At 42.0% G+C, this 110,994-nt stretch overlaps 2 protein-coding genes and 1 long non-coding RNA gene across 3 annotated transcripts; all 3 read right to left on the bottom strand.

Annotated features, from left to right (window-relative positions):
- Positions 1-8,950: 8,950 nt before the first annotated feature.
- Positions 8,951-71,238, bottom strand: LOC124020967 (sialoadhesin-like). Its single transcript, XM_046336281.1, has 11 exons — positions 71,182-71,238; positions 18,489-18,572; positions 17,908-18,252; positions 17,012-17,113; positions 15,982-16,320; positions 15,657-15,899; positions 15,115-15,378; positions 14,702-14,792; positions 14,484-14,523; positions 14,294-14,374; positions 8,951-8,980 (listed from the first exon to the last, which is right to left on the bottom strand). Exons 2-11 carry the CDS (start codon positions 18,547-18,549, stop codon positions 8,951-8,953), a joined length of 1,596 nt encoding a protein of 531 aa, XP_046192237.1. The 5' UTR covers positions 18,550-18,572; positions 71,182-71,238.
- Positions 71,239-88,662: 17,424 nt separating this feature from the next.
- On the bottom strand, positions 88,663-92,415 carry LOC124020969 (B-cell receptor CD22-like). The gene is made up of 7 exons (XM_046336282.1): positions 92,067-92,415; positions 90,892-91,170; positions 89,942-90,205; positions 89,642-89,732; positions 89,484-89,538; positions 89,169-89,389; positions 88,663-88,820 (listed from the first exon to the last, which is right to left on the bottom strand). Exons 1-7 carry the CDS (start codon positions 92,413-92,415, stop codon positions 88,733-88,735), a joined length of 1,347 nt encoding a protein of 448 aa, XP_046192238.1. The 3' UTR covers positions 88,663-88,732.
- Positions 92,416-93,420: 1,005 nt separating this feature from the next.
- On the bottom strand, positions 93,421-101,203 carry LOC124020975. The gene is made up of 3 exons (XR_006836172.1): positions 101,107-101,203; positions 93,861-93,938; positions 93,421-93,600 (listed from the first exon to the last, which is right to left on the bottom strand). It is a non-coding gene; the product is annotated as an uncharacterized LOC124020975 (long non-coding RNA).
- Between the last annotated feature and the right edge of the window lie 9,791 nt (positions 101,204-110,994).

The following is a 110,994-nucleotide window of genomic DNA, read 5'->3' on the forward strand; positions in this document are numbered from 1 at the left end:
CATGTACATATTACCTCAACTAACCTGTTTATTATCTATGCACAGTCACTTTAATTCTACCTACATGTACATATTACCTCAACTAACCTGTTTATTATCTATGCACAGTCACTTTAACCCTACCTACATGTACATATTACCTCAACTAACCTGTTTATTATCTATGCACAGTCACTTTAACCCTACCTACATGTACATATTACCTCAACTAACCTGTTGATTATCTATGCACAGTCACTTTAACCCTACCTACATGTACATATTACCTCAACTAACCTGTTTATTATCTATGCACAGTCACTTTAACTCTACCTGTTTATTATCTATGTACATACTTTTAGCCATGTCATATTACCTCAACTAACCTGTTTATTATCTATGCACAGTCACTTTAACTCTACCTACATGTACATATTACCTCAACTACCCTGTTTATTATCTATGCACAGTCACTTTAATTCTACCTACATGTACATATTACCTCAACTAACCGGTGCCCCCATATTGAATGTACGATACTCCCTGTAGAGGGGTTGGGTTAATATATATCATGTTATTTTACTGCTGTTTAACTATTTGTTACTTTTATTTTCTACTTTTTACTTAACACTTATATTTTTGTATCTTCTGAAAGCATAGTTTGTTAAGGGGCTTGTAAATAAGCATTTCCCTGTAAGTGTCAGGGATTTCCTCCTCTTCTTCCGAAGAGGAGAAAAAGATCGGAGGACCAATATGCGTGGTAAGTGTCCATGGTTCTTTTAATAAGAAATAGTACACATGAACAACTGAATACAAAAACAATAAACGTGGAATGAACGAAACCCAAAACAGTACCGTGTGGTGAAAAACACAGACACGGAAACAAACACCCACAAACACACAGTGAAACCCAGGCTACCTAAGTATGATTCTCAATCAGAGACAACTAATGACACCTGACTCTGATTGAGAACCATACTAGGCCGAAACATAGAAATCCCAAAATCATAGAAAAAACAAACATAGACTGCCCACCCCAACTCACGCGCTGACCATACTAAATAATGACAAAACAAAGGAAATAAAGGTCAGAACGTGACAGTGAGATCTACACCTGTTGTATTCCGCACATGTGACAAATACTATTTGATACTGTTGCATGAGTCACATTATTAGTTTCCATTTTATGGTATAATTTGTGTCACTCTAATATTTACTTCATCCTTATCTACAACAGTAGGTTTAGGCTCTGATGTATTAGCCATATTCTAAGCCTGTTATGTATTTTACATAGTTAGTCCTCCCTGTCGGTCCATCTTTACATAGTTAGTCCTCCCTGTCGGTCCATCTTTACATAGTTAGTCCTCCCTGTCGGTCCATCTTTACATAGTTAGTCCTCCCTGTCGGTCCATCTTTACATAGTTAGTCCTCCCTGTCGGTCCATCTTTACATAGTTAGTCCTCCCTGTCGGTCCATCTTTACATAGTTAGTCCTCCCTGTCGGTCCATCTTTACATAGTTAGTCCTCCCTGTCGGTCCATATTTACATAGTTAGTCCTCCCTGTCGGTCCATCTTTACATAGTTAGTCCTCCCTGTCGGTCCATCTTTACATAGTTAGTCCTCCCTGTCGGTCCATCTTTACATAGTTAGTCCTCCCTGTCGGTCCATCTCTACATAGTTAGTCCTCCCTGTCGGTCCATCTTTACATAGTTAGTCCTCCCTGTCGGTCCATCTTTACATAGTTAGTCCTCCCTGTCGGTCATCTTCTTTACATAGTTAGTCCTCCCTGTCGGTCCATCTTTACATAGTTAGTCCTCCCTGTCGGTCCATCTTTACATAGTTAGTCCTCCCTGTCGGTCCATCTTTACATAGTTAGTCCTCCCTGTCGGTCCATCTTTACATAGTTAGTCCTCCCTGTCGGTCCATCTTTACATAGTTAGTCCTCCCTGTCGGTCCATCTTTACATAGTTAGTCCTCCCTGTCGGTCCATCTTTACATAGTTAGTCCTCCCTGTCGGTCCATCTGTACATAGTTAGTCCTCCCTGTCGGTCCATCTTTACATAGTTAGTCCTCCCTGTCGGTCCATCTTTACATAGTCAGTCCTCCCTGTCGGTCCATCTTTAATAATAATAATAATAATATATGCCATTTAGCAGACGCTTTTATCCAAAGCGACTTACATAGTTAGTCCTCCCTGTCGGTCCATCTTTGCATAGTTAGTCCTCCCTGTCGGTCCATCTTTACGTAGTTAGTCCTCCCTGTCGGTCCAGCTTTACATAGTTAGTCCTCCCTGTCGGTCCAGCTTTACATAGTTAGTCCTCCCTGTCGGTCCATCTTTACATAGTTAGTCCTCCCTGTCGGTCCATCTTTACATAGTTAGTCCTCCCTGTCGGTCCATCTTTACATAGTTAGTCCTCACTGTCGGTCCATCTGTACATAGTTAGTCCTCCCTGTCGGTCCATCTTTACATAGGTAGTCCTCCCTGTCGGTCCATATTTACATAGGTAGTCCTCCCTGTCGGTCCATCTTTACATAGTTAGTCCTCCCTGTCGGTCCATCTTTACATAGTTAGTCCTCCCTGTCGGTCCATCTTTACATAGTTAGTCCTCCCTGTCGGTCCATCTTTACATAGTTAGTCCATCCTCCCCTGTCGGTCCATCTTTACATAGTTAGTCCTCCCTGTCGGTCCATCTTTACATAGTTAGTCCTCCCTGTCGGTCCATCTTTACATAGTTAGTCCTCCCTGTCGGTCCATCTTTACATAGTTAGTCCTCCCTGTCGGTCCATCTTTACATAGTTAGTCCTCCCTGTCGGTCCATCTTTACATAGTTAGTCCTCCCTGTCGGTCCATCTTTACATAGTTAGTCCTCCCTGTCGGTCCATCTTTACATAGTTAGTCCTCCCTGTCGGTCCATCTTTACATAGTTAGTCCTCCCTGTCGGTCCATCTTTACATAGTTAGTCCTCCCTGTCGGTCCATCTTTACATAGTTAGTCCTCCCTGTCGGTCCATCTTTACATAGTTAGTCCTCCCTGTCGGTCCATCTTTACATAGTCAGTCCTCCCTGTCGGTCCATCTTTAATAATAATAATAATAATATATGCCATTTAGCAGACGCTTTTATCCAAAGCTTTACATAGTTAGTCCTCCCTGTCGGTCCATCTTTGCATAGTTAGTCCTCCCTGTCGGTCCATCTTTACGTAGTTAGTCCTCCCTGTCGGTCCAGCTTTACATAGTTAGTCCTCCCTGTCGGTCCAGCTTTACATAGTTAGTCCTCCCTGTCGGTCCATCTTTACATAGTTAGTCCTCCCTGTCGGTCCATCTTTACATAGTTAGTCCTCCCTGTCGGTCCATCTTTACATAGTTAGTCCTCACTGTCGGTCCATCTTTACATAGTTAGTCCTCCCTGTCGGTCCATCTTTACATAGGTAGTCCTCCCTGTCGGTCCATATTTACATAGGTAGTCCTCCCTGTCGGTCCATCTTTACATAGTTAGTCCTCCCTGTCGGTCCATCTTTACATAGTTAGTCCTCCCTGTCGGTCCATCTTTACATAGTTAGTCCTCCCTGTCGGTCCATCTTTACATAGTTAGTCCTCCCTGTCGGTCCATCTTTACATAGTTAGTCCTCCCTGTCGGTCCATCTTTACATAGTTAGTCCTCCCTGTCGGTCCATCTTTACATAGTTAGTCCTCCCTGTCGGTCCATCTTTACATAGTTAGTCCTCCCTGTCGGTCCATCTTTACATAGTTAGTCCTCCCTGTCGGTACATCTTTACATAGTTAGTCCTCCCTGTCGGTCCATCTTTACATAGTTAGTCCTCCCTGTCGGTCCATCTTTACATAGTTAGTCCTCCCTGTCGGTCCATCTTTACATAGTTAGTCCTCCCTGTCGGTCCATCTTACATAGTTAGTCCTCCCTGTCGGTCCATCTTTACATAGTTAGTCCTCCCTGTCGGTCCATCTTTACATAGTTAGTCCTCCCTGTCGGTCCATCTTTACATAGTTAGTCCTCCCTGTCGGTCCATCTTTACATAGTTAGTCCTCCCTGTCGGTCCATCTTTACATAGTTAGTCCTCCCTGTCGGTCCATCTTTACATAGTTAGTCCTCCCTGTCGGTCCATCTTTACATAGTTAGTCCTCCCTGTCGGTCCATCTTTACATAGTTAGTCCTCCCTGTCGGTCCATCTTTACATAGTTAGTCCTCCCTGTCGGTCCATCTTTACATAGTTAGTCCTCCCTGTCGGTCCATCTTTACATAGTTAGTCCTCCCTGTCGGTCCATCTGTACATAGTTAGTCCTCCCTGTCGGTCCATCTTTACATAGTTAGTCCTCCCTGTCGGTCCATCTTTACATAGTCAGTCCTCCCTGTCGGTCCATCTTTAATAATAATAATAATAATATATGCCATTTAGCAGACGCTTTTATCCAAAGCGACTTACATAGTTAGTCCTCCCTGTCGGTCCATCTTTGCATAGTTAGTCCTCCCTGTCGGTCCATCTTTACGTAGTTAGTCCTCCCTGTCGGTCCAGCTTTACATAGTTAGTCCTCCCTGTCGGTCCAGCTTTACATAGTTAGTCCTCCCTGTCGGTCCATCTTTACATAGTTAGTCCTCCCTGTCGGTCCATCTTTACATAGTTAGTCCTCCCTGTCGGTCCATCTTTACATAGTTAGTCCTCACTGTCGGTCCATCTTTACATAGTTAGTCCTCCCTGTCGGTCCATCTTTACATAGGTAGTCCTCCCTGTCGGTCCATCTTTACATAGGTAGTCCTCCCTGTCGGTCCATCTTTACATAGTTAGTCCTCCCTGTCGGTCCATCTTTACATAGTTAGTCCTCCCTGTCGGTCCATCTTTACATAGTTAGTCCTCCCTGTCGGTCCATCTTTACATAGTTAGTCCTCCCTGTCGGTCCATCTTTACATAGTTAGTCCTCCCTGTCGGTCCATCTTTACATAGTTAGTCCTCCCTGTCGGTCCATCTTTACATAGTTAGTCCTCCCTGTCGGTCCATCTTTACATAGTTAGTCCTCCCTGTCGGTCCATCTTTACATAGTTAGTCCTCCCTGTCGGTACATCTTTACATAGTTAGTCCTCCCTGTCGGTCCATCTTTACATAGTTAGTCCTCCCTGTCGGTCCATCTTTAATAATAATAATATATGCCATTTAGCAGACGCTTTTATCCAAAGCGACTTACATAGTTAGTCCTCCCTGTCGGTCCATCTTTACATAGTTAGTCCTCCCTGTCGGTCCATCTTTACATAGTTAGTCCTCCCTGTCGGTCCAGCTTTACATAGTTAGTCCTCCCTGTCGGTCCAGCTTTACATAGTTAGTCCTCCCTGTCGGTCCAGCTTTACATAGTTAGTCCTCCCTGTCGGTCCATCTTTACATAGTTAGTCCTCCCTGTCGGTCCATCTTTACATAGTTAGTCCTCCCTGTCGGTCCATCTTTACATAGTTAGTCCTCCCTGTCGGTCCATCTTTACATAGTTAGTCCTCCCTGTCGGTCCATCTTTACATAGTTAGTCCTCCCTGTCGGTACATCTTTACATAGTTAGTCCTCCCTGTCGGTCCATCTTTACATAGTTAGTCCTCCCTGTCGGTCCATCTTTAATAATAATAATATATGCCATTTAGCAGACGCTTTTATCCAAAGCGTCCACTTACATAGTTAGTCCTCCCTGTCGGTCCATCTTTACATAGTTAGTCCTCCCTGTCGGTCCATCTTTACATAGTTAGTCCTCCCTGTCGGTCCAGCTTTACATAGTTAGTCCTCCCTGTCGGTCCAGCTTTACATAGTTAGTCCTCCCTGTCGGTCCAGCTTTACATAGTTAGTCCTCCCTGTCGGTCCATCTTTACATAGTTAGTCCTCCCTGTCGGTCCATCTTTAATAATAATAATATATGCCATTTAGCAGACGCTTTTATCCAAAGCGACTTACATAGTTAGTCCTCCCTGTCGGTCCATCTTTGCATAGTTAGTCCTCCCTGTCGGTCTATCTTTACATAGTTAGTCCTCCCTGTCGGTCCAGCTTTACATAGTTAGTCCTCCCTGTCGGTCCAGCTTTACATAGTTAGTCCTCCCTGTCGGTCCATCTTTACATAGTTAGTCCTCCCTGTCGGTCCATCTTTACATAGTTAGTCCTCCCTGTCGGTCCATCTTTACATAGTTAGTCCTCCCTGTCGGTCCATCTTTACATAGTTAGTCCTCCCTGTCGGTCCATCTTTACATAGTTAGTCCTCCCTGTCGGTCCATCTTTACATAGTTAGTCCTCCCTGTCGGTCCATCTTTACATAGTTAGTCCTCCCTGTCGGTCCATCTTTACATAGTTAGTCCTCCCTGTCGGTCCATCTTTACATAGTTAGTCCTCCCTGTCGGTCCATCTGTACATAGTTAGTCCTCCCTGTCGGTCCATCTTTACATAGTTAGTCCTCCCTGTCGGTCCATCTTTACATAGTCAGTCCTCCCTGTCGGTCCATCTTTAATAATAATAATAATAATATATGCCATTTAGCAGACGCTTTTATCCAAAGCGACTTACATAGTTAGTCCTCCCTGTCGGTCCATCTTTGCATAGTTAGTCCTCCCTGTCGGTCTATCTTTACATAGTTAGTCCTCCCTGTCGGTCCAGCTTTACATAGTTAGTCCTCCCTGTCGGTCCAGCTTTACATAGTTAGTCCTCCCTGTCGGTCCATCTTTACATAGTTAGTCCTCCCTGTCGGTCCATCTTTACATAGTTAGTCCTCCCTGTCGGTCCATCTTTACATAGTTAGTCCTCCCTGTCGGTCCATCTTTACATAGTTATCTTTACATAGTTAGTCCTCCCTGTCGGTCCATCTTTACATAGTTAGTCCTCCCTGTCGGTCCATCTTTACATAGTTAGTCCTCCCTGTCGGTCCATCTTTACATAGTTAGTCCTCCCTGTCGGTCCATCTTTACATAGTTAGTCCTCCCTGTCGGTCCATCTTTACATAGTTAGTCCTCCCTGTCGGTACATCTTTACATAGTTAGTCCTCCCTGTCGGTCCATCTTTACATAGTTAGTCCTCCCTGTCGGTCCATCTTTAATAATAATAATATATGCCATTTAGCAGACGCTTTTATCCAAAGCGACTTACATAGTTAGTCCTCCCTGTCGGTCCATCTTTACATAGTTAGTCCTCCCTGTCGGTCCATCTTTACATAGTTAGTCCTCCCTGTCGGTCCAGCTTTACATAGTTAGTCCTCCCTGTCGGTCCAGCTTTACATAGTTAGTCCTCCCTGTCGGTCCAGCTTTACATAGTTAGTCCTCCCTGTCGGTCCATCTTTACATAGTTAGTCCTCCCTGTCGGTCCATCTTTACATAGTTAGTCCTCACTGTCGGTCCATCTTTACATAGTTAGTCCTCCCTGTCGGTCCATCTTTACATAGGTAGTCCTCCCTGTCGGTCCATCTTTACATAGGTAGTCCTCCCTGTCGGTCCATCTTTACATAGTTAGTCCTCCCTGTCGGTCCATCTTTACATAGTTAGTCCTCCCTGTCGGTCCATCTTTACATAGTTAGTCCTCCCTGTCGGTCCATCTTTACATAGTTAGTCCTCCCTGTCGGTCCATCTTTACATAGTTAGTCCTCCCTGTCGGTCCATCTTTACATAGTTAGTCCTCCCTGTCGGTCCATCTTTACATAGTTAGTCCTCCCTGTCGGTCCATCTTTACATAGTTAGTCCTCCCTGTCGGTCCATCTTTACATAGTTAGTCCTCCCTGTCGGTACATCTTTACATAGTTAGTCCTCCCTGTCGGTACATCTTTACATTATATGCTACTGTAGCGATCACTTCCATCTAGTCATCATGTATTAGCTACTGTTGTTCATTCTTATTAATCTTCTGCTAGTAATACATTTACGCATGTCATCATGTATGCTTGTACATAGAGAGTATGCAGGCATCTTCTACCCTGATGAGACTCACTCTGCTACAGTAGTTTTAGTGAGAGTGGGTCATATCTACCACCATGATGCTGCCCAAATGCTGTTGTTATCACATTGGACCTTAGTGGGGAAGCTGACACTGTGATTACTAATCAAGGTTAGCTATAATTTCAGCTGTGTTGGATGGGATGTTAATACTAGCATTACCTAGCATGTGGTGGTCTTACTATAGTTTCAGCTGTGTTGGATGGCATGTTGATACTAGCATTACCTAGCATGTGGTGGTCTTACTATAGTTTCAGCTGTGTTGGATGGCATGTTGATACTAGCATTACCTAGCATGTGGTGGTCTTACTATAGTTTCAGCTGTGTTAGATGGCATGTTGATACTAGCATTACCTAGCATGTGGTGGTCTTACTATAGTTTCAGCTGTGTTGGATGGGATGTTGATACTAGCATTACCTAGAATGTGGTGGTCTTACTATAGTTTCTGCTGTGTTGGATGGCATGTTGATACTAGCATTACCTAGCATGTGGTGGTCTTACTATAGTTTCAGCTGTGTTGGATGGCATGTTGATACTAGCATTACCTAGCATGTGGTGGTCTTACTATAGTTTCTGCTGTGTTGGATGGCATGTTGATACTAGCATTACCTAGCATGTGGTGGTCTTATTATAGTTTCTGCTGTGTTGGATGGCATGTTGATACTAGCATTACCTAGCATGTGGTGGTCTTACTATAGTTTCAGCTGTGTTGGATGGCATGTTGATACTAGCATTACCTAGCATGTGGTGGTCTTATTATAGTTTCTGCTGTGTTGGATGGCATGTTGATACTAGCATTACCTAGCATGTGGTGGGCTTACTAAACACCTGAAGGAGCAGAGCTAATGAATAGTTCAACATATTTCTACATGAAATGTAATCAAATCTGGAAATGACAAAATCTTATAGAAAAATAGCAGAAGCATAATCTATCCCATTTATCATCTATATGCAAACTGTATTTATCATCTATATACATACTGTATTTATCATTAGGATAACCATCTAAATTCCAGCATTCACTCAAAGGTTAAAGGTCATTGTCTGGAAAACCTAATAGATAAGAAAGCATAATGATAGTAAGAGAATAACATTGTGAGGCCTAGCTTTGGTTTCATGCTGTTGCTCTTCAGTCCAGGTTCTGTGGTGGTTCTCTTCAGTCCAGGTTCTGTTGTGGTTCTCTTCAGTCCAGGTTCTGTGGTGGTTCTCTTCAGTCCAGGTTCTGTTGTGGTTCTCTTCAGTCCAGGTTCTGTGGTGGTTCTCTTCACTCAAGGTTCTGTGGTGTTTCTCTTTAGTCCAGGTTCTGTGGTGGTTCTCTTCAGGACGGGTAGTAGTTCTCATAATCGGAGGGATCTGTCATGTTTGTCAGTTATTATCATGTCTTGTCCCTGTGCTCCCCATTCTATTCGTTTCCCTCTGCTGGTCTTATTTGGTTCTTTCCCTCCTTCTATCCCTCTCTCTCCCCCTCCCTCTCTCACTCTCTCGCTCTCTCTTCTCTCTATCGTTCCGTTCCTGCTCCCAGCTGTTCCTATTCCCCTAATCATCATTTAGTCTTCCCACACCTGTTCCCGATCCTTTCCCCTGATTAGAGTCCCTATTTATTCCTTTGTGTTCCGTTCCTGTCCCGTCGGTTCCTTGTTTAGTATTCACCATGCTGTGATTGCGTTTCGCCCTGTCCTGTCGTGTTTTTGCTGTGATTGTGTATCGCCCTGTCCTGTCGTGTTTTTTGCCTTCATCAGATGCTGCGTGTGAGCAGGTGTCTCTGTCAACTACGGCCTGCGCCTACCCGAAGCGACCTGCAGTCTGTGGCCGCTTCTCCTGTCATTCCCCTCTACAGACTAGAGGATTTCTGTTATTCCCTGTTTGGACTTGAATAAACTCTGTTTCTGTTAAGTCGCTTTTGGGTCCTCTTTCACCAGCATGACAGAAGGAACCGACCAAGGAATGGACCCAGCGACTTCAGACGCTCGTTACACTGCCGTCAAGATCCAAGGAGCCATGCTCGGCAGACACGAGCAGGAATTGTCTGCTGCTCGCCAAGCCGTGGAGAACCTGGCCGCTCAGGTTTCCGACCTCTCTGGACAGTTCCAGAGTCTACGTCTCGTGCCACCTGTTACTTCCTGGCCTGCCGAGCCTCCAGAACCTAGGGTTAATAACCCACCTTGCTACTCCGGGCAGCCCACTGAGTGCCGCTCCTTTCTCACGCAGTGTGAGATTGTGTTCTCTCTCCAACCCAACACATACTCTAGAGAGAGAGCTCGGGTTGCTTACGTCATTTCACTCCTTACTGGCCGGGCTCGAGAATGGGGCACAGCTATCTGGGAGGCAAGGGCTGATTGCTCTAACAAGTTCCAGAACTTTAAAGAGGAGATGATTCGGGTTTTTGACCGTTCAGTTTTTGGTAGGGAGGCTTCTAGGGCCCTGGCTTCCTTATGCCAAGGTGAACGGTCCATAACGGATTATTCTATTGAGTTTCGCACTCTTGCTGCCTCTAGTGAGTGGAACGAGCCGGCGCTGCTCGCTCGTTTTCTGGAGGGACTCCACGCAGTGGTTAAGGATGAGATTCTCTCCCGGGAGGTTCCTTCAGATGTGGACTCTTTGATTGCTCTCGCCATCCGCATAGAACGACGGGTAGATCTTCGTCACCGGGCTCGTGGAAGAGAGCTCGCATCAACGGTGTTTCCCTGCTCCGCATCGCAACCATCTCCCTCCTCTGGCTTTGAGACTGAGCCCATGCAGCTGGGAGGGATTCGCATCTCGACTAAGGAGAGGGAACGGAGGATCACCAACCGCCTGTGCCTCTATTGCGGAGTTGCTGGACATTTTGTTAATTCATGTCCAGTAAGAGGCCAGAGCCCATCAGTAAGCGGAGGGCTACTGGTGAGCGCTACTACTCAGGTCTCTTCATCTAGATCTTGTACTACTATGTCGGTCCATCTACGCTGGACCGGTTCGGTGCTACATGCAGTGCCTTGATTGACTCTGGGGCTGAGGGTTGTTTCATGGACGAAGCATGGGTTCGGAAACATAACATTCCTTTCAGACCGTTAGACAAGCCTACGCCCATGTTTGCCTTAGATGGTAGTCATCTTCCCAGTATCAAATTTGAGACACTACCTTTAACTCTCACAGTATCTGGTAACCACAGTGAGACTATTTCTTTTTTGATTTTCCGTTCACCGTTTACACCTGTTGTTTTGGGTCATCCCTGGCTAGTATGTCATAATCCTTCTATTAATTGGTCTAGTAATTCTATCCTATCCTGGAACGTTTCTTGTCATGTGAAGTGTTTAATGTCTGCCATCCCTCCCGTTTCTTCTGTCCCTACTTCTCAGGAGGAACCTGGCGATTTGACAGGAGTGCCGGAGGAATATCATGATCTGCGCACGGTCTTCAGTCGGTCCCGAGCCAACTCCCTTCCTCCTCACCGGTCGTATGATTGTAGTATTGATCTCCTTCCGGGGACCACTCCTCCTCGAGGTAGACTATACTCTCTGTCGGCTCCCGAACGTAAGGCTCTCGAGGATTATTTGTCTGTGTCTCTTGACGCCGGTACCATAGTGCCTTCTTCTTCTCCGGCCGGGGCGGGGTTCTTTTTGTTAAGAAGAAGGACGGTACTCTGCGCCCCTGCGTGGATTATCGAGGGCTGAATGACATAACGGTTAAGAATCGTTATCCGCTTCCCCTTATGTCATCAGCCTTCGAGATTCTGCAGGGAGCCAGGTGCTTTACTAAGTTGGACCTTCGTAACGCTTACCATCTCGTGCGCATCAGAGAGGGGGACGAGTGGAAAACGGCGTTTAACACTCCGTTAGGGCATTTTGAGTACCGGGTTCTGCCGTTCGGTCTCGCCAATGCGCCTGCTGTTTTTCAGGCATTAGTTAATGATGTTCTGAGAGACATGCTGAACATCTTTGTTTTTGTCTATCTTGACGATATCCTGATTTTTTCTCCGTCACTCGAGATTCATGTTCAGCACGTTCGACGTGTTCTACAGCGCCTTTTAGAGAATTGTCTCTACGTAAAGGCTGAGAAGTGCTCTTTTCATGTCTCCTCCGTTACTTTTCTCGGTTCCGTTATTTCCGCTGAAGGCATTCAGATGGATTCCGCTAAGGTCCAAGCTGTCAGTGATTGGCCCGTTCCAAGGTCACGTGTCGAGTTGCAGCGCTTTTTAGGTTTCGCTAATTTCTATCGGCGTTTCATTCGTAATTTCGGTCAAGTTGCTGCTCCTCTCACAGCTCTTACTTCTGTCAAGACGTGTTTTAAGTGGTCCGGTTCCGCCCAGGGAGCTTTTGATCTTCTAAAAGAACGTTTTACGTCCGCTCCTATCCTCGTTACTCCTGACGTCACTAGACAATTCATTGTCGAGGTTGACGCTTCAGAGGTAGGCGTGGGAGCCATTCTATCCCAGCGCTTCCAGTCTGACGATAAGGTTCATCCTTGCGCTTATTTTTCTCATCGCCTGTCGCCATCTGAGCGCAACTATGATGTGGGTAACCGTGAACTGCTCGCCATCCGCTTAGCCCTAGGCGAATGGCGACAGTGGTTGGAGGGGGCGACCGTTCCTTTTGTCGTTTGGACAGACCATAAGAACCTTGAGTACATCCGTTCTGCCAAACGACTTAATGCCCGTCAAGCTCGTTGGGCGTTGTTTTTCGCTCGTTTCGAGTTTGTGATTTCTTACCGTCCGGGTAGCAAGAACACCAAGCCTGATGCCTTATCCCGTCTGTTTAGTTCTTCTGTGGCTTCTACTGATCCCGAGGGGATTCTTCCTTATGGGCGTGTTGTCGGGTTAACAGTCTGGGGAATTGAAAGACAGGTTAAGCAAGCACTCACGCACACTGCGTCGCCGCGCGCTTGTCCTAGTAACCTCCTTTTCGTTCCTGTTTCCACTCGTCTGGCTGTTCTTCAGTGGGCTCACTCTGCCAAGTTAGCTGGTCATCCCGGTGTTCGAGGCACTCTTGCGTCTATTCGCCAGCGCTTTTGGTGGCCGACTCAGGAGCGTGACACGCGCCGTTTCGTGGCTGCTTGTTCGGACTGCGCGCAGACTAAGTCGGGTAACTCTCCTCCTGCCGGTCGTCTCAGACCGCTCCCATTCCTTCTCGACCATGGTCTCACATCGCCTTAGGCTTCATTACCGGTCTGCCTTTGTCTGCGGGAAGACTGTGAGAGCCGCCAATAAACGCAGGATTAAGAGTCCAAGGTATTGTTGCGGCCAGAGAGTGTGGCTTTCCACTCGCAACCTTCCTCTTACGACAGCTTCTCGTAAGTTGACTCCGCGGTTCATTGGTCCGTTCCGTGTCTCCCAGGTCGTCAATCCTGTCGCTGTGCGACTGCTTCTTCCGCGACATCTTCGTCGCATCCATCCTGTCTTCCATGTCTCCTGTGTTAAGCCCTTTCTTCGCACCCCGTTCGTCTTCCCTCCCCCTCCCGTCCTTGTCGAGAGCGCACCTATTTACAAGGTACATAAGATCATGGACATGCGTTCTCGGGGACGGGGTCACCAATACTTAGTGGATTGGGAGGGTTACGGTCCTGAGGAGAGGAGTTGGGTTCCGTCTCGGGACGTGCTGGACCGTTCACTCATCGATGATTTCCTCCGTTGCCGCCAGGATTCCTCCTCGAGTGCGCCAGGAGGCGCTCGGTGAGTGGGGGGGTACTGTCATGTTTGTCAGTTATTATCATGTCTTGTCCCTGTGCTCCCCATTCTATTCGTTTCCCTCTGCTGGTCTTATTTGGTTCTTTCCCTCCTTCTATCCCTCTCTCTCCCCCTCCCTCTCTCACTCTCTCGCTCTCTCTTCTCTCTATCGTTCCGTTCCTGCTCCCAGCTGTTCCTATTCCCCTAATCATCATTTAGTCTTCCCACACCTGTTCCCGATCCTTTCCCCTGATTAGAGTCCCTATTTATTCCTTTGTGTTCCGTTCCTGTCCCGTCGGTTCCTTGTTTAGTATTCACCATGCTGTGATTGCGTTTCGCCCTGTCCTGTCGTGTTTTTGCTGTGATTGTGTATCGCCCTGTCCTGTCGTGTTTTTTGCCTTCATCAGATGCTGCGTGTGAGCAGGTGTCTCTGTCAACTACGGCCTGCGCCTACCCGAAGCGACCTGCAGTCTGTGGCCGCTTCTCCTGTCATTCCCCTCTACAGACTAGAGGATTTCTGTTATTCCCTGTTTGGACTTGAATAAACTCTGTTTCTGTTAAGTCGCTTTTGGGTCCTCTTTCACCAGCATGACAGGATCAGCATATATCTGAGGGATTGTGACAGTGGGGGAGTCCCTCACATTCTGAAATAAGACACTGAATGAGCACATTACACACCACTCCGTAACATTTTTGTAGACACACACACACACACTAAACACACTTACTGCCAGGGTGTCATACTCTGGTGACCTGGTCTTCATGTTCAGAGCTGTGTACGTCTCACTGTTAGGATCAGGATGGACACTCTGTGGAGAGAGAGAGTTGTCACGGTAACAGTGAAAATAGTATGAGAGAGACTGTTGTGATACAGTAGATTAATGTCACCAGGTGTGGAGGTGTAACTGATATAGTCACCTGTATCCCTGTTGTGGCATCACTTCCTGCTGTGGATCTCCTGTAAAGTGGGACAGAGTGAATTCTGCTCTCTAGTGACCACTAGTGGAAGTTTATATGTTACTAATACAGTTTTGCACATGAATGAATTAATATATTAATGCATTCACAACAAGTGCTATGCATTTGCATCAGAGTGCTAAGGGGAATTTATAAAACATTTGAAAAAATTCTGTCACCTGAACCACATGAGTCCAGAGAGACAGAGGATGAGAACCAGAACAACCACTATGATTCCTACAGCTGCAGTCAGAACTGATGTTTGTTTCCCTATAATAAAATATGGATGACATGAGTACATGGTAATACAGGACTGTAATGGTGTTCCTATGAACTGACAATGAATATACACTAACAAAGGACATTTATACTATAATCAGCCACTATACCAAACATTAGGAACACCTTCCTAACAAGTGACATCAAAGGGGGATCAAAGCTTCACCTGGTCAGTCTGTCTATGCCATGGAAAGAACAGGTGTTCTTAATGTTTTGTGCACTCAATGTTTAATGATAAAAAGCCATATTAAAAGTATTAACATTAGAATGAACCATGCAGTTTTGTATAGAAGTATTGAAGATGTAACTTTACCTGCTACAATGATCATCAGAGCTGTAGAGTTCATAGATCCTCTTCCATTCTGGGCCTCACAGTAATATTCTCCTCTGTCCTCAGAGATGATGTTAGTGATGCTGTAACTCTGTCCTGATGCTTTTGGTGAGGTTACGTTCTTCTTGTACCAGGTGTATTTGTCCACAGGTGGGTTGGCATCACTGCTGCAGGTCAGAGTCACTGAACTGCCCTCCACTATTTCACCAGAGGGACTGACTGACACTGAGGTGTCCTTTGGTCCATCTGGTGGACAATATGTAACACATTGTTCATACATAGAGCTTTACATGAGGAGCATCATGGAACTTGGATTTATGATTAAAATAAATTAAATATGAATATAAATATGTATAACTTAGACAATAATGTAACAATACAGTGTTTGTGAAGTACTTGTAGTTACTACAGTAATGAGATTAGTACATTCATCGAACTTGGACATAGATTGAAATAATAGATAGAATAGATGAGAGAAGATGTTACTAAAAGAATACAACTGGAGATGTATCACACATCCTCACATGTGACAGTGAGAGTCTCTTCAGCAGAGGGGAGATCCTCATGTCCTTCTACAGAACAGGAGTATCTGCCTGCATCCTCACTGCTGACTGGGTTTAGGAACAGACTGGTAGATTGGTTGGTTACATGTCCATTCTTGTACCAGATGTAGGTGGGGTTGTCACTCAGAGTACAGGTGGTGCTACAGGTCAGTGTCACCTTCTGTCCCTCTGTCACAGTGGCAGGAGTCACCTTCACCTGCAGACCTAAATGAAAGAGGATTAAAACACTGAGTACGTCATAAAGTAATCGTTTGCAGTATTGATAGGATGTGACCTGCAGTGTTACCTGTGACAGTCAGAGTTGTTCCAGGGAAGGTGGGCTCCCAGGTTGTCTGATCTGTTCTGAATCTAAACTTATACTCATCTGAATCCTCCTCTCTCAGGTCTGTGATTCTCAGGATGGAGTCACTCTGCATATTTCCAAGGTACTCCACACGACCTCCATACCCCGGGCTCAGGATTTGAGACGCCTCATCAAGTTTTCCTTTTGTATACCAGATTGTTTCAGAGACTGTATGACCACTGGGATAAGTATAAGAGCAGGATATGTCCACTGATGTCCCCTTCAAGGTACAGATCCTCTGATGGGTGTAAGTCACGTGGAAATAACTGTGACCCTCAACAGCTGAAACACAAGTACATTTTTCAAATGGTGTCAGTATTTAGAACTGTAAAATCAACCATCATTAATCTAAATGGAATTGTAGCTCTACCTCATGTCTGTTTCACTAAACATCAACCATCATTAATCTAAATGGAATAGTAGCTCTATCTCATGTCTGTTTCACTAAACATCAACCACCATTAATCTAAATGGAATAGTAGCTCTATCTCATGTCTGTTTCACTAAACATCAACCACCATTAATCTAAATGGAATAGTAGCTCTATCTCATGTCTGTTTCACTAAGCATCAACCATCATTAATCTAAATGGAATAGTAGCTCTATCTCATGTCTGTTTCACTAAACATCAACCACCATTAATCTAAATGGAATAGTAGCTCTATCTCATGTCTGTTTCACTAAACATCAACCACCATTAATCTAAATGGAATAGTAGCTCTATCTCATGTCTGTTTCACTAAGCATCAACCATCATTAATCTAAATGGAATAGTAGCTCTATCTCATGTCTGTTTCACTAAACATCAACACTGACCAATGATGTATTGGATGATTTTGACAGACTTTAAAAGTGTATTAGTCACACTCACACACTGCATTAGAATTGATGCCTTTTACAGCACAGTAGAAGCTGTCTTCAGTTTTAAAGTGGATTGTGTATGAGGGGGAGGGGTCCTTTTGTACAATCTTACTGTTCCTGTACCAGATGTAGGTGGGGCTACCAGTCAGAGTACAGGTGGTGCTACAGGTCAGTGTCATTGACCACCATGTAGTGGTCACCTTCACCTGCAGGTCTGGAGTAGATAACAACATTAAAACCATCAATGACCTGTTGTCTAGTTCAAATGAGGCAGGAGTGGACGTTCTCAAATCATCAATTCAGACATTCCTATTATACCATACATTCATATTAATTATATTATTTCTGTATAAAATAAAGACAATTTTCCAAAACCACTTAAACAGATTAGGATTATAGACAATGTCATTGTACCTGTAACAGACAGAGTGATTAAACAGATCAACACTATATATAATATCACTGTACCTGTAACAGACAGAGTGATTAAACAGATCAACACTATATATAATATCACTGTACCTGTAACAGACAGAGTGATTAAACAGATCAACACTATATATAATATCACTGTACCTGTAACAGACAGAGTGATTAAACAGATCAATACTATATATAATATCACTGTACCTGTAACAGACAGAGTGATTAAACAGATCAATACTATATATAATATCACTGTACCTGTAACAGACAGAGTGATTAAACAGATCAACACTATATATAATATCACTGTACCTGTAACAGACAGAGTGATTAAACAGATCAACACTATATATAATATCACTGTACCTGTAACAGACAGAGTGATTAAACAGATCAACACTATATATAATATCACTGTACCTGTAACAGACAGAGTGATTAAACAGATCAACACTATATATAATATCACTGTACCTGTAACAGACAGAGTGATTAAACAGATCAACACTATATATAATATCACTGTACCTGTAACAGACAGAGTGATTAAACAGATTAACACTATATATAATATCACTGTACCTGTAACAGACAGAGTGACTCCAGGATCACCATAATATTTCCCTCTGGTCTGATCTGTTATAAATCTGAATTTGTACGTAGCTGAGTCACTTTCTCTCAGGTCTGTGATTGTCAGGGTGTGTCCATTCGTCTTATCACTACGGTACGTCACACGACCTTTGTAGTCTGGGTCATCTAACAGACTCACATAATTCTCCACATCATACTTTTTGATGAACCAGAAGGTTGTTGTGACTGTACCACTGGGATATGTGTAAGAGCAGGACATCTCCACTGATGACCCCTTCAAGGGACAGATACTCTGAGTGGTGTAAGTAACACTCCAGCCATTCTGACTCAGTACCACTGAAACACAGTTAGACATCACAAGGACGTTACATTAAGTTCAAGTTCCATTGTTGCTGAGTTGAGACATAGATACTCTTTGGTTGAGTGTGAATGGAAACCACAGATAAGATTCACTCAGTGAGGTGAGAAAGACAACTGTTTAAAGGGAAGTGGAGACATAAAACATGGTTATGTTTTAGAAATATCTGTAGTTTGACAAACTGGGCAACTAAAATATAAGAATGAGACCGTACCTGCTACAGACCAGAGAAAGACCACCAGAGAAAGACGACCACCTGCTGTTCTCAAGACCATTGTTGCATCTCCCACCCTGCAGTCTTAGAAACATAAACAACAACTCTCTCTATAGCTGGTGAATAACTCCACATGATACATTGAAGTAGAAACTGTAAATGGGGTTCAGGGCCTCATTACTGAAAATGAACCAGGCTCATATTGTATTGTGTTGTATTGTGCTATATGGTTGTCTATGTGAATACTGTCTGTCTGTAAGTCTATTCCACTATGTATGTAATGTGTGTGATGTGTTGCCTGTCTGTCTATTTAAGATGACATGATGTATGATGCATAAACTACTTATCTAATGGATACAATAAAGTCATCATCATCATCATCATTATAAACAACACCAACAGCGTATTGAACAGGTCTGTATAGCTGGTGAATAACTCCACCTGATACGTTGTATTACTGTAAACACATATTTATACATTGATCGTTCTGAAGCTGTTTTATTCTCAGAACCCCAATTATAGGAGGATAAATGTTCAATCCTCTACGGTCCATCAAGCTGTACAGCAGCCTAAAGAATGACCACCAGGTTCAATGATAACTCCTATCCCCAAGCTGTGAGGCTAAACAGAAGTCACACACACACACACACACACACACACACACACACACACACACACACACACACACACACACACACACACACACACACACACACACACACACACACACACACACACACACACACACACACACACACACACACACACACACACACACACACACACACACACACTGCAGTATTACAATGTTTGTCTGCATGTCTTTTTTATCCTGGTTAATCATCTCATCACTATGTAGATCAACACTCCTACACTGAGACACTTTATGAATACTGACCCTGATGTAACAACCAAAATACAGCTCAAAACATAACAACAAGTAAAATGATACATTACCCTTCAAGTATATGACTTATGACTAAAAACAAATAACCAAAAACTATTTTTCCAGATAATGTCAAGAGTACTTACAGACTGAAGGGGAGAGGTCCTGTACAGTGAGTCAACTGACTGGTAGTGAGTGGCAACTGCTAGTAAGTGTGAGTTCTGTGGTTGATACATATGCTGAGACAGAACTGTCCTTTCCTTCCTCTTTAAGTCATTAACATGCATGACGACGAGACCAGCACATCAGATAAGGGAAGTTAATGTATTAAAATGGGTCCTACATTTCTATAATGGACAAAATGTCCCCCATTTCCACTTTCATTTAAATACAGCACCATGTTAACAATATGTTGAGTATTCTATATGGAATGTTTATAATATCTTAGAATGTGTTGCCTTGTCCCTCTGAGTTCTACATGGAACAGGTCAAAGTTCCATTTGGTCAGTTCCATGATGTCATTTCTATTCATTCTATTCTACTAACCCATTTAATGTACACTCCTCATCAGCTGCATCAAAGACCCTGCACAGACCCCCTTTAGTGTCTACAACATGGTTGTTGTAGAGGCGTTGGCCTGGGCAATAACCCCCTCAAGATTCTAATGATGACATCATCTCCATCATCTAACATCAATAATCAAACATGTTTCACAGCTCAGGCCGAGGGGGCGGGGGAAGGAAATCAGAGGATCACTCCTCTTCACTTTGATTGACACTTACTCCTACTGTGTGTCCAGTGTGCTGTCTGTGCTGTGTGTCAGAGGACTACAAAAGCGGTGACACCCTCCCAACAGCCCCATTCTCTCCAAGCTTCCTGTTCCCTTTTCAGGTAGCTACACAGTCCCTCCTCCCCTTCCTCAATCTTCATATTTATTATTCTGTCATTCCTTCTCTTCTTCCTTAATCTGTCATATCCGGACGGTACGTGGTGTTCAGGGTTGTAAGGGTTGTCAGGGTTTCCTGTCTCTTCCTCTCTGGTCAGGCTTCTGTTTGAAGCAACACCTGTCACCATAGAAACAGCGGGTGGTCCTCCAGAAGAAACACTCGTCACCATTGATGGGAGCCATCTTCCTGGTCCTGGGAGAGAGAGAGACAAACAGTATGAAAACACAAGCACCTGCACCTGTGTGTAACTGACGGGAGACTCTGGCAGCTCAGGACAGGAGGAAGATTCTGGCAGCTCTGGACAGGCTCGGGAGCACCTGTAGGGAGGAGACGGAGAGACAGCCTGGTGCAGGGGGCTGCCACCGGAGGGCTGGTGCGTGGAGGCGAGCCTGCCCAACCCTATCTGGCTGAATGCCGTAGCCAGGCCAGTGCGGCGAGGTGGAATAGCCCGCACCGGACTGTGCTGCTGCCTTCTCATACCACCGCCTCTCGGCTTTCGCTGCCTCCAGCTCTGCCTTGGGGCGGCGATATTCTCCCGGCTGTCCTCAGGGTCCCTTGCCATCCAAGATCTCCTCCGATGTCCAGGAGTCTGGAGATCGTTGCTGCTGCAGCCCGTTACCACGCTGCTTGGTCCTTTGGTGGTGGAAGAAGAGGAGGACCAAGGTGCACCGTGGTATATGTCCATATTTATAAAATGAACACGGCAATAACAAAAATAACAACGAGAACGATTGAAAACAGTTCTGGCTGGTGCAGACACACAACAGAAAACAATCATCCACAACTCAAAGGTGAAAGTATGGTTCTCAATCAGGGACAACGATTGACAGCTGCCTCTGATTGAGAACCATACCAGACAAAACACAGAAATCCCAAATTATAGAAAAAAGAACATAGACTGCCCACCCCAACTCACGCCCTCACCATACTAAAACAAAGACAAAACAAAGGAACTAAGGTCAGAACGTGACAGCAGATCAGTTAAGAACAAATTATTATTTACAATGACGGCCAAGGAATACTGTGCTCCTGCTTCCACCTTCCATTTCAAACATTTATATGATATGATTGGTAACACTTTATAACTCATAATTATTCATTATAAATGCTTATATATTATATGTTATATGTTTATAAATCGTAGATGATGTTTTGACAGACAGATGGATGTCCTTACCCTGGGAAGGCGTACTGGGAGGCTGGGGAGGTGTTGAGGCCTATAGGGTTGGTCCTCTGAGGAGAGGGAGGGGTTCTCTGCATTTAGCTGTCTGGGTACCTGATCACCAGCCTGGTGCTCTCCAGCTCCACCCCCTGGACCGGAGGACAAACAGCAGGCACAGTCGAAATACATGCAATGGGACCAATAGCATTGTCCCACAAGTACAATGGAACCAATAACAAAGCTTGTTTTTCCTTTGCTGTCAGAAAGGAGTTGAATCATTGTACTTTTCTCTCTGTGTTGAACGATGGTGATACTATTTAAAGCTCTAAACTGAAGCTCTAAACTGAAGGCTCTTAACTCTGTGTATCATGCAGGGACGTCTAACTCACCATTGTGATCTCTACAGTGCTGTCAGGTGGACATCAGTAGCAACACGCAGCCTCAAACCCTGGTCCATTCCTATTCAGAAGGCCATTTAAGGAAAACTGAGGGGAGGGGAGGGGAGGGGAGGGAGAGGAGATGAAGTGAGAGAGTGAAGGGAGGAAAGGATGGGGAGATAGAAGGAGTGAGGAGAGGGAGAAGACAGACCGACACACACACACACACACACAATCAGCAATTTCCATATTCATAGTAGCAAGCTCAGACACTGACCTTCATCCCCATCAGTGCACTCCCCTTGAAGTATCCCTTTGGCCAATCAGGGTTGAGCTGGATGGAATTCTGAGCGTCTGATAGGGTAGAGGGGTAGAGCTCCAGACACCAGTAGCAGTTTAAACCATATTCCCAAAGAACCAAAGAAATGAGATCAATGTAGAAATAGTCCATCCAGACCTTTACCACCTAGTAAATCTGTTGGACCACTTACATTAGAGTTCTCATGCAGTAGTCTATGGAGCAACATACCCATACCCCACACACACACACAAGCAAAAACACACACACGCACACACACATTTAAACACACACACGCATACAACGTCTGATCTACCGGGAAAGACTCTGGTAAGTTCCAACTCAGTGTGTGTGTGCGTGTGTGTGTTTGTTGATGAAACGTGCTGATTGTTGATCTATTACAGTTTATCTCCTGACAGTAATGGAGTATCTCTGGCTGGTCCTGTGTAGCTCAGTTGGTAGAGCATGGCGCTTGTAACGCCAGGGTAGTGGGTTCGATCCCCGGGACCACCCATACTTAGAATGTATGCACACATGACTCTAAGTCGCTTTGGATAAAAGCGTCTGCTAAATGGCATATATTATTATTATTATTTATTATATTAGCCACTCATGCATTATGTTGCTCAATGGCGCCATCATGTGTACAATAGGCAGAAATACAAGAAACATAATTTGTTTATTTGTTGTCTTTTCATTGTCTAACTTTGAACTTATTTACATGATACTTGTACTATATTCAATGTAAAAAACTGAAAAATGTAATGTATCTAAAATAGGTAATAACTCATAATTTGATAATTAAACAAGCAATATTATGACACTGTACAATATGGTATAACATAATATAAAATATAAAATGCCCAATAATATCTGACACCAATACAAAGTAAAACGTATTAAATCAAATCAGGAGCAACTCCAGGGCTAAAATTATTTAAAAGCTCTTATCAATATTATTCATTTTGTGTCACTAAAACAAGCCAATACTTTATCTATTATAAAAAATCAGGAATTGTATAAATCCCATAGAAAAATAGCAAAAACAGATAAGTAAACAAGAAAAGTAGGCTATTCATTAAGCGGAGCAAGTTCAGAAAGGAAACCCGAGGGCCCGCCTCAACTGAGAATGGAACCAATTAGAGGCTAGTATCATTCACGACTTCCTTATTGACCTGATCTGCTCTTACATCCTTCTGCCGCTTGCTGCTACTAAGCGCTGGCTTCTTGTCCTCCATTGACTCTGCTGCTGTAACTAGCTGTTGCTCTCTATGCTGCTGATTTCTGATATGTTTTCTTTGTAAGTGCTCACTAGCTGTGTTTGAACCTCACCCACATCGTTCAATATGCTCATGTTGCAATGTTTGGCTGCTGCGGTGATGTGATTGTGAGGATCAACCATGTTGCTGCTCTGTTTTCAGTTAATAGCCGGCGACATGTAGAATTAGCTAAGTAGAATTAGCCTCAGGAGTAGTCAATCATATAGCCTACTTGTTTGTTCCCAATACCAGCTTTCGAGCTGAGTCAGTGCGCTCCGTGAACCATCATAGAGAATAGTCCTTCGTCCATACAAGGAGGAAGAAGCCTGTGCTAGACTAGCATACAGGCTATGTGTTGCTAAACAGTGAGTGAGAAGCAATGTTTTCTGATCATGAGCAGGAGATACTGTTTATCACAGTGATTCAGTAGTATTTCAGTCTGTGGACGTTAACTAGTTTAGTAGAGCATGTCGCCAGCTCACGAAACCGCTGCAATCAATGCACATGATCAGCTATAGCTTACATTTTACAGGTCATCCCGGTCACATTAGTCGGTGTGACTTTCGCCGACAGTCACTATTCAAATGTTGTACCAAATATTTCTGGTTATTATTCTTGGAACCCTATTCCCTTACACAGGTTAAACTAGAAGCCTTCAAATGAACTTGCAAACTGGTCTGGACTAGTGCATTTGTATAGTTACACTTTTGCTGCACTTCTACTCTGATTTGCTCAGAGCGTCTGCTAGCTCATTAGTGCAGGGGTTCTTAAACCTTTTCAGCCTGGGACCCGAATGCAACATTCTGTGTTTTCCTGGGACCCAAACTTAGGAAAATATGCAACTATACATAAATATCAGTACATTTCATTGCCCTTATGCCTAAAACAAATGCAATATAGACAAACAAAAAACAATGACATTAAATATCTATTAATGTTTATTTTCCCCCCATTGAAAACACTCTTATCTGTCTAGGTTGGAACTGTTGCTGTTAAAATGCAATACATATGTTTTTATTCTGACCTGGAATAAAGTGACTGATCACATCTGTAGACCAGAAAACCCCCACACAGTCCTAATGAGAGCAGGTCTATTCTGGGCTCTGTTTTTGACAGTGCAACACTGAGGTCAAGCTCAGCCTTGAAACTGTTTCTGTACATGTTTTATAAGTGTCAGAGTTGAGAACCCTGACTCACATAGGTATGTGGTGCCAAACTGGACCAGAACATCTACTGCTTTCTCAGTCAGGCAGGAGACCGCTTCCTACTGTACATGAACAACCCAGAACATCTACTGCTTTCTCAGTCAGGCAGGAGACCGCTTCCTACTGTACATGAACAACCCAGAACATCTACTGCTTTCTCAGTCAGGCAGGAGACCGCTTCCTATTGTACATGAACAACCCAGAACTGAGTGTGTTTGCCTCAAAAAGCATCTTGCGTCAATCAGTTAATTCCAGTTAAGAATAACAATTATTATTGTATTTTTAACAGCAACAGTTCCAACCTAGACTAGTTTAACAATAATTTCTACAGTAAGATGTAAAGTAGGCCTGATCATTTTTTTCATTTTCATCTGTACTGTTACTAGGGTTGCACTATCAGTAGCTAGCTTGTTTTGGCGAATGTTAGCTATTAGCTGTGTACAAGGCCAGGGGATTGAAAGAGAAACTCACATCTACCACTATGAGTTAGTTATTTAGTACTCCCGTATTACTGCTTATCATCACCTGTTATAACATGCCAACAATCTGAACGACAGCGCTGCGTCGTGTGGAGCCGAGGGATCTTCAAGAAAACTGCAGAAAAGGAGATCAGGTACACAACTCCGATGTACACAGGCATCTCCCTCTCACACTGGTGCAGCTGCCAAACTGAGCAGAGACGCTGCTTAAGCAGAACGCGCACTGAACAGAGAGCGCAGATGCACTTGGACAAATCAATTCCAGTAATTCATGAAATAATGATGTATTTACACTGACACGTCACGACCCACCATTAACAGGTCCGTGACCCAACTTTAAGAAAGGCTGCATTAGTGCATACTGACTGACTGGGTGCATCACCGACTGTTATGGCAACTGCTCGGCCTCCGACCAAAAGGCGCGTATGGCCCAGTACATCACTGGGGCCAAGCTTCTTGACATCCAGGACCTCTAACCTGACGGTGTAAGAGGAAGGCCATAAAAATGGTCAGACTCCAGCCACCCCAGTCATAGGCTGTTCTCTTTGCTACCACACGGCAAGAGGTTCCGGACCGCCAGGTCTCGGTCCAAAAGGCTTCTGAACAGCTTCTACCCCCAAGCCAAGACTCCTGAACAGCTAATCAAAGGGCGACCAAGACGCTGCTGCAACACTCTGTTTATTATCTATGCATAGTCACTTTAACTCTACCTACATGTACATATTACCTCAACTACCCGGTGCCCCCCAAATTGACTCTGTACGATACCCCCTGTAGAGGGGTTGGGTTAAATGCAGAAGACAAATTTCAGTTGAATGCCTTCAGTTGTACAACTGACTAGGTATCCCCCTTTCCCTTTATATAGCCTCTCTAATGTTATTTTACTGCTGCTGTTGAATTATTTGTTACTATTATTTTCTATTTTTTACTTACCACTTATTTTTTCGTAACTTATTTTTTTGTATCTTCTGAAAGCATAGTTTGTTAAGGGGCTTGTAAGTACGCATTTCCCTGTAAGATCTACACCTGTTGTATTCCGCACATGTGACAAATACTATTTGATACTGTTGCATGAGTTACATTATTAGTTTCCATTTTAGATATTTACTTCATCCTTATCTACAGCAGTAGGTTTAGGCTCTGATGTATTAGCCATATTCTAAGCCTGTTATGTATTTTACATAGTTAGTCCTCCCTGTCGGTCCATCTTTACATAGTTAGTCCTCCCTGTCGGTCCATCTTTACATAGTTAGTCCTCCCTGTCGGTCCATCTTTACATAGTTAGTCCTCCCTGTCGGTCCATCTTTACATAGTTAGTCCTCCCTGTCGGTCCATCTTTACATAGTTAGTCCTCCCTGTCGGTCCATCTTTACATAGTTAGTCCTCCCTGTCGGTCCATCTCTACATAGTTAGTCCTCCCTGTCGGTCCATCTTTACATAGTTAGTCCTTCCTGTCGGTCCATCTTTACATAGTTAGTCCTCCCTGTCGGTCCATCTTTACATAGTTAGTCCTCCCTGTCGGTCCATCTTTACATAGTTAGTCCTCGCTGTCGGTCCATCTTTACATAGTTAGTCCTCCCTGTCGGTCCATCTTTACATAGTTAGTCCTCCCTGTCGGTCCATCTTTACATAGTTAGTCCTCCCTGTCGGTCCATCTTTACATAGTTAGTCCTCCCTGTCGGTTCATCTTTACATAGATAGTCCTCCCTGTCGGTACATCTTTACATTATATGCTACTGTAGCGATCACTTCCATCTAGTCATCATGTATTAGCTACTGTTGTTCATTCTTATTAATCTTCTGCTAGTAATACATTTACGCATGTTATCATGTATGCTTGTACATAGAGAGTATGCAGGCATCTTCTACCCTGATGAGACTCACTCTGCTACAGTAGTTTTAGTGAGAGTGGGTCATATCTACCACCATCAATCATGCTGCCCAAATCCTGTTGGTCACTATATGCGCTGTTCAGCAGTCGAGCATTACTGGATCTTTTTATCATTAAGCATATATTCATAGATGTACGGCATCATTTAAAATGTCATACTACTTCTTAAACCTGACTTTCTTCCTCAGATTTCAAGTTATCACATTGGACCTTAGTGGGGAAGCTGACGCTGTGATTACTAATCAAGGCTAGCTATAATTTCAGCTGTGTTGGATGGGCTGTTAATATTAGCATTACCTAGCATGTGGTGGTCTTACTGTAGTTTCAGCTGTGTTGGATGGGCTGTTAATATTAGCATTATCTAGCATGTGGTGGTCTTACTATAGTTTCTGCTGTGTTGGATGGCATGTTGATACTAGCATCACCTAGCATGTGGTGGTCTTACTATAGTTTCAGCTGTGTTGGATGGGATGTTAATACTAGCATTACCTAGCATGTGGTGGTCTTACTATAGTTTCTGCTGTGTTGGATGGCATGTTGATACTAGCATTACCTAGCATGTGGTGGTCTTACTATAGTTTCACCTGTGTTGGATGGCATGTTGATACTAGCATTACCTAGCATGTGGTGGTCTTACTATAGTTTCAGCTGTGTTGGATGGCATGTTGATACTAGCATTACCTAGCATGTGGTGGTCTTACTATAGTTTCTGCTGTGTTGGATGGGATTTTGGTACTGGCATTATCTAGCATGTGGTGGTCTTACTATAGTTTCAGCTGTGTTGGATGGCATGTTGATACTAGCATTACCTAGCATGTGGTGGTCTTACTATAGTTTCAGCTGTGTTGGATGGCATGTTGATACTAGCATTACCTAGCATGTGGTGGTCTTACTATAGTTTCAGCTGTGTTGGATGGCATGTTGATACTAGCATTACCTAGCATGTGGTGGTCTTACTATAGTTTCAGCTGTGTTGGATGGCATGTTGATACTAGCATTACCTAGCATGTGGTGGTCTTACTATAGTTTCAGCTGTGTTGGATGGCATGTTGATACTAGCATTACCTAGCATGTGGTGGTCTTACTATAGTTTCAGCTGTGTTGGATGGCATGTTGATACTAGCATTACCTAGCATGTGGTGGTCTTACTATAGTTTCTGCTGTGTTGGATGGCATGTTGATACTAGCATTACCTAGCATGTGGTGGTCTTACTATAGTTTCAGCTGTGTTGGATGGCATGTTGATACTAGCATTACCTAGCATGTGGTGGTCTTACTATAGTTTCAGCTGTGTTAGATGGCATGTTGATACTAGCATTACCTAGCATGTGGTGGGCTTACTATAGTTTCTGCTGTGTTGGATGGCATGTTGATACTAGCATTATCTAGCATGCGGTGGGCTTACTAAACACCTGAAGGAGCAGAGCTAATGAATAGTTCAACATATTTCTACTTGATATGTAATCAACTCTGGAAATGGCAAAATCTTATAGAAAAATAGCAGAAACATAATCTATCCCATTTATCATCTATATGCAAACTGTATTTATCATCTATATACAAACTGTATTTATCATTAGGATAACAATCTAAATTCCAGCATTCACTCAAAAGTTAAAGGTCATTTTCTGGAAAACCTAACCTAATAGATAAGAAAGCAATATGATAGTAAGAGAATAGCATTGTGAGGCCTAGCTTTGGTTTGATGCTGTTGCTCTTCAGTCCAGGTTCTGTGGTGGTTCTCTTCAGTCCAGTTTCTATGGTGGTTCTCTTCAGTCATGTTCTGTGGTGGTTCTCTTCAGTCCAGGTTCTGTTGTGGTTCTCTTTATTCCAGGTTCTGTGGTGGTTCTCTTCAGTCAGGTTCTGTGGTGGTTCTCTTCAGTCAGGTTCTGTGGTGGTTCTCTTCAGTCAGGTTCTGCGGTGGTTCTCTTCAGTCCAGGTTCTGTGGTGGTACTCTTCAGTCAGGTTCTGTGGTGGTTCTCTTCAGTCCAGGTACTGTGGTGGTTCTCTTCAATCCAGGTTCTGTGGTGGTTCTCTTCAGTCCAGGTTCTGTGGTGGTTCGCTCCAGTTCTCATAATCGGAGGGCTCAGCATCTATCTGAGGGTCTGTGTCACTTTCCAGGTTCTGTGGTGGTTCGCTCCAGTTCTCATAATCGGAGGGCTCAGCATCTATCTGAGGGTCTGTGTCACTTTCCAGGTTCTGTGGTGGTTCGCTCCAGTTCTCATAATCGGAGGGCTCAGCATCTATCTGAGGGTCTGTGTCACTTTCCAGGTTCTGTGGTGGTTCGCTCCAGTTCTCATAATCGGAGGGCTCAGCATCTATCTGAGGGTCTGTGTCACTTTCCAGGTTCTGTGGTGGTTCGCTCCAGTTCTCATAATCGGAGGGCTCAGCATCTATCTGAGGGTCTGTGTCACTTTCCAGGTTCTGTGGTGGTTCGCTCCAGTTCTCATAATCGGAGGGCTCAGCATCTATCTGAGGGTCTGTGTCACTTTCCAGGTTCTGTGGTGGTTCGCTCCAGTTCTCATAATCGGAGGGCTCAGCATCTATCTGAGGGTCTGTGTCACTTTCCAGGTTCTGTGGTGGTTCGCTCCAGTTCTCATAATCGGAGGGCTCAGCATCTATCTGAGGGTCTGTGTCACTTTCCAGGTTCTGTGGTGGTTCGCTCCAGTTCTCATAATCGGAGGGCTCAGCATCTATCTGAGGGTCTGTGTCACTTTCCAGGTTCTGTGGTGGTTCGCTCCAGTTCTCATAATCGGAGGGCTCAGCATCTATCTGAGGGTCTGTGTCACTTTCCAGGTTCTGTGGTGGTTCGCTCCAGTTCTCATAATCGGAGGGCTCAGCATCTATCTGAGGGTCTGTGTCACTTTCCAGGTTCTGTGGTGGTTCGCTCCAGTTCTCATAATCGGAGGGCTCAGCATCTATCTGAGGGTCTGTGTCACTTTCCAGGTTCTGTGGTGGTTCGCTCCAGTTCTCATAATCGGAGGGCTCAGCATCTATCTGAGGGTCTGTGTCACTTTCCAGGTTCTGTGGTGGTTCGCTCCAGTTCTCATAATCGGAGGGCTCAGCATCTATCTGAGGGTCTGTGTCACTTTCCAGGTTCTGTGGTGGTTCGCTCCAGTTCTCATAATCGGAGGGCTCAGCATCTATCTGAGGGTCTGTGTCACTTTCCAGGTTCTGTGGTGGTTCGCTCCAGTTCTCATAATCGGAGGGCTCAGCATCTATCTGAGGGTCTGTGTCACTTTCCAGGTTCTGTGGTGGTTCGCTCCAGTTCTCATAATCGGAGGGCTCAGCATCTATCTGAGGGTCTGTGTCACTTTCCAGGTTCTGTGGTGGTTTGCTCCAGTTCTCATAATCGGAGGGCTCAGCATCTATCTGAGGGGCTGTGTCACAGGGGAGTCCCTGAATCTGAAAGAAGACACTCTGAATTAGCACTTTACGAACCACTCCCTCTACATTTTTATGTAAATTAATTTTCTTACTGTCTATGTTATTAGGATTAAAATAACTTCTGTTGTTGACATTATTACCAGTGTGTCTGCTGTGGCATCACTTCCTCCTGTGTGTCTCCTGTAAAGAGGGACAGAGTGAGTTCTGCTCTCTACTGACCTCTAGTGGAAGTTGATATGTTACTAATACAGTAGATGTAAATGGCTGGCTCACCTCTTCATGTAGAAGTAGATGGTGAGTAGCAGAGCTCCAGCAGTCAGGACAGCCCCCACCCCCACCACAGGAACCCAGGAAAACACTGCTGCAGGGTCATGAGTTTATAAATGCATGATGTCAGAATGAAATCTGTAAAATTACAGAGCACCAAAAATGGACAGAATGTGTCATACTTACATATAACATTAATATGGACAGGGATAGTCTCTCTCCCTATAATGTTCAGAGCCTCACAGTAGTATCCCTCTCTGTCCTCAGAGCTGACCTTATGGATGCTGTAACTCTGTCCTGATGCTTTTGGTGTGGTTACGTTCTTCTTGTACCAGGTGTATTTGTCCACAGGTGGGTTGGCATCACTGCTGCAGGTCAGATTCACTGAACTGCCCTCCACTATTTCACCAGAGGGACTGACTGACACTGAGGTGTTCTTTGGGCCATCTGGTAAAGGACCATTAAAAAGACATTAACATCTTGGTTATTGTATATATTATCTTGGCTTTCTGAAGACATTAGATTTAACAAATAAAGTACATCGGTGCATTTTACAAGACAGATTAAAATAATTACATTGAGAAAAATTAAAAGCACATGCTCTGAGGTTCCAACATGATGTTACTTAATAAAGAATACAACTGGAGATAGATACAAAATAATTACAATGTTAATATACCAAGCTAATGATTTGAACCCCATGTACTTACATCTGACAGTGAGAGTCTCTTCAGCAGAGGGTAGATCCTCATGTCCTTCTACAGAACAGGAGTATCTGCCTGTATCCTCACTGCTGACTGAGAATAGGATGTAGACAGGAGAGGAGGTGTTGCTGTTTGGTATAGACTGTCCATTTTTAAACCAACTGTAGACTGTGATGGGGTCCAGTGTACATTTGGTTCTACATGTCAGTGTCACATTCTCCCTCTCTGACACAGATGTAGGATCCATCTCCAACACAACATCTGGAGTTAAAGGAAACAAATCATTAAAATCCTCCTAAATACACAATACAATATTGTCATGTTTGTCATTTATTATCATGTCTTGTCCCTGTGCTCCCCATTCTATTCGTTTCCCTCTGCTGGTCTTATTAGGTTCTTTCCCTCTTTCTATCCCTCTCTCTCCCCCTCCCTCTCTCACTCTCTCGCTCTCTCTTCTCTCTATCGTTCCGTTCCTGCTCCCAGCTGTTCCTATTCCCCTAATCATCATTTAGTCTTCCCACACCTGTTCCCGATCCTTTCCCCTGATTAGAGTCCCTATTTCTTCCTTTGTGTTCCGTTCCTGTCCTGTCGGTTCCTTGTTTAGAATTCACCGTGCTGTGATTGTGTATCGCCCTGTCCTGTCGTGTTTTTGCCTTCATCAGATGCTGCGTGTGAGCAGGTGTCTCTGTCAGCTACGGCCTGCGCCTACCCGAAGCGACCTGCAGTCTGTGGCCGCTTCTCCTGTTATTCCCCTCTACAGACTAGAGGATTTCTGTTATTCCCTGTTTGGACATTTCCTGTTAAGGATTCAGGATTTGTCGTTTTCTGTTTGGACTTGAATAAACTCTGTTTCTGTTAAGTCGCTTTTGGGTCCTCTTTCACCTGCATGACAGAAGGAACCGACCAAGGAATGGACCCAGCGACTTCAGACGCTCGTTACACTGCCGTCGAGATCCAAGGAGCCATGCTCGGCAGACACGAGCAGGAATTGTCTGCTGCTCGCCATGCCGTGGAGAACCTGGCCGCTCAGGTTTCCGACCTCTCTGGACAGTTCCAGAGTCTACGTCTCGTGCCACCTGTTACTTCCTGGCCTGCCGAGCCTCCAGAACCTAGGGTTAATAACCCACCTTGCTACTCCGGGCAGCCCACTGAGTGCCGCTCCTTTCTCACGCAGTGTGAGATTGTGTTCTCTCTCCAACCCAACACATACTCTAGAGAGAGAGCTCGGGTTGCTTACGTCATTTCACTCCTTACTGGCCGGGCTCGAGAATGGGGCACAGCTATCTGGGAGGCAAGGGCTGATTGCTCTAACAAGTTCCAGAACTTTAAAGAGGAGATGATTCGGGTTTTTGACCGTTCAGTTTTTGGTGGGGAGGCTTCTAGGGCCCTGGCTTCCTTATGCCAAGGTGAACGGTCCATAACGGATTATTCTATTGAGTTTCGCACTCTTGCTGCCTCTAGTGAGTGGAACGAGCCGGCGCTGCTCGCTCGTTTTCTGGAGGGACTCCACGCAGTGGTTAAGGATGAGATTCTCTCCCGGGAGGTTCCTTCAGATGTGGACTCTTTGATTGCTCTCGCCATCCGCATAGAACGACGGGTAGATCTTCGTCACCGGGCTTGTGGAAGAGAGCTCGCATCAACGGTGTTTCCCTGCTCCGCATCGCAACCATCTCCCTCCTCTGGCTTTGAGACTGAGCCCATGCAGCTGGGAGGGATTCGCATCTCGACTAAGGAGAGGGAACGGAGGATCACCAACCGCCTGTGCCTCTATTGCGGAGTTGCTGGACATTTTGTTAATTCATGTCCAGTAAAGCCAGAGCTCATCTGTAAGCGGAGGGCTACAGGTGAGCGCAACTACTCAAGTCTCTCCATCAAAATCCTGTACTACTTTGTCGGTCCATCTACGCTGGACCGGTTCGGGTGCTACATGTAGTGCCTTGATAGACTCTGGGGCTGAGGGTTGTTTCATGGACGAAGCATGGGTTCGGAAACATGACATTCCTTTCAGAGAGTTAGAGAAGCCTACGCCCATGTTCGCCTTAGATGGTAGTCATCTTCCCAGTATCAGATTTGAGACACTACCTTTAACCCTCACAGTATCTGGTAACCACAGTGAGACTATTTCTTTTTGATTTTCCGTTCACCGTTTACACCTGTTGTTTTGGGTCATCCCTGGCTAGTATGTCATAATCCTTCTATTAATTGGTCTAGTAATTCTATCCTATCCTGGAACGTTTCTTGTCATGTGAAGTGTTTAGTGTCTGCCATCCCTCCCGTTTCTTCTGTCCCTACTTCTCAGGAGGAACCTGGCGATTTGACAGGAGTGCCGGAGGAATATCATGATCTGCGCACGGTCTTCAGTCGGTCCCGAGCCAACTCCCTTCCTCCTCACCGGTCGTATGATTGTAGTATTGATCTCCTTCCGGGGACCACTCCTCCTCGAGGTAGACTATACTCTCTGTCGGCTCCCGAACGTAAGGCTCTCGAGGATTATTTGTCTGTGTCTCTTGACGCCGGTACCATAGTGCCTTCTTCCTCTCCGGCCGGGGCGGGGTTCTTTTGTTAAGAAGAAGGACGGTACTCTGCGCCCCTGCGTGGATTATCGAGGGCTGAATGACATAACGGTTAAGAATCGTTATCCGCTTCCCCTTATGTCATCAGCCTTCGAGATTCTGCAGGGAGCCAGGTGCTTTACTAAGTTGGACCTTCGTAACGCTTACCATCTCGTGCGCATCAGAGAGGGGGACGAGTGGAAAACGGCGTTTAACACTCCGTTAGGGCATTTTGAGTACCGGGTTCTGCCGTTCGGTCTCGCCAATGCGCCAGCTGTTTTTCAGGCATTAGTTAATGATGTTCTGAGAGACATGCTGAACATCTTTGTTTTTGTCTATCTTGACGATATCCTGATTTTTTCTCCGTCACTCGAGATTCATGTTCAGCACGTTCGACGTGTTCTACAGCGCCTTTTAGAGAATTGTCTCTACGTAAAGGCTGAGAAGTGCTCTTTTCATGTCTCCTCCGTTACTTTTCTCGGTTCCGTTATTTCCGCTGAAGGCATTCAGATGGATTCCGCTAAGGTCCAAGCTGTCAGTGATTGGCCCGTTCCAAGGTCACGTGTCGAGTTGCAGCGCTTTTTAGGTTTCGCTAATTTCTATCGGCGTTTCATTCGTAATTTCGGTCAAGTTGCTGCCCCTCTCACAGCTCTTACTTCTGTCAAGACGTGTTTTAAGTGGTCCGGTTCCGCCCAGGGAGCTTTTGATCTTCTAAAAGAACGTTTTACGTCCGCTCCTATCCTCGTTACTCCTGACGTCACTAGACAATTCATTGTCGAGGTTGACGCTTCAGAGGTAGGCGTGGGAGCCATTCTATCCCAGCGCTTCCAGTCTGACGATAAGGTTCATCCTTGCGCTTCTTTTTCTCATCGCCTGTCGCCATCTGAGCGCAACTATGATGTGGGTAACCGTGAACTGCTCGCCATCCGCTTAGCCCTAGGCGAATGGCGACAGTGGTTGGAGGGGGCGACCGTTCCTTTTGTCGTTTGGACAGACCATAAGAACCTTGAGTACATCCGTTCTGCCAAACGACTTAATGCCCGTCAAGCTCGTTGGGCGTTGTTTTTCGCTCGTTTCGAGTTTGTGATTTCTTACCGTCCGGGTAGCAAGAACACCAAGCCTGATGCCTTATCCCGTCTGTTTAGTTCTTCTGTGGCTTCTACTGATCCCGAGGGGATTCTTCCTTATGGGCGTGTTGTCGGGTTAACAGTCTGGGGAATTGAAAGACAGGTTAAGCAAGCACTCACGCACACTGCGTCGCCGCGCGCTTGTCCTAGTAACCTCCTTTTCGTTCCTGTTTCCACTCGTCTGGCTGTTCTTCAGTGGGCTCACTCTGCCAAGTTAGCTGGTCATCCCGGTGTTCGAGGCACTCTTGCGTCTATTCGCCAGCGCTTTTGGTGGCCGACTCAGGAGCGTGACACGCGCCGTTTCGTGGCTGCTTGTTCGGACTGCGCGCAGACTAAGTCGGGTAACTCTCCTCCTGCCGGTCGTCTCAGACCGCTCCCCATTCCTTCTCGACCATGGTCTCACATCGCCCTAGACTTCATTACCGGTCTGCCTTTGTCTGCGGGGAAGACTGTGATTCTTACGGTTGTCGATAGGTTCTCTAAGGCGGCACATTTCATTCCCTCGCTAAACTTCCTTCCGCTAAGGAGACGGCACAAATCATTATCGAGAATGTATTCAGAATTCATGGCCTCCCGTTAGACGCCGTTTCAGACAGAGGCCCGCAATTCACGTCACAGTTTTGGAGGGAGTTCTGTCGTTTGATTGGTGCGTCCGTCAGTCTCTCTTCCGGGTTTCATCCCCAGTCTAACGGTCAAGCAGAGAGGGCCAATCAGACGATTGGTCGCATACTACGCAGCCTTTCTTTCAGAAACCCTGCGTCTTGGGCAGAACAGCTCCCCTGGGCAGAATACGCTCACAATTCGCTTCCTTCGTCTGCTACCGGGTTATCTCCGTTTCAGAGTAGTCTGGGTTACCAGCCTCCTCTGTTCTCATCCCAGCTTGCCGAGTCCAGCGTTCCCTCCGCTCAAGCGTTTGTCCAACGTTGTGAGCGCACCTGGAGGAGGGTGAGGTCTGCACTTTGCCGTTACAGGGCACAGACTGTGAGAGCCGCCAATAAACGCAGGATTAAGAGTCCAAGGTATTGTTGCGGCCAGAGAGTGTGGCTTTCCACTCGCAACCTTCCTCTTACGACAGCTTCTCGTAAGTTGACTCCGCGGTTCATTGGTCCGTTCCGTGTCTCCCAGGTCGTCAATCCTGTCGCTGTGCGACTGCTTCTTCCGCGACATCTTCGTCGCGTCCATCCTGTCTTCCATGTCTCCTGTGTCAAGCCCTTTCTTCGCACCCCCGTTCGTCTTCCCTCCCCCTCCCGTCCTTGTCGAGAGCGCACCTATTTACAAGGTACATAAGATCATGGACATGCGTTCTCGGGGACGGGGTCACCAATACTTAGTGGATTGGGAGGGTTACGGTCCTGAGGAGAGGAGTTGGGTTCCGTCTCGGGACGTGCTGGACCGTTCACTCATTGATGACTTCCTCCGTTGCCGCCAGGATTCCTCCTCGAGTGCGCCAGGAGGCGCTCGGTGAGTGGGGGGGTACTGTCATGTTTTGTCATTTATTATCTTGTCTTGTCCCTGTGCTTCCCATTCTATTCGTTTCCCTCTGCTGGTCTTATTAGGTTCTTTCCCTCTTTCTATCCCTCTCTCTCCCCCTCCCTCTCTCACTCTCTCGCTCTCTCTTCTCTCTATCGTTCCGTTCCTGCTCCCAGCTGTTCCTATTCCCCTAATCAATCATTTAGTCTTCCCACACCTGTTCCCGATCCTTTCCCCTGATTAGAGTCCCTATTTCTTCCTTTGTGTTCCGTTCCTGTCCTGTCGGTTCCTTGTCTAGAATTCACCGTGCTGTGTTTGTGTATCGCCCTGTCGTGTCGTGTTTTCCTCAGATGCTGCGTGGTGAGCAGGTGTCTGAGTCTGTCTGGTTCAAGTGCCTTCCCGAGGCAACCTGCTGTTCACCTGCTGTTCAAGATCGAGTCTCCAGTTTGTCCTCGTCATATCGAGTGAAAGTTGTGTTTTTTGTTTGTATTTACTTTACTGGATTAAAGACTCTGTTTTCGCCAAGTCGCTTTTGGGTCCTCTTTCACCTGCATGACAGTACTCAGCAGAGTCACTCTCTCTCAAGTCTGTGATCCTCAGTGTGTGACCATTCTTCTTATCCCCATGATACTCCAGACGACCTGCATACTCTGGGTCCTGACCTAGATCTTCAGGTTCTTTACCAGTCCCCGATTCAGTGAACCAGAAGGTTGTTGTGACTGTACCACTGGGATATGTGTAAGAGCAGGACAGCTCTACTGTTGACTCCTTGAAGGTACAGATACTCTGAGTGGTGTAAGTCACACTCCAGTCATCCTGACCCAGTACCACTGAAACAGTCACGCAACACAATGGTGTCAGAATTAAGCCAGACTAAGGGACAGATCGAGAGATAACAGATCAAGGTGTGCCAGACTACTATAGCTTGTGAAGCCTGGCCTACCGTAAATCTTCAATTCGCCTGGGTGTTTATTTGCCTACCGTTAAATCACTTAGAAACAACAGGCGCTTTTTTACAGACAGGCTTCTATTTGAGCCAGGCTTCTATTTCCTAGGGGACAGAATTTTCACTTTTGGATAATTAGCGTGCCCAATTTCAACTTCCTGCACTCATGTCAAGAATATAAGATATGCATATTATTCATAGATTTGGATAGAAAACACACTAAAGTTTCTAAAACTGTTTGAATCATGTCTGGGAGTATAACATAACTTATGTAGCAGGCAAAACCCCGAGGACTAACTGTTCAGAATTTGTTTTTGTCCTCTCTCTCTTCCCTGACTTGTTATTGCCAAGGGATATTTCTTAGGGACCTTTGGACTGGATGTCACCAGTCTTTGGAATTTGGTTGAGGTTATTCCTTTATGCAATGAAGAAGTAGGCCAGCTAGGAACTGGGGACACTTTTGTGATTTGCGCAAGACGTGAAAAGTGGCGCTGGTTTGTTTTCTTTCCTGTATGGAACACAGATTGCCCCGTCTACAATTTTATTGATTATTAACGTTTAAAATATACCTAAAGTTGGATTACAAAAGTAGTTTGAAATATTTTGGCAAAGTTCATAGGCAACTTTTGAAATATTTTGTTGTGACATTGTGTTTTTTGTAAGCTGTTTTTTTTTCTGGATCAAATGCGCTTTATACATAGACATTTTGGATATATATGGATGGAATTAATCGAACAAAAGGACCAATTGTGATGTTAATGGGACATATTGGAGTGCCAACAAAAGAAGCTCGTCAAAGGTAATGCATGTTTTATATTTTATTTCAGCGTTTTGTGTAGCGCCTGCAGGGTTGAAATATGCTAACTCCTTTGTTTACTGTTGGTGCAGATGGTGCAGGCTGATAATAGATAATAGCTTCTTATGCTTTTGCCGAAAAGCATTTTAAAAATATGACACGTTGGCTGGATTCACAACGAGTGTAGCTTTAATTGAGTATCTTACATGTGTGATTTAATGAAAGTTTGATTTTTATTGTATTTGATATGAATCTGGCGCTCTGCATTTTCCCTGGCAATTGGCCAGTTGAGACATTTGCGTCCCGCCTATCCCTAACTAGTGCACACTGCTTGCACACTGCTTTCACTCATTTGCATAGTTACTAGTTTAATTCCAGCGTTCATTTCCAACATTTTAATACATTTCTTCATTTCCTTCACTAATGTGATCTTACAGATCGCAATTTACCTTCGGGGCCCCAAAATAGCGGTGGGTTGTCAAACTTGTTGTTATTGCTTTAGGGAGGGTTTTGTGGTTTTGTATTGGCCACAGGGGAGGGTAGTGTGTTGTTTCTCTGGTTTACATTCGCTATTTTGCAGGTTTTATTCTAATTTCTTCCATGCTAGCTAAATGTCCTCATCTTCTTGCATGGTCTCCACTATATCAAGGTGTTTTGGTACTTCCATTATATATTACGCATTTACACATGCATAGTCTACCTATCACAGGTCAGTATAGTCTACCTACCACAGGTCAGTATAGTCTACCTACCACAGGTCAGTATAGTCTACCTACCACAGGTCCGTACAGTCTACCTAGCACAGGTTAATATAGTCTACCTACCACAGGTCAATATAGTCTACCTAGCACAGGTTAATATAGTCTACCTACCACAGGTTAATATAGTCTACCTACCACAGGTCAGTATAGTCTACCTACCACAGGTCCGTATAGTCTACCTACCACAGGTCCGTATAGTCTACCTACCACAGGTTAATATAGTCTACCTACCACAGGTCAGTATACTCTACCTACCACAGGTCAGTATAGTCTACCTACCACAGGTCAGTATAGTCTACCTACCACAGGTCAGTATAGTCTACCTACCACAGGTCAATATAGTCTACCTACCACAGGTCCGTACAGTCAACCTACCACAAGTTAATATAGTCTACCTACCACAGGTCAGTATAGTCTACCTACCACAGGTTAATATAGTCTACCTACCACAGGTCAGCATAGTCTACCTACCACAGGTTAATATAGTCTACCTACCACAGGTCAGTATAGTCTACCTACCACAGGTCAGTATAGTCTACCTACCACAGGTTAATATAGTCTACCTACCACAGGTCAGCATAGTCTACCTACCACAGGTTAATATAGTCTACCTACCACAGGTCAGCATAGTCTACCTACCACAGGTTAATATAGTCTACCTACCACAGGTCAGCATAGTCTACCTACCACAGGTTAATATAGTCTACCTACCACAGGTCAGCATAGTCTACCTACCACAGGTTAATATAGTCTACCTACCACAGGTTAATATAGTCTACCTACCACAGGTTAATATAGTCTACCTACCACAGGTTAATATAGTCTACCTACCACAGGTCAGTATAGTCTACCTACCACAGGTCAGCATAGTCTACCTACCACAGGTTAATATAGTCTACCTACCACAGGTCAGTACAGTCTACCTACCACAGGTCAATATAGTCTACCTACCACAGGTCAGTATAGTCTACCTACCACAGGTCAATATAGTCTACCTACCACAGGTTAATATAGTCTACCTACCACAGGTCAGTATAGTCTACCTACCACAGGTCAGTATAGTCTACCTACCACAGGTCAGTATAGTCTACCTACCACAGGTCAGTATAGTCTACCTACCACAGGTCAATATAGTCTACCTACCACAGGTCCGTACAGTCAACCTACCACAAGTTAATATAGTCTACCTACCACAGGTCAGTATAGTCTACCTACCACAGGTTAATATAGTCTACCTACCACAGGTCAGCATAGTCTACCTACCACAGGTTAATATAGTCTACCTACCACAGGTCAGCATAGTCTACCTACCACAGGTTAATATAGTCTACCTACCACAGGTTAATATAGTCTACCTACCACAGGTCAGTATAGTCTACCTACCACAGGTCAATATAGTCTACCTACCACAGGTCCGTACAGTCAACCTACCACAAGTTAATATAGTCTACCTACCACAGGTCAGTATAGTCTACCTACCACAGGTTAATATAGTCTACCTACCACAGGTCAGTATAGTCTACCTACCACAGGTCAGTATAGTCTACCTACCACAGGTCAGTATAGTCTACCTACCACAGGTTAATATAGTCTACCTACCACAGGTCAGTATAGTCTACCTACCACAGGTCAGTATAGTCTACCTACCACAGGTTAATATAGTCTACCTACCACAGGTTAATATAGTCTACCTACCACAGGTTAATATAGTCTACCTACCACAGGTTAATATAGTCTACCTACCACAGGTCAGTATAGTCTACCTACCACAGGTCAGTATAGTCTACCTACCACAGGTCAGTATAGTCTACCTACCACAGGTCCATATAGTCTACCTACCACAGGTCAGTATAGTCTACCTACCACAGGTCAATATAGTCTACCTACCACAGGTTAATATAGTCTACCTACCACAGGTCAGTATAGTCTACCTACCACAGGTCCGTACAGTCTACCTAGCACAGGTTAATATAGTCTACCTACCACAGGTCAATATAGTCTACCTACCACAGGTCCGTACAGTCTACCTACCACAGGTTAATATAGTCTACCTACCACAGGTCAGTATAGTCTACCTACCACAGGTTAATATAGTCTACCTACCACAGGTCAGCATAGTCTACCTACCACAGGTTAATATAGTCTACCTACCACAGGTCAGTATAGTCTACCTACCACAGGTCAATATAGTCTACCTACCACAGGTCAGTATAGTCTACCTACCACAGGTTAATATAGTCTACCTACCACAGGTTAATATAGTCTACCTACCACAGGTCAGTATAGTCTACCTACCACAGGTCAATATAGTCTACCTACCACAGGTCAGTATAGTCTACCTACCACAGGTTAATATAGTCTACCTACCACAGGTCAGTATAGTCTACCTACCACAGGTTAATATAGTCTACCTACCACAGGTAAATATAGTCTACCTACCACAGGTCAGTATAGTCTACCTACCACAGGTCAGTATAGTCTACCTACCACAGGTTAATATAGTCTACCTACCACAGGTCAGTATAGTCTACCTACCACAGGTCAGTATAGTCTACCTACCACAGGTCAATATAGTCTACCTACCACAGGTCAGTATAGTCTACCTACCACAGGTCAGTATAGTCTACCTACCACAGGTTAATATAGTCTACCTACCACAGGTCAGTATAGTCTACAGGTTAATATAGTCTACCACAGGTTAATATAGTCTACCTACCACAGGTCAGTATAGTCTACCTACCACAGGTCAGTATAGTCTACCTACCACAGGTCAATATAGTCTACCTACCACAGGTCAGTATAGTCTACCTACCACAGGTCAGTATAGTCTACCTACCACAGGTTAATATAGTCTACCAGTCTAACCACCTATCCTGCCCTCTGTTCCTCATTCATAGTGACAATAGTGGTATGTGGATTGTTTGTCCAGATCTGTAATAGGCTAATTAGCAATCATACCACACATAAAATCATTCAGAGCCGCACACATTTTCAATATGAATTCACACGAACAAATAGGAATAGCTGATAGGCAGCAGAGAGACTAGGTGCATCATTGCGCGAGAAGGAACATGAGACACACAGTTTAAAAAGCCCTCCAATGATCTTGTTTAAGGACCATCCTATCTAGACTAGACTACCAAACAACAATGCAATGAATAGTTGCAATGTTGTTTTTAAGTGAGTACAAAATTATACTCTGTAGTGAAATATCATGAATAACGGCGCAAAAGCCCTGTGATGTGTATGTTTCATTCCATTTGGATCAGTTGTGGGTCTACAACAGTTTAAGGTCTAGGAAGGCACAGTAGCAGGCCAGTATGGCTGTGTTTTTAGTTCTGATACTGAGATGCACTGTCTGTTTCAGAGCATCATTCTCCCAAGTCCTCCTATGATAATGTGGCCATATATTCTCCCGGCAGACCCAGCTATTCAGGAAAGCTGAACCAGATCTGCCTCCTCTCCAATCCTGAGCCAGCTATTCCTCTCGTACATTAGACATAATGCTTCAGTACAGCCTAAATAATCATTTAAATGTATTACCTTGTATAAGTGGCATTAACACAACCAGTCACAATGTTGTCATCTGATTAGGCAACTTCAGACGTCTCCTTTAGGCATGCCCACATTCGTCCAAAATGTAATTCCAGAATCCTCAAAATGGCCCGACATGAACCCGGCTTCCATCCAACCTTTTTATGCGAATAAAGTGCGTTGGATAAAAAATGGGGCAACATCATGGGACAGCATGCAGGTTATTAGGCTACAGATGAAATAAATGATGGACTTCACAGGGTGGTGAAAGTGCACAGTGATGAGCTTCATGCTCCTTTCAATTAATATTGAGGTTCTTATTATGGTCACATGATGATTGGCTGCAGTTTGACAAATAAAATGAATCTTACACTTTTTGTCCATAATAATCTCATCATGTAGGCTACACCTGCACTGTCTCTGCAAGCTGTTGGCTAGAGTGCACATACCAATAACAGAGTTGGCACATTCAATATATATCGCAACATTTATTTGTGACAAAACCATCAGAAGGCCTGTAAATATTTCTAGAGTTGAAAATGAGATGGACATTTATCTGCAAAAATCTATTTGATGGAAACACAACTATGATGGGAAAATGTGCATACTATTTTTATGCAGATTCTAAAATATTTGAGTGAAAATGTATTGCAAATTGAATGGAAACCTGACTATAGACACCTTATAGACTCTGGCAAATGCGCTAGTACAGTCTCACTTTGATTATGCTGCACATCATGGTTCACCAGCAGCACCAAACATCTGAAGAATAAGTTACAGACCAGCCAAAGGCTTGTAAGAATTGTACTTAAACATATTTGAAGGTTGGGTATTTTTTGTCTGATTCTCTGTAATGTGTCTGTATCTCTGTAATGTGTCTGTATCTCTGTAATGTGTCTGTATCTCTGTAATGTGTTTGTATCTCTGTAATGTGTCTATATCTCTGTAATGTGTCTATATCTATGTAATGTGTCTGTATCTATGTAATGTGTCTATATCTATGTCATGTGTCTGTATCTCTGTAATGTGTCTGTATCTCTGTAATGTGTCTGTATGTATGTAATGTGTCTGTATCTATGTAATGTGTCTGAATGTATGTAATGTGTCTATATCTATGTAATGTGTCTGAATGTATGTAATGTGTCTGTATCTCTGTAATGTGTCTGTATCTCTGTAATGTGTCTGTATCTCTGTAATGTGTCTATATCTCTGTAATGTGTCTATATCTATGTAATGTGTCTGTATCTATGTAATGTGTCTATATCTATGTCATGTGTCTGTATCTCTGTAATGTGTCTGTATCTCTGTAATATGTCTGTATCTCTGTAATGTGTCTGTATGTATGTAATGTGTCTGTATCTCTGTAATGTGTCTGTATCTATGTAATGTGGCTGTATCTCTGTAATGTGTCTGTATCTCTGTAATGTGTCTGTATGTATGTAATGTGTCTGTATCTATGTAATGTGTCTGTATCTATGTAATGTGTCTGTATCTCTGTAATGTGTCTGTATCTCTGTAATGTGTCTGTATCTCTGTAATGTGTCTGTATCTCTGTAATGTGTCTGTATCTCTGTAATGTGTCTGTATCTCTGTAATGTGTCTGTATCTCTGTAATGTGTCTGTATCTCTGTAATGTGTCTATATCTCTGTAATGTGTCTATATCTATGTAATGTGTCTGTATCTATGTAATGTGTCTATATCTATGTCATGTGTCTGTATCTCTGTAATGTGTCTGTATCTCTGTAATGTGTCTATATCTATGTCATGTGTCTGTATCTCTGTAATGTGTCTGTATCTCTGTAATATGTCTGTATCTCTGTAATGTGTCTGTATCTCTGTAATGTGTCTGTATCTATGTAATGTGTCTGTATGTATGTAATGTGTCTGTATCTATGTAATGTGTCTGTATCTATGTAATGTGTCTGTATCTCTGTAATGTGTCTGTATCTCTGTAATGTGTCTGTATCTATGTAATGTGTCTGTATGTATGTAATGTGTCTGTATCTCTGTAATGTGTCTGTATCTCTGTAATGTGTCTGTATCTCTGTAATGTGTCTGTATCTCTGTAATGTGTCTGTATCTCTGTAATATGTCTGTATCTCTGTAATGTGTCTGTATGTATGTAATGTGTCTGTATCTCTGTAATGTGTCTGTATCTATGTAATGTGTCTGTATCTCTGTAATGTGTCTGTATCTCTGTAATGTGTCTGTATGTGTGTAATGTGTCTGTATCTCTGTAATGTGTCTGTATCTCTCTAATGTGTCTGTACCTCTAATGTGTCTATCTCTGTAATGTGTCTGTATCTCTGTAATGTGTCTGTATCTCTGTAATGTGTCTGTGTCTCTGTAATGTGTCTGTACCTCTAATGTGTCTGTATCTAGCTAACGTGTCTGTATCTCTGTAATGTGTCTGTATCTCTCTAATGTGTCTGTATCTCTGTAATGTGTCTGTATCTCTGTAATGTGTCTGTATCTCTGTAATGTGTCTGTATCTCTGTAATGTGTCTGTGTCTCTGTAATGTGTCTGTACCTCTAATGTGTCTGTATCTAGCTAACGTGTCTGTATCTCTGTCATGTGTCTGTATCTCTGTAATGTGTCTGTATCTCTCTAATGTGTCTGTATCTCTGTAATGTGTCTGTATCTCTGTAATGTGTCTGTATCTCTAATGTGTCTGTATCTCTAATGTGTCTGTACCTCTGTAATGTGTCTGTATCTCTGTAATGTGTCTGTATCTCTGTAATGTGTCTGTATCTCTGTAATGTGTCTGTATCTATGTAATGTGGCTGTATCTCTGTAATGTGTCTGTATCTCTGTAATGTGTCTGTATCTCTGTAATGTGTCTATCTCTGTAATGTGTCTGTGTCTCTGTAATGTGTCTGTACCTCTAATGTGTCTGTATCTAGCTAACGTGTCTGTATCTCTGTAATGTGTCTGTATCTCTCTAATGTGTCTGTATCTCTGTAATGTGTCTGTATCTCTGTAATGTGTCTGTATCTCTGTATCTCTGTAATGTGTCTGTATCTCTGTAATGTGTCTGTGTCTCTGTAATGTGTCTGTACCTCTAATGTGTCTGTATCTAGCTAACGTGTCTGTATCTCTGTCATGTGTCTGTATCTCTGTAATGTGTCTGTATCTCTGTAATGTGTCTGTATCTCTGTAATGTGTCTGTATCTCTAATGTGTCTGTATCTCTAATGTGTCTGTACCTCTGTAATGTGTCTGTATCCAGCTAACGTGTCTGTATCTCTGTAATGTGTCTGTATCTATGTAATGTGTCTGTATGTATGTAATGTGTCTGTATCTATGTAATGTGTCTGTATCTCTGTAATGTGTCTGTATCTCTGTAATGTGTCTGTATCTCTGTAATGTGTCTGTATCTCTGTAATGTGTCTGTATCTATGTAATGTGTCTGTATCTCTGTAATGTGTCTGTATCTCTGTAATGTGTCTATATCTCTGTAATGTGTCTATATCTATGTAATGTGTCTGTATCTATGTAATGTGTCTATATCTATGTCATGTGTCTGTATCTCTGTAATGTGTCTGTATCTATGTAATGTGTCTGTATCTCTGTAATGTGTCTGTATCTATGTAATGTGTCTGTATGTATGTAATGTGTCTGTATCTATGTAATGTGTCTGTATCTCTGTAATGTGTCTGTATCTCTGTAATGTGTCTGTATCTCTGTAATGTGTCTGTATCTATGTAATGTGTCTGTATGTATGTAATGTGTCTGTATCTCTGTAATGTGTCTATATCTCTGTAATGTGTCTATATCTTTGTAATGTGTCCGTATCTATGTAATGTGTCTATATCTATGTCATGTGTCTGTGTCTATGTAATGTGTCTGTATCTCTGTAATGTGTTTGTGTCTATGTAATGTGTCTGTATCTCTGTAATGTGTCTGTATCTCTGTAATGTGTCTGTATCTCTGTAATGTGTCTGTATCTCTGTAATATGTCTGTATCTCTGTAATGTGTCTGTATGTATGTAATGTGTCTGTATCTCTGTAATGTGTCTGTATCTCTGTAATGTGTCTGTATGTGTGTAATGTGTCTGTATCTCTGTAATGTGTCTGTATCTCTCTAATGTGTCTGTACCTCTAATGTGTCTATCTCTGTAATGTGTCTGTATCTCTGTAATGTGTCTGTATCTCTGTAATGTGTCTGTGTCTCTGTAATGTGTCTGTACCTCTAATGTGTCTGTATCTAGCTAACGTGTCTGTATCTCTGTAATGTGTCTGTATCTCTCTAATGTGTCTGTATCTCTGTAATGTGTCTGTATCTCTGTAATGTGTCTGTATCTCTGTAATGTGTCTGTATCTCTGTAATGTGTCTGTGTCTCTGTAATGTGTCTGTACCTCTAATGTGTCTGTATCTCTGTAATGTGTCTGTATCTCTCTAATGTGTCTGTATCTCTGTAATGTGTCTGTATCTCTGTAATGTGTCTGTATCTCTGTAATGTGTCTGTATCTCTGTAATGTGTCTGTATCTCTAATGTGTCTGTATCTCTAATGTGTCTGTACCTCTGTAATGTGTCTGTATCTCTGTAATGTGTCTGTATGTATGTAATGTGTCTGTATCTCTCTAATGTGTCTGTATCTCTGTAATGTGTCTGTATCTATGTAATGTGGCTGTATCTCTGTAATGTGTTTGTGTCTATGTAATGTGTCTGTATCTCTGTAATGTGTCTGTATCTCTGTAATGTGTCTGTATCTATGTAATGTGGCTGTATCTCTGTAATGTGTCTGTATCTCTCTAATGTGTCTGTACCTCTAATGTGTCTATCTCTGTAATGTGTCTGTATCTCTGTAATGTGTCTGTATCTCTGTAATGTGTCTATCTCTGTAATGTGTCTGTGTCTCTGTAATGTGTCTGTACCTCTAATGTGTCTGTATCTAGCTAACGTGTCTGTATCTCTGTAATGTGTCTGTACCTCTAATGTGTCTGTATCTAGCTAACGTGTCTGTATCTCTGTAATGTGTCTGTATCTCTCTAATGTGTCTGTATCTCTGTAATGTGTCTGTATCTCTCTAATGTGTCTGTATCTCTGTAATGTGTCTGTATCTCTGTATCTCTGTAATGTGTCTGTATCTCTGTAATGTGTCTGTGTCTCTGTAATGTGTCTGTACCTCTAATGTGTCTGTATCTAGCTAACGTGTCTGTATCTCTGTCATGTGTCTGTATCTCTGTAATGTGTCTGTATGTGTCTGTATCTCTAATGTGTCTGTATCTCTAATGTGTCTCTGTAATGTGTCTGTATCCAGCTAACGTGTCTGTATCTCTGTAATGTGTCTGTATCTATGTAATGTGTCTGTATGTATGTAATGTGTCTGTATCTATGTAATGTGTCTGTATCTCTGTAATGTGTCTGTATCTCTGTAATGTGTCTGTATCTCTGTAATGTGTCTGTATCTCTGTAATGTGTCTGTATCTCTGTAATATGTCTGTATCTCTGTAATGTGTCTGTATGTATGTAATGTGTCTGTATCTCTGTAATGTGTCTGTATCTCTGTAATGTGTCTGTATGTATGTAATGTGTCTGTATCTCTGTAATGTGTCTGTATCTCTGTAATGTGTCTGTATGTGTGTAATGTGTCTGTATCTCTGTAATGTGTCTGTATCTCTCTAATGTGTCTGTACCTCTGTAATGTGTCTGTATCTCTGTAATGTGTCTGTGTCTCTGTAATGTGTCTGTACCTCTAATGTGTCTGTATCTCTGTAATGTGTCTGTGTCTCTGTAATGTGTCTGTATCTCTAATGTGTCTGTATCTCTAATGTGTCTGTACCTCTGTAATGTGTCTGTATCTCTGTAATGTGTCTGTATGTATGTAATGTGTCTGTATCTCTGTAATGTGTCTGTATCTCTGTAATGTGTCTGTATCTCTGTAATGTGTCTGTATCTCTGTAATGTGTCTGTGTCTCTGTAATGTGTCTGTACCTCTAATGTGTCTGTATCTAGCTAACGTGTCTGTATCTCTGTAATGTGTCTGTATCTCTGTAATGTGTCTGTATCTCTGTAATGTGTCTGTATCTCTGTAATGTGTCTGTATCTCTGTAATGTGTCTGTATCTCTGTAATGTGTCTGTATCTCTGTAATGTGTCTATCTCTGTAATGTGTCTGTGTCTCTGTAATGTGTCTGTACCTCTAATGTGTCTGTATCTAGCTAACGTGTCTGTATCTCTGTAATGTGTCTGTATCTCTCTAATGTGTCTGTATCTCTGTAATGTGTCTGTATCTCTGTAATGTGTCTGTATCTCTGTATCTCTGTAATGTGTCTGTATCTCTGTAATGTGTCTGTGTCTCTGTAATGTGTCTGTACCTCTAATGTGTCTGTATCTAGCTAACGTGTCTGTATCTCTGTCATGTGTCTGTATCTCTGTAATGTGTCTGTATCTCTGTAATGTGTCTGTATCTCTGTAATGTGTCTGTATCTCTAATGTGTCTGTATCTCTAATGTGTCTGTACCTCTGTAATGTGTCTGTATCCAGCTAACGTGTCTGTATCTCTGTAATGTGTCTGTATCTATGTAATGTGTCTGTATGTATGTAATGTGTCTGTATCTATGTAATGTGTCTGTATCTCTGTAATGTGTCTGTATCTCTGTAATGTGTCTGTATCTCTGTAATGTGTCTGTATCTCTGTAATGTGTCTGTATCTATGTAATGTGTCTGTATCTCTGTAATGTGTCTGTATCTCTGTAATGTGTCTATATCTCTGTAATGTGTCTATATCTATGTAATGTGTCTGTATCTATGTAATGTGTCTATATCTATGTCATGTGTCTGTATCTCTGTAATGTGTCTGTATCTCTGTAATGTGTCTATATCTATGTAATGTGTCTGTATCTATGTAATGTGTCTATATCTATGTCATGTGTCTGTATCTCTGTAATGTGTCTGTATCTATGTAATGTGTCTGTATCTCTGTAATGTGTCTGTATCTATGTAATGTGTCTGTATGTATGTAATGTGTCTGTATCTATGTAATGTGTCTGTATCTCTGTAATGTGTCTGTATCTCTGTAATGTGTCTGTATCTCTGTAATGTGTCTGTATCTATGTAATGTGTCTGTATGTATGTAATGTGTCTGTATCTCTGTAATGTGTCTATATCTCTGTAATGTGTCTATATCTTTGTAATGTGTCCGTATCTATGTAATGTGTCTATATCTATGTCATGTGTCTGTGTCTATGTAATGTGTCTGTATCTCTGTAATGTGTTTGTGTCTATGTAATGTGTCTGTATCTCTGTAATGTGTCTGTATCTCTGTAATGTGTCTGTATCTCTGTAATGTGTCTGTATCTCTGTAATATGTCTGTATCTCTGTAATGTGTCTGTATGTATGTAATGTGTCTATATCTCTGTAATGTGTCTATATCTATGTAATGTGTCTGTATCTATGTAATGTGTCTATATCTATGTCATGTGTCTGTATCTCTGTAATGTGTCTGTATCTCTGTAATGTGTCTATATCTATGTAATGTGTCTGTATCTATGTAATGTGTCTATATCTATGTCATGTGTCTGTATCTCTGTAATGTGTCTGTATCTATGTAATGTGTCTGTATCTCTGTAATGTGTCTGTATCTATGTAATGTGTCTGTATGTATGTAATGTGTCTGTATCTATGTAATGTGTCTGTATCTCTGTAATGTGTCTGTATCTCTGTAATGTGTCTGTATCTCTGTAATGTGTCTGTATCTATGTAATGTGTCTGTATGTATGTAATGTGTCTGTATCTCTGTAATGTGTCTATATCTCTGTAATGTGTCTATATCTTTGTAATGTGTCCGTATCTATGTAATGTGTCTATATCTATGTCATGTGTCTGTGTCTATGTAATGTGTCTGTATCTCTGTAATGTGTTTGTGTCTATGTAATGTGTCTGTATCTCTGTAATGTGTCTGTATCTCTGTAATGTGTCTGTATCTCTGTAATGTGTCTGTATCTCTGTAATATGTCTGTATCTCTGTAATGTGTCTGTATGTATGTAATGTGTCTGTATCTCTGTAATGTGTCTGTATCTCTGTAATGTGTCTGTATGTGTGTAATGTGTCTGTATCTCTGTAATGTGTCTGTATCTCTCTAATGTGTCTGTACCTCTAATGTGTCTATCTCTGTAATGTGTCTGTATCTCTGTAATGTGTCTGTATCTCTGTAATGTGTCTGTGTCTCTGTAATGTGTCTGTACCTCTAATGTGTCTGTATCTAGCTAACGTGTCTGTATCTCTGTAATGTGTCTGTATCTCTCTAATGTGTCTGTATCTCTGTAATGTGTCTGTATCTCTGTAATGTGTCTGTATCTCTGTAATGTGTCTGTATCTCTGTAATGTGTCTGTGTCTCTGTAATGTGTCTGTACCTCTAATGTGTCTGTATCTCTGTAATGTGTCTGTATCTCTCTAATGTGTCTGTATCTCTGTAATGTGTCTGTATCTCTGTAATGTGTCTGTATCTCTGTAATGTGTCTGTATCTCTGTAATGTGTCTGTATCTCTAATGTGTCTGTATCTCTAATGTGTCTGTACCTCTGTAATGTGTCTGTATCTCTGTAATGTGTCTGTATGTATGTAATGTGTCTGTATCTCTCTAATGTGTCTGTATCTCTGTAATGTGTCTGTATCTATGTAATGTGGCTGTATCTCTGTAATGTGTTTGTGTCTATGTAATGTGTCTGTATCTCTGTAATGTGTCTGTATCTCTGTAATGTGTCTGTATCTATGTAATGTGGCTGTATCTCTGTAATGTGTCTGTATCTCTCTAATGTGTCTGTACCTCTAATGTGTCTATCTCTGTAATGTGTCTGTATCTCTGTAATGTGTCTGTATCTCTGTAATGTGTCTATCTCTGTAATGTGTCTGTGTCTCTGTAATGTGTCTGTACCTCTAATGTGTCTGTATCTAGCTAACGTGTCTGTATCTCTGTAATGTGTCTGTACCTCTAATGTGTCTGTATCTAGCTAACGTGTCTGTATCTCTGTAATGTGTCTGTATCTCTCTAATGTGTCTGTATCTCTGTAATGTGTCTGTATCTCTCTAATGTGTCTGTATCTCTGTAATGTGTCTGTATCTCTGTATCTCTGTAATGTGTCTGTATCTCTGTAATGTGTCTGTGTCTCTGTAATGTGTCTGTACCTCTAATGTGTCTGTATCTAGCTAACGTGTCTGTATCTCTGTCATGTGTCTGTATCTCTGTAATGTGTCTGTATCTCTGTAATGTGTCTGTATCTCTGTAATGTGTCTGTATCTCTAATGTGTCTGTATCTCTAATGTGTCTGTACCTCTGTAATGTGTCTGTATCCAGCTAACGTGTCTGTATCTCTGTAATGTGTCTGTATCTATGTAATGTGTCTGTATGTATGTAATGTCTGTCTGTAATGTGTCTGTATCTCTGTAATGTGTCTGTATCTCTGTAATGTGTCTGTATCTCTGTAATGTGTCTGTATGTGTCTGTATCTAGCTAACGTGTCTGTATCTCTGTCATGTGTCTGTATCTCTGTAATGTGTCTGTATCTCTGTAATGTGTCTGTATCTCTGTAATGTGTCTGTATCTCTAATGTGTCTGTATCTCTAATGTGTCTGTACCTCTGTAATGTGTCTGTATCCAGCTAACGTGTCTGTATCTCTGTAATGTGTCTGTATCTATGTAATGTGTCTGTATGTATGTAATGTGTCTGTATCTATGTAATGTGTCTGTATCTCTGTAATGTGTCTGTATCTCTGTAATGTGTCTGTATCTCTGTAATGTGTCTGTATCTCTGTAATGTGTCTGTATCTATGTAATGTGTCTGTATCTCTGTAATGTGTCTGTATCTCTGTAATGTGTCTATATCTCTGTAATGTGTCTATATCTATGTAATGTGTCTGTATCTATGTAATGTGTCTATATCTATGTCATGTGTCTGTATCTCTGTAATGTGTCTGTATCTCTGTAATGTGTCTATATCTATGTAATGTGTCTGTATCTATGTAATGTGTCTATATCTATGTCATGTGTCTGTATCTCTGTAATGTGTCTGTATCTATGTAATGTGTCTGTATCTCTGTAATGTGTCTGTATCTATGTAATGTGTCTGTATGTATGTAATGTGTCTGTATCTATGTAATGTGTCTGTATCTCTGTAATGTGTCTGTATCTCTGTAATGTGTCTGTATCTCTGTAATGTGTCTGTATCTATGTAATGTGTCTGTATGTATGTAATGTGTCTGTATCTCTGTAATGTGTCTATATCTCTGTAATGTGTCTATATCTTTGTAATGTGTCCGTATCTATGTAATGTGTCTATATCTATGTCATGTGTCTGTGTCTATGTAATGTGTCTGTATCTCTGTAATGTGTTTGTGTCTATGTAATGTGTCTGTATCTCTGTAATGTGTCTGTATCTCTGTAATGTGTCTGTATCTCTGTAATGTGTCTGTATCTCTGTAATATGTCTGTATCTCTGTAATGTGTCTGTATGTATGTAATGTGTCTATATCTCTGTAATGTGTCTATATCTATGTAATGTGTCTGTATCTATGTAATGTGTCTATATCTATGTCATGTGTCTGTATCTCTGTAATGTGTCTGTATCTCTGTAATGTGTCTATATCTATGTAATGTGTCTGTATCTATGTAATGTGTCTATATCTATGTCATGTGTCTGTATCTCTGTAATGTGTCTGTATCTATGTAATGTGTCTGTATCTCTGTAATGTGTCTGTATCTATGTAATGTGTCTGTATGTATGTAATGTGTCTGTATCTATGTAATGTGTCTGTATCTCTGTAATGTGTCTGTATCTCTGTAATGTGTCTGTATCTCTGTAATGTGTCTGTATCTATGTAATGTGTCTGTATGTATGTAATGTGTCTGTATCTCTGTAATGTGTCTATATCTCTGTAATGTGTCTATATCTTTGTAATGTGTCCGTATCTATGTAATGTGTCTATATCTATGTCATGTGTCTGTGTCTATGTAATGTGTCTGTATCTCTGTAATGTGTTTGTGTCTATGTAATGTGTCTGTATCTCTGTAATGTGTCTGTATCTCTGTAATGTGTCTGTATCTCTGTAATGTGTCTGTATCTCTGTAATATGTCTGTATCTCTGTAATGTGTCTGTATGTATGTAATGTGTCTGTATCTCTGTAATGTGTCTGTATCTCTGTAATGTGTCTGTATGTGTGTAATGTGTCTGTATCTCTGTAATGTGTCTGTATCTCTCTAATGTGTCTGTACCTCTAATGTGTCTATCTCTGTAATGTGTCTGTATCTCTGTAATGTGTCTGTATCTCTGTAATGTGTCTGTGTCTCTGTAATGTGTCTGTACCTCTAATGTGTCTGTATCTAGCTAACGTGTCTGTATCTCTGTAATGTGTCTGTATCTCTCTAATGTGTCTGTATCTCTGTAATGTGTCTGTATCTCTGTAATGTGTCTGTATCTCTGTAATGTGTCTGTATCTCTGTAATGTGTCTGTGTCTCTGTAATGTGTCTGTACCTCTAATGTGTCTGTATCTCTGTAATGTGTCTGTATCTCTCTAATGTGTCTGTATCTCTGTAATGTGTCTGTATCTCTGTAATGTGTCTGTATCTCTGTAATGTGTCTGTATCTCTGTAATGTGTCTGTATCTCTAATGTGTCTGTATCTCTAATGTGTCTGTACCTCTGTAATGTGTCTGTATCTCTGTAATGTGTCTGTATGTATGTAATGTGTCTGTATCTCTCTAATGTGTCTGTATCTCTGTAATGTGTCTGTATCTATGTAATGTGGCTATCTCTGTAATGTGTTTGTGTCTATGTAATGTGTCTGTATCTCTGTAATGTGTCTGTATCTCTGTAATGTGTCTGTATCTATGTAATGTGGCTGTATCTCTGTAATGTGTCTGTATCTCTCTAATGTGTCTGTACCTCTAATGTGTCTATCTCTGTAATGTGTCTGTATCTCTGTAATGTGTCTGTATCTCTGTAATGTGTCTATCTCTGTAATGTGTCTGTGTCTCTGTAATGTGTCTGTACCTCTAATGTGTCTGTATCTAGCTAACGTGTCTGTATCTCTGTAATGTGTCTGTACCTCTAATGTGTCTGTATCTAGCTAACGTGTCTGTATCTCTGTAATGTGTCTGTATCTCTCTAATGTGTCTGTATCTCTGTAATGTGTCTGTATCTCTCTAATGTGTCTGTATCTCTGTAATGTGTCTGTATCTCTGTATCTCTGTAATGTGTCTGTATCTCTGTAATGTGTCTGTGTCTCTGTAATGTGTCTGTACCTCTAATGTGTCTGTATCTAGCTAACGTGTCTGTATCTCTGTCATGTGTCTGTATCTCTGTAATGTGTCTGTATCTCTGTAATGTGTCTGTATCTCTGTAATGTGTCTGTATCTCTAATGTGTCTGTATCTCTAATGTGTCTGTACCTCTGTAATGTGTCTGTATCCAGCTAACGTGTCTGTATCTCTGTAATGTGTCTGTATCTATGTAATGTGTCTGTATGTATGTAATGTGTCTGTATCTATGTAATGTGTCTGTATCTCTGTAATGTGTCTGTATCTCTGTAATGTGTCTGTATCTCTGTAATGTGTCTGTATCTCTGTAATGTGTCTGTATCTCTGTAATATGTCTGTATCTCTGTAATGTGTCTGTATGTATGTAATGTGTCTGTATCTCTGTAATGTGTCTGTATCTCTGTAATGTGTCTGTATGTATGTAATGTGTCTGTATCTCTGTAATGTGTCTGTATCTCTGTAATGTGTCTGTATGTGTGTAATGTGTCTGTATCTCTGTAATGTGTCTGTATCTCTCTAATGTGTCTGTACCTCTGTAATGTGTCTGTATCTCTGTAATGTGTCTGTGTCTCTGTAATGTGTCTGTACCTCTAATGTGTCTGTATCTCTGTAATGTGTCTGTGTCTCTGTAATGTGTCTGTATCTCTAATGTGTCTGTATCTCTAATGTGTCTGTACCTCTGTAATGTGTCTGTATCTCTGTAATGTGTCTGTATGTATGTAATGTGTCTGTATCTCTGTAATGTGTCTGTATCTCTGTAATGTGTCTGTATCTCTGTAATGTGTCTGTATCTCTGTAATGTGTCTGTGTCTCTGTAATGTGTCTGTACCTCTAATGTGTCTGTATCTAGCTAACGTGTCTGTATCTCTGTAATGTGTCTGTATCTCTGTAATGTGTCTGTATCTCTGTAATGTGTCTGTATCTCTGTAATGTGTCTGTATCTCTGTAATGTGTCTGTATCTCTAATGTGTCTGTATCTCTAATGTGTCTGTACCTCTGTAATGTGTCTGTATCTCTGTAATGTGTCTGTATGTATGTAATGTGTCTGTATCTCTGTAATGTGTCTGTATCTCTGTAATGTGTCTGTATCTATGTAATGTGGCTGTATCTCTGTAATGTGTCTGTACCTCTAATGTGTCTATCTCTGTAATGTGTCTGTATCTCTGTAATGTGTCTGTATCTCTGTAATGTGTCTATCTCTGTAATGTGTCTGTGTCTCTGTAATGTGTCTGTACCTCTAATGTGTCTGTATCTAGCTAACGTGTCTGTATCTCTGTAATGTGTCTGTATCTCTCTAATGTGTCTGTATCTCTGTAATGTGTCTGTATCTCTGTAATGTGTCTGTATCTCTGTATCTCTGTAATGTGTCTGTATCTCTGTAATGTGTCTGTGTCTCTGTAATGTGTCTGTACCTCTAATGTGTCTGTATCTAGCTAACGTGTCTGTATCTCTGTCATGTGTCTGTATCTCTCTGTGTCTGTGTCTCTGTAATGTGTCTATATCTATGTCATGTGTCTGTATCTCTGTAATGTGTCTGTATCTCTGTAATGTGTCTGTATCTCTGTCATGTGTCTGTATCTCTGTAATGTGTCTGTATCTCTGTAATGTGTCTGTATCTCTGTAATGTGTCTGTATCTCTGTAATGTGTCTGTATCTCTGTAATGTGTCTGTATCTCTAATGTGTCTGTATCTCTAATGTGTCTGTACCTCTGTAATGTGTCTGTATCCAGCTAACGTGTCTGTATCTCTGTAATGTGTCTGTATCTATGTAATGTGTCTGTATGTATGTAATGTGTCTGTATCTATGTAATGTGTCTGTATCTCTGTAATGTGTCTGTGTCTATGTAATGTGTCTGTATCTATGTAATGTGTCTGTATCTCTGTAATGTGTCTGTATCTCTGTAATGTGTCTGTATCTCTGTAATGTGTCTGTATCTCTGTAATGTGTCTGTATCTCTGTAATGTGTCTATATCTCTGTAATGTGTCTATATCTATGTAATGTGTCTGTATCTATGTAATGTGTCTATATCTATGTAATGTGTCTGTATCTATGTAATGTGTCTGTATCTCTGTAATGTGTCTGTATCTCTGTAATGTGTCTGTATCTATGTAATGTGGCTGTATCTCTGTAATGTGTCTGTATCTCTCTAATGTGTCTGTACCTCTAATGTGTCTATCTCTGTAATGTGTCTGTATCTCTCTAATGTGTCTGTATCTCTGTAATGTGTCTATCTCTGTAATGTGTCTGTGTCTCTGTAATGTGTCTGTACCTCTAATGTGTCTGTATCTAGCTAACGTGTCTGTATCTCTGTAATGTGTCTGTATCTCTCTAATGTGTCTGTATCTCTGTAATGTGTCTGTATCTCTGTAATGTGTCTGTATCTCTGTAATGTGTCTGTATCTCTGTAATGTGTCTGTGTCTCTGTAATGTGTCTGTACCTCTAATGTGTCTGTATCTAGCTAACGTGTCTGTATCTCTGTAATGTGTCTGTATCTCTCTAATGTGTCTGTATCTCTGTAATGTGTCTGTATCTCTGTAATGTGTCTGTATCTCTGTAATGTGTCTGTGTCTATGTAATGTGTCTGTGTCTATGTAATGTGTCTGTATCTCTGTAATGTGTCTGTATCTCTGTAATGTGTCTGTATCTCTGTAATGTGTCTGTATCTCTGTAATGTGTCTGTATCTCTGTAATGTGTCTGTGTCTCTGTAATGTGTCTGTACCTCTAATGTGTCTGTATCTAGCTAACGTGTCTGTATCTCTGTAATGTGTCTGTATCTCTCTAATGTGTCTGTATCTCTGTAATGTGTCTGTGTCTCTGTAATGTGTCTGTATCTCTGTAATGTGTCTATATCTATGTAATGTGTCTGTATCTTTGTAATGTGTCTGTATCTCTGTAATGTGTCTGTATCTCTGTAATGTGTCTGTATCTCTGTAATGTGGCTGTATCTCTGTAATGTGTCTGTACCTCTGTAACGTGTCTGTATCTCTGTAATGCGTCTGTATCTAGCTAACGTGTCTGTATCTCTGTAATGTGTCTGTATCTCTGTAATGTGTCTGTGTCTATGTAATGTGTTTGTGTCTCTGTAATGTGTCTGTATCTCTGTAATGTGTCTGTGTCTAGCTAACGTGTCTGTATCTCTGTAATGTGTCTGTATCTCTGTAATGTGTCTGTATCTCTGTAATGTGTCTGTATCTAGCTAACGTGTCTGTATCTCTGTAATGTGTCTGTATCTAGCTAACGTGTCTGTATCTCTGTAATGTGTCTGTATCTAGCTAACGTGTCTGTATCTCTGTAATGTGTCTGTATCTAGCTAACGTGTCTGTATCTCTGTAATGTGTCTGTATCTAGCTAACGTGTCTGTATCTCTGTAATGTGTCTGTATCTCTGTAATGTGTCTGTATCTCTGTAATGTGTCTGTATCTAGCTAACGTGTCTGTATCTCTGTAATGTGTCTGTATCTCTGTAATGTGTCTGTATCTCTGTAATGTGTCTGTATCTAGCTAACGTGTCTGTATCTCTGTAATGTGTCTGTATCTAGCTAACGTGTCTGTATCTCTGTAATGTGTCTGTATCTCTGTAATGTGTCTGTATCTAGCTAACGTGTCTGTATCTCTGTAATGTGTCTGTATCTCTGTAATGTGTCTGTACCTCTGTAATGTGTCTGTATCTAGCTAACGTGTCTGTATCTCTGTAATGTGTCTGTATCTCTGTAATGTGTCTGTATCTAGCTAACGTGTCTGTATCTCTGTAATGTGTCTGTATCTCTGTAATGTGTCTGTATCTAGCTAACGTGTCTGTATCTATGTAATGTGTTTGTATCTCTGTAATGTGTCTGTATCTCTCTAACGTGTCTGTGTCTCTGTAATGTGTTTGTATCTCTGTAATGTGTCTGTATCTCTGTAATGTGTCTGTACCTCTGTAATGTGTCTGTGTCTATGTAATGTGTCTGTATCTCTGTAATGTGTCTGTATCTCTGTAATGTGTTTGTGTCTCTGTAATGTATCTGTATCTCTGTAATGTGTCTGTATCTAGCTAACGTGTCTGTATCTCTGTAATGTGTCTGTATCTCTGTAATGTGTCTGTGTCTATGTAATGTGTTTGTGTCTCTGTAATGTGTCTGTATCTCTGTAATGTGTCTGTGTCTATGTAATGTGTTTGTGTCTCTGTAATGTGTCTGTGTCTATGTAATGTGTCTGTATCTCTGTAATGTGTCTGTGTCTATGTAATGTGTCTGTGTCTATGTAATGTGTCTGTATCTCTGTAATGTGTTTGTGTCTATGTAATGTGTCTGTATCTCTGTAATGTGTCTGTATGTATGTAATGTGTCTGTGTCTATGTAATGTGTTTGTATCTCTGTAATGTGTCTGTATCTCTGTAATGTGTCTGTGTCTATGTAATGTGTCTGTATCTCTGTAATGTGTCTGTATCTCTGTAATGTGTCTGTATCTCTGTAATGTGTCTGTATCTCTGTAATGTGTCTGTATCTATGTAATGTGTCTGTATCTCTGTAATGTGTCTGTATCTCTGTAATGTGTTTGTGTCTCTGTAATGTGTCTGTGTCTATGTAATGTGTTTGTGTCTCTGTAATGTGTCTGTGTCTATGTAATGTGTCTGTATCTCTGTAATGTGTCTGTGTCTATGTAATGTGTCTGTGTCTATGTAATGTGTCTGTATCTCTGTAATGTGTTTGTGTCTATGTAATGTGTTTGTATCTCTGTAATGTGTCTGTATCTCTGTAATGTGTTTGTGTCTCTGTAATGTGTCTGTATCTCTGTAATGTGTCTGTATCTCTGTAATGTGTCTGTATCTCTGTAATGTGTCTGTATCTCTGTAATGTGTCTGTGTCTATGTAATGTGTTTGTATCTCTGTAATGTGTCTGTATCTCTGTAATGTGTCTCTATCTCTGTAATGTGTCTGTATCTCTGTAATGCGTCTGTATCTAGCTAACGTGTCTGTATCTCTGTAATGTGTCTGTATCTCTGTAATGTGTCTGTATCTCTGTAATGTGTCTGTGTCTATGTAATGTGTTTGTATCTCTGTAATGTGTCTGTATCTCTGTAATGTGTTTGTGTCTCTGTAATGTGTCTCTATCTCTGTAATGTGTCTGTATCTCTGTAATGTGTCTGTATCTATGTAATGTGTCTGTATGTATGTAATGTGTCTGTGTCTCTGTAATGTGTCTGTGTCTCTGTAATGTGTCTGTGTCTATGTAATGTGTCTGTATCTCTGTAATGTGTTTGTGTCTATGTAATGTGTTTGTATCTCTGTAATGTGTCTGTATCTCTATAATGTGTTTGTGTCTATGTAATGTGTTTGTATCTCTGTAATGTGTCTGTATCTCTGTAATGTGTTTGTGTCTCTGTAATGTGTCTCTATCTCTGTAATGTGTCTGTATCTCTGTAATGTGTCTGTATGTATGTAATGTGTCTGTGTCTATGTAATGTGTTTGTATCTCTGTAATGTGTCTGTATCTCTGTAATGTGTCTGTGTCTATGTAATGTGTCTGTATCTCTGTAATGTGTCTGTATCTCTGTAATGTGTCTGTGTCTCTGTAATGTGTCTGTGTCTATGTAATGTGTTTGTGTCTCTGTAATGTGTCTCTATCTCTGTAATGTGTCTGTATCTCTGTAATGTGTCTGTATGTATGTAATGTGTCTGTGTCTATGTAATGTGTTTGTATCTCTGTAATGTGTCTGTATCTCTGTAATGTGTCTGTGTCTATGTAATGTGTCTGTATCTCTGTAATGTGTCTGTGTCTATGTAATGTGTCTGTATCTCTGTAATGTGTCTGTATCTCTGTAATGTGTCTGTGTCTCTGTAATGTGTCTGTATCTCTGTAATGTGTTTGTGTCTCTGTAATGTGTCTGTATCTCTGTAATGTGTCTGTATCTCTGTAATGTGTCTGTATCTCTGTAATGTGTCTGTATCTCTGTAATATGTCTGAATGTATGTAATGTGTCTGTACCTATTGTGGAAGGACCACCAGAGGGCAGGCTGGGCTCATGGATAGTAGCCCAACAAGGAATGGGAGACAAGGTAACCAGATGCAATTAAGCACAGCTGACGGTACTAATGACATACTCTCCTTCCCCTATAAGAGAGAATGGAACCAACAGAGAGTGGGGGAAAACTATCTCTGGAAGATGGCCACCGAGAGAGAGGAGCTATCCAGGAAGAACCACTAAGATGGTGACAATCCCGTGACTTTTTGTTGTAGTTTAAAGATAATCCTATTGTGTTCCTGTTTCATCTGCAGAAGATGTATGTTTTTTCTTTGGAAGATTTTCATTGATTATGTTGTAGTGTTTGTGTTGACCAAATGCCCTCAATAGAGAACTGTGTTCAATCAAGAAAACCTACTCCTGACTCGTTTATTCCACCTTCCCGCTTTAGAGTGACACCCAATTACTTGGTCCGCTCACACTATGTAATATGTCTGTACCTCTGTAATGTGTCTGAATCTCTCTGTAATGTGTCTGAATCTCTCTGTGTCTGAATCTCTCTAATGTGTCTGTATCTCTCTGTAATATGTCTGTATCTCTCTGTGTCTGTATCTCTCTGTGTCTGTATCTCTCTGTGTCTGAATCTCTCTGTAATGTGTCTGAATCTCTCTGTAATGTGTCTGTATCTCTCTAATGTGTCTGTATCTCTCTAATGTGTCTGTATCTCTCTAATGTGTCTGTATCTCTCTGTAATGTGTCTGTATCTCTCTGCAATGTCTGTATCTCTATGTGTCTGTATCTCTCTGCAATGTGTCTGTATCTCTCTGTAATATGTCTGTCTGTATCTCTCTGTAATATGTCTATCTCTCTGTGTCTGTATCTCTGTAATTGTAAATGTATTTATGTAAAACATAGGGACCACAATGTAAATAAGTCCTGACTTTATTGTGCAATCCTTTAAAACAACAATCCTGGTCACTTTTTTAAAAAACTGTATGTATTTTTTTAACTGACAAATAAAATCAGTCAATCCAAACTGAGCAGCAGCCATTTCATGACTGGAAAGAGACATTAGTCACAAAACAACAAGTTGAATGACATTCAGAGATAGTCAAGTCTTCAATACTGGGTAAGACTACAAGGTAGGGAGGGATGTATTCTCTGTTTGTCAAGTCTTCAATACTGGGTAAGACTACAAGGTAGGGAGGGATGTATTCTCTGTTTGTCAAGTCTTCAATACTGGGTAAGACTACAAGGTAGGGAGGGATGTGTTCTCTGTTTGTCAAGTCTTCAATACTGGGTAAGACTACAAGGTAGGGAGGGATGTATTCTCTGTTTGTCCAGCCTTCAATACTGGGTAAGACTTACAAGGTAGGGAGGGATGTGTTCTCTGTTTGTCCAGCCTTCAATACTGGGTAAGACTACAAGGTAGGGAGGGATGTATTATCTGTTTGTCCAGCCTTCAATACTGGGTAAGACTACAAGGTAGGGAGGGATGTGTTCTCTGTTTGTCCAGCCTTCAATACTGGGTAAGACTACAAGGTAGGGAGGGATGTATTATCTGTTTGTCCAGCCTTCAATACTGGGTAAGACTACAAGGTAGGGAGGGATGTATTATCTGTTTGTCCAGCCTTCAATACTGGGTAAGACTACAAGGTAGGGAGGGATGTATTATCTGTTTGTCCAGCCTTCAATACTGGGTAAGACTACAAGGTAGGGAGGGATGTATTATCTGTTTGTCCAGCCTTCAATACTGGGTAAGACTACAAGGTAGGGAGGGATGTATTCTCTGTTTGTCCAGACTGAGATCGAGTGATTGATTGTGGTTTTAAAAATGCAAAACCATGATATTGAAGTCATTAGACTTTTGTGTCTGTCTTGGTTGTGTGGTGCATTGGCACAGAAACCTGTTGGTGGAAAATGTGTTGCATGCTATTTTATATACTGTATATACAAATATGGCGTCAAAATGTTGAAAATCTGAGTTGGTGAACCCTCAACCTTCTGGCCAATAACTCTGTGTGGAAGTAACTGTGCCACAAAAACATGTTGAAGTGGTGAAGTCAATTTTCACATTTATAAACACACAGTCGCTATATAATGAATATGAACTGGGTGGGTTGAGATGATCAAATATAAAAACACTAAAACTCTCTAAAAGCTTCACTTATATAAAAGTTTAACTTGAACCCAAAATGGTTCTCAAGTAGATGACTAAGAACAGCTCATCCCTTGTTGATAAATGGCCTTTTTGTCTTTGAGCAGATTGCCATGTCTAACGTTTGATGAATATAAAAGGAAACGTTCAAAGTATCTGTCTTTTTCAAACAAGCATTGCAGAGCTGGTTACAATTTCAATTTCAATTTCAATTTCAATTTCATTTCCCCCAGAAAAAATAGAACAAATATTACAAACAAATATTATGGTTTAACTCATATGCTGGTTGATAAAATACCTGTATTTATGGTTTAACTCATATGCTGGTTGATAAAATACCTGTATTTATGGTTTAACTCATATGCTGGTTGATAAAATACCTGTATTTATGGTTTAACTCATATGCTGGTTGATAAAATACCTGTATTTATGGTTTAACTCATATGCTGGTTGATAAAATACCTGTATTTATGGTTTAACTCATATGCTGGTTGATAAAATACCTGTATTTATGGTTTAACTCATATGCTGGTTGATAAAATACCTGTATTTATGGTTTAACTCATATGCTGGTTGATAAAATACCTGTATTTATGGTTTAACTCATATGCTGGTTGATAAAATACCTGTATTTATGGTTTAACTCATATGCTGGTTGATAAAATACCTGTATTTATGGTTTAACTCATATGCTGGTTGATAAAATACCTGTATTTATGGTTTAACTCATATGCTGGTTGATAAAATACCTGTATTTATGGTTTAACTGGTTGATAAAATACCTGTATTTATGGTTTAATATGCTGGTTGATAAAATACCTGTATTTATGGTTTAACTCATATGCTGGTTGATAAAATACCTGTATTTATGGTTTAACTCATATGCTGGTTGATAAAATACCTGTATTTATGGTTTAACTCATATGCTGGTTGATAAAATACCTGTATTTATGGTTTAACTCATATGCTGGTTGATAAAATACCTGTATTTATGGTTTAACTCATATGCTGGTTGATAAAATACCTGTATTTATGGTTTAACTCATATGCTGGTTGATAAAATACCTGTATTTATGGTTTAACTCATATGCTGGTTGATAAAATACCTGTATTTATGGTTTAACTCATATGCTGGTTGATAAAATACCTGTATTTATGGTTTAACTCATATGCTGGTTGATAAAATACCTGTATTTATGGTTTAACTCATATGCTGGTTGATAAAATACCTGTATTTATGGTTTAACTCATATGCTGGTTGATAAAATACCTGTATTTATGGTTTAACTCATATGCTGGTTGATAAAATACCTGTATTTATGGTTTAACTCATATGCTGGTTGATAAAATACCTGTATTTATGGTTTAACTCATATGCTGGTTGATAAAATACCTGTATTTATGGTTTAACTCATATGCTGGTTGATAAAATACCTGTATTTATGGTTTAACTCATATGCTGGTTGATAAAATACCTGTATTTATGGTTTAACTCATATGCTGGTTGATAAAATACCTGTATTTATTTATGGTTTAACTGTATTTATGGTTTCATATGCTGGTTGATAAAATACCTGTATTTATGGTTTAACTCATATGCTGGTTGATAAAATACCTGTATTTATGGTTTAACTCATATGCTGGTTGATAAAATACCTGTATTTATGGTTTAACTCATATGCTGGTTGATAAAATACCTGTATTTATGGTTTAACTCATATGCTGGTTGATAAAATACCTGTATTTATGGTTTAACTCATATGCTGGTTGATAAAATACCTGTATTTATGGTTTAACTCATATGCTGGTTGATAAAATACCTGTATTTATGGTTTAACTCATATGCTGGTTGATAAAATACCTGTATTTATGGTTTAACTCATATGCTGGTTGATAAAATACCTGTATTTATGGTTTAACTCATATGCTGGTTGATAAAATACCTGTATTTATGGTTTAACTCATATGCTGGTTGATAAAATACCTGTATTTATGGTTTAACTCATATGCTGGTTGATAAAATACCTGTATTTATGGTTTAACTCATATGCTGGTTGATAAAATACCTGTATTTATGGTTTAACTCATATGCTGGTTGATAAAATACCTGTATTTATGGTTTAACTCATATGCTGGTTGATAAAATACCTGTATTTATGGTTTAACTCATATGCTGGTTGATAAAATACCTGTATTTATGGTTTAACTCATATGCTGGTTGATAAAATACCTGTATTTATGGTTTAACTCATATGCTGGTTGATAAAATACCTGTATTTATGGTTTAACTCATATGCTGGTTGATAAAATACCTGTATTTATGGTTTAACTCATATGCTGGTTGATAAAATACCTGTATTTATGGTTTAACTCATATGCTGGTTGATAAAATACCTGTATTTATGGTTTAACTCATATGCTGGTTGATAAAATACCTGTATTTATGGTTTAACTCATATGCTGCTGATAAAATACCTGTATTTATGGTTTAAATAAAATACCTGTATTTATGGTTTAACTCATATGCTGGTTGATAAAATACCTGTATTTATGGTTTAACTCATATGCTGGTTGATAAAATACCTGTATTTATGGTTTAACTCATATGCTGGTTGATAAAATACCTGTATTTATGGTTTAACTCATATGCTGGTTGATAAAATACCTGTATTTATGGTTTAACTCATATGCTGGTTGATAAAATACCTGTATTTATGGTTTAACTCATATGCTGGTTGATAAAATACCTGTATTTATGGTTTAACTCATATGCTGGTTGATAAAATACCTGTATTTATGGTTTAACTCATATGCTGGTTGATAAAATACCTGTATTTATGGTTTAACTCATATGCTGGTTGATAAAATACCTGTATTTATGGTTTAACTCATATGCTGGTTGATAAAATACCTGTATTTATGGTTTAACTCATATGCTGGTTGATAAAATACCTGTATTTATGGTTTAACTCATATGCTGGTTGATAAAATACCTGTATTTATGGTTTAACTCATATGCTGGTTGATAAAATACCTGTATTTATGGTTTTAACTCTGTATTTATGGCTGGTTGATAAAATACCTGTATTTATGGTTTAACTCATATGCTGGTTGATAAAATACCTGTATTTATGGTTTAACTCATATGCTGGTTGATAAAATACCTGTATTTATGGTTTAACTCATATGCTGGTTGATAAAATACCTGTATTTATGGTTTAACTCATATGCTGGTTGATAAAATACCTGTATTTATGGTTTAACTCATATGCTGGTTGATAAAATACCTGTATTTATGGTTTAACTCATATGCTGGTTGATAAAATACCTGTATTTATGGTTTAACTCATATGCTGGTTGATAAAATACCTGTATTTATGGTTTAACTCATATGCTGGTTGATAAAATACCTGTATTTATGGTTTAACTCATATGCTGGTTGATAAAATACCTGTATTTATGGTTTAACTCATATGCTGGTTGATAAAATACCTGTATTTATGGTTTAACTCATATGCTGGTTGATAAAATACCTGTATTTATGGTTTAACTCATATGCTGGTTGATAAAATACCTGTATTTATGGTTTAACTCATATGCTGGTTGATAAAATACCTGTATTTATGGTTTAACTCATATGCTGGTTGATAAAATACCTGTATTTATGGTTTAACTCATATGCTGGTTGATAAAATACCTGTATTTATGGTTTAACTCATATGCTGGTTGATAAAATACCTGTATTTATGGTTTAACTCATATGCTGGTTGATAAAATACCTGTATTTATGGTTTAACTCATATGCTGGTTGATAAAATACCTGTATTTATGGTTTAACTCATATGCTGGTTGATAAAATACCTGTATTTATGGTTTAACTCATATGCTGGTTGATAAAATACCTGTATTTATGGTTTAACTCATATGCTGGTTGATAATTTATGGTTTAATACCTGTATTTATGGTTTAACTCATATGCTGGTTGATAAAATACCTGTATTTATGGTTTAACTCATATGCTGGTTGATAAAATACCTGTATTTATGGTTTAACTCATATGCTGGTTGATAAAATACCTGTATTTATGGTTTAACTCATATGCTGGTTGATAAAATACCTGTATTTATGGTTTAACTCATATGCTGGTTGATAAAATACCTGTATTTATGGTTTAACTCATATGCTGGTTGATAAAATACCTGTATTTATGGTTTTTATGGTTTAAAATACCTGTATTTATGGCTGGTTGATAAAATACCTGTATTTATGGTTTAACTCATATGCTGGTTGATAAAATACCTGTATTTATGGTTTAACTCATATGCTGGTTGATAAAATACCTGTATTTATGGTTTAACTCATATGCTGGTTGATAAAATACCTGTATTTATGGTTTAACTCATATGCTGGTTGATAAAATACCTGTATTTATGGTTTAACTCATATGCTGGTTGATAAAATACCTGTATTTATGGTTTAACTCATATGCTGGTTGATAAAATACCTGTATTTATGGTTTAACTCATATGCTGGTTGATAAAATACCTGTATTTATTTATGGTTTAACTCATATGCTGGTTGATAAAATACCTGTATTTATGGTTTAACTCATATGCTGGTTGATAAAATACCTGTATTTATGGTTTAACTCATATGCTGGTTGATAAAATACCTGTATTTATGGTTTAACTCATATGCTGGTTGATAAAATACCTGTATTTATGGTTTAACTCATATGCTGGTTGATAAAATACCTGTATTTATGGTTTAACTCATATGCTGGTTGATAAAATACCTGTATTTATGGTTTAACTCATATGCTGGTTGATAAAATACCTGTATTTATGGTTTAACTCATATGCTGGTTGATAAAATACCTGTATTTATGGTTTAACTCATATGCTGGTTGATAAAATACCTGTATTTATGGTTTAACTCATATGCTGGTTGATAAAATACCTGTATTTATGGTTTAACTCATATGCTGGTTGATAAAATACCTGTATTTATGGTTTAACTCATATGCTGGTTGATAAAATACCTGTATTTATGGTTTAACTCATATGCTGGTTGATAAAATACCTGTATTTATGGTTTAACTCATATGCTGGTTGATAAAATACCTGTATTTATGGTTTAACTCATATGCTGGTTGATAAAATACCTGTATTTATGGTTTAACTCATATGCTGGTTGATAAAATACCTGTATTTATGGTTTAACTCATATGCTGGTTGATAAAAAATTTATGGTTTAACCTGCTATGATAAAATACCTGTATTTATGGTTTAACTCATATGCTGGTTGATAAAATACCTGTATTTATGGTTTAACTCATATGCTGGTTGATAAAATACCTGTATTTATGGTTTAACTCATATGCTGGTTGATAAAATACCTGTATTTATGGTTTAACTCATATGCTGGTTGATAAAATACCTGTATTTATGGTTTAACTCATATGCTGGTTGATAAAATACCTGTATTTATGGTTTAACTCATATGCTGGTTGATAAAATACCTGTATTTATGGTTTAACTCATATGCTGGTTGATAAAATACCTGTATTTATGGTTTAACTCATATGCTGGTTGATAAAATACCTGTATTTATGGTTTAACTCATATGCTGGTTGATAAAATACCTGTATTTATGGTTTAACTCATATGCTGGTTGATAAAATACCTGTATTTATGGTTTAACTCATATGCTGGTTGATAAAATACCTGTATTTATGGTTTAACTCATATGCTGGTTGATAAAATACCTGTATTTATGGTTTAACTCATATGCTGGTTGATAAAATACCTGTATTTATGGTTTAACTCATATGCTGGTTGATAAAATACCTGTATTTATGGTTTAACTCATATGCTGGTTGATAAAATACCTGTATTTATGGTTTAACTCATATGCTGGTTGATAAAATACCTGTATTTATGGTTTAACTCATATGCTGGTTGATAAAATACCTGTATTTATGGTTTAACTCATATGCTGGTTGATAAAATACCTGTATTTATGGTTTAACTCATATGCTGGTTGATAAAATACCTGTATTTATGGTTTAACTCATATGCTGGTTGATAAAATACCTGTATTTATGGTTTAACTCATATGCTGGTTGATAAAATACCTGTATTTATGGTTTAACTCATATGCTGGTTGATAAAATACCTGTATTTATGGTTTAACTCATATGCTGGTTGATAAAATACCTGTATTTATGGTTTAACTCATATGCTGGTTGATAAAATACCTGTATTTATGGTTTAACTCATATGCTGGTTGATAAAATACCTGTATTTATGGTTTAACTCATATGCTGGTTGATAAAATACCTGTATTTATGGTTTAACTCATATGCTGGTTGATAAAATACCTGTATTTATGGTTTAACTCATATGCTGGTTGATAAAATACCTGTATTTATGGTTTAACTCATATGCTGGTTGATAAAATACCTGTATTTATGGTTTAACTCATATGCTGGTTGATAAAATACCTGTATTTATGGTTTAACTCATATGCTGGTTGATAAAATACCTGTATTTATGGTTTAACTCATATGCTGGTTGATAAAATACCTGTATTTATGGTTTAACTCATATGCTGGTTGATAAAATACCTGTATTTATGGAAAATATGTTAAAGGGTATTTTGTTTTTAAATTATATTTTGAATTTGATTGGTAGAATTATGTATTTCATAAAGTTATCGGAATTGTATGGGAAGGTCTGCTCAGTACAAGATTACAACCAATTGAACACAGCATTACCCCCAAAAATGTAGTCGCTACATTTATTGTTATCTGTGGTTGTAAACATTATTTTGAGTTGATTCTGTGAGGGGGGAGGGGTGCCATTTGTTTTACAGTACAAGGGGAGAGTCGTGTGAAAATATGATTAACTCTGTGGAGGGTTGTGCATTTAGTTTTTCACCTTAAGATGGACCAATTTCAAACTGAGTAGGGTTTGTCCACATTGTTGTCATAGTTGCTGAGTTCAGTGTGAATGGAAACCATAGAAAAGCATCCCTCAGTGAGGTGTGAAAGATAACTATTTAAGTGAAGTGGAGACGCCTAACAGAACACACCAGAACAACATTATGATTCATAACCTTTTAGAAATGTCTGTAGATTGATAAACAGAGCAACTAAAAGATAAGAATGAGACCATACCTGCTACAGACCAGAGAAAGACCCCCAACACACTTCCTGCTGTTCTCAAGGCCATTGTTGCATCTCCCACCCTGCAGTCTTAGAAACATAAACAACAACTCACTCTATAGCTGGTAAGTAACTCCACCTGATACATTGAAGTATAAACTGTAAATGGGGTACAGGACCTCATTACTGAAAATGAACCAGGATCATATTGTGTTGTATTGTGCTATATGGTTGTCTATGTGATTTTTTAAAACGTTTTTTATTTGACCTTTATTTAACTAGGCAAGTCAGTTAAGAACAAATTCTTATTTTCAATGACGGCCTGGGAACAGTGGGTTAACTGCCTGTTCAGGGGCAGAACGACAGATTTGTACCTTGTCAGCTCTGGGGTTTGAACTCACAACCTTCCGGTTATTAGTCCAACGCTCTAACCACTATGCTACGCTGTCTGTAAGTCTATTCCACTATGTATGTAATGTGTGTGACGTGTTGCATGTCTGTCTACATCTGTCTATTTAACCTGACATGATGTATGATGCAAAAATAATTTCCTAATGGATACAATAAAGTCATCATCACCACCACCATCATCATCATTAACAACAACAATCACTTTCTACATTGATTGTTCAGAACCGCAGATATAGGAAGATCAATGTTCTATGGTCCGTTAAGCTGTACAGCAGCCTAAAGACTAACCATCAAACACACACACACACACACACACACACACACACACACACACACACACACACACACACACACACACACACACACACACACACACACACACACACACACACACACACACACACACACACACACACACACACACACACACACACACACACACACACACACACACACACACACACTGCAGTATTACAATGTTTGTCTGCATGTCTTTTTTACCCTGGTTAATCATCTCATCACTATGTAGATCAACACTCCTACACTGAGACACTTTATGAATACTGACCCTGATGTAACAACCAAAACACAGCTCAAAACATAACAACAAGTAAAATGATACATTACCCTTCAAGTATATGACTTATGACTAAAAACAAATAACTCAAAACTATATATTTTATTGTAATTACAGTACTTACAGAGTGAAGTGAAGGGGAGAGTCTTGTACAGTGAGTCAACTGACTGGTAGTGTGTGGGAACTGTTAGCAAGTGTCAATTCTGTGGTTGATACATATTTATAGTAGTCAGAACACAAGTAGCTGATGCAAAACTGTCCTCTCCTTCCTTTAAGTCATTAATATACATGACATGTAGAACAGCAAGTCAGAAAAGAAAGATGAATGTATTAGAGTGGACGTACATTTCTATAATGGACTAAATGTCCCCCATTTCCACTTTCATTTAAATACAGCACCATGTTAACAATATGTTGACTATTCTATATGGAATGTTTATAATATATTAGAATGTGTTGCCTTGTCCCTCTGAGTTCTACTTGGAACAGGTCAAAGTTCCATTTACATTTGGTCAGTTCCATGATGTCATTCATTCTATTCTACAAAAACATTCAATTTACTCTCCTCATCAGCTGCATCAAAGTGGTACTGAAGGTTCCAGTGTTCTAGACTAGAGCTCTCCCTACTGGCATCTCAACATTACTGCACCATCCTAATAATAATGTCATCCATAATGTTGGGCTAATAACAACATTACAAACTGGAAATGAATCAGATAGAATGGTGAAACACAACACTGGCTACTTGACAAAGTCACATTTAATCACACAAACACTGTATGACAACATACCACCATCATATTATTATATATTGTTGACATCATCGTCTGCTGTATTGACTGCTTCTGTCTATATACTGTATAGTCTAATGTGGCCTGTTATCATATATAGTCTAATGTGGCCTGTTATCATATATAGTCTAATGTAGCCTGTTATCCATATATAGTCTAATGTAGCCTATTATCATATATAGTCTAATGTGGCCTGTTATCATATATAGTCTAATGTAGCCTGTTATCATATATAGTCTAATGTAGCCTGTTATCATATATAGTCTAATGTAGCCTGTTATCATATATAGTCTAATGTAGCCTGTTATCATATATAGTCTAATGTAGCATGTTATCCATATATAGTCTAATGTAGCCTGTTTATATATATATATAGTTTAATGTAGCCTGTTATCCATATATAGTTTAATGTAGTTATCTAATGTAGCCTGTTATCATATATAGTTTAATGTAGCCTGTTATCCATATATAGTCTAATGTAGCCTGTTATCATATATAGTCTAATGTAGCCTGTTATCATATATAGTTTAATGTAGCCTGTTATCCATATATAGTCTAATGTAGCCTGTTATCCATATATAGTATAATGTAGCCTGTTATCCATATATAGTATAATGTAGCCTGTTATCCATATATAGTATAATGTAGCCTGTTATCCATATATAGTCTAATGTAGCCTGTTATCCATATATTGTCACGGTTCATGAATCCACTGCCTCCCTCTCCCTTGTGTCGTGTGTCCTTGCTCATTCTCTCGTCGCCCTTGTGTGGATTATCTGCTGTGCTCCTTCCTACCCATTCCGGACACACTCCGCTGGATTTCTCAGCATGCTCCACTGAATTTCTCAGCACGCTATCATCGAAAGATGCGCCCTAGTCCCTGGGTCGGATTCCGTCTGAGTACAGTCTGTCTGTCCTGTTGCTGCTGTAACTGTATTCATTAAACCATCGTTGCTTGCATCTTGCATCCGCCTCTGTATTGTCACAGAACGATCTGACCAGACCATGGATGCAGCGAGTTCAACGAGTCTGACCGAATTCATTTCCCGCAGTATCACGAGAATGGATCAACAAGAGGAGAACATCTCCAGCACAGGTCGGGCAGTACAAGCCCTTGCGACGCAGGTATCCCAGCTGACCCAACAATTGCAACATCTGAGGGGTTCCGCTGCGCCACCTACACCGGCAGTTCAACCCGCCCCGCCAGAGCTGGATTCCCAGCTAGAGCCACGGCTACCGACACCAGAGGGTTATTCAGGTGATCCTGACTATTGCAGAGCTTTTCTTACGAGATGTTCCATGCATTTCTCGTTGCAGCCACGGACCTTCAACCGTGAACAGTCTAAGGTAGCATTCGTACTCACACTGCTATCAGGCAAAGCGGCTCTTTGGGGAACGGTGGTGTGGGCGAACCAGGACCCATGCTGCACCTCTTTCCAGACACTCTCCGAGGAGATGAGAAGAGTCTTCGATCGGGCCATGGCGGGTAGGGAGGCGGCCAGACTACTCGCTGACCTTCGCCAAGGAGACCGTTCAGTATCGGAATACTCCATCCAATTCCGCACTATGGCCGCAGAGTGTCAGTGGAACGAGGAGGCGCAGTGGGACATGTTCCTGCATGGGCTGGAGGACCGTATCCAGAAGGAGATTTATGTTCTGGACCTTCCCAGGAGTTTAAATGGACTGGTGGAGCTAGCCTTGAGGGTCGACGCTCGTCTGAGTCGTATTGGCTGCCGAGCATGCCCTAACAGACCGTATAACTACACGGAGGGCTGGCATGCCAGCGGCGGGAACACGGCCAGTTCAGCCTCCGCTCACGAACCCATGCAGCTGGGGAGAGCTCGCCTCTCCCGGGAAGAGAGGGAGAGGCGGAGATCCCAAGGACTCTGTATCTACCGTGGTAGAGCGGGCCACTTTATCCACTCCTGCCCGGTAAAAGATCAGGCCCGGTAGTAAGCATGAGGCTACTATCGGGTGGTGTCACCACAGAGAAGACCTCATCTACTCTCCTCCCGGTAAGACTAAGATGGGCCACCCACACGCACGACACCCAAGCCTTACTGGACTCAGGAGCAGAGGGTAATTTCATAGACTTCAAGCTCGCTCACAAGCTACAGATTCCTATCACCTCACTCACGCACAAGATATCCGTCAACGCTCTCAATGGTCAGGAACTCCCCAACATTTCTCACACCACTGAACCTATCACACTCATCACTTCTGGCAATCACACTGAGACACTATCATTCCTACTTATGGACTCACCCCTTGCACCATTAGTTCTCGGCCACCCTTGGCTCACCCAACACAACCCCAGAGTTGACTGGGGTCATAACTATATCCATGTGGAGTAACAAGTGTCTTGAGTCCTGTTTAGTGTCTGCTTGTTCGTCTGTGTCTGATTCTGTGTTTCTAGAGGAGGCAGTGGATTTGTCTAACGTGCCCGTTGAATACCTCGACCTGAAGGAGGTGTTCAGTAAGTCCCGTGCTGCTTCTCTTCCTCCGCATCGTCCCTATGACTGTGCAATAGAATTATTGCCAGGTGAGTCTCCGCCTAAAGGCAAGTTATATTCACTCTCTGTTCCTGAGAGGGAGGCTATGGAGAGATACATCTCTGATTCTCTGGCATCTGGATTCATTCGTCCTTCCTCTTCTCCAGCGGGGGCGGGGTTCTTCTTTGTGGGGAAGAAGGACGGATCTCTGCGTCCTTGCATTGATTACCGTGGGTTGAATAACATCACAGTGAAGAATACCTATCCCTCACCGTTGATGTCCTCAGCCTTTGAAAGGTTACAGGGAGCATCCGTGTTCACTAAGTTGGATTTACGTAATGCATATCATTTGGTTCGCATAAGGGGGGGGGGACGAATGGAAGACCGCGTTTAACACCCCCAGAGGGCACTTCGAATATTTGGTCATGCCTTTTGGGCTAGACAACTCCCCAGCGGTTTTCCAGGCACTCGTCAATGACGTGCTGAGAGATATGATTGATCAGTTCATATATGTTTACCTGGATGACATACTGATTTTTTTCTTCTTCTCTCCAGGAACATGTTCAGCACGTCAGACGAGTGCTTCAGAGGTTGTTGGAGAATGGACTTTTTGTCAAGGCGGAGAAATGCATTTTTCATGCACAATCCGTTCCATTCCTAGGTTACATCGTCTCGACTGAAGGTATTCGCATGGATCCTGACAAGGTTAAGGCTGTGGTGGATTGGCCAAGCCCAGATTCCCGTAAGGCCCTACAGAGGTTTCTGGGATTCGCCAATTTCTATCGGCGTTTCGTTCGCAACTTTAGCCAGATAGTCGCTCCTCTTACCGCCTTAACCTCCCCAGAGTGACGTTCAGGTGGTCCAACACAGCCGAGGCTGCATTCGCCAAACTCAAGAGCCGCTTTGTTTCGGCTCCCATCCTCATAGCTCCCGATCCCTCGCGTCAGTTCGTGGTGGAGGTGGACGCTTCAGAGGTGGGGGTAGGTGCGGTACTTTCTCAACGTTCCACTTCTGACGACAAGATGCACCCTTGTGCGTTCCTTTCCCATCGGTTATCACCTGCGGAACGCAACTACGACATTGGCAACAGAGAGTTGTTGGCAGTGAAGTTAGCACTGGAGGAGTAGCGCCATTGGTTAGAGGGTTCGGGGGTACCTTTTATAGTTTGGACCGATCACAAAAATGTGGAATATATCAGAACCGCCAAACGACTCAACTCCAGGCAGGCGCGGTGGGCACTCTTTTTCGGACGTTTTGACTTCTCTCTCTCGTATCGCCCGGGTTCCAAGAATGTCAAACCCGATTCCCTTTCTCGCATTTTTGACCATTCCAGACGCCCATCCACTCCCGAGTGCATCCTACCCGGGACCCTAGTGGTCTCCACACTCACATGGGAGGTTGAATCGAGGGTCAAAACGGCCTTAGAAGGGGTAACGCCTCCGCCCGGTTGCCCGCCTAATCGGTTGTTTGTGCCGGAGGGGTGTCGGTCCGATATTATTCGGTGGGGGCATTGCTCCAACGTAGCGTGTCATCCAGGAGTCAGCCGCACTAGCTTTTTGGTTAAGCAACGCTTTTGGTGGCCACTGATGGCTCGTGACATTCACAGTTTTGTCTTGGCTTGCTCGGTTTGTGCCACTGGGAAGACTTCTAATCGACCCCCAGATGGGTTACTCCAACCCCTGTCGGACCCTTCGAGACCCTGGTCCCACATCGCACTAGATTTTGTTACCGGCCTCCCGCCCTCCCAGGACAAGACGGTTGTTTTGACCGTGGTGGACCGGTTCTCGAAGGCGGCTCATTTTATTCCCTTGCCTAAATTACCATCTGCCAAGGAGACAGCGGTAACTGTCGTGGATCACGTCTTTCGCTTACATGGCCTGCCGATGGACGTAGTTTCTGACAGGGGGCCCCAATTTGTGTCCAAGTTTTGGCAAGAGTTTTGTACGTTACTGTGAGCGAGTGTCAGCCTGTCTTCAGGGTTTCATCCCCAGAGCAACAGTCAAACGGAGAGGGCCAACCAAGATTTGGAGAGAGTGTTGCGATGTTTGGTTTCTAAGAATCCCTCTTCCTGGAGTCAACAACTCTCTATGGTTGAGTACGCTCACAATTCGTTGCCAGTGGCAGCCACGGGTCTCTCTCCGTTTGATTGTAGTTTAGGTTACCAGCCACCTATCTTTCCCAGTACGGAGTCCGAGGTCACTGTTCCCTCCGCTCACGCTTTCATCCAGAGGTGCCGTCACGCATGGAGCAGAGCCCGTGAGACTCTTCTCCGGGTGGGGGCGCGCACCAAGGCTAAGGCCGATCGCCACCGGTCGAAGCCTCCGGTATACGTCGTTGGCCAAAGAGTGTGGCTTTCTACTAAGAACATTCCACTCTGATCCGTTTCGAACAAGCTTGCCCCCAAATTTATCGGCCCGTTCAGAGTCACCAGGATCATTAGTCCGGTGGCGGTCCGGCTCAAGCTTCCTCCGGCGTATAGGAGAATTCATCCTATCTTTCATGTGTCTAAAATAAAACCTGTGTTTCAGGCACGCATTAACCCGCCGGTCCCGGTTCCCCCGCCGCCACGACTTGTTGATGGGGAACCCACGTTTTCTGTCAATCGTAATTTGGACTCTAGAAGGAGAGGACGCGGATTCCAGTACCTGGTGGACTGGGAGGGTTACGGCCCGGAGGAGAGAAGTTGGGTACCTGCTAGGGACATTCTGGATCACTCCCTTATCGATGATTTCAATCGACAGGTAAATTCGCCTGGGAATGCCAAGAGGCTGTCACGGTTCATGAATCCACTGCCTCCCTCTCTCTTTCTCTCTCTCTCCCGTGTTTGGTTGGGCGTGGTTCCCAATCTCGGCCTGATTGTCTGCGCCAGCTGGAACCACTTATCTTCCCTTTATATGTTCTGTAACCAGTGTTTCCTGTTGTCAGATCATTGTTACTTCCCTGAGGTTGTGTCGTGTGTCCTTGCTCATTCTCTCGTCGCCCTTGTGTGGATTATCTGCTGTGCTCCTTCCTACCCATTCCGGACACACTCCGCTGGATTTCTCAGCATGCTCCACTGGATTTCTCAGCACGCTATCATCGAAAGATGCGCCCTAGTCCCTGGGTCGGATTCCGTCTGAGTACAGTCTGTCTGTCCTGTTGCTGCTGTAACTGTATTCATTAAACCATCGTTGCTTGCATCTTGCATCCGCCTCTGTATTGTCACATATATAGTATAATGTAGCCTGTTATCCATATATAGTGTAATGTAGCCTGTTATCCATATATAGTATAATGTAGCCTGTTATTCATATATAGTATAATGTAGCCTGTTATCCATATATATAGTATAATGTAGCCTGTTATCCATATATAGTATAATGTAGCCTGTTATCCATATATAGTATAATGTAGCCTGTTATCCATATATAGTCTAATGTAGCCTGTTATTCATATATAGTCTAATGTAGCATGTTATCCATATATAGTCTAATGTAGCATGTTATCCATATATAGTCTAATGTAGCCTGGTAGTCCAATGTGGAACACTGTCTCAGAATATACACTGCTCAAAAAAATAAAGGGAACACTAAAATAACACATCCTAGATCTGAATGAATGAAATTTCTCAATAAATACATTTTTCTTTACATAGTTGAATGTGACAACAAAATCACACAAAAATGATCAATGGAAATCAAATTTATCAACCCATGGATGTCTGGATTTGGAGTCACACTCAAAATTAAAGTGGAAAACCACACTACAGGCTGATCCAACTTTGATGTAATGTCCTTAAAACAAGTCCAAATGAGGCTCAGTACTGTGTGTCGCCTCCACGTGCCTGTATGACCTCCCTACAACGCCTGGGCATGCTCTTGATGAGGTGGCGGATGTTCTCCTGAGAGATCTCCTCCCAGACCTGGACTAAAGCATACGCCAACTCCTGGACAGTCTGTGGTGCAATGTGGCGTTGGTGGATGGAGCGAGACATGATGTCCCAGATGTGCTCAATTGGATTCAGGTCTGGGGAACGGGCAGGCCAGTCCATAGCATCAATCCCTACCTCTTGCAGGAACTGCTGACACACTCCAGCCACATGAGGTCTAGCATTGTCTTGCATTAGGAGGAACCCAGGGCCAACTGCACCAGCATATGGGCTCACAGGGGGTCTGAGGATCTCATCTCGGTACCTAATGGCAGTCAGGCTACCTCTGGCGAGCACATGGAGGGCTGTACGGCCCCCCAAAGAAATGCCACCCCACACCATGACTGACCCACCGCCAAACCGGTCATGCTGGAGGATGTTGCGGGCAGCAGAACGTTCTCCACGGCGTCTACAGACTCTGTCACGTCTGTCACATGTGCTCAGTGTGAACCTGCTTTCATCTGTGAAGAGCACAGGACGCCAGTGGCGAATTTGCCAATCTTGGTGTTCTCTGGCAAATGCCAAACGTCCTGCACGGTGTTGGGCTGTAAGCACAACACCCACCTGTGGACGTCGGGCCCTCATACCACCCTCATTGAGTTTGTTTCTGACCGTTTGAGCAGACACAGGCACATTTGTGGCCTGCTGGAGGTCTTTTGCAGGGCTCTGGCAGTGCTCCTCCTTGCACAAAGGCGGAGGTAGCGGTCCTGCTGCTGCGTTGTTGTACGGCCTCCTCCAATTCTCCTGATGTTCTGACCTGTCTCCTGGTAGCGCCTCCATGCTCTGGACACTACGTTGACAGACACAGCAAACCTTCTTGCCACAGCTCGCATTGATGTGCCATCCTGGATGAGCTGCACTACCTGAGCCACTTGTGTGGGTTGTAGACTCCGTCTCATGCTACCACTAGAGTGAACGCACCGACCAGCAGTCAAGAGTGACCAAAACATCAGCCAGGAAGCATAGGAGCTGAGAAGTGGTCTGTGGTCACCACCTGCAGAACCACTCCTTTATTGGGGGTCTCTTGCTAATTGCCTATAAAGTGGACAGTTTGATTTCACAGAATTGACTGACTGACTTGGAGTTACATTGTGTTGTGTAAGTGTTCCCTTTATTTTTGGGAGCAGTGTATATAACACTGTAGTTAGAATTTTGCACTGCAATTTCACCGGATGTAAGAAGATAACAGCGTGTGTGTGTGCTTGTGTGTGTGGGCATTAGTGTGACTGTGTGTGTTCGTGCGTGCATGTGTGTGTGTGTGTGTGTGTGTGTGTGTGTGTGTGTGTGTGTGTGTGTGTGTGTGTGTGTGTGTGTGTGTGTGTCATGTTTGTCATTTATTATCATGTCTTGTCCCTGTGCTCCCCATTCTGTTCGTTTCCCTCTGCTGGTCTTATTGGGTTCTTTCCCTTTTTCTATCCCTCTCTCTCCCCCTCCCCCTCTCACTCTCTCGCTCTCTCTTCTCTCTATCGTTCCGTTCCTGCTCCCAGCTGTTCCTATTCCCCTAATCATCATTTAGTCTTCCCACACCTGTTCCCGATCCTTTCCCCTGATTAGAGTCCCTATTTATTCCTTTGTGTTCCGTTCCTGTCCCGTCGGTTCCTTGTTTAGTATTCACCATGCTGTGATTGCGTTTCGCCCTGTCCTGTCGTGTTTTTGCTGTGATTGTGTATCGCCCTGTCCTGTCGTGTTTTTGCCTTCATCAGATGCTGCGTGTGAGCAGGTGTCTCTGTCTACTACGGCCTGCGCCTACCCGAAGCGACCTGCAGTCTGTGGCCGCTTCTCCAGTTATTCCCCTCTACAGACTAGAGGATTTCTGTTATTCCCTGTTTGGACTTAAATAAACTCTGTTTCTGTTAAGTCGCTTTTGGGTCCTCTATCACCAGCATGACAGAAGGAACCGACCAAGGAATGGACCCAGCGACTTCAGACGCTCGTTACACTGCCGTCAAGATCCAAGGAGCCATGCTCGGCAGACACGAGCAGGAATTGTCTGCTGCTCGCCATGCCGTGGAGAACCTGGCCGCTCAGGTTTCCGACCTCTCTGGACAGTTCCAGAGTCTACGTCTCGTGCCACCTGTTACTTCCTGGCCTGCCGAGCCTCCAGAACCTAGGGTTAATAACCCACCTTGCTACTCCGGGCAGCCCACTGAGTGCCGCTCCTTTCTCACGCAGTGTGAGATTGTGTTCTCTCTCCAACCCAACACATACTCTAGAGAGAGAGCTCGGGTTGCTTACGTCATTTCACTCCTTACTGGCCGGGCTCGAGAATGGGGCACAGCTATCTGGGAGGCAAGGGCTGATTGCTCTAACAAGTTCCAGAACTTTAAAGAGGAGATGATTCGGGTTTTTGACCGTTCAGTTTTTGGTAGGGAGGCTTCTAGGGCCCTGGCTTCCTTATGCCAAGGTGAACGGTCCATAACGGATTATTCTATTGAGTTTCGCACTCTTGCTGCCTCTAGTGAGTGGAACGAGCCGGCGCTGCTCGCTCGTTTTCTGGAGGGACTCCACGCAGTGGTTAAGGATGAGATTCTCTCCCGGGAGGTTCCTTCAGATGTGGACTCTTTGATTGCTCTCGCCATCCGCATAGAACGACGGGTAGATCTTCGTCACCGGGCTCGTGGAAGAGAGCTCGCATCAACGGTGTTTCCCTGCTCCGCATCGCAACCATCTCCCTCCTCTGGCTTTGAGACTGAGCCCATGCAGCTGGGAGGGATTCGCATCTCGACTAAGGAGAGGGAACGGAGGATCACCAACCGCCTGTGCCTCTATTGCGGAGTTGCTGGACATTTTGTTAATTCATGTCCAGTAAGAGGCCAGAGCCCATCAGTAAGCGGAGGGCTACTGGTGAGCGCTACTACTCAGGTCTCTTCATCTAGATCTTGTACTACTATGTCGGTCCATCTACGCTGGACCGGTTCGGGTGCTACATGCAGTGCCTTGATTGACTCTGGGGCTGAGGGTTGTTTCATGGACGAAGCATGGGTTCGGAAACATAACATTCCTTTCAGACCGTTAGACAAGCCTACGCCCATGTTTGCCTTAGATGGTAGTCATCTTCCCAGTATCAAATTTGAGACACTACCTTTAACTCTCACAGTATCTGGTAACCACAGTGAGACTATTTCTTTTTTGATTTTCCGTTCACCGTTTACACCTGTTGTTTTGGGTCATCCCTGGCTAGTATGTCATAATCCTTCTATTAATTGGTCTAGTAATTCTATCCTATCCTGGAACGTTTCTTGTCATGTGAAGTGTTTAATGTCTGCCATCCCTCCCGTTTCTTCTGTCCCTACTTCTCAGGAGGAACCTGGCGATTTGACAGGAGTGCCGGAGGAATATCATGATCTGCGCACGGTCTTCAGTCGGTCCCGAGCCAACTCCCTTCCTCCTCACCGGTCGTATGATTGTAGTATTGATCTCCTTCCGGGGACCACTCCTCCTCGAGGTAGACTATACTCTCTGTCGGCTCCCGAACGTAAGGCTCTCGAGGATTATTTGTCTGTGTCTCTTGACGCCGGTACCATAGTGCCTTCTTCTTCTCCGGCCGGGGCGGGGTTCTTTTTGTTAAGAAGAAGGACGGTACTCTGCGCCCTGCGTGGATTATCGAGGGCTGAATGACATAACGGTTAAGAATCGTTATCCGCTTCCCCTTATGTCATCAGCCTTCGAGATTCTGCAGGGAGCCAGGTGCTTTACTAAGTTGGACCTTCGTAACGCTTACCATCTCGTGCGCATCAGAGAGGGGGACGAGTGGAAAACGGCGTTTAACACTCCGTTAGGGCATTTTGAGTACCGGGTTCTGCCGTTCGGTCTCGCCAATGCGCCAGCTGTTTTTCAGGCATTAGTTAATGATGTTCTGAGAGACATGCTGAACATCTTTGTTTTTGTCTATCTTGACGATATCCTGATTTTTTCTCCGTCACTCGAGATTCATGTTCAGCACGTTCGACGTGTTCTACAGCGCCTTTTAGAGAATTGTCTCTACGTAAAGGCTGAGAAGTGCTCTTTTCATGTCTCCTCCGTTACTTTTCTCGGTTCCGTTATTTCCGCTGAAGGCATTCAGATGGATTCCGCTAAGGTCCAAGCTGTCAGTGATTGGCCCGTTCCAAGGTCACGTGTCGAGTTGCAGCGCTTTTTAGGTTTCGCTAATTTCTATCGGCGTTTCATTCGTAATTTCGGTCAAGTTGCTGCCCCTCTCACAGCTCTTACTTCTGTCAAGACGTGTTTTAAGTGGTCCGGTTCCGCCCAGGGAGCTTTTGATCTTCTAAAGAACGTTTACGTCCGCTCCTATCCTCGTTACTCCTGACGTCACTAGACAATTCATTGTCGAGGTTGACGCTTCAGAGGTAGGCGTGGGAGCCATTCTATCCCAGCGCTTCCAGTCTGACGATAAGGTTCATCCTTGCGCTTATTTTTCTCATCGCCTGTCGCCATCTGAGCGCAACTATGATGTGGGTAACCGTGAACTGCTCGCCATCCGCTTAGCCCTAGGCGAATGGCGACAGTGGTTGGAGGGGCGACCGTTCCTTTTGTCGTTTGGACAGACCATAAGAACCTTGAGTACATCCGTTCTGCCAAACGACTTAATGCCCGTCAAGCTCGTTGGGCGTTGTTTTTCGCTCGTTTCGAGTTTGTGATTTCTTACCGTCCGGGTAGCAAGAACACCAAGCCTGATGCCTTATCCCGTCTGTTTAGTTCTTCTGTGGCTTCTACTGATCCCGAGGGGATTCTTCCTTATGGGCGTGTTGTCGGGTTAACAGTCTGGGGAATTGAAAGACAGGTTAAGCAAGCACTCACGCACACTGCGTCGCCGCGCGCTTGTCCTAGTAACCTCCTTTTCGTTCCTGTTTCCACTCGTCTGGCTGTTCTTCAGTGGGCTCACTCTGCCAAGTTAGCTGGTCATCCCGGTGTTCGAGGCACTCTTGCGTCTATTCGCCAGCGCTTTTGGTGGCCGACTCAGGAGCGTGACACGCGCCGTTTCGTGGCTGCTTGTTCGGACTGCGCGCAGACTAAGTCGGGTAACTCTCCTCCTGCCGGTCGTCTCAGACCGCTCCCCATTCCTTCTCGACCATGGTCTCACATCGCCTTAGGCTTCACTACCGGTCTGCCTTTGTCTGCGGGAAGACTGTGAGAGCCGCCAATAAACGCAGGATTAAGAGTCCAAGGTATTGTTGCGGCCAGAGAGTGTGGCTTTCCACTCGCAACCTTCCTCTTACGACAGCTTCTCGTAAGTTGACTCCGCGGTTCATTGGTCCGTTCCGTGTCTCCCAGGTCGTCAATCCTGTCGCTGTGCGACTGCTTCTTCCGCGACATCTTCGTCGCGTCCATCCTGTCTTCCATGTCTCCTGTGTTAAGCCCTTTCTTCGCACCCCGTTCGTCTTCCCTCCCCCCTCCCGTCCTTGTCGAGAGCGCACCTATTTACAAGGTACATAAGATCATGGACATGCGTTCTCGGGGACGGGGTCACCAATACTTAGTGGATTGGGAGGGTTACGGTCCTGAGGAGAGGAGTTGGGTTCCGTCTCGGGACGTGCTGGACCGTTCACTCATCGATGATTTCCTCCGTTGCCGCCAGGATTCCTCCTCGAGTGCGCCAGGAGGCGCTCGGTGAGTGGGGGGTACTGTCATGTTTGTCATTTATTATCATGTCTTGTCCCTGTGCTCCCCATTCTGTTCGTTTCCCTCTGCTGGTCTTATTGGGTTCTTTCCTTTTTCTATCCCTCTCTCTCCCCCTCCCCTCTCACTCTCTCGCTCTCTCTTCTCTCTATCGTTCCGTTCCTGCTCCCAGCTGTTCCTATTCCCCTAATCATCATTTAGTCTTCCCACACCTGTTCCCGATCCTTTCCCTGATTAGAGTCCCTATTTATTCCTTTGTGTTCCGTTCCTGTCCCGTCGGTTCCTTGTTTAGTATTCACCATGCTGTGATTGCGTTTCGCCCTGTCCTGTCGTGTTTTTGCTGTGATTGTGTATCGCCCTGTCCTGTCGTGTTTTTTGCCTTCATCAGATGCTGCGTGTGAGCAGGTGTCTCTGTCTACTACGGCCTGCGCCTACCCGAAGCGACCTGCAGTCTGTGGCCGCTTCTCCAGTTATTCCCCTCTACAGACTAGAGGATTTCTGTTATTCCCTGTTTGGACTTAAATAAACTCTGTTTCTGTTAAGTCGCTTTTGGGTCCTCTATCACCAGCATGACAGTGTGTGTGTGTGTGTGTGTGTGTGTGTGTGTGTGTGTGTGTGTGTGTGTGTGTGTGTGTGTGTCCGTTCCAGGAGATGACTGATATCATGAGCTCTTTGATAAGATGGGAACGTGTACATATCCCTGTACACAGAACAACGCCCCCAAGGAGCATGTCGACAACTTCTTCTAGGTAACTAACTACAGATCTATGATTACATTTCTAAATAATTTCTTCACCAAACTATTATAGTAAGGAGTAGTCACAACGATTATATCTCACAATTAAAAACACCAAAGTAGTGCACAATATAGGGAATAGGGTGCCATTTGGGAGTTAGACTATACCTTTAAAATGTTACTCTCTGTCTCACCCTGTCTCACCATTGAAGAGTTCCTGTGTGTCTGTGCATTAGTGAGTTCGTGAGTGTGATGTTGTAGCATGATTCTATAAGATATCATTATGAATGACATGATTCTATAAGATATAATTATGAATGACATGATTCTATAAGATATCATTATGAATGACATGATTCTATAAGATATCATTATGAATGACATGATTCTATAAGATATCATTATGAATGACATGATTCTATAAGATATCATTATGAATGACATGATTCTATAAGATATCATTATGAATGACATGATTCTATAAGATATCATTATGAATGACATGATTCTATAAGATATCATTATGAATGACATGATTCTATAAGATATCATTATGAATGACATGATTCTATAAGATATCATTATGAATGACATGATTCTATAAGATATCATTATGAATGACATGATTCTATAAGATATCATTATGAATGACATGATTCTATAAGATATCATTATGAATGACATGATTCTATAAGATATCATTATGAATGACATGATTCTATAAGATATCATTATGAATGACATGATTCTATAAGATATCATTATGAATGACATGATTCTATAAGATATCATTATGAATGACATGATTCTATAAGATATCATTATGAATGACATGATTCTATAAGATATCATTATGAATGACATGATTCTATAAGATATCATTATGAATGACATGATTCTATAAGATATCATTATGAATGACATGATTCTATAAGATATCATTATGAATGACATGATTCCATAAGATATCATTATGAATGACATGATTCTATAAGATATCATTATGAATGACATGATTCTATAAGATATCATTATGAATGACATGATTCTATAAGATATCATTATGAATGACATGATTCTATAAGATATCATTATGAATGACATGATTCTATAAGATATCATTATGAATGACATGATTCTATAAGATATCATTATGAATGACATGATTCTATAAGATATCATTATGAATGACATGATTCTATAAGATATCATTATGAATGACATGATTTGATGGCGTCTAAACATCACAATTCACAGTAACTGTCCAGTGTTTTCAGAGTTCTATAAAATATGACCTATAATTACTTACAATATGAATTAAATAGTTTTACTTCCAAAACAATATCATTAAGTATGTTAAATATCAGCTTTTCTGTGTTGGAATGGCTTGGGCATACCCCAACAACAGAATACTGTGGGTGTATACTGGTCATAAAAACACATTAATGTAATGTACTGTAGACCGCTGATTGGCCAGCTCATCCTCCTCTAAACCGCTGATTGGCCAGCTCATCCTCCTCTAAACCGCTGATTGGCCAGCTCATCCTCCTCTAAACCGCTGATATGACATCATATTCTTGAGGTGGGTTTTTTAAGTGTTCTTTCTCCAATTTATGCTTTGGCCACAAATATGAGTATAGGACAAGTCAACAGCTTTATTTGGGTATGAGATAACAGAATATGAACTTTTAAAAGTGAGAATTTCATTGGCAGTTACTTTAAGAACCTGCTTCTGCTATTCTACTGTTTAAAACTTCTATGTTTTCTTCTAACTTCTGCTTCTTATCCTTTGTGCTTTTTGTCCCTTCCTGCCTCCCGTCCAGGATGAGAACATCATGCAGTCCATGCATCTGTTCGACAATGTCATTTAGTGACACTTCCTGTGGGTGTGGCCTAACAGAAGGGACGCCCATATTGACCCCCACTGCCCGGTCCCCCTAGCTCTATAAAAAAAAACAGACTCAGTGAGGCTGTCAGGGGGTAAAAGGTACTTCTCCATGGGATATCCACTTTCCCATCCACCCCTAGGCCCTCTCTGTCCCCAAAGAGAGACACCTACCTGGGAAGGTCAGACAACAGTTAGGGAGTTAAGAGCCACGCCATGTTGGAGGCCATAACACTCCTTCTATATGACATCACATTCTCACTAAACAATGTTGTATTATATTCTCACTAAACAATTATGTATTTTACTCTCACTAAACAATGATGCATTATATTCTCTAACTACTAGTTGGACAAAATGGTGGACTGTTATAAAGGCTTTAACACAAGCTTTACTCTCAATGCCTGGTCTGAGTGTGTTAACTGTGAGATGTATTATTATCAATCATAGAACATTCCAGAATGTTCCATCTCTGTGTTCTGGAATGGAATACCCTCTCTGACTGAATTACACTCCACACTCCAAACATCCATGTTATGTTATATTGTGTCTGTGCGTTTTAAAAATGACAATGAATACTATTTTATGTAACTTGTTGTGTGTCTAGGTGCTGGACATTGCTCCTTCTGAAAGTGTCTGTGTATATTTTTTTACAGACATGATGATGATGATGATGAAGATGAAAAAAACACGATTGCCATACAAACCAATGTACTGTAAATGTCGTATTTGCAGTTACTGTACAGCATATACTGTGTAGCACAAGAGGCGTGATTTTGAAAGCTTTTCAAAATGTCACACCTCACACAGTAGTTTACAACAGCAAAAAAACATTGGATAAAAGCAATTGGAAACGTTGCATCAAGCAGAACTCTTTCCTGGACATTGAGGCAAAAATGTGCCAGAACTTTGTCTTTAAAAAAGTATATATATCTAAAAAAAATTAAGCAAACGTATACTTTGCGTATCATCTAATAGTACCATATGAAGTAATACAGATAATAGAAACTATAGAAAAATCTATTGTTGTTAGACTTCATATCTCACACGTCTGGTGATTGTTTTGTTTGGTTGAATAGAGTCGTCCTGTGTGGCTCAGTTTATACAGCATGGCTCCTGGGTTCCATTCCTGCTGGGACCTCCATATGGGACCTCTGCTGGGACCTCCATATGGGACCTCTGCTGGGACCTCCATATGGGACCTCTGCTGGGACCTCCATATGGGACCTCTGCTGGGACCTCCATATGGGACCTCTGCTGGGACCTCCATATGGGACCTCTGCTGGGACCTCCATATGGGACCTCTGCTGGGATCTCCATATGGGACCTCTGCTGGGACCTCCATATGGGACCTCCATATGGGACCTCCATATGGGATCTCTGCTGGGACCTCTGCTGGGATCTCCATATGGGACCTCTGCTGGGACCTCCATATGGGACCTCCATATGGGACCTCCATATGGGATCTCTGCTGGGACCTCCATATGAAAAATGTAGTCAAACATGACTGTAATGACTGTAATGACTGAGTGAATGAATTTGGATAAATGTGTCTGGTAGATGGCGTATATTATTATATACTATTATAAACTGGGAAATTTGTTTTTTCGATGCTGATTGGCTGAACCAGCATTTCAGAAGAGAAAAATACTTTATTGCTTCTATAAACTGGTGACCAACGTAATTAGACCAGTAAATAGTCATTTTCTGTCATACCCATGTTATACCACACCTTTCAGCCAATCAGCATTCAGGGCTCAATATTCATTCAATATTCAGCATTCAGGGTCAATATTCCACACCTCCACAGCCATTATATCACTTAGTTTAGATATACAGGTCCAGATACACAAGGTTATTGTCAAACTTGTTCTGTTCAGGTCTTCTTGGTTCTGGGTTTGTTGTGTTCAGGTCCACTTTGTACTGGGTTTGTTGTGTTCAGGTCCACTTTGTTCTGGGTTTGTTGTGTTCAGGTCCACTTTGTTCTGGGTTTGTTGTGTTCAGGTCCACTTTGTACTGGGTTTGTTGTGTTCAGGTCCACTTTGTTCTGGGTTTGTTGTGTTCAGGTCCACTTTGTTCTGGGTTTGTTCTGTTCAAGTTCACTTTGTTCTGGGTTTGTTGTGTTCAGGTCCACTTTGTTCTGGGTTTGTTGTGTTCAAGTTCACTTTGTTCTGGGTTTGTTGTGTTCAGGTCCACTTTGTTCTGGGTTTCTTGTGTTCAGGTCTACTTGGTTCTGGTATTGTAATGCTCAGGTCTTCTTGGTTCTGGATTTGTTGACTGTGCTGTAGAGAACAAAGTAGTCCTCCTCAGCAGCACCAGGGTCTGCTGCTGTGGGGCTGAAGAGAGAGAAACAGAAATTAAACAAAGAATCCGCCCCAAATGGTGGTACCCTATACCCTTTATAGTGCACTACCTTTGACCAGGGCCTATGGGGCTCACATCAAAAGTTGTGAACTAAATAGGGAATAGGGTGCCATTTGGAATACAGTCAGAACAGTTCCTCAAAACCATCATCGCATCACTCCCTCATTATAGACATGTCATAGTAATTGTCTTGAGGTGTCCATTGTTGGATTGGTAGATTAAGGAAATGACATCACTAGTGGTCAACAGTTTTGCTTATTGATGACATCTCTTACAATAAACAGTAGCATATGAATGACCTTAAGGCAGAATATGCTCACCAGGTGGCATCACTCAGGAGGTTTAATTTCAGAGTAGCGTACTGGATATCCTCGTCCTGTTCCTGGGCTTGAGACGGTTGGATGGTCGAGTACAGAAGGACTTCCTGGAAGTGGACGCTGGCGTAGTGAACGTCATCCTGGTCATCTGTGGCCACTGTCTGTGCTGCAGTAGAGGTCATGGCCATGCCTGAGATGTTGTCATACACTGGACTAGAGTCTCCCTGATGGAGAGAGAGGACAGACAACATGAGGAGTGGAAATGTTCCACAAAGCAATACACAGTCATCATAGTCACCTTCTGATTCCAACACTCACCTGTTCATTTTCTGATGTGTCTCCTGTGTTGGAGGTGGGTTTGGAGGCCTTCTTCCTGTTTTGTAAACACATTGTATTCATGAATTAATGAAGCTAATAATTAATCAGAGGGCTACATTTAAATAATCCACAATCACAAAGTAAGCATTTTAACTCACCTGAACCACATGAGTCCAGAGAGACAGAGGATGAGAACCAGAACAACCACTGTGATCCCTACAGCTGCAGTCAGAACTGAGGTTTGTTTCACTATAATACAATATGGATGATATGAGTACATGGCATGATATAATAAACTACAAATAAACTATAATACAGGACATTAATACAATACTTGTTAAGGGATCTTATAACCCATTGTATAGATATAGACTAAGGTGTAATAAGACGATGTGTAATGATTAACATTAGATTGAAACATGTAGTTCTGTGTTGAAGTATTGAAGATGGAACTTTACCTGCTACAATGATCATCTGAGCTGTAGAGTTCATAGATCCTCTTCTATTCTGGGCCTCACAGTAATATTCTCCTCTGTCCTCAGAGATGATGTTAGTGATGCTGTAACTCTGTCCTGATGCTTTTGCTGAGGCTATGTTCGTCTTGTACCAGGTGTATTTGTCCACAGGTGGGTTGGCATCACTGCTGCAGGTCAGAGTCACTGAACTGCCCTCCACTATTTCACCAGAGGGACTGACTGACACTGAGGTGTTCTTTGGGCCGTCTGGTAAAATATAATTTGTCAGATTATTAAGACAGTAGTTTCATTACAACTTCACATTACATGTCATATAAAAATGAAATGATCAGAGAACTAAAACTATAACTTACACAAAACATTAACAAGAACACATTTAGAGATGCTTAATGACTACTTTGTTTCATTAATACTTGTTTGCAACCTTGGCATTTAAAGAAATATATATATATATTTCACCTTAATTTAACCAGGTAGGCCAGTTGAGAACAAGTTCTCATTTACAACTGTGACATGGCCAAGATAAAGCAAAGCAGTGCGACACAAACAACAACACAGAGTTACACATGGAATAAACAAGGGTACAGTCAATAACACAATAGAAAAAAATATATACAGTGTGTGCAAATGGCGTGAGGAGGTAGGAAATAGATAGGCCATATTAGCGAAGCAATTACAATTTAGCAGATTAAGACTGGAGTGATAGATTAGCAGATGATGTGCAAGTAGTGATACTGGTGTGCAAAAGAGCAGACAAGTAAATAAAAACAATATGGGGATGAAGTAGGTAGATTGGATGGGCTATTTACAGATGGACTATGTACAGCTGCAGCGATCGTTTAGCTGCTCAGATAGCTGATGTTTAAAGTTAGTGAGGGAAATGTAAGTCTCATTCAAACACTAATTCAAACACTGAGATGTATTTTACTCACATTTCACATCCATGTTGATAGACTCAGGCCTGTCTGTCCCCAACTCATTCTGGGCCTCGCAGTAGTACTCCCCAGTATCAGATGACTTGACTTGGTTGAAGGTATGATGTGGTCCTGTGTTCTGATTGGAGATACTCTGATTGTGACCTCCATTCTTCTTGTACCAGGTGTATTTGTCCACAGGTGGGTTGGCATCACTGTTGCAGGTCAGAGTCACTGAACTGCCCTCCACTATTTCACCAGAGGGACTGACTGACACTGAGGTGGTCTTTGGGCCATCTGGTGTTGAAGATGACAGAAAAAAGAACAACTCAAATAACATGTAAGGAACCAAGAAATGATGTAAATTAGTATAGATTAGTAAATTACACTGACATGTAGAACCATGTATTACAGAGATGATGTAAATTAGTAGAGATTAGTATATTATACTGACATGTAGAACCATGTTTTAGAGAGATGATGTAAATTAGTATAGATTAGTATATTATACTGACATGTAGAACCATGTATTACAGAGATTATGTAAATTAGTATAGATTAGTATATTATACTGACTGTAGAACCATGTATTACAGAGATGATGTAAATTAGCAGAGATTAGTATATTACACTGACTGTAGAACCATGTATTAGAGAGATGATGTAAATTAGTAGAGATTAGTATATTACACTGACATGTAGAACCATGTATTAGAGAGATGATGTAAATTAGTATAGATTAGTATATTATACTGACATGTAGAACCATGTATTACAGAGATTATGTAAATTAGTATAGATTAGTATATTATACTGACATGTAGAACCATGTATTACAGAGATTATATAAATTAGTATAGATTAGTATATTATACTGACTGTAGAACCATGTATTACAGAGATGATGTAAATTAGCAGAGATTAGTATATTACACTGACTGTAGAACCATGTATTAGAGAGATGATGTAAATTAGTAGAGATTAGTATATTACACTGACATGTAGAACCATGTATTACAGAGATGATGTAAATTAGCAGAGATTAGTATATTACACAGACTGTAGAACCATGTATTAGAGAGATGATGTAAATTAGTAGAGATTAGTATATTATACTGACATGTAGAACCATGTATTACAGAGATGACATCAATGACTTTCACTGTAGATATATCAACACCCCATGTACTCACATCTGACAGTGAGAGTCTCTTCTGGAGAGAGGATTCTCTCAAAACCTTCTACAGCACAGGAGTAGTTCCCTGCATCCTCACTGCTGATTGGTTCTAGGATTAGGCTGTTATAACTGGTGACTGGGTCTAGGATCAGGCTGTTATAACTGGTGACTGGGTTGGTCAGACGTTGTCCGTTCTTGTACCAGATGCAGGTGGGGTTCAGAGCGACTGCACATTGGGTTCTACATCTCAGCGTGACTCTCTCCCCTCTGACACAGACGTAGGATCCATCTCCAACAGGATATCTAAGAGGAAATATGTATTTGACTCTAGTCTTTGTAATGTAACTAGACTTGTCCTGTAGCATAATGTGTAGTATTACCTGTGACAGTCAACATCACACCAGGAAGGCCAGAAAATCTCCCCTTGTATGTTATTAATCTGAATATGTATTCAGCCGAGTCCTTCTCTGTCAGGTGTGTTATTGTCATGGTGTGGTGGTTCTCTGTGTTCCTATTGTACTGCACACGACCTGCAGACTCTGGATATGAACTGACATCTACAGGGTGTTTCTGTGTAAACCAGAATGAACCTTGTTCTATATAACTAGTGGGATGAGTGTAAGAGCAGGATATTTCCACTGTGGAGCCCTTCAAGACACAGATTCTCCTCTTGGTGTAAGTCACACTCCAGCAGTTTGAATTATGAACACCTGAAACATTATAAAGACATCTGTTAGTTTTAAACTATTTCTGTTTACTTTTGTTGTAAACTACTTGAACATTTTCAGTATTTTGTAAATCAATATCCACTTTAGCTGTCATTTGGTATTGTGAAATTATAACTAAATTCATCTACACTCACAGACTGCAGGAGAGTGGAGATCCTCATGGCCTTTTACAGCACAGGAGTAGCTGTCTGCATTCTCAATGTAGACATATATAGAGTATATAGAGGAAGTCCTCTCATCTAGATATTGTCTGTTCTTGTACCAGACGTAGGTGGGATTACCAGGCAGGCTGCAGCTGGTTCTACAGGTCAGTGTTTTCACATTCCATTGTCCTGTCACCTCCACCTGCAGTTCTGCATAGAGAGGTTATGAAAACAACAACAGAGTAAGTCTGTCAGTCACCACCACGTCACTGTTCTCATAGAACATTTAATACATAACTAAGATGGTAGAGTACTATACTATATATGAAACATTACAGTACCAGTGACAGAGAGAGTGACTCCACGTTGGGCAGTTTTCCAATCGGACTTGTCTGTTTTATATCTGAAGTAATATGTATCTTTGTCACTCTGTCTCAGGTCTGTGATTCTCAGGGTAGAGTCCTTCTCTGTTGTCTGACGGTACTCACACGACCCTCATTATTAGATTGGATTTCAACAAATCGACCCGCATCACTATTCCAATAAGACCATCCAATTGTTCTGACTCTATGACCTCTGGGATATGTGTAAGAACAGGACAGCTCCACTGTTGACCCCTTCAAGGCACAGATACTATTCTTGGTGTAGGTCACACTCCATCCATACTGCCCGAGTACCACTGAAAGCACATTACATTAAGCACAAACCTATTGGTTCACACTGACAGTAAGGTTTGTCCACACATTGTTGCCATACTGTATTTGCTGAGGAATGGAAACCATAGAAAAGCATCCCTCAGTGAGGTGTGAAAGATAACTATTTAAAGTGAAGTGGAGACGCCTAACAGAACACACCAGAATAACATTATGATTCATAACCTTTTAGAAATGTCTGTAGATTGATAAACAGAGCAACTAAAAGATAAGAATGAGACCATACCTGCTACAGACCAGAGAAAGACCACCAACACACTTCCTGCTGTTCTCAAGACCATTGTTGCATCTCCCACCCTGCAGTCTTAGAAACATAAACAACAACTCACTCTATAACTGGTGAATAACTCCACCTGATACATTGAAGTATAAACTGTAAAATGGGGTACAGGACCTCATTACTGAAAATGAACCAGACTCATACGGACTACGTTTCCATGCACAGCAATATTATTATTTGGGATACTCAAGTATTCTGTTTTTGATTTGATGCATATAAACTTCATATCCCATTTACAATAACCCAAAAAGCTTGTATTCCGGTTATGAGAAACCTGGATAAGATGCCTGGGATATGAGGATTTTAGACAGGATACTGTGGCAGGTAAACATCTCATCCCATTTAATGTTTTTCGTGGTCTGTGCTGTCAGGCTCAGTTTCTCATATCATGGGTGTTGTGTGATAATGTTTTCATCTGATTGTCAAATAAGTCACTTCAAACACTAGGCTACCTTCGCAGTTCGATCCACCATAATTGCAAAATAATTCATTTTGCTGATACTCCATTCTGGACTGGTATAATTGGCTACTTTCACCCCTAATTTAGACAAGTTATCAGGATATGTTAAGACCCAGATGCAGACCGTGACGAAGCAACAATGTTAATTACAGCAACAGGGGCAAAGGTACAGGACGGCAGGCATGGTCAGGGTCAGGACAGGCAAGGGTAAAATCCAGGAGGATGAGAAAAGAGAGACTGGGGAAAAGCAGGAGCTGACAGACAAACAGAGAACACCGGTATAAATACACAAGAGATAATGGGGAAGATGGGCGACACCAGGAGGAGGGAGGAGAGAATCACAAAGACAGGTGAAATAGATCAGGGTGTGACACAAGTTTATGCTTGTAATTTACGATATTTGGTAGACCATTTGTTTGTCAACTACATTGCATTTGTCACGTTCTGACCATAGTTCTTGTGTGTTTTCCTTGTTTTAGTGTTGGTCAGGACGTGAGCTGGGTGGGCATTCTGTTGTGTGTCTAGTTTGTCTATTTCTATGTTTGGTCTGATATGGTTCTCAATCAGAGGCAGGTGTTAGTCATTGTCTCTGATTGGGAACCATATTTAGGTAGCCTGTTTTGTGTTGGGTTTTGTGGGTGGTTGTTTCCTGTGTCAGTGTTTGTGCCACACGGGACTGTTTCGGGTTTCCACGTTTCTTGTTTTTGTAGTTGTGTTCATGTTGAGTTTCCCTATTAAAACCATGGACACTTACCACACTGTGTTTTGGTCCGCCTCTCCTTCACAGGAAGAATCCCATTACAGCATTTGGATAGTATTCAGACCCCTTGACTTTTTCCACATTTTGTAACATTAGTCTTATTCTAAAATGGATTAAATACACACAATAACCTCATGACAAAGCAAAAATCGTTATTAATATTTTTTTGCTAATTTATTCACAATAAAAAATGAAATATAACATTTACATAAGTATTCAGACCCTTTACTCAATACTTTTTGAAACACCTTTGGCAGTGATTACAGCAACAATTCTTCTGTGTATGATGTTACAAGCTTGTCACACCTGTATTTGGGGAGTTTCTCCCATTCTTCTCTGTAGATCCTCTCAAGCTCTGTCAGGTTGCATGGGAGCGTTGCGCACAGCTATTTTCAGGTTTCTCCAGAGATGTTCAATCAGGATCAAGTCCGGGCTCTAGCTGGGCCACTCAAGGACATTCAGAGACTTGCCAGTCCTGCATTGTCTTGGATGTTTGCTTAAGGTCTTTGTCTTGTTGGAAGGTGAACCTTCTGCCTAGTCTGAGGTCCTGAGCGCTTTGGAGCAGGTTTTCATCAAGGATCTACCTGTACTTTGATCCGTTCATCTTTCCTCGATCCTGACTAGACTCCCAGTACCTGCCACTGTAAAACATCCCTACACCATGATGCTTCCACCACCATGCTTCACCATAGGGATGGTGCCAGGTTTCTTCCACATGTGATGCTTGGCATTCAGGCCAAAGTGTTTAATTTTGGTTTCATCAGACCAGATGAAACCAAGCGGGCTATCATGTGCCTTTTACTGAGGAGTGGATTCCGTCTGGTCACTCTACCATAAAGGCCTGATTGGTGGAGTGCTGCAGAGATGGTTGCCCTTCTGGAAGGTTCTCCCCTCTCCACAGAGCTCTGTCAGAGTGACCATTGGGTTTTTGGTCACCTTCCCGACCAAGGCCCTTCACCCCGATTACCCAGTTTTGCCAGGCGGCCTACTCTAGGAAGAGTCTTGGTGGTTCCAAACTTCTTCCATTTAAGAATGAAGGAGGCCACTGTGTTCTTGGGTAATGCAACAAAAATGTTTTGGTACTGTACCCTTCCCCCTCAACACCATCCTGTCTTGGAGCTCTACGGGCAATTCCTTCGACCTCATGGCTTGGTTTTTGCTCTGACATGCACTGTCAACCGTGGAACATTACATAGACAGGTGTGTACCTTTCAAATCATGTCTAATCAATTGAATTTACCACAGGTGGACTCCAATCAAGTTGTAGAAACATCTCAAGGATGATCAATGGAAATATGATGCACCTGAGCTCAATTCCGAGTCTATCAGCAAAGGGTCTGAATAGTTATATAAATAAACAGGGTTGTGGAGTAACGGGTTACATGTGAGGGATTACAAAGTCGGTAATTGTAATCTGTTACATGTAAGGGATTACGAAGACGGTAACTGTAATCTGTTACATGTAAGGGATTACAAAGACGGTAACTGTAATCTGTTACATGTAAGGGATTACAAAGACGGTAACTGTAATCCATTACGTTACCAGCAACAATATTGCAATCAGATTATGGATACTTTGGAAAAACTAGATGATTACGTCAAGGATGACTTTTAAATTCAGAAAGGATGTTTGCAAAGAAAATCTTTCTCTGTTTTCTCAATGCCATTCAGATCAGCGTTGAAAAAAAGGCTCAAGTCAGACACCGCTGTGATGACACACCAAAGTCAGACACCGCTGTGATGACACACCAAAGTCAGACACCGCTGTGATGACACACCAAAGTCAGACACCGCTGTGATGACACACCAAAGTCAGACACCGCTGTGATGACACACCAAAGTCAGACACCGCTGTGATGACACACCAAAGTTGATGACACAGACACCGCTGTGATGACACACCAAAGTCAGACACCGCTGTGATGACACACCAAAGTCAGACACCGCTGTGATGACACACCAAAGTCAGACACCGCTGTGATGACACACCAAAGTCAGACACCGCTGTGATGACACACCAAAGTCAGACACCGCTGTGATGACACACCAAATGTGTTTGATCGATGGTGGGAAAAGCTCAGGAATGGGCTTTGTAGGCTTCAGTCCAAGCTATGTCTTCCAATGGGGCGAATGCTGTCGGCATCCAAAGATTATCCAACTTGAATAAACGCTTGGAGGTAAGGATGACAGCAGTGGTGTAGTCTACGGCGATACGGTTATTTCTTATTATTGATATCTACATAGCGCATTGATGTGAATCATACTGCTGCTCTCTCATTTAGCTATCTCGTCTTACGGATTGTGGTTGTTGTGGACGGCTATTCACAAATCTAAATGTGTATTTGAACCCAATAGTGGTTGAATTCAGGAAGTTTAAGCTGCCTATCAATCATTGCTTTTTAAACCAGTGGACAGCCAGTGAAAAATGCGCTCTTGCAACAGCTGCATAGTGTGGTTCCCAGCCTATGGAACAACAGCTGCATAGTGTGGTTCCCAGCCTATGGAACAACAGCTGCATAGTGTGGTTCCCAGCCTATGGAACAACAGCTGCATAGTGTGGTTCCCAGCCTATGGAACAACAGCTGCATAGTGTGGTTCCCAGCCTATGGAACAACAGCTGCATAGTGTGGTTCCCAGCCTATGGAACAACAGCTGCATAGTGTGGTTCCCAGCCTATGGAACAACAGCTGCATAGTGTGGTTCCCAGCCTATGGAATAACAGCTGCATAGTGTGGTTCCCAGCCTATGGAACAACAGCTGCATAGTGTGGTTCCCAGCCTATGGAACAACAGCTGCATAGTGTGGTTCCCAGCCTATGGAATAACAGCTGCATAGTGGTTCCAGCCTATGGAACAACAGCTGCATAGTGTGGTTCCCAGCCTATGGAACAACAGCTGCATAGTGTGGTTCCCAGCCTATGGAACAACAGCTGCATAGTGTGGTTCCCAGCCTATGGAACAACAGCTGCATAGTGTGGTTCCCAGCCTATGGAACAACAGCTGCATAGTGTGGTTCCCAGCCTATGGAATAACAGCTGCATAGTGTGGTTCCCAGCCTATGGAACAACAGCTGCATAGTGTGGTTCCCAGCCTATGGAACAACAGCTGCATAGTGTGGTTCCCAGCCTATGGAATAACAGCTGCATAGTGTGGTTCCCCAGCCTATGGAACAACAGCTGCATAGTGTGGTTCCCAGCCTATGGAACAACAGCTGCATAGTGTGGTTCCCAGCCTATGGAATAACAGCTGCATAGTGTGGTTCCCAGCCTATGGAACAACAGCTGCATAGTGTGGTTCCCAGCCTATGGAATAACAGCTGCATAGTGTGGTTCCCAGCCTATGGAATAAAAGTGGAGCTTTTATTGCTCAATCTAATTCATGCTGATAATAGTTTGTTTTACCCATAGGCCAAATGGACAACTGCTCAAACTCGCACACTTTTGATAGACTTAAAGGGGCAATCTGTAGTTGCTACATCCATTTTTGGACTTACAAATATACCAGTCAAAGTTTGGACAAACCTACACATTCAAGGTTTATTCTTTATTTTACTATTTCTACATTGTAGTTTGACATCAAAACTATGAAATAACACATATGGAATCATGTAGTAACCAACAAAGCTTTAAACATATAAAAATATATTTCATAAAATATATATTATTTGAATGTTGTTCAACATTTCTCTGGCTAACTAACGGATAATTCGATCCAGCTAGCAAGAAAAAATACTTGTTCCACCACTTCCTCCCTATCCTCAACCTTTACAAATATCAGTTGTTTTTTAGTTACAGCTCATGAAGTACATTTCATCACCTTCTCACCCCTGTCTCCGTGGTCAGGATTCTCACCTAACGTTACCTCTTCGTTATCATTCAGGAGACTCATTGCTGTAACTGACAAAATGCCTTTCCAAAGGCGCACGCTGATGCTGTAACTAGTAAATTGGTTCTCTTCTTTCTTCTGTTGTGTGCTGCGCTGCATTCTGTTGTTCTGTAATGTGAACGATTGGCTAAGCCTTGGATACAGCCAGTATTGCTCCAACGCGCATCACTCGTGCACTTACAGCCAATAAGAGATTGCATGGCTGTGTGCTCGATTTAATACACCTGTCAGCATTGGGTTTGGCCCAGAAATAACCAAATCCATTCATTTGAAGGGGTGTCCACATTCTTTTGTATATATATTATGCATTGTATATATATATATATATATATATATATATATATATATATATATATATATATATATATATATATATAGATTCAACTTCAGTTAGCAGCTTCTCTTCTGTGCGTAACTTGTTTGCCCCAGAGGACTAAATAAAGTAGTGCTAACCAGAATAATTTCTTACATAGAAAGAATGAATGCATTAGTGAGCATCAGTAATTAACACCAGTAAGTTCTGTGTTTCATTTAGGGACCGGGAGAAAAAACACAATAACTCCAAAACAGTGGAAAGTGTCTTCCTGTGCCAAATGTCCAAATGTCCAAATGTCATCAGTTGAGCAGTTTGAAGGAAATTATGAAACAAGTTTCTGATTGGACTGCAGTCGTGGGTGCATATTATATGTGGTTGAAATACTGTCGGCTTGCATAACAGTGTCAAAGATAACACATGACACGCCATTCATTTTCTCAAGAGATGCTGAAAGAAAGAAGTCATATTTCTCCACTCCTGTTCCTGATACAAAATCAACCTTTGTTGTTTCATTTTACTGGGAGAAAAAATCACAATTCTACTGGCATTAATAGGATATAGGCCTACAGACAGTGTCCATATTTCAGTTACTATTCCATTTAGCCCATGTGAATTTCAATTATACCTGTTCTGTGTATTCATGGGTACAGGGATACTGGTGAGCGGGATATCAAAGGTGCATGTGTAACGGATGTGAAACAGCTAGCTAGTTAGTGGTGGTGCGCGCTAAAGGCGTTTCAATCGGTGACGTCACTTGCTCTGAGACCTTGAAGTAGTGGTTCCCCCTTGCTCTGCAAGGGCCGGCTTTTTCACGCCCGGGTATGGGCGGAAGGGACGGTTTAAGTTATACTGTTACACATGTAAACAGCTACTATCCGGAATACTGTGCGCATGTTAACATGGTCATTGTGTATGTTTAAACTGAGATGCAGTATGATGCAAAACAATTTCCTAATGTATACAATAGTCATCATCATCAACATCAACGACAACAGCAATAAAAACAACACAAACAACGTCAACAACAACAATGCCTTATTGAACAGGTCTGTAGAACTACAAACACATATTTATACATTGATTATTCTGAAGCTGTTTTATTCTCAGAACCCCAAATAGGAGGAAAATGTTCAATCCTCTAGTCCGTCAAGCTGTACAGCAGCCTAAAGACTGACCACCAGGTTCAATGATAGCTCTTATCCACAATCTGTGAGGCTAAGTGACAAACAAACAAACACACACACACACACAGTCATGTACAACTAACCTTGTGGTGACACACAATTCTGTCCCATTCAAATCCTACTTTCCTAACACTCTACCTAACCCCAACCTAACCCTAACCTAACCTTGACCCCAAAACCGAACCTTAACCTAACCCTAGCTCCTAAACATAAACCTAATTCTTATGTTAACCCTTATTCTAACCTTAACCCTAAAATCCCTAGAAATAGAATTTGACCTTGTGGGGACAAACAAAAATGTTCCTAGTTGGTCAAATTATTGTAGATTACTATTCTTGGGGCATCTGGTTCCACAACTATAGTTAAACATGTCCACAAACACACACACACACCTTTTATATCCCTACTTATATGGACCAGGGGCCCTGATCTTAAATCAGCCCTCCTACACTCTGATATACTTAATGAACACTCACACTGATGTAACAACCAAAACACAGCTCAAAATAAATGAAAAAAGTACATGACTTATGGCTAAAAACCATATTACCAAAACCAATATTTCCAGATATCATAAAGCATACTTACAGCGTGAAGGGGAGAGGTCGTATACGGTAAGTCAGCTTCCTGGTAGTGAGTGGAAACTGCTAGTAAGTGTCAGTTCTGTGGTTGCTACATATTTATGTTGTCAGAACACAAGTTGCTGATGCGGAACTGTCCTTTCCTTCCTCTTTAAGTCATTAACATGCATGAGGACCAGAACAGCATGTCAGAAAAGGGAGGTTACTGTATTTTAATAGAACATTTCTACACACCCTTGAACTTTTTTCACATTTTGCTGCTTTAAAATTAAATATAAACAGGAATTAAATGAAAACAACTTCCCAACAGATATACTCAACCAACTCATCATTTTGAAAGTGAAAGAAAGTTATAGATTTTTTCTAATTAAGAAAAAAAATCAGAAACATCATAGTTGGATTAGTTTCCACCCCTCTGAGTTAATATTTAGTGAAAACCACTTTGGCAGCCATTACTGCTGTGAAACCTTTGAAATAAGATTCTACCACCTTTGCAAAAATATCTACCCATTGTTTTTATCCAAATTGCTCAAGTTTTTAACATTTGGTTGGGAATCATTGATGGACAGCAATATTCAAACCTTGTCTCTGATTGTTAAGCAAGTCAGGTGCTGAGACTAGACCACTCAGGAACACTGAACATCTCTTAGTAAACCATTCTGGTGTGTCTTTGGCATTAACATTTGTGTAATTGTAAAAAATATATATTAAAAAAAAATCTTATATATATATACAGTTGAAGTTGGAAGTTTACATACACCTTAGCCAAATACATTTAAACTCAGTTTTTCACAATTCCTGACATTTAATCGTAGTAAAAATGTCTTGTCTTCGTCAGTTAGGATCACCACTTTATTTTAAGAATGTGAAATGTCAGAATAATAGTAGAGAGAATAATTTATTTCAACTTTTATCTCTTTCATCACATTACCAGTGGGTCAGTATTTGGTTTAACTTGGTCAAACATTTTGGGTAACATTTGTGTAATTGTAATATATATATATATATATACACTGCTCAAAAAAATAAAGGGAACACTTAAACAACACAATGTAACTCCAAGTCAATCACACTTCTGTGAAATCAAACTGTCCACTTAGGAAGCAACACTGATTGACAATAAATTTCACATGCTGTTGTGCAAATGGAATAGACAACAGTTGGAAATTATAGGCAATTAGCAAGACACCCTCAATAAAGGAGTGGTTCTGCAGGTGGGGACCACAGACCACTTCTCAGTTCCTATGCTTCCTGGCTGATGTTTTGGTCACTTTTGAATGCTGGCGGTGCATTCACTCTAGTGGTAGCATGAGATTGAGTCTACACCCCACAAGTGGCTCAGGTAGTGCAGCTCATCCAGGATGGCACATCAATGCGAGATGTGGCAAGAATGTTTGCTGTGTCTGTCAGCGTAGTGTCCAGAGCATGGAGGCGCTACCAGGAGACAGGCCAGTACATCAGGAGACTTGGAGGAGGCCGTAGGAGGGCAACAACCCAGCAGCAGGACCGCTACCTCGCCTTGTGCAAGGAGGAGCACTGCCAGAAACCCTGCAAAAATGACCTCCAGCAGGCTCACAAATGTGCATGTGTCTGCTCGAACGGTCAGAAACAGACTCCATGAGGGTGGTATGAGGGTCCGATGTCCACAAGTGGGGGTTGTGCTTACACAGCCCAACACCGTGCAGGACGTTTAGCATTTGCCAGAGAACACCAAGATTGGCAAATTCACCACTGGCGCCCTGTGCTCTTCACAGATGAAAGCAGGTTCACACTGAGCACATGTGACGGACGTGACAGTCTGGAGACACCGTGGAGAACGTTCTGCTGCCTGCAACATCCTCCAGCATGACCGGTTTGGCAGTGGGTCAGTCATGGTGTGGGGTGGCATTTCTTTGGGGGCCGCACAGCCCTCCATGTGCTCCCAGAGGTAGCCTGACTGCCATTAGGTACCGATATGAGATCCCTCAGACCCCTTGTGAGACCATATGCTGGTGTGGTTGGCCCTGGGTTCCTCCTAATGCAAGACAATGCTAGACCTCATGTGGCTGGAGTGTGTCAGCAGTTCCTGCAAGAGGAAGGCATTGATGCTATGGACTGGCCCGCCGTTCCCCAGACCTGAATCCAATTGAGCACATCTGGGACATCATGTATCGCTCCATCCACCAACGCCACGTTGCACCACAGACTGTCCAGGAGTTGGCGGATGCTTTAGTCCAGGTCTGGGAGGAGATCCCTCGGGAGACCATCCGCCACCTCATCAGGAGCATGCCCAGGTGTTGTAGGGAGGTCATACAGGCACGTGGAGCCACACACACTACTGAGCCTAATTTTGACTTGTATTAAGGACATTACATCAAAAGTTGGATCAGCCTGTAGTGTGGTTTCCACTTTGATTTTGAGTGTGACTCCAAATCCAGACTTCCATGGGTTGATAAATTTGATTTCCATTGATCATTTTTGTGTGATTTTGTTGTCAGCACATTCAACGATGTAAAGACAAAAGTAGTTAATTAGAATATTTCATTCATTCAGATCTAGGATGTGTTATTTTAGTGTTCCATTTATTTTTTGAGCAGTGTATATACAGTTGAAGTTGGAAGTTTACATACACCTTAGCCAAATACATTTAAACTCAGTTTTCACAATTCCTGACATTTAATCGTAGTAAAAGCTCTGTCTTAGATCAGTTAGGATCACCACTTCATTTAAGAATGTGAAATGTCAGAATAATAGTAGAGAATAATTTACTTCAGTTTTTATCTCTTTCATCACATTACCAGTGGGTCAGTATTTGGTAGCATTGCCTTTAAATTGTTTAACTTGGTCAAACATTTTGGGTAGCCTTCCACAAACTTCCCACAATAAGTTGGGTGAATTTTGGCCCATTCTCCTGAGAGAACTGTGTAACTGATTCAGGTTGGTAGGCCTCCTTGCTCACACACGCTTTTTTCAGTTCTGCCCACACATTTTCGATTGGATTGAGGTCAGGAGCTTTGTGATGGCCACTTCAATACCTTGACTTTGTTGTCCTTAAGCCATTTTGCCATCTTGTTTAGGGTTGCATCCATGTGTTTTTGTATACGTGTTTGTTTTGGGCTTTGTCCGTGTGTCTTTCAAGGCATGTTGTATATTTCCGGAGTGGAGTGTTAAACCCCCCTCCATTACGGATTCCTCTGCCTGTCTCCAATCATTCCTACAACTGACAATTACAGTGGATAGCCTCAGTATCACATGGGATGACGCTGGAGAGACGAAGCAGGTACGGGGAGTCAAGCATTTAATGTAGAACGAGACAGTAGCAGCGTCAGCCAATTAGTAATACAGACAAAAAATAATTATTTCAGCAGCGGGAACAGAGCAAGGGAACTGTCAAATATAGAGGTAATAACTAGGTGATAAGTGAGTCCAATTTCACTGATGCGCGTGATGAGGGAAAGCAGGTGTGCGTAATGGATGTTAGAGTGCATGATGCAGGGCAGCCTGGCGCCTCAAGCGCCATGGGGAGATAGGAGCAGATGTGACAGGTGTGTGTAGTGGTGGAGTTGAGGGCCTACAATGAAATACGGCTGTCCAAAATATAGCAGGCCAATGAGGAGAATGATGACACCTGTGAGGTTGTGTTGACATTAAGGCCAACACTAAATACCCCTTCCACAGCATCAGGTTGGTGCATCAATGTACGATGGAACACATCATTTTACAATAGTAGTAAATCATTTTACATTGATACTACTGTCTAACCCTAACCTTTCCTCCTAAGACTTCAAGTTCTCACATTGACCTTAGTGGGGAAGCTGGCTATATAGCTGTGTGATGACAAATCAAGGCTAGATATAGTTTCAGCTGTGTTGGATGGCATGTTGATACTAGCATTACCTAGCATGTGGTGGTCTTACTATAGTTTCAGCTGTGTTGGATGGCATGTTGATACTAGCATTACCTAGCATGTGGTGGGATTACTATAGTTTCAGCTGTGTTGGATGGCATGTTGATACTAGCATTGCCTAGCATGTGGTGGTCTTACTATAGTTTCAGCTGTGTTGGATGGGATGTTGATACTAGCATTACCTAGAATGTGGTGGTCTTACTATAGTTTCTGCTGTGTTGGATGGCATGTTGATACTAGCATTACCTAGCATGTGGTGGTCTTACTATAGTTTCAGCTGTGTTGGATGGCATGTTGATACTAGCATTACCTAGCATGTGGTGGTCTTACTGTGGTTTCAGCTGTGTTGGATGGCATGTTGATACTAGCATTACCTAGCATGTGGTGGTCTTACTATAGTTTCAGCTGTGTTGGATGGCATGTTGATACTAGCATTACCTAGCATGTGGTGGTCTTACTATAGTTTCAGCTGTGTTGGATGGCATGTTGATACTAGCATTACCTAGCATGTGGTGGTCTTACTATAGTTTCTGCTGTGTTGGATGGGATGTTAATACTAGCATTACCTAGCATGTGGTGGTCTTATTATAGTTTCAGCTGTGTTGGATGGGATGTTGATACTAGCATTACCTAGCATGTGGTGGTCTTACTATAGTTTCTGCTGTGTTGGATGGCATGTTGATACTAGCATTACTTAGCATGTGGTGGTCTTACTATAGTTTCAGCTGTGTTGGATGGCATGTTGATACTAGCATTACCTAGCATGTGGTGTACTATAGTTTCTGCTGTGTTGGATGGGATGTTAATACTAGCATTACCTAGCATGTAGGTGGTCTTATTATAGTTTCAGCTGTGTTGGATGGGATGTTGATACTAGCATTACCTAGCATGTGGTGGTCTTACTATAGTTTCTGCTGTGTTGGATGGGATGTTAATACTAGCATTACCTAGCATGTGGTGTCTTACTATAGTTTCAGCTGTGTTGGATGGGATGTTGATACTAGCATTACCTAGCATGTGGTGGTCTTATTATAGTTTCAGCTGTGTTGGATGGCATGTTGATACTAGCATTACCTAGTATGTGGTGGTCTTACTTAACACCCACATGGCGATCAGTGTTGGTGATCACACGTTCTATGTATCTTGTGGAAATGTCTGTTGTAGTTTACTTGAGACACTTACAGTATATGCAGGCGTATTCTAGTAATGTACAGGGTCTATTTCTCTTGATATCAGGCCATAATTTATTCTTCTGTCATGGCTTACCGGTATATGCAGTTAAACATTAGCCTTCAGCTCAGGTAGACTATGCTGTAGGTCTAGGGTGATTATGTAACGGTTGTCGTAGGTGGAAGAAGGTGAAGAGGACCAAGATGCAGCGTGGTACGTGTTCATGGTAAATTTAATAAAGAAACTGAACACAAGAACAACAAAAAACAACAAAGTGGAACAAATGAAACAGTTCTGTCTGGTGCAGACACACAAAGACAGATGGTTCTCAAAAATGGACAACGGTAACCAGCTGCCTCTGATTGGGAACCATACCAGGCCTAAACATAGAAAAATAGCACCTAGACATACAACATAGAATACCCACCCACATTACACCCGGAACAAACTAAAAATAGAAACATACAAACAATCTATGGTCAGGTGTGACAGTCCACTCCCCCCAAAGTTGTGGACTCCGGCCGCAAAACCGAAACCTAGGGTGGGTCTGGGTGGGCATCTGTTTGCCTCCAGACCTCGGACTGAGGACACTGCATGACCCCAAATAGACAGGAGACTCCGGCAGCGCAGACAGGCGGAGTCTCTGGAAGCACGGACAGGAGGAGGCTCTGGAAGGCGCCCCTGGACAGGAGGGAGGCTCTGGAAGCGCTGGACAGGAGGGAGGCTCTGGAAGCGCTGGACAGGAGGGAGGCTCTGGAAGCGCTGGACAGGAGGGAGGCTCTGGAAGCGCTGGACAGGAGGAGGCTCTGGAAGCGCTGGACAGGAGGGAGGCTCTGGAAGCGCTGGACAGGCGGAGCACCTGGAGGAAGAGACGGAGAGACAGTCTGGTGTGTGGGGGCTGCCACAGGAGGCCTGAGCGTGGAGGAGGCACCGGATGGACCGGACCGTGAGTGCACACTGGAGGTCTCGAGCACCGAGCCTGCACAACCTGTCCTGGCTGGATACTCCCCGTAGCCCGGCATATGCGGCGGGGTGGAACAGACCGGCACTGGGCCGTGCTGGCGAACCGGGACACCGTGCGTAGGGCTGGTGCCATATATCCCTGGCTGATGAGGCGACTGGAGACCAGATGCTGGCGGCTTTACAGCACCTGGCTCGATGCCCACTCTAGCCCGGCCGATACTAGGAGCTGCGATGAAGCGCACCGGGCTATGCCTGCGCACCGGGGACATCGTGCAGCTCACAGTATAACACGGTGCCTGCCCGGTCCACCTCCAGCCACGGTAAGCACGGGAGTTGGCTCAGGTCTCCTACCTGACTTAGCCACACTCCCCATGTGCACCCCAATAAATGTTTGGGGCTGCCTCTCGGGCTTCCTTGCCAGCCGTGTTCCCGCAAAGCGCTGGCTCCTTACCTGCTGCCTCCTCTCCAGAATGCCTCCACCTGTTCCCATGGGAGGCGATCCTTCCTGTTTTTTCATCAATTTACAAACAATACCCCATACTGACAAAGCAAAAACAGGTTGTTAGGAATTGTGGCAAATGTAGTAAAAAAAAAAACGGAAATATCACGCTAACATGATTATTCAGGTTCTTATTCATTACTTTGTTGAGAAAACTTTGCAGCGATTACAGCCTCCAAGTCATCTTGGGTATGACACTATAAGCTAGGCACACCTGTATTTTGGGGAGTTTCTTCTCTGCAGATCCCCTCAAGCTGTGTCAGGTTGAATGGGAGCATTGCTGGGCAGCTGTCTCTCCAGAGTTGTTTGATCGGGTTCAAGTCCGGGCTCTGGCTGGGCCACTCAAGGACATTCAGAGACTTGTCTTGAAGCCACTCCTGTGTTGTCTTGGCTGTGCTTACAGTCTTTGACCTGTTGGAAGGTGAACCTTCGCCCAGTCTGATGTCCTCAGCCCCGCAGAGCAGGTTTTCATCAAGGTTCTCTGTGTACTTTGCTCCGTTTGTCTTTGCCTCGATCCTTCCTAAACTCCCAGTCCCTGCGGCTGAAAAACATCCCACAGCATGATGCTGCCACCACCATGCTTCACCGTAGGATGGTGCCAGTTTTCCTCAGACGTGACGCTTGGCATTCAAGGCCAAAGAGTTCAATCTTGGTTTAATCAGACCAGAGAATCTTTTTCTCATGGTCTGAGAGACCTTTAGGTGCCTTTTGGCAAACTCTCAAGAGGGCTGTCATGTGCCTTTTACTGAGGAGTGGCTTCTGTCTGGACACTCAACCATAAAGGCCTGATTGGTGGAGTGCTGCAGAGATGGTTGTCCTACTGGAAGGTTCTCCCATCTCCACAGAGGAACTCTGGAGCTCTGTCAGTGACCATCAGGTTCTTGGTCACCTCCCTGGAGATGCTCCCCCGATTACTCAGTTTGGCCGGGCAGCCAACTCTAGGAAAAGTCTTGATGGTTCCAAACTTCTTCCATTTCAGAATGATGGGATACCAGTGTGTTCTTCGGGACCTTCAATGCTGCAGAAATGTTTTGGTACCATTCCCCAGATCTGTGCCTCAACACAATCTTTCTCTGAGCTCTATGGACAATTCCTTCGACTCGTGACTTGGATTTTGCTCTGACATACACTGTCAACTGTGTGATCATATATAGACAGATGTGTCTTTCCAAATCATGTCCAATCAATTGAATTCACACAGGTGTCAGCATCCACCGTCGGCTCCTCTCCCTGTTTGGCGGCGTTCGGCGATCGACATCACTGATCTTCTAGCCATCGCAGCTCCATTTTTAATTGTTCCATGTGTTTTGTCTTGTTTCCCCGCACACCTGGTTTACATTCCTAATCACACTACATATATATTCCCTCTGTTCCCCCCATGTCTTTTGTGTGGAATTATTTTGTTACGTGTTTTGTGTGGATGCGCCAGGCTGGTTTGTTTTAAGTTTAATTGTTAATTGTTAAACATTTGCATCATTGTGACTGTTGTTGCGCTTTCACTTTTGCCATTGGCTGGAGGTTTTGAAGCAGTTGCGTCCGTCTGTTGCTGCTTCTGCCAATTAAAGTGTGTGCCTTACAACTCTCTGCTCTCCTGCACCTGACCTCTATACCAGTAGAGCACAACCTGACAACAGGTGGACTCCAATCAAGTTCTATAAACATCTCAAGGATGATCAATGGAAACAGGAACTGAGCTCAATTTCAAGTCCGGCAGCAAAGGGCCTGAACAGTTATGTAAATAAGGTATTTCTGTATTTGTTTTTATAAATGAGAAAACATTTTGCTTTGTGAATATGGGGTATTGTGTCTAGATTGATGAGGGAAATAATCTATTTCATCCCATTTTAGAATGAGTCTCCAATGTAACAAAATTTGGAAAAAGTCAGAGGTCTGAATACACTGTAAATGGTTAAATATATTTCTCTGTGGTGTTTTCTTTCTGAAACTAAGTGGAGCCAGTTCATTAAAAAAAACCTGAGTGCCTGTCTCAGCTGATGCATCAGCTAAGATTGCACCAAGAGGCTAGTATCATTTACACTGTCACGGTCGTCATAAACAGGAGACCAGGCGCAGCGTGGTAAGCGTACATAACTCTTTAATGAAAGAGAGAACACTGAACAAAACTATACAAAACAACAAACGAACAGTGAAGCTATATGGCTAGTGCAAAACAGGCAACTAAACATAGAATAACAACTCACAAAATATCAGAGGAATATGGCTGCTAAATATGGTCCTCAATCAGAGACAACAATAAACAGCTGCCTCTGATTGAGAACCAATCTAAACCCCAGACATATAAACTCCCTAGACTAGAAAACCCCAAGACATACAAAAACCCCTAGACAATACAAAAACTAAACAAACCACCTTGTCACACTTCCTGACCTAAACCAAAATAATAAAGAAAACAAAGATAACTAAGGTCAAGGCGTGACATACCTTATTTGGCAGTCTATTTAGGATGACCAGGTCTGCTCACTCATCCTGCTGCCACTTGCTGCTATTATGAGCTGGCTTTTAGCTCCTCCCACCACCCCAGCCTCCACCTGTTAGGTTCTGTGTTCCTGCTGGGGGATTGCTATAGTTTACTGCTACCCCGAAGGAGCAGAGCTAATGAATAGTTCAACATATTTCGACGTGAAATGTAATCAAATCTGGAAATGGCAAAATCTTATAGAAAAAGAGCAGAAGCACAATCTATTCCATTTATCATCTATATACATACTGTATTGATCATCTATACACATACTGTATTGATCATCGATATACATACTGTATTGATCATCTATACACATATTGTATTGATCATCTATACACATACTGTATTGATCATCTATACACATACTGTATTGATCATCTATACACATACTGTATTGATCATCTATACACATACTGTATTGATCATCTATACACATACTGTATTGATCATCTATACACATACTGTATTGATCATCGATATACATACTGTATTGATCATCGATATACATACTGTATTGATCATCGATATACATACTGTGTTCTCCTAAAGATAAATAATCTAAATTCCAGCATTCACTCAAAAGTTAAAGGTCATTGTCTGGAAAACCTAATAATAATAATAATAATAATATATGCCATTTAGCAGACGCTTTTATCCAAAGCGACTTACAGTCAGATAAGAAAGCATAATGATAGTAAGAGAATAACATTGTGAGGCCTAGCTTTGGTTTCATGCTGTTGCTCTTCAGTCCAGGTTCTGTGGTGGTTCTCTTCAGTCCAGGTTCTGTTGTGGTTCTCTTCAGTCCAGGTTCTGTGGTGGTTCTCTTCAGTCCAGGTTCTGTGGTGGTTCTCTTCAGTCCAGGTTCTGTGGTGGTTCTCTTCAGTCCAGGTTCTAT

This window comes from Oncorhynchus gorbuscha, unplaced genomic scaffold, assembly GCF_021184085.1.
Source record: "Oncorhynchus gorbuscha isolate QuinsamMale2020 ecotype Even-year unplaced genomic scaffold, OgorEven_v1.0 Un_scaffold_1009, whole genome shotgun sequence".
Taxonomy (NCBI): Eukaryota; Metazoa; Chordata; class Actinopteri; order Salmoniformes; family Salmonidae; genus Oncorhynchus; species Oncorhynchus gorbuscha.

What these genes read in the sequence shown, in the direction of transcription:
- LOC124020967 (XM_046336281.1), bottom strand. Translation starts at nt 18,549, where the DNA reads ATGGTCTTGAGAACAGCAGGTGGTCGTCTTTCTCTGGTGGTCTTTCTC. An exon ending in CTACATCTGGTACAGGAACA is followed by an intron (nt 16,321 to 17,011) that starts GTAAGATTGTAC and finishes CTTGTGTTTCAG; the next exon opens with CTGTTGAGGGTCACAGTTAT. An exon ending in AGAGACTCTCACTGTCACAT is followed by an intron (nt 15,379 to 15,656) that starts GTGAGGATGTGT and finishes ATTGTCCACCAG; the next exon opens with ATGGACCAAAGGACACCTCA.
- LOC124020969 (XM_046336282.1), bottom strand. Translation starts at nt 92,415, where the DNA reads ATGCTACAGGACAAGTCTAGTTACATTACAAAGACTAGAGTCAAATAC. An exon ending in ACACATCAGAAAATGAACAG is followed by an intron (nt 89,390 to 89,483) that starts GTGAGTGTTGGA and finishes TCTCTCCATCAG; the next exon opens with GGAGACTCTAGTCCAGTGTA. An exon ending in CTCCTGAGTGATGCCACCTG is followed by an intron (nt 88,821 to 89,168) that starts GTGAGCATATTC and finishes CTCTCTCTTCAG; the next exon opens with CCCCACAGCAGCAGACCCTG.